This window comes from Macaca nemestrina, chromosome 6, assembly GCF_043159975.1.
Source record: "Macaca nemestrina isolate mMacNem1 chromosome 6, mMacNem.hap1, whole genome shotgun sequence".
Classification (NCBI taxonomy): Eukaryota; Metazoa; Chordata; class Mammalia; order Primates; family Cercopithecidae; genus Macaca; species Macaca nemestrina.
Window position 1 is genome coordinate 91,586,623 of NC_092130.1, and position 144,179 is coordinate 91,730,801.

Sequence of the window (144,179 nt, forward strand, 5' to 3'; positions counted from 1 at the left end):
ATGAATCTGCAAGAAGATTTTAAGTCTATGTATGACTCTGTGCCCTGTCAGTGTTTTATGTCAGTAAAATTATTTTGCCTGAAGCTTTCCTCTAGCTGAAAGTTTTAAAAGAAATTTCATCTGGCCAGTTGCTTTAAAAGAGAAATGTTACAGTTAAGCTAGATGATTAGTAAAAAACACCCTCAAAAATCTTTGAGAATCTTATGAAATAGAAATTTTTATTGCATTTTAAGTTTACTATAACTGATGTAAAATACATATGGCTTTAAAACTATTTCCAACATAGAAAATCATGTTGAAAAGTAATCTCATTTGAGAACATACATGCTTAATTAAATGTATTTTTAAAATGCTTAAGATGTTGTTAATAGGAATAAGATAGCAGTAGTTTAAGATAGCTAAATCCTCATCTAATTAATAAAAAATAAATTGCTTAATTCTAAAATCAAGTGATCTAGAAATGAGATGATACATGCTATTTAGCGTGGATACCTGAAGAAATGTACAAATCTGTAAAAGCAATGACTTCTATAAAACAGAATTGAGAACTCGGCCAGAAGACTTTTTAAAATTCTAAGCTTTAAAATACCTACTCAAGGATATTTTCAAAATATGTTCAGGTTTTATCCTAATAAAACTTGAAAAGGAAAATTTTAAAGGTTTTCAAATGTTTGTATTTCATCAACAGAAGGATTTTATCAAATAATTTGGAGATGTGTGTACAATTACCAATTTATCAGAACTACAATAACAATCACATGACTCCACATATGAATAATAAATATTGAATTATTTTATACAATCAATTTGAAGAAAACTAAAAAGAAAAACGAATCACATTTGAAAGGGAAAGTAATTGTTAGAAAAGGTGAGTCTTAGGTGATTTCTCTATGCCATTGTTTAGACTATGTCAGACCATATGATCAATAGTCAAGTCATTGAAATTTACAATGTCATACATCACTAAAAACATTTACTCGTCTCCCAAGATTCCCTAGGGAAGTATCTGCCAAAGCAATGAGAAGTACATGAGCACAGAGGAGATTCAGGACATTACAGCAAAGAGAAAGAACACATATAACAAGAGCAAACTGTCAAAGTATCCAGCTCTGGAAAAATCAAAATTTTCATTAAGAGACTAAAATAAAATGACTCTCTCTCTGCATAAAAGCATACACACCAAAAACACTTTGTTTTGTCTAATGCAGTGTAATTATATACCACTTTATATACACATGTACACTCTCTTTAAGTTTCATAATTCAACATTGTTTGCATTTTAAAAATGTACTTTGAGTGTTTTATGTTAACATATATTACTAACGGTGGGGAATCACAGTATGTATAAATGTGCCAAAATGAAGTTGCATCATTTTTGTTTGTAAAGCAAAACACTACACAGATTAATTTTGCTAGTGTTTCATGTCTCTAAACATAGGTTTATATTAGGATTTTACTTATTTATTTATTTATTTATTTATTTATTTATTTATTTATTTTGAGATGTGGTCTCACTCTGTTGCCCAGGTTGAAGTGCAGTGGCATGATCTCGGCTCACGGCAACCTCTGCCTACCCAGTAACTGGGATTACAGGTTGCGCCACCATGGCTGGCTAATTTTCATATTTTTAGTAGAGACAGGTTTTCACCATGTTGGCCAGTCTGGTCTCAAACTCCTGACTTCAGGTGATCTCCTTGCCTCAGTCTCCCAAAGTGCTAGGATTATAAGTGTGAACCACCGCACCTGGCTTAATCAGGCTTTTAATATCTTAAAGTAACAGCCATTTTTAATATCAGAATAAATATAAATAGAAATATGTTTTATACTTTTCAGTGACTGTCAAATGTGGAGGTAAATTCTGAAAATATAAGCCATCAATCATGTAATTAGATGTTGAGATTATTTGATGTTAGTTTAAGTATTATGTATTTTAACTAAAATTACAGCTTCAACATTTCTATATGCTAAATTATACAAATTATGCATACTATTTAAGTTTATTTTCAAATACTAATATCAACACTAGTTAATATTTATACTACTAAGTTTAAGATTTCTTTGCAGTTTATTTTTTTCCTGTAGAATATATATATAAATACTTATGTGTATGCTAAATATTGTGCTTTAAAACCACTTGAAATGATTTTTTAAAGTTGAGATATGTCTCTAATTTGACAAAAATTAGGTTTATTTGTTTTGCCTTTTTAAAACTGGTTTTACCCTTCAAATGTGTATTTTGAAAATATGTCTTCAAATAGTTTAGAAAATCACACTTTCATGTCTGTCATTTCCACTTGTTTTATAATACTGTCACCTTTTTATTCTTTCTTTTATGTGTTTTCCTGTTACAAAAATAAGCAAGGAGGCTTATGTATGTATTTGTATGTACATGTGTATATAAATACTCCAATGTTCACATAAAAAGTAAAGTTTTATACTAATGGTAGAATTCCAAAATATCTTCTGATATTAAAAGTAAATACTGAAAATCATTTTATTATATAACATGATTTTTTTATACATTTTATGGCATAATATCCCATTCAGTAAATATGTCATAGTTCAGTGGGATCTATAACAATGAACATTGTATTAGTTTTACTCTTGCAATTTCTATAAATAGTATAATGGTCATGCATTGTTTCAAAGGTTGCCGTTGAATAGATTCTCTGTACTGGGATTGTCAAAGGATAAATATTATAATGTGCCCTTTCTTTCATATGTATTGTTTAATTTAGAATTTGTGTCAGCAGTATATGAGAGAGCCCAGTGTCCCATAACTTTACAAGGAGTGATGATATTGAACTTTGAGTTTTGTTAATCCAATAAGTAGGAAATTTAATCTATTGTGATTCACTTTACACTAAGAAACATTTTCATTTCTTCATCCATGAACATATTGTTTAATGTCATAAATTGTTTTCCATTTTTCTACCTTTTTTTGATATTTATTTCTTCCCATGTTCTTTATATGTTAAGAAGTTCAGCCCCTAACTGTTTTGTTTTGTACCTATTAACCATCCCACCCTTCATCCAGCCCTGACCCCAATTCCCAACTTTCACCCCCTGAAACCTCTGTAACTATCCTTCTACTCTCTATGTCCATTAGTTCAATTCTTTTGGTTTTTAGATGCCACAGATAAGTGAGAACATGCAATATTAGTCTTTCTGTGCCTGGCTTGTTTCACTTAGATTATGATGCACGGCTTTTTAAAATAGATTAAAGTTTATTAATTTTCTTTCCCCATTTTTAAAATTTATTCTGCATTCTGAATTCAGAAGATTAAGAAATTTTCTTTGTTTTTCCAAGTTGCAAAAGAAATGATCCTTCATCTTATGATTCCTTCAAAATTATCCTGTTCACTCTTGAAACATAACTCTAATTGGTGATGTCCTGGTCCTATATTCTATTTTTCTGTCTCCTGCATGAGACTAACAGATGCTGAAAGACAGGGAATATTATATGCAACATTTTATCTCAACATAGTATCAAACTCAATGTACAGTAATGTAGAAGTAAGTAAATAGTTTAATGGGTGTTTGAATGGGTAAAAGAATTCAATTAAGGATCGGCTCAATAAAAGCATCCTTCTGTAAAATCAACAGAAAGAACAAATCTGCACATCTAAAGCCTACTGGAATTAATTAAACCCTAAAACAAATTAACAAATTTAACTAGCATATATATATATTTATATGTGTGTTATTCTGTACCACCTTTCAATTAGCTACCTATTATAAGAACTTCATAGATAAAACTACCATTTTTGTTTCCTTGATTCTAGTGACTAAACCATTTCTGATTTCAATTAGAGGTTTCTTGGCAGACCTCTGCATCTGTAACGTAAATGTTCTAAGCACACAACTGGGGAAGGGCAGGATGAAGAATCAAGGAAAAACAAGTATACGTCAAGGTAGAAAATAATTTATCTGAAAAGAGAGAAATAACAGGAACTGGTTACTTGGCTCAGAAAAACTGATTCTGAAGTTTCACATGTAATGATGGGTAACTCTAGGAAAAACAGAAAGGAAAGAGAAAATTAAAGTAGCCAGATGTCATAAAAATTCCATCCAGATTATCCACATTTAAAAGTCAAAAGATTAGTAAACCGTTCTATAAACATTGTCTTTCGAAAACAGTTATCTGGGACTCAACCATAAAATTGGAGTAGAGCTTGCATCACTAGTCTCTTAAGACTGAACTGGCAAGCTCTCAAAGAAAAATAACTATACACATAGATATATACATGTGTTTGTGTGTGTATGCTGTGTTTCTCCAGTGCACAATTGTCTAAAGTGCGAATAAACATATAAGCGGTGGTTTGGGTTTCCAGCTGCAAACATTAGAAGAGTAGTTCTGGGCCGATTTGTCATCACAATGACCTGTGTTCTTTATTACACAGCACTAATCTAGTTTTGCCGATTATGTTATTATTATTGTGGCAGACATGTATACATAGCTAGAGTGTTTTTCTGAGTTACTTTTATTAAATGATGTTTAAAATAATAAAATTATTAGTTCTTACGTTTCTTACATGTTTTTGAAAAACTATATAATGTACTGGTTTTTCCGTTGTTTGTGTTTTGGAGACGGAGGCTCGCTCTGTCGCCCAGACTGGAGTGCAGTGGCGTGATCTTGCCTCACTGCAACCTCCGCCTCCCGAGTTCAAGCAATTCTCCTGCCTCAGTCTCTGGAGTAGCTGAGACTACAGGCACACACCACCACACTGGCTAATTTTTTATATTTAATAGAGCCGAATTTTCACCGTGTTGCCCAGGCTGCTCTTGAACTCCTGAGCTCAGGCAATCTGCACACTTCCACCTCCCAAAGTGCTGGGATTACAGGCGTGAGCCACTGCACCCAGCCATGAACTGTTAATATGATAGACTTTGAAGTAAACATATTTTGATTGTAAACCCTGCTTTAATATCTGCTAGCAGCAAGAACAGCAAGTTGCTTTTATTCCCTATCTCGATTCTAAGGGAGGATAATATATTTTTCTGTTCTACTTGTTTCTGCCTGGTAGAAAGTAAGGGCTCAGTAAATGTTACTGATTTTTAATTATGTTGGCGGGACACACACACACACACACACACACACACACACATATATATAATTTTTTTTTTTTTTTGAGATGTAGTTTCGCTCTTGTTGCCCAGGATGGAGTGCAATGGCAGGACCTTGGCTTACCTCAACCCCTGCCTCCTGGGTTCAAGCAGTTCTCCTGTCTCAACCTCCCGAGTAGTTGGGATTACAGACATGTACCACCACACCCAACTAATTTTGTATTTTTAGTGGAGATGGGGTTTCTCCATGTTGGTCAGGCTGGTCTCGAACTTCTGACCTCAGGTGATCCGCCCACCTCGGCCTCCCAAAGTGCTGGAATTACAGGCGTGAGCCACCATGCCCAGCCTTGCTGGATATTTTTATAACACACATTTGAATTTATTCTATAGAATACACAAATAATTCACACATACATACTCTTTTACATTTGCTAAAACCAAATATATTAATAGAGATTAAGTTTATTCTACGTGTACAAAACTTTTATGCCCTATTAGTTTGAAATTTAAAAATGGATTCAAATGAATATAAAGATAATTTTGCTTCAATAATGTTTATAATCCAACTGATTATACAAGTGGCATTGTCTAAAGTGTGGCTCACATAGACTTATTATTTCAACGGATCTTTTTAGAGATCTTTTGATATAATTAGTTTATTTAAAATAAACATTTCTATAAAACAAATTATTAATAAAATGAAATAAAATTGCATGGTGGCATATTTCTATTAATGCCAATGACTCTACCCAAAGTAATAATTAATATTTTTGGTCTCTAAATAAGCAGCTTTAAATATACTCACAAAGCAAGGAAGAGAGAGAAAGAGATTATATTGAAGAAGGGCAAACTAGTGGAAAAAGGAAGGAGAGAAGCACAACCACTTAGACTTAGGGCAATTTCCATCACCTTAGACTATAGATCTCTGGTTCTATTTTTCCCAGATAACAAGAGAATATCTTCCTTTTAGAGCTACAACGTAATGAGTGAAGAGCCATTTGAAGCCTTCCAGTAAAGCTTGTTGCTTCCCAATTCCAGTTATGCCCACGTAGATACTGTATCTATTATGTTCTTAAACTTCGACATTTTTTTTTGACAATAGCAGGAAAGGGATAAATAATTTTTTTGTGTCTAGCAATAATTGAAAAGTGGCCTTGGATATCTGAATTTAACTAATTTAGAAGACAATTTTGATTAAAAAATCTCGGCCTGTGTGAAGTCATTTCCAAATAAAATAATAGTCTAATGATTTTTAAAGCACTAAAATGTCAGTGATTCTCCAACCACTAATATCATGTAAAATCTAGCATTTTAAGAGTTAAGTGGAGACCCAAAACCTGATAGTACTTACTTTATTTGTGATAATATTGTGAATTGGCAGATTTCATAACACTATTTAATCATTCTTTGTTTCAAGTGAAGTGTCATATCTTTTAGAGGTGTTGGGAGATAAAATTTCAAAGTGTTTAACCATAGAAGTTTATCCTAAACACTATGAATAACTTCAGATCAGGGAACAGTAGAAAGTGAAGCCTACTTGAAGGGAAAGGCTGGGAGGAGGGTGAAAATGATAAAACTACCTATCAGGTACAATGCTTATTACCTGGGTGACAAAATAATCCATACACCAAACCCCCATGACAGGCAATTTACCCACATAAAAATTCTGCAGATGTACCCACTGCACCAAAAAAAAAAAAAAAAAAAAAAAAAAAAAAAGGGAAAGAATACTTTTAGATCTAGAGAATAAGAATTCCATGTAAAAAGACAGTAAGGGATTAACTTAATTCTGACTATCTTAATTTAAATCCACAAACTTTGAAAATAAACATTCATCTGCATGCATCAATTACACATACACAATGTGTGTACATGTGCATACCTTTCACTGATTTAAAGAAAATAATTTCTACGAATGTGACTACACTGAATTTTACTAATAAGAGTTTTGGTGGATGGGAAAAAGGATAGATTTTGTAATCAAACAGGTATGATTTTGATTTCAATTATTTATCTTACAACCCACTGGAGAGTTAACTTGGTTATTTAGATTACTATGGGCAATAATATGCTGTACACGATAGATTTTGATTCCTAACAACATAAAAAGAAACAGAAATCCTGAGATAAAAATTCAGTTTTTAGCTATTTCTGTTATACATCTTCTCTATTTTTTTATATGGCCTTGCTGATATACCTTGGAGAAGATAAATGACCGATTCTTGTCTTTTAACACTATGTAGGAATCACAAAAGTATCCAAGAAAGATTTTGTGTGTCTTTGTGTTTGCAAGTAATCATTATTAGCAATAAAATTTCAAATGTGTTATAAATCCCTCAAAACATTTGGATTGAAAGAGATTGTTTAGAGTTAAATAATATGATTGTGAATGCTAATTGTATTATCTGTTTTTTTTTCACCATAACTAACTACTCCATGATCATGTCTTCTCAGATTTATACTCAAATGTACTCAGTGCCATGAGATAGCAACTCATTTTCTTTAGACATATTTGTTTCCATGTAACAAATTTATGTGAAACTGAATTGTATATGAATTCAGAATATGTCAGAAGTTGGATAATTCAAATATTTTGCAACACTTACTCATGCAAATGGCAGGTTATTGGTTTTTTTGTGACAATAAAATGTGGGCCTGATTTGACTCAAAGGTATTACTTTGCTGCATATTTGTATATCGTGCCATCACAGAAGCACAGTGTTTAAAAGAGTTTTTCAAGTATTTTTTTTTTCTTTTTGCTGTCTTCTTTCAGTAACATGATCAAAACAGTGGAATGTTGAAATTTTGAAAGGAAGATAGGTCATCTAGATTTTTTTATTAGACATACTAAATATAGATGACAGAATCATGTATGAAAGTTTTTTTTTTTTTTTTTTTTCCATTTCAAGCATCACATTTGAATGCAAATAAATTTTCTGGAAGTCATTATTTCATTCAATTACTCATGATAAAAGGCCAACCTACAGAATTGGCTCTCTAAAGAAGACATTGATGAATAAAAGTTATGTAGGTATATTTTACCTTTCATCATTCTTTCATCAAGCAATTATGGGGTTTGTATTATACACAGAATACTGAGCTATGTTCTTTGGAACTACAATGGAGGACACACAGTAATCCCTGGAGTCACTCATGCTTCTAGGTTAAATTCTGTCAATGGACTCCTAAAGTGCTTATTTAATCCTGGACAAAAAAAAAAAAAAAAAAGACACTTGATGCTGAGAATAATATTTCCTATACTTAAATAATTAACTCTGATAAGAGGAGAGAAAAACTGATGATTCAAAAGGTGAATTTCCTCTTTCTTCTCTTTCTACAATGTGATTTTCTGTAACATAGCAAGCTACGTTAGTAAACTTAGAAGTATGTAGAAGAATATATTTGAAGACCATTTTAGCCCAGTGGTTATCAGTCTAGAATGAAATTTTAAAAAGAAATTATAGACACTCAGAATCAGAGATTTTATGCACATCATGATTTTGATTATGTGGAAGATAGTCAATTACTTGTTAAACTTAGCCACATTGAGATTCATTATCTGCATTAACAACACTATAGGTATGTTAAAAATGCCCATCAATCATTACATAGATAATTAATTGCTATGCAGTCATGCAATAAAATTCCCTGAGCTGGTTCAACTGGGACTTCTAAAGAGCATGAATACTGTAACTTTTTTAAAATGGGCAAAGATATGACAATTTTGCAGTAGTATACATAGCACTCTTCACCTATATTTTCGATTCTCTGCATATTTGAGTATAGTGTTGCCAGATAATACACAGGACACTCAATTACATTATAGGCAGTGATCAGTATTTTAGTAAAAATATTTTTCCAAATATTGCATGGTATACAATTATATTACAATTATTCATTTTGTATCTGAAATTTGAATTTGTGAAATGTGACACTTGTATTTGGCAGTGATTTCAATTTTCTTCTACTTTGAGGTTAGATGTCATTATTTGACTCAATTTGTCCACTTAAATGTGTTTCACTTCTCTGGAAGATCTATCTCAGGCAATCAATTGATGAACGATTCAGGTCCCAGATAACTCTTTTCCTGACCTAGCAATCATGGAATTATAAGATGTTGTAAGGGTGAATGCTAGTCACCACTTATATGATAGCTATCCAAGAAAGTTTCCCAGTATTGCTACAGATTTTGAGTAGTGAGGACTAAGATAAGCCATTGTTTTTATTGTTGTTCTTGTTTTGTATACTTACGCTAAAGTTTAGAAGTTGCTTGTTAACACAGCATTACCTAGATTATTCTGACTGATAAAGTTGGGAACCACTGCGATTCTAGGAAAATATAGAAGAATTCTTGTCATCATTAAAATTTTACTTGATTTTCATGATCCTAAATTTAATGCAGCAGTGGTAATGGTGTTTGCATGTGTGCATGTGTGCTCATGTGCACATGCCTGCCCATGTGTTTTATTATATTTACTGCATTAGTTTTTTTCTCATGCTGCTAATAAAGATACCAGAGAGTGAGTAATTTATAAAGGAAAGAGTTTTAACTGACTCACAGTTCCACATGCATGGGGAGGCCTCACAATCATGGTGCAAGGCAAATGAGAATCAATGTCACATCTTATGTGGTGTCAGGCAAGAGAGCACGTGCAGGGGAGCTCCCCTTTATAAAGCCATCAGATCTTGTGAGACTTATTCACTACCACAAGAACAGAGTGGGAAAGACCTGCCCCCATGATTCAGGTACCTCCCACTGGGTCCTTCTCTCAACACATGGGAATTATGGAAGCTACAATTCATGATGACATTTGGGTGGTGACAGAGCCAAACCATACCATTTGCCTTAGTCTGAGTTGAGATTTTTTCCAGTTAAGTATCATAGAAAGAGAGACAATGATGCTGAAGGTAATTGTGAAGACATGATTGCAATGAAAGAATGCAGAGTAAAATCTGGGTGTGAGGAGGGAAGAAATGTTAGGGACAGTGAAGCAAATGGAGAAGTCAATAAACTGATGACCTGGGTGGGGCCAAAAATGTCTAAGAAAGTCTATGAAATAATCCTCAATTTATCAGAGCTTCTGACATAGGGTAGAAAATATCAGTTTTTTAAAAAAATTCTGACTAATAGAGTTATTTGAATTAATTGAATAGAAGATGGAAAAAATATGACCTGGTTATTTTATGATACAGTAATGACTGAAAATGTGTCTTGAAAATGAAGATAATATCTGGATAGCTTTAGAGAAGAGTAAATAGTAATTCAAAAAGAGTGTTCTGATCCATGTCAGATGAGCCTCTATTATTTAGCAAACCTATTTTATTTACTCTATTTTAATCACTAGCTATTTCAAAGCTTTAAGCGCCTCAACTCCTCATATATTTAATCTCCCAGATAACATGTGTTAGTGGCTGGAGACTGGCAGATTAGTACTTCCAAAACAAATCTTTTCTTTTTAAAAATACATCTAAATCAACCTAATGCACATAAAATGGTAGGTTTTACTGCAAAACCTTTAATATCTGGAATTTTTAATGTATCATACATATTTTTGAGATGCAGTATTATGAAGTATTTGTGTTTTCACCAGATGTGTCTAAGCTATAACCACAAGTTTTCAGAAGGCAAATTGAAGCAATGTTCTTGAAGAGAAGCTATAACAAAGAACATCTCAGGGTGATTACATGTGGTGGTGGAGCCATTACCCAGCATCCAGAAATTCCTTAGGAATTCAGATTTTCGAAATGGAGAAAAAATAATACCTAATAAATAAAGCCAGAAATTAGGAGTTGTATTTAGAAACCAAATAGTAGTAAGAAAAAGGGGGATATTGGTAGAGAGGCATATTTTTGGTAGTTAAGAAATTGAAAACAGTTATAAGATACATGTAATGAGACAGTTCAAGTTCTAAAGTTTTGGCCACTTTCACTTGGATTTGTCCCTTTCATTCACCTCATTGTTGAGGAAATAATTTCCATCTTAGGGTTATTTAGATGGCAGAACACAGAAACCCTGACACTGGAGGGATGAGATTGGCAGCAGTTTATTAGTCACATATACATAGAGCCCAGGAGTAGAGGACACCATGGGCCACACAGGCCAAGATGGGGGTTTTATTTTGGAGCAGAGTGAACAAGCTGGACTGTGGAAGGCAAGTTTTATATCAATAAGAAACTGAGGTGAGCCAGGTGACCCCTGGGTTCCAGATGAGGGTATGATTATCTTTTGTAAATAACTCCATGGGCTGCTGATGGGGCACTGAAGCCCATTACTCAGGGATAAGCAGGCACTGTAGCTTGTACTTATGATAAGGACTAGGGGAAAATATTTGTGGGAACTTAATGTGCAGTAAAATGTGTGGCTAGGGCATTTGAGGCCCTTCTACCTTCAGATGTTGAGAACGCACATTAATATTTCATGTCAGTTTCACAACTTATACCATACTTGATGTGTATGTATTTAATAAACTTTTAATTTTAGAACAGTTTTGATTCACAGAAAAATTACAATAGCATCCACTGTATCCCACACCTAGTTTCTCCTATTATTAATGTCTTACATCAGTATATTACAATAGTCACAATTAATGAACTGATATTGATACATTATAATTAACTAAAGTCCACTCTATTTATAGATTTTTAATTTTTACCTAATCTTATTTTTCTGATTCAGGATACCATATAAGATACAACATTACATTTAATCATCATGTCTCCTCAGGCTACACTTGACTGTAAAATTTTCCCAGATTTTCCTTGTCTTTGATTACCTCAATTCTGTGAACCATCACTAAATTAGAATTTGTGGGACGTTATGAGTTTCTGTGAAGAAAGAACACAGAAGTACCATTGGCATTACATCATATAAAGGGAACACACGATAAATGACATCACTTGATGTTGACCTTGATTTCCTGGTTGTGATTATGTTTGACCATTTTCTACACTGCAAAGTTATACTTTTTATCCATCTTTTGCATATGGTAATCTGGAAAGAAGGCACTATACACAAACTATACTTAAATAGCTGGGAGTGAAACTCTAGCTCCTTAAAAATACCTACAAAAGGGGGGCGGAGCAAGATGGCCGAATAGGAACAGCTCCAGTCTCCAGCTCCCAGAGCGAGCGACACAGAAGACAGGTGATTTCTGCATTATCAACTGAGGTACTGGGTTCATCTCACTGGGGAGTGCCGGACAATGGGTGCTGGTCAGCTGTTGCAGCCCGACCAGCGAGAACTGAAGCAGGGCGAGGCATTGCCTCACCTGGGAAGCCCAAGTGGGAAGGGAATCCCTTTTCCTAGCCAGGGGAACTGAGACACACAACACCTGGAAAATTGGGTAACTCCCACCCCAATACTGCGCTTTAAGCAAACGGGCACAACAGGAGATTATATCCCACACCTGCCCGGGAGGGTCCCATGCCCACGGAGCCTTCCTCATTGCTAACACAGCAGTCTGCAATCTAACTGCAAGGCAGCAGCAAGGCTGGGGGAGGGACGGCCGCCATTGCTGAGGCTTAAGTTGGTAAACAAAGCCCTGGGAAGATCGAACTGGATGGAGATCACAGCAGCTCAAGGAGGCCTGCCAGTTTCTGTAGACTCCACCTCTGGGGACAGGGCACAGCTCAACAACAACAACAACAACAACAAAAGCAGCAGAAACCTCTGCAGACGCAAGCGACTCTGTCTGACAGCTTTGAAGAGAGCGGTGGATCTCCCAACATGGAGGTTGAGATCTGAGAAGGGACAGACTGCTCGCTCAAGTGGGTCCCTGACCCCTGAGTAGCCTAACTGGGAGACATCCTCCACTAGGGGCAGACTGACACCCCACACCTCACAGGGTGGAGTACACCCCTGAGAAGAAGCTTCCAAAGCAAGAAGCAGACAGGTACACTCGCTATTCAGCAATATTCTATCTCCTGCAGCCTCTGCTGCTGATACCCAGGCAAACAGGGTCTGGAGTGGACCTCAAGCAAACTCCAACAGACCTACAGCTGAGGATCCTGACTGTTAGAAGGAAAACTAACAAACAGGAAGGACACCCACACCAAAACCCCATCAGTATGTCACCATCATCAAGGACCAGAGGCAGATAAAACCATAAAGATGGGGGAAAAGCAGGGCAGAAAAGCTGGAAATTCAAAAAATAAGAGCGCATCTCCACCTCCAAAGGAACGCAGCTCATCGCCAGCAACGGATCAAAGCTGGATGGAGAATGATTTTGATGAGATGAGAGAAGAAGGCTTCAGTCCATCAAACTTCTCAGAGCTAAAGGAGGAATTACGTACCCAGCACAAAGAAACTAAAAAGCTTGAAAAAAGAGTGGAAGAATTGATAACCGGAATAATTAATGCAGAGAAGGCCATAAACGAACGGACAGAGATGAAAACCATGACAAGAGAAATACGTGACAAATGCACAAGCTTCAGTAACTGACTCGATCAACTGGAAGAAAGAGTATCAGCGATTGACGATCAAATGAATGAAATGAAGCAAGAAGAGAAATCTAAAGAAAAAAGAAGAAAAATAAATGAAAAAAGCCTGCAAGAAGTATGGGATTATGTAAAAAGACCAAATCTATGTCTGATTGGGGTGCCTGAAAGTGAGGGGGGAAATGGAACCAAGTTGGAAAACACTCTTCAGGATATCATCCAGGAGAACTTCCCCAACCTAGTAGGGCAGGCCAACATTCAAATTCAGGAAATACAGAGAACGCCACAAAGATACTCCTCGAGAAGAGCAACTCCAAGACACATAATTGCCAGATTCACCAAAGTTGAAATGAAGGAAACAATCTTAAGGGCAGCCAGAGAGAAAGGTCGGGTTACCCACAAAGGGAAGCCCATCAGACTAACAGCAGATCTCTCGGCAGAAACTCTACAAGCCAGAAGAGAGTGGGGGCCAATATTCAACATTCTTAAAGAAAAGAATTTTCAACCCAGAATTTCATATCCAGCCAAACTAAGTTTCAGAAGTGAAGGAGAAATAAAATCCTTTACAGTTAAGCAAATGCTTAGAGATTTTGTCACCACTAGGCCTGCCTTACAAGAGACCCTGAACATGGAAAGGAACAACCGCTACCAGCCATTGCAAAAACATGCCAAAATGTGAAGACCATCGAGGCTAGGAAGAAACTGCATCAACTAACGAGCAAAATAACCAGTTAATATCATAATGACGGGATCAAGTTCACACATAACAATATTAACCTTAAATGTAAATTGACTAAATGCTCCAATTAAAAGACACAGACTGGCAAACTGGATAAAGAGTCAAGACCCATCAGTCTGCTGTATTCAGGAGACCCATCTCACACGCAGAGACATACATAGGCTCAAAATAAAGGGATGGAGGAAGGTCTACCAAGCAAATGGAGAACAAAAAAAAGCGGGGGTTGCAATACTAGTCTCTGATAAAACAGACTTTAATCCATCAAAGATCAAAAGAGACAAAGAAGGCCATTACATAATGGTAAAGGGATCAATTCAACAGGAAGAGCTAACTATCCTGAATATATATGCACCCAATACAGGAGCACCCAGATTCATAAAGCAAGTCCTTAGAGACTTACAAAGAGACTTAGACTCCCATACAATAATAATGGGATACTTCAACACCCCACTGTCAACATTAGACAGATCAACGAGACAGAAAATCAACAAGGATATCCAGGAATTGAACTCATCTCTGCAGCAAGCAGACCTAATAGACATCTACAGAACTCTCCACCCCAAATCAACAGAATATACATTCTTCTCAGCACCACATCACACTTATTCCAAGAGTGACACATAGTTGGAAGTAAAGCACTCCTCAGCAAATGTACAAGAACAGAAATTATAACAAACTGTCTCTCAGACCACAGTGCAATCAAACTAGAACTCAGGACTAAGAAACTCAATCAAAACCACTCAACTACATGGAAACTGAATAACCTGCTCTTGAATGACTACTGGGTACATAATGAAATGAAGGCAGAAATAAAGATGTTCTTTGAAACTAATGAGAACAAAGATACAACATACCAGAATCTCTGGGACACATTTAAAGCAGGGTGTAGAGGGCAATTTATAGCACTAAATGCCCACAAAAGAAAGCTGGAAAGATCTAAAATTGACACTCTAACATCACAATTAAAAGAACTAGAGAAGCAAGAGTTAACACATTCAAAAGCTAGCAGAAGGCAAGAAGTAACTAAGATCAGAGCAGAACTGAAGGAGATAGAGACACAAAAAACACTCCAAAAAATCAATGAATCCAGGAGTTGGTTTTTTGAAAAGATCATCAGAATTGATAGACTGATAGCAAGACTAATAAAGAAGAAAAGAGAGAAGAATCAAATAGATGCAATAAAAAATGATAAAGGGGATATCACCACCGACCCCACAGAAATACAAACTACCATCAGAGAATACTATAAACACCTCTACGCAAATAAACTAGAAAATCTAGAAGAAATGGATAATTTCCTGGACACTTACACTCTCCCAAGACTAAACCAGGAAGAAGTTGAATCCCTGAATAGACCAATAGCCGGCTCTGAAATTGAGGCAAGAATTAACAGCCTACCAATGAAAAATGTCCAGGACCAGATGGACTCACAGCTGAATTCTACCAGAGGTACAAGGAGGAGCTGGTACCATTCCTTCTGAAAGTATTCCAATCAATAGAAAAAGAGGGAATCCTCCCTAACTCATTTTATGAGGCCAACATCATCCTGATACCAAAGCCTGGCAGAGACACAACAAAAAAAGAGAATTTTAGACCAATATCCCTGATGAACATCGATGCAAAAATCCTCAATAAAATACTGGCAAACCAGATCCAGCAGCACATCAAAAAGCTTATCCACCATGATCAAGTGGGCTTGATCATGCGATACAAGGCTGGTTCAACATATGCAAATCAATAACCGTAATCCAGCATATAAACAGAACCAAAGACAAAAACCACATGATTATCTCAATAGATGCAGGAAAGGCCTTTGACAAAATTCAACAGCCCTTCATGCTAAAAATGCTCAATAAATTCGGTATTGATGGAATGTATCTCAAAATAATAAGAGCTATTTATGACAAACCCACAGCCAATATCATACTGAATGGGAAAAAACTGGAAGCATTCCCTTTGAAAAGTGGCACAAGTTAGGGATGCCCTCTCTCACCACTCCTATTCAACATAGTGTTGGAAGTTCTGGCTAGGGCAATCAGGCAAGAGAAAGAAATCAAGGGTATTCAGTTAGGAAAAGAAGAAATCAAATTGTCCCTGTTTGCAGATGACATGATTGTATATTTAGAAAACCCCATCATCTCAGCCCAAAATCTCCTTAAGCTGATAAGCAACTTCAGCAAAGTCTCAGGATACAAAATTAATGTGCAAAAATCACAAGCATTCTTATACACCAGTAACAGACAACCAGAGAGCCAAATCATGAATGAACTTCCATTCACAATTGCTTCAAAGAGAATAAAATACCTAGGAATCCAACTTACAAGGGATGTAAAGGACCTCTTCAAGAAGAACTACAAACCACTGCTCAGTGAAATAAAAGAGGACATAAACAAATGGAAGAACATACCATGCTCATGCATAGGAAGAATCAATATCGTGAAAATGGCCATACTGCCCAAGGGAATTTATAGATTCAATGCCATCCCCATCAAGCTACCAATGACTTTCTTCACAGAATTGGAAAAATAACTGCTTTAAAGTTCATATGGAATGAAAAAAGAGCCCGCATCTCCAAGACAATCCTAAGTCAAAAGAACAAAGCTGGAGGCATCACGCTACCTGACTTCAAGCTATACTACAAGGCTACAGTAACCAAAACAGCATGGTACTGGTACCAAAACAGAGATATAGACCAATGGAACAGAACAGAGTCCTCAGAAATAATACTACATATCTACAGCCATCTGACCTTTGATAAACCTGAGAAAAACAAGAAATGGGGAAAGGATTCCCTATTTAATAAATGGTGCTGGGATAATTGGCTAGCCATAAGTAGAAAGCTGAAACTGGATCCTTTCCTTATTCCTTATACGAAAATTAATTCAAGATGGATTAGAGACTTAAATGTTAGACCTAATACCATAAAAATCCTAGAAGAAAACCTAGGTAATACCATTCAGGACATAGGCATGGGCAAGGACTTCATGTCTTAAACACCAAAAGCAACGGCAACAAAAGCCAAAATTGACAAATGAGATCTAATTAAACTAAAGAGCTTCTGCACAACAAAAGAAACTACCATCAGAGTGAACAGGCAACCTACAGAATGGGAGAACATTTTTGCAATCTACTCATCTGACAAAGGGCTAATATCCAGAACCTACGAAGAACTCAAACAAATTTACAAGAAAAAAACAAACAACCCCATCAAAAAGTGGGCAAAGGATATGAACAGACATTTCTCAAAAAAGGACATTCATACAGCCAACAGACACATGAAAAAATGCTCATCATCACTGGCCATCAGAGAAATGCAAATCAAAACCACAATGAGATACCATCTCACACCAGTTAGAATGGCAATTGTTAAAAAGTCAGGAAACAACAGGTGCTGGAGAGGATGTGGAGAAATAGGAACACTTTTACACCATTGGTGGGATTGTAAACTAGTTCAACCATTATGGAAAACAGTATGGCGATTCCTCAAGGATCTAGAACTAGAAGTACCATATGACCCAGCCATCCCATTACTGGGTATATACCCAAAGGATTATAAATCATGCTGCTATAAAGACACATGCACATGTATGTTTATTGCGGCACTATTCACAATAGCAAAGACTTGGAATCGACCCAAATGTCCATCAGTGACAGACTGCATTAAGAAAAGGTGGCATATATACACCATGGAATACTATGCAGCCATAAAAAAGGATGAGTTTTTGTCCTTTATAGGGACATGGATGCAGCTGGAAACCATCATTCTCAGCAAACTATCGCAAGAACAGAAAACCAAACACGACATGTTCTCACTCATAGGTGGGAACTGAACAACGAGATCACTTGGACTTGGGAAGGGGAACATCACATACCGGGGCCTATCATTGGAGGGGGGATAGGGGAGGAATTGCACTGGGAGTTATGCTGATGTAAATGATGAGTTGATGGGTGCTGATGAGTTGATGGGTGCAGTACACCAACATGGCACAAGTATACATATGTAACAAACCTGCATGTTATGCACATGTACCCTAGAACTTAAAGTATAATTAAAAAAAAAAAAACCTACAAAAACACATTGAAATTACTTTATGTGAAATTAGTGTCTTCTCCCTCATTTATTTACTTATTCAATCATTCATTTATAGTAATATTAGCACATTAATGTATATTCTGTGGGTGAAAATACCATACTACTTAATTTTGTTATTCAAATTGTTTTAGCTCTGGTCATTGAAATCTCTTTTTGTTGGTTCCTATGTCCCTTTGACATAGCCTATCATTTTGTGTGTGTGTGTGTGTGTGTGTGTGTGTGTGTGTGTGTGTATGTTCCAGCACTTTCTTACTTTCTGGAATAACTTTAAGCTCCAATATCATCCTATATATTTCTTGCCCTAAATTTAGAATTAACTATTTATCATTTTATTGGAGAATATTAGAAACTATATACACATATATAAAATATTTCTATATGAAGCCATTTGTATTTAATAACTCCAACTAGAATGATACATGTAGTAATGGATTAGAGTTGGAGACATGAGTAAATACTCATTCTTGAGATTCCTGCACTTATGTGATATCAACTTTTTAAGATACATTTGTGTATGAGAAAGAAATAACCTCTTTGATTACCTGATAATAAATTTTTATGTGAATAAAAAATGTATACAACTTTGGCTTAAATCATTGTTTTGTTTTTGTTTTTGTTTTTTCTTTTAATTTTGAGATAGCCCTGCTCCATTGTCCAGGCTGAAGTGCAGTGGCATCATCTTGGCTCGCTGAAACCTCTGCTTTCCCACCTCAAGTGATCCTCCCACCTGAGCATCCTGAGTAGCTGGGACTACAGGTGCACACAACCATGCCCGGCTAATTTTTTGTACTTTTTTGTAGAGATAGGGTTTTGCTATGCTGTCCTCTTCTCACATCTCCATTAGGCAGTGCCTCACTGAGAACTCTGGGGTCCCCAGCCTCAGATTTCCCTTCCTCACTGCCCTACCAAAGATTCTCCATGAAGGCTCCTCCCCTGCAGCACACATTTGCCTGGATATCCAGGCATTTCCATGCATCCTGTGAAATCTAGATGGAGGTTACCAAACCTTAATTCTTGACTTCTCTGCACCCACAGACTCAACACTACACATACACCACCAAGGCTTGGGGCTTGCACACTCTGAAGCAACAGCCTGAGCTCCACATTGCCCCTTTTTAGCCACTGCTCAGACACAGGGCACCAAGTCCTGAGACTGCATAAAGCAGCAAGGCCCTGGGCCTGGCCTACAAAACCATTTTTCCTCCTAGGCCTCCCAACTTGTGATGAGAAGAGCTGCTGTGAAGACCTCTGACATGCCGTGGAGACATTTTTTCATTGTCTTGGTGGTTAACATTTGGCTCCTTCTTACTTATGCAAACTTCTGCAGTTGGCTTAAATTCCTCCCCAGAAAATGGGATTTTCTTTTCTACTGCATTGTCAGGCTTCAAATTTTCCAAGCTTCTATGCTGTTCCTCTTGAACACTTTTTCACTTACAAACGTCTTCCGCCAGATACCCTAAATCATCTCTTTTAAGTTCACAGTTCCACGGATCTGTAGGGCAGAGGCAAAATGCTGCCAGTCTCTTTGCATAGCAAGAGTGACGTTTACTCCACTACCAAACGAGTTCCTCATCTCCATGTGAGACCGCCTCAGCCTGGACTTTATTGTCTGTCACTATCAACATTTTGGTCAAAGCCATTCAACAAGTCTCCAGGAAGTTCTAAACTTTCCCACATCTTCCTATCTTCTTCTGAGCCCTCCAAACCTTTCCAAACTCTGCCTGTTATCCATTTTCAAAGTTGCTCCCACCTTTTTGAGTATCTTTACAGCAGCACCCCACTCTTTGTGGCACCAATTTACTGTATTAATCTGTTCTCATGCTGCTAATAAAGACATACCTGAGAGTGGGTAATTTATATAGGAAAGAGGTTTAATTGACTCAGTTCCACATGGCTGGGAGGGCCTCACAATCATGGCTGAAGGCAAATGAGAAGCAAGGTCACGTTTTACACAGCACTAAGCAAGAAAGCTTGTGCAGGTTAACTCCCCTTTATAAAAGCATCAGATCTCCTGAGACTTATTCACTACCACAAGAACAGTACAGGGGAAACTGGCCCTGTGATTCAATTATCTCCACCTGGCCCCATGCTTGACACATGGAGATTATTACAGTTCAAGATAAGATTTGCATGGGGACACAGCCAAGCCACATCGCTTGCTTTTGTCCGCATAACTAACTACTGTAACCTTAATAACATTCAAAGTTTTGTATATCTAATTGCTTTAGTGGTTCCTAAGTAGTAGACAGCTTTGCAGTGTCTTAACTGAATTTTTATTAAGAACACTATTTGCCAATATTATATTCATGCGTTTTTTGGTGTTGTCTACCTAGACTTCTCTGGGTTCTCCCAGCTGACAGTTAATGAGAATCAGCTCATTAATAATCTGAATTTTTATGTCACCATGACAGCGCTCATCTCCCTATTATTTCAATTTGTTAATGATTCTCTTGTTTCTAAGCACATCCGTTGCTTTTGTCATGTGAGAAACAATCTAGTTCACATGCATGCCTTTTAATTAGTTAAAATTACATTCCAAACTAAGCACATTATGTCACTGTTATGAAGGAGTTTCTAATATGTAGCTCATGTGTTTATCAATATAGAAAATAAAATTACAGTATTTTGGTGAGTGGAAATGAGGCACATTCTGAAAATTCTATACTCATTATGTTTCTTAAAACTTATTTGGAAAACTTGTAAATTGCAATGGAATGTGTTTTTTTACTGGTCAACCTATAAAGAAGCAAACAATGATTTTTGCTTTAGAGTGCCAAGAACTTGGTGTCTGGTGAACATTCTATCAATATTTTCACTAAATGCCATAAATATCCAAAGGACTTAGTAATAGCTTTCTGCTTTTTGGAATCTTATCATTGCACTTTTTATTAAATGAGCAGTATGTAAAAACAATGCTGAAATTTTGTTCAATATCTATTCCATTATCAAGAAAGAAACTTCTCCTATATATATATATATATAAAACTTTAATCAGAAACTTATTGGATGCTTTTTAATTTAGAGGTGTTCTTTAATTTCTTTGATTAGTTTTTCACATATTTATTGGTTTACAAAAATACCATGCATTAGAATTACAATCAAAGTATGAAATTGCATTATAACAAAGGCTTACTTTTAAGATGACTCCTTTGCTATTTTAATAAAACCTTTTTATTATGGTTCAAGCTAGTCTACTTTCTACTAAATTTTGTTTCATAGTTCCAATGTAAAAAATAAAATGAAAAGGTACTACCTTATGACATAGATCCAAACTTTTGACATTGAGTGACAGAAACATTACCCATCTTGATAAATGTTTATGAAATAATTTCTAATTGAAATTAGATTGCAACTTCTAACCTACTATAAAAATAATGTGTGTTCTTGAGAAATCAACGTATGTTTACTATCCTTCTGTGATTTTATAATACTAAAGGTCAATAATCCCTTTATTCTCTATGCTTATTTTTGGTAATTTTAATAATGTAGTTGGATTTATAAGGATTGTATATCTAAAAATTCCTCTTTTAAAAAACATTTCTTTTGTATTTTGCATATTTTGTCTTTTCCTTAATATAAAAATATTTTATTTTTTCTTTAAAAAAAGAATATTCCCTTTTGGTTGTTCTCATTTAACAAACACTTATGAATATTCAAATATGCTGATTTCATTTTTTATCTTTACTTTTTTGTCTAGAACTTGTTTAAAATGAGCAATTCCTTGGTAACTGCTTGAAAACACTAATCATTTTCATTGGCTTTACTTTAGTAGATACTCTTAAAATATCTCTTCTGTACAGGGAAAAGTAAAAAAAGATCATATCTAAACAATTATGGAAGAAATAATTCCAGATTTATCACATAATTGATATATAGACATTAAATATGGAAAACTGAAAAGAAGAAAAACATCACCCTCATTCTCAATATCCAGTGACAAATTTTTTTATTATGTTTATGCATTTCTGTCTAGAATTTTATTTGGACAATAAATAGGTTTTTTTCATAAGTTCATTGCAACAGTTATTATTATTTGGTCTTTATATTAATTAAGATCTCAATACTTAATGTGGATATATCTGTTTATTTGGCCTTAATAACATTTTCCTGGACTTCTTCCAAATCCTGTAGATGTTTCTATCTGTCTCTTATGAATGCCTTATCTTCTTTATAGGATGCTTTAACATAAGATTTTCTCAGATCTGGAATCTTGGCATTATTCTCCCTTAAAAATTTCTGCCATTTCCATGGCTTCAGTCAGAATCCCAATGTCCACAATTCTCCATTTCTACATCTAACTCCATTTTTTTTTTTTTTTTTTTTTTCTGATCCGGTAATTTTAAAATGCCTTCTGGCTACCACTTTTACTGGAGATCAGGGGGCTTTGTTTTGCTTGTTTGATTTCCGTTTTTTTTTTTTTTTTCTTTACTATTTGTTTTATTGGAAGTGTTCGTCACCCTATGTTTTCATTTAGTCAGTTTATTCACTGACTTCAAGCCTGAGCATTGAGGTCCCTTTACAGCGAGCACTTTCTTTGTTATCTAATTGTGCCCATCTCATTGCCTTTTATCCCCCAAACTCTTATCTAGTCTTAGAATATGATATACAATTTCATAACACCACTTTTATACAAGACTATAGACTCAGTGAGGCTGACAGCATATTTATCAACTTTATGCCTGCAGAACCTGGGACAGTGCATAATATTTCCAGTGTTTAATAATTTTTTACAGTTTTAAGTTATTTTTAGGTAACTATGCATGAGAAAAACTAGGAAAATACCTAAGGGAGGTAGGTCATCTACCCCATATGGTTTGGTAGAAATGTAATTGAGTTCCCAAATTCTAAATGTGAATTCAATTTATTTTTCTGACTGTGATGAAATATCTTGACTTGAAATCTGTTTAACAATCATATTTTATAATATAACCATAACCATGCTATATATTTAAATATTTTTATTTGAGATTAATATTTACCAATATAATAGTTGATATCTCTGTATGGACTCCTCATGTATATTCTTTAATGGCCCAAAATGTTATTGCATTTACAATAAAAGTAGTATAGGCTGATGCAAATGCATTGTTACTGATTAGATGCCAGCATTCTCTTTGCATACTACAATTTAAAATAGAGAGCATTAAAGTTTAAATTACTAAGTGTTTGGGCTACCAAAATGTCAATCTCGACTTACTTCTTTAAACTTCTTTCTTTTTTCTGAAATTATTAATTCTGAGAGTAATCTTACACAATGTTTCCAATAGAGGTCTCAAATAGTCCAACCAGCATGTAGTGCTTTCATTAACTCCACCAAATATTAACAAGAATTCTTTTTCTAAATAAAACACAGAAGCTACACCTCATCACCAATTCTACCAAAAATCTAACGAATATCTAATGTCTTAAATTTTTTTTATCATACTACAAATTTGTCTTTGTATCTGATTTCAAATGATTAAAATTTATGAACCTAAACTAAAATCATTTCATGGTGTTTTTACCTGACAGGCGTCAACTGTGATGAAAATAATCCTACAATTTAAGCTAATGCAGAAAGAGCAAAAAGTTTCAATTACATCAGACACTTAGCAAAATAACTTTCTACCAAGTGATATTTTTAGCTATTTATGATTAAGAGGAAACTATTTTCTGGTAATCTATAGACATTAAAACAAAAATAACAACCTCATTTTTCCTGTTCTTCTTCCATTTGAAAAGCTGCTATTGCTATTCAATTTGTTCACTTTCTTTTTCTCCTCTCTCCTGTGGAGAGTTCTGAAATATTTCATTTTGCCACTTAGTTTATGTGAGAGATACATGGAACTACTCAGAATGATTTATTTGTAAATTACTTGATATAAGTCACATATTTTACTCTTTGTAATTGTATTATAGTTTCAATCAGTGAACCGCTGTTAAATAATTAAATTAAAATATGCACAAATTTGGCACATCATTAAAATAATGACAAAAATTAAGTAAGAAAATGAATTGGCGTATGTTTTCTTCTCCAGACAATATGTTAAACAAACGAATCACTCTTTGTAAATGGAACTTGGAATCTGTGAAGCATAAGAACAATAGTGAATATTTATATTGATAGTAGAGGAAAAATCAGAGAATCTAAATTATAAATACAGGAAATAAAAATTGTGGTACCCATTATTGTGAGGTATATCTTCTCTTCCCATGTTTTCTTTCTAAAACCTTGATCATTTCAGTTTTCTAATTTATCTTTCAATAAAAGTGTGATATGGTAAAAAATATCTTTTCTAAAGATATTTAAAACTTAATTTTGCAGGTTTTTTGTTATTTTTACTCCTTATGTTTAATGCAACATGAAACCAAGACTTATATATCATTTCATATCATCCAGTAACATAGTTATTACAAGGTTGGCAATCAATTTTATTTTGTATAAATTTAGTAATTTTGGTTTTCATATTACTGATTTTCTGAACTTTTGATTTACTTTTGAACTACTATTGTGCAGCATAATTTCAGTTTGAGATGAATTTCAAATTTTATCAGTGTAAAATTGTGCAAATAGAACTTCGATAAAAATACATTAATCAAACTTAATTTTACCATTTTTTTTTCTAGATGCAGCAGAAAAATTCAGCTAAAAAGTAATAAAATGAACTAGGCAATCTGAACCAATTGAAGGAAATATAATGCTAGTGTAAGAAGGATATTGTGTTACACAAGGATTATATTAATATCACATATTTAGTACTGAAACTAATACCTCTACATTGAAAGAAGAAAGGTTTAATCATGTCTAAAATTGCCCTTCAATAGTTTGTGGGATGTTAGAGGAATTTTTACACAGAAAAGCATGGAAACTCCAGGAAGGGATAAGGAAGTGGACTAAGGCTGAAGGTAGAAGATATGGCCAGTGAGGACCTGGCATTTTAAAACCAGACTGACTGTTATCAATTACTCTTCAGGAAATTAATGAAAAAAAGTTTGGGCACTTTTTGCTCAACAGTTATTAAAAACTGTTGAGAATGTTTGTGAAACATGTAATGTCAATATGAAAGAATAATAGATGATATGTCTAGGAGATGATTGGAAGACAAAGACGAAAAAATTGTGTGACTATTTTAGTCATACTTTGTGCATCTTTGGTTTGAGATGAAATGGGAATGATGTCAATGGGAATAAGAACTAATTTTTGGAAAACATATAACCATTAAAGTTTAGGCATGCCATGACAATAGATTTGTGTGAGACTAAAAGGAGGACCCAAACATAAATTTAGGTCCTATGTATGTTACTGATGGAATCATGACTACCTGAAATAAATGACACATACAATAGGGGATCTTTAAGGCAGAAAATATAAGATGAGGTCAGTGACAAATATGTTGTTTATGATAACATATACTGAAAGTCCTTTAAAATTCAAATCAAATACATTAATTGAATACAAACGAGATACCTATTAACATATGGTTAATATTTCCAGTAAATATAACAGAAACATAAATTACTATTTAAAAAGAGATGGTTTCATTTCTGAAATTTGGGGTGGTGGGCAGTGGTAGACAGTTTCTTTTGAATAAAAAAGCATATAATTAACATATTTTATTATGCAAAATTGTGATGTATGATAGATTAAAAGGCATTTGTTCTTCGAGTGACGCAAATTTTGAAGAGAAATGGAGAAACTGCTAGAAAGCAGGGAGATGCTTCAACAGTCAGTCCACAGAGAAATTTTCTGCCACAAAGTGGCAAAATACTTCATATTAAATGTCTAGTATTCCATTTTAATTGGTTTCTTTTTATGTATTTTTCTAGAGCTGCTTTGTTCTCCCACACTAGATTGTAATCTTTTCAGAGTTTGTCAGTGAGAAAAATAGGAAAAGACATCTTCAAAATTGCTAATAAAAGATACACAGAGAAATACTGATAAGTACCAGAAATGATGTTCTTGTTTGTTTCTCTTTTTTTGAGTTTACTGTTGAATCACAAACTGTATAAAAATGTAGCCCTGGCACAAAGGCTTCTGTGACCAAACAATTTTATATTCATATATTCCTGTTATCCTATTGCTCAAGACGATGATTTTTCCATTGTATTCAAATGATATAACTTGACTCCATCCAATTCATGTACTTTATAAATTCATATGTAAGGCTTACTCTGAGCCAGACCCTGCTCTAACCACTTTACAGCAAAGTCATTGAAACCTCCTGGCAGCACTATGAGATAGGTACCACATTATCACCACTTTCAGCTAGAGGTATTAAACCAAGGGAGATGCGGTAACATATCTGAGTCACACAGCTGGCCAGAGGGAGAGACTTCTAGCTCCTGAGACTGTCCTCTTAGCCACTACACCATGCTATCTCCATGCCTACAGAAATGAGTGTGTCCGCCATCCTGAAGGAGATATTCTCAACACTTACCTGCCTACCTTCAAAACAACGCAAAAAAAATTTTCAATAAAGTAGAAATTGATGTCTATTATATTGGGGAGTTCCGTATTTTTCTTTTTTCTTCCTTTTTATTTTCTTTTTGAGACGAAGTCTCGCTCTGTCGCCCAGGCTGGAGTGCAGTGGCGCAATCTCGGCTCACTGCAAGCTGTGCCTCCTGGGTTCACGCCATTCTCCTGCCGCAGCCTCCCGAGTAGCTGGAACTACAGGCGCCCGCCACCAAGCCTGGGTAATTTTTTGTATTTTTTTAGTAGAGACGGGGTTTCACCGTGTTAGCCAGGTGGATCTCCTGACCTCGTGATCCGCCCACCTCGGCCTCCCAAAGTGCTGGGATTACAGGCGTGAGCCACTGCGCCTGGCCAGAGTTTCATATTTTTCATGAAGAGGCACAATCTACCTAATTTTGAGGATTGACTTTGGATTACTTTCATTGAAATAAGCCTAAACAGGCACAGGTAACAAACTCATTAGGCCCTGTTCGTTGCTGTGAAATAGTTTTTCCTAAAATCTGTTATATGCAACAACTTTAGGTTTGTGGTACTTTAAATTAGAAAGAAAGGTGACAGTTGTACTGTTGAAAGTAAAGCACGGTTATAAAGAATAGGAGTCAAGTTGATAAAACAACATGATCAAAACTTTGTGGAAGCTGAAATTTAAAGTGAGAGATAAGAAAGTCACTCATCTCAATGAATCTTAGGATTCTTCAAGCAAGTGAGAAAGGTTTTAGATTATCTGAGCCTTGATGTGAAAGAAGAGAGGATAGTGAGTATGTCAGGCAATGGCTGAAAAAGAGAAGAAATTAAACATGCTCTAATCTTCTTCCTCCCTAAAGATTTTCATCAGATTAGGACTGAGCTGAAGAGCAAAGACACATAATTAGACAGTAAATCAATGTTTTAACATTAACAGGATCAGGTTCTGTTATTGTCTGAAAAATGACATTGTGAAGAATTGAAAGTGACAAGAGACACTGAAGGATATTTCTAGGATTACAATCAAGAGTGGCAAGATAAGATCTGACAGAAATATTGTAAACATAATGGTTGCAAAATAACAACAACAATACGAATTAGCTCCTTTCTTTTCAGTTTATTAAACAAATTTACTGGATTCATTTTATTGAATTATCTATAATACAAGCTGAGTGGTTCTAGAGAAGACACCAGGTAATGCCACAGCAACTGATAAAAGACCACATGAATGGCTTCTGTTTTGGGATCCTTGGTGTGATCTTCCTAACACTATATTTACTTTCAAAATATAACTCCACTATTAATGGAAACAGTATATTTTCTCTCTAGAGTTTCAACCATTTGTAATTGCCTATTAAAGTTTATCTTAGAGAATAATAATGGCATTTGTCTAGGGTTTTCATGTGCTTTTTCTTTCTTTATTTTATTTTATTTTATTTATTTATTTATTTTTGAGGCGGAGTCTAGCTCTGTCACTCTAGTCTGGAGTGCAGTGACGCAATCTCGGCTCACTGCAACCTCTGCCTCCTGGGCTTAAGCGATTCTCCTGCCTCAGACTTCTGAGTAGCTAAGATTACAGGCACCTTCCACCATGACAGGCTAATTTTTGTATTTTTAATAGAGATAGATAGGGTTTCACTGTGTTGGCCAGATTGGTGTTGAGCTCCTGACCTCGTGATATGCCCGCCTCGGCCTCCCCAAGTGCTGAGATTACATCATGTGCTCTTTCATATGAGCAAAATTCTCTACCGTTCTCATGCTGCTATTATTCTCATGCCAATACTCTTCCCTTAGTGTTCATTGTGTTTTAACCACTGGGAGGCTGGGTAACATTATCAACAATAGGGAAAAGCTTTAGAGTACTTATAAGTTAGCAAAAATCTATTGACTGTCTTTTCTATTTCTGTTTCTTTTCTAGTTACCCTCTAAAGAAATAAGAATAAATTACTTTTTAAAAATTCAATATACAAAGGTGGCATTTAGATCTGCATTGATATGAATGGCTACTTTCTGATAATAAAAAAGCAACATAATAAATATGTGCTTTGTAACTGGAGACATAAAATTTAAAAAAGAAACAACATTAATTTCCTTGCCAGTCTATTATTTTACTCAGTCTTAAATACTGACAGAGCAAATTCTGTTCCATTAATCCATTTTCTTGACACATCAAATTCATGCTAAATTAATAAGGCGTAATGTTGGATTTTGAAAAGAAGAAAATTATTTGGCAACCCTGAAAATAGAACTTGGACAATTAATTCAGATGTTTTCAATTTGGCAAAGAGTTACGTGCCTTAGAAAACTTCTGAGTGTGATCATTAATACTTAAATTAAAGGAAATCACTGCTATTAAAAGCAAATAATCATTACAATCTTACCAGTTATATATTATCTATGGATTTGCTTCCTCTGGTTTCCATCCAAGTTTCCTAATTAAACATCTTTCTTCTGTGTTATGTTTTCTTATAACCTATGTACAATTTTACCTTTGCTTTCACAATGCAGACTTCTTATTTTTTCCAAGCCAAGTGTTCAAATAAAATGGCTATTTTCAATAAGACAAAATTAAATATCTTAAAGAGCACAAACAAATCCCTACCAATATTTTTGTAAGAAAATTAATTTGATGTCAAACAATGCTATGTACATATAAACAAAGAAGGAAGTACATAATCAACTATATTGGAAATGGAAAAATTATTGAAACTATAGGTTTTTGTCAAAGCAAATTTAGAAAAGTAAATGGACTCTATTTAAATTATTTAACTTCAAGTTCTTACATTTCAAAACTTCATGAATTTCAGAAACATACCAAGTAAAGGTGCTAAGTATCCATTAAATGTAATGAAATTGGTAGCATTAACCACAAATCTTAAGTTCAGTTTTTGGTTGAAATTTATCCAAGTTTTAACATTTATTTGTAAAAATTTTTGATTGAGATATTAATGTAGGAGTCTACCTTAGTATGATTGTCACTGTTTGTCACTATCTTAATCATCAGTCATGTTGATATTCTTATCTGTGGATGATATAGATTATTAAAACTTAAACAAGGATCATAAAACAATTATCACTATGATTTAGGTGCCATCATATTTTATCTTTCTGTTAAGCATTTCAAATGTTAAGACCTTCAAGATACTTTAGCATACTCTGCTCATCTAAAGATGTTAGACTAGTTATTTCTTCAAATCTTTGTAAAGTTAGCTAAAAATTAGACAATTCCATTTTCAATGAAAGTAGGAATATAGGAAACATCTATAATTTCAATTTCAGTTTATGAACGATGTCTTCAAAGCACACAGAAAATTGAACTGGGACTAGAAAGGATGCTGGAAAAAAAAATGCATGGCTCTCAGAGCTTATGCATTTTAAACAGCAAAATAGTTTATTAAAAGTACAGATTGTCAAAACAATAGCTCCTTACTTGGAACAGCAACACTGGGTCTACAAGCTGGCAAAGAAGGGAGATCCCAACAAGGAAATATGCAGACATGTTGTGTGTCCAAAAACCTGTGTTAATGTGCTTATTTGGTAGAAAAACTACACCTTGCAAATAGCACTGCAACTGCAGTAATATGTCACCAGATGAGTAATGATGGATAAGTAGTGACTGCATGTAAGTGTAAAAGATAAATGGCTTTGTAAAGTATTTATACAGATACTTGGAAAAATGGCAAAATATATATAGAAATATGGTGCAAATATGCAATCAACATAAATTGAGAGGGAAATCAACTGCAGACATGTACAAAAGTTCCAGCTTATTGATTTATTCATCAACTTTGGCAGAATTCATGCAATAGTTACTATTCCTAACATTTAAAAGAAAGTTATAAAATGAATAAAATAGTCTTCTGTATTTATAGAAGGTAAAATACATAAAGAGAATAAGTGTGGCATCAAGATTCTCCAGAGAAACAGAACCAATAAGATATGTGAGTGTACATAAGTATGTATATCCATTTGAAGGGGAAGAGAGAGAGATTTTAAGGAATAGGCTCTTGTGATTATTGAGGCTGAGAATTCCTGCATCTGAAGGGTAAGCTGGCAAGCTGGAGACTCAGGGAAGGGTCAATGTCGCAGTTCAAGTCCAAAGGTTGTTTGCTGGTACAATCCCTCTTCTTTTGGGAAGTCCGCCTTTTTCTATTTAAGCCTTTGACAAATTGGAAGAAGCCACTGACATTATTAAGTAAATTTTATTGATGTCAACTGATTTATTGTAAATGTTCATCACTTCTAAATAATACCTTTATAGCAACAACTAGATTCCTGTTTGGCCAAACTACTGAGCACCATAGTTTCGTTAACACAGGAATTTAACCAACACACCATCTTAGGCCAGCTGGCTTTTGGACATCTTGTTAGCTGACTGTAAACATCTGGTGACCCTAAGGGAGATCTATACCAACAACCAGGAGAACCCAGCTCTAATGGTGCACTAAGCTACCAACTTTTGGATATATACATGTTTTGTTTGTTTCTTTGTTTGTTTTAATAAGCAAAAGCTAACTGGTTCTGGCCAGGTGCTGTGGCTCATTCCAGTAATCTCAGCACTTAGGGAGGCCCAGGTGGGTGGATTACTTGAGGTCAGGAGTTGGAGAGCAGCTTGGCCAACATGGCAAAACATTGTCTCTACTAAAAATACAAAAATTAGCCAGACTTGGTGGTGCACATGTTATCAATGACAATGCGTGCCAGAAACTTCATTAGCAATTTTAATTTCACCCTATCTTGTGGTCCTTTGATCTCACCTCCATTTGCTTTGTGATATTTCATTACCTTGTGAAGTATGTGATTTCTGTGACCCACACCCTATTCGTGCACTCCCTCCCCTTTTGAAAATCACTAATAAAAACTTGCTGGTTTTAGAGCTCATGGAACCTGCCTGAGGGGTGATGTCTCCTCCGGACACCCAGCTTTAAAATTTCTCTCTCTTGTACTCTTTCCCTTTATTTCTCAAACCAGCCGAGACACTTAGGGAAATAGAAAAGAACCCACGATAAATATCGGGAGTGGGGTTTTTCCTCGATATGCAGTGTCAATTTCTAAATTGTAGATCTAAGTGAGTCTCTATGGGATAGTAACAGTTATATGATAATAAACTTTAGATAGATAGATAAATTTTAGATGGAATAGAAACATATACCGATATGACACCTATTTGTATATATCTCTCTCTCCTCTTCATTTACCTATGCTTACTATATTTAATATAGGCATCTATATGTATATGCAAAATAAAGCATGTATAAAAGACATTCAATGTGCAAACAAGAAGTTGTTCATTGTGTTTGTCTCTGGGGAAATTGACAACCTGCGGATAGTATAAAATTAACATTGCATTTGGGCTAGTCACGGTGGCTCATGCCTGTAATCCTAGCGCTTTGGGAGGCTGAGGTGGGAGGATCACCTGAGGTCAGGAGTTTGAGACCAGCCTGGCCCATGTGCCACAACCCCATCTCTATTAAAAATACAAAAATTAGCTGGGCGTGATGGCACGTGCCTGTAATCCCAGCTACTCGCAAGGCTGAGGCAAGAGAATCGCTTGAACCCTGGTGGGAGTGGGTGGAGGGTGCAGTGAGCCAAGATTGTGCCACTGCACTCTAGCCTGGGTGACGGAGTGAGACTCCATCTCAAAAAATAATAATAATACATAAATAATAACATTGCATTTACTTTTTTTTCGAAGCATTTATTTTACCATGTATGTATTAATTTACTGCTTTAAAAGCACTAAAAATATTTGAGGAAAACTTTTGAATGCCTTTTAAATTCAAGTTTAACTTTGGGGTCTTATTCACTGAAGTGTAGTGCAAGGGTTGGAATGCTATTATTACTTTACCTCAGATTTTCGGTTTCCTCTTAGTAGAGTTGCCAGTTAAAATACAGAAATACAGTTTCTAGTTACTTTGAATTTTAGATATGCATTTTCGTGGTATAAATATGTGCCAAATATTGCACAGAGTATGCAATTTTTTAAAATCTGGCAATCCTAACTTAGATTTAATATATAAGAAATATTATTCTATAAGTAGAGTGAACATATAATTTTTTATACAAATTAGAACACTTCTGAGAGTAAAATTGTTACAATCTTAGTTACATAAAATCAAAAAACATAAACAAGGATTCTGCATAGAAAACTGGATTATCAGGTAATCTTAAATATGATCCTTCCCTCGAGAAGTTGGGAAGAAGAAAAGAATAGTGAAAGAAATTGTTCAGGAGAAATTTCAATCACTGACTATCATTCTCTTTTTAATCAAGTCTCCTAATAAATGTAACCCCCATTTCCCTCCTGCCCATAACTCTGGAAGGACCAGGGTTTATTTCTGCCATATGCAGCTAACATTTAATGGCTATGAAGAATGACAAGAAAACAAGTGAATAATATCAATTATGTATAAAATCAACTTCTTAATATCACTGTCAACAAAGCAAAGACAGACACGAAGAAACAGCAAAAAATAAACATTATCTCACTAATATCTCCAATCTTAAAAGTATTGCTATTATGTAATCTATGTATTCATTGTTCAAGTATATTCTATGCAGGGAGCAACTCTTAATGTACATTTTTACTTACTGTATCACAGGATATAGAGGCACATTTTAAGATACCAGACCTAGGATTGCTAAACTATCACAGCAGCATTACAGATTGCAGGTCACAACCACTTGAAGAGTGTTTAAGAGTATATTTTTAAAATATAGTTTCCTAAAGGAAGTTATAATTTATATGCCGTGACTTGTAAAGAAGTTTCTTCTCTGTTAACTTCGTCAGTTTCAAAACGTTTATTTATTGTGATGAGACAAGTGAAAAATTTTGTGTTTATTTAATTTTATTTTTTGATACATCCTTTAATGCCTAAGGGGACAAAAGAAATGCCATGAGCTCTCTACTATCCTTTTGTTCTATGTATACATCACAGAGCTTAACAGGAAAAATGAGGAATTCAACTGGAGAAGTAATGTTAACAATAAAACAGCATTTAACTAGCATTTGTGTGCTGTTTATTTGTAGAATATTAATATTCATAAACTATTCTGCTGTATAAATGGCCATTAGATTTTTTCTCACTGCCCCAATATAAATGAAATGCACATTCAAATATGAATAATATTACAATGGTTTACCAAGGACCCATGTAAAAATGTGTGGAATAGTGTAGCAATAATAAAAGAGAGATTATAAAGCAAGAGGATAGTAATTGAATCCTGAAAGAGAAGAATCTGTTTTTTTTTTTTTTTTTTTTAAATAAAAAGGCTTTCTCGAAATGACTATGACCTTCAGATGACAGACAGTGCCAGCCTGGTGATCTTGCAAAGATAAGAGTAAGTATCATGACCTCATCCTTTAATCTTCTGCCTGTAGATCCAACTCTATGAGAATCCAGAAGCTCAAATGTATAAATTTCTTAAGTGATGTAAACCAGATAGATCAGCCTCCTAGGATAAAGAGTGTGGTGGGAAGAGCAGAGAGCAGACCTGGATGAATAACAGGGAATGTATGATATATTAATTCAAACCATAAATGCTAATATGTATTATACAGAGGACATTACGTTAGGTGCAGGAAAAGCAAACAGGGCAGAGTTCAATCTTTCAAAGAAGAAAAAATACAGAGATCCTAAAACTGATTAAATATTGAAGAAAAGTGGGAAGATCTAAAAATAACATACATTATTCCCTACATATTCACATATAATACTAGTGAATTTTTAGAGTTTATCTAGAAACTTAAGTTTGGAGATCATTAAAGCTTATATTTTCTTTCTTCTAATAATCATCCATGAAAACGTTTCATATTTATGACCATGTCAATATTCTGTGTTTTTTCAAGATGGTATTCAGTTTCTGCCTAATTTTAACATATTTTAGCAACAGGAACATTCAAGTTTACATATTTGAACACATTCTAGTATTTTGGTAATAAACCATCCTCATTTCATTTCAATTTATTTATCACACAAATTTCCTGTCCCTATAATTATTTTAAAGCTTCGTATTCTTCTCCTTTATTTTCATAGTCTGAATATAAATCTCAGGTTTAATCTCTTTTTTGACGTCTTTCTCTCTCTGTCTCTCTCTCTCTCTCTCTCTCTCACACACACACACACACACACATACACACACACACTCAGAGCACATTTAGTCTTCAAATTATACAGAATTTCAATAATAAAAAGATGCAGATCTTACTTGCTTATAAAATCAGCTATAGCTGATCCAATATAACTTTTTTAAGCCTTTCAAGACATAAGGAGTTTTAAATTAGAGACAGTAAAGATAGTAGAGAAAAGGAAAGGCAAAATATGTAATAAATTGTCATTTGGGAAAATCATTTCAGAATTTGGAGACTATGAATTCAATATCCATTTAATGTAGAAAGGCAGTCTGAAGTACAGTTGTCAAACAAATATGCAGATTCTTCAGAATTTTCTCAGCAATAGGAAACACAGAGTTTTCTAAAGTGGACTTTTCTTTCATTTGTCTTGGATATTTTCAACAATTAAAATGTTTATTATTCAAAAATCAATTGTGTTTCTATACACTGGCAATGAAAAATCAAGAAGAAAAAAATTAAGATGGTAATTTAATTTATAACTTCCTATAAAAGAATAAAATACTTAGGAATAAATTTAACCAAGGAGATTAGAGACTCTGAAAACTACAAAACATTGCTGAAATAAATTAAATATCTAAAACAAGGCAAAGGCATACTATATTCATGGATAAAAGACAATATATTTAACATGTTAACATTATTAAAATCTGATTCAATTCAATCTCTATCAAAATTCCAACAGCTGTTTTGGCAAAATGGTAGAACAAGAAACAAATTCATATGGAATTGTGAGGTGTTCCAAATATTCAAAGCAATCTTGAAAAAGAAGAGCAAAGTTGTAGAACTCATTCTTCCTAATTTTGAAATTTATTGCACATCAACAATAATACAAAAAAAAATGTGGTTCTGGCTTTATGTAGAAATAAAGCAAAAGCTACACTAATCAAAACAGTGTGGAGCTGGCCTTATGTAGACATAAAGACCAAAGTAATAGGATTAAAGGTACAGAAATAAACTCATATATCTATGCTCAAATGATTTTTAACAAAGATTCTACATACATTCAATAAGAAAAGAGTAATCTCTTTAATAAATAAGGCTGAGTAAACTGTAAACTGAATTTCCACAGGCAAGATAAATAAAGTGAACCCCTATCTCATACCACTTATAAAAATTAACTCGAAATGGAACAACAACCTAAATATAAAAGATACAACTATAAAATCCTGAAAAGACAATAAATGAGATAAATATTTATGACTTTGCATTTCACAATTGATTTTTAGATATGACACCAAAAGTGTGAATGACAAAAGAAGCAATAGATATGTTGGTCCTAATCAACATTAAGAAACAAAAACTAAAACACACAAAAAATTTGTGCATCTCTGATAATTAATTTTTTGTGTCAACTTGACTAGGCCACAGTGCCAAGATATTTGGACAAACATTTTTCTAGATGTTTTTATGAAAATTGCTTAGATTACAATAACATTTAAATCAGTAGACTTTGAGTAAAGCAGATTACTCTCCATAATTTGGGTGGGCCTAATGTAATCAGTAAAAAGCCTTAATAGAAAAAACGCCTACCTCTCCAGAGAAAAAGGTAATTTTACCACCTGACTGCACCTGGACTGAAACTGCAACTCTTTTCTGCATTTCAAGCCTGCCGGCCTCCCTGGCATCATTTGGACCTGCCAGCCGCCATAATTGCGTGAGTCAATTCTTTAAAGTAAATATCCCTGTTTCTCTTGAGAATTGTGACTAATACACCATCAAAGGACATTATTAAGAAAGTGAAAGATAACCCATAGAATGGGAAAAATATTTGCAAATTATTTATCTGATGAGAGTTTGATATCCAGATCATAAAAGAAACTCCTACAACGTAACAAATAACAACAATAAAAACAAAAACCCTAATTTTAAAAATGGTCAAAGTACTTGAATAAGTGTTTCTCCAGAGAAGGTATACAAATAGTCAACAATAATTATAAAGATCCTAAAGTCATTAATTATCAGGGAAATGCATATTTCATATCCATTTGACATAAAGGACAAATATTCTATGATTCCATTTATACAAAATATCTAAAATAGGCAAATCCATAGATGCGATTGGATGTTGATCTAATCCAAACTAATCTAAGATAGGAAGTATATCAGAGATTAGGGGGGTTAATAAAGGAAGGGAATGCAGATTTATTGCTTTGTGGTTATAGAATTTCTGTTTGGGCTGATGAAAAAGTTTTGGAAAGAGTGATAATGGTTGCAAGATATTTTGAAAGTAATTAATGTGCTTGAATTACACACCTTAAGATGTTTAAAATGAGAAAATTTATCCTTTATATATATTTTCACCACAATAAAAAGAATTACAAATAATTATTCTTGTGGTGGAGGAGGGGTTTGAATACATTTTTCACCACATCTCATTAAGAACATGATAATTGACAGAGACATAAAATAGTTGGAGGTATTATGCTTGCAGATAGTAATTTGGTAGAATCCTATTCTTAAAATGGGAGCATATGCAGTGGGATCCTGGAAGCCTATGTATTTGAAGTGAAATGAAGAAAGACAAAAATTGAGGTCAGAGGGTTAAGCGAGGCGGATAAAATTGCAACCCATAAAGAGAAAACCATATAGAAAAGTATGACATACCACAAGATTATTCAGTATAGATCATGTGAAAGCAGAAGAGCTTGGGTTTGCTAAATGAGAAACAAAGCTTTTTATCTTTTTAGTCATCGCATATTAACGGTGCAATGAAAACATTTTGGCCATTTTTGGGGGAAAGGGTTCAAAACAACTTTCCAGAGAAAGATTCTATTTTTCCATCATTACTATCATTTCTCATTTACTCATATAAAGAAATGAGTAGGATCATGCATTTAAATTCTTTTTTGAGTTTTTGTTTGTTTGTTTGTTTGTTTGTTTTTGAGACAGAGTCTTGCTCTGTCACTCAGGCTAGAGTTCAGTGGCACGATCTCTGCTCACTGCAAACTCCGCCTCCCTGGTTCACGCCATTCTCCTGCCTCAGGCTTCAGAGTAGCTGGGACTACAGGTGCCCGCCACCTTGTCCAGCTAATATTTTGTATTTTGTTTAGTAGAGACCGGGTTTCACCATTTAGCCAGGATGGTTTAGCCAGGATGGTCTCGATCCCCTGACCTCGTGATCTTCCTGCCTCGGCCTCCCAAAGTGCTGTGATTACAGGCATGAGCCACCGTGCCCGGCCTTTTTTTGTTTTTAAAGTACTTCTAAATCGATGGAGTAGCCTCTTCTACCCTAAGATTGACTTACGGGTATCTATAGCATTGACACACACACACATACACACACACACATACACATAAACACAATGCACAAATAATGCATTGCTTATAGGATACTCTTTGCGGTGTGTAGATTAACTATTTATAGAGTTTCATATCTATTACTTCTTTAGAATACTCTACACGTTTGGGAATTAGGTTTAGAAGAAAAGAATTCCAAGCACCTAGGGGTCCAGGCAATCAAAACATTTTTCCCCCCTCAGGGATATTTATTTTGTAAACAATAGTGTTCTTTTTAATTTTTCTGTAAACATGTATTTAGCAGAAATGTTAAATGTTTTTACTTGTATTTGTTACCGGGATTTACAAAGTAAAATGTATAAGAAAACTTTTCTCAGATAAAGAGGAAAGAAACAAACTGATTTTATTATTTTGGGCACCCTATTTCCTTTTCCTATAGGAAAAAAATAGAAGAAATATTACCGTGGCACTTACTACATGCCTGTAGACCAAGAAAATAATATTTGTAAATCTATATGATTCTGATTGTGGCAGTAAATACAAGGCCACTATTCTAGCCCATATACATATGAAGCTTCTTTCATTGTTCATTATCTGTTGTTACAATATTCTGTATTATAAAAGTGAGATCCTTCTTTTAAATACACAGTCACTCAGGTTGACAAGCTTTTTAAAGATATGTGTTAAGTGCCTACTGGAAACCCTGTGATTCTCATTTTTATGGTTGAGAGGTCTGCAGCTGTTCGACGAAGGTCATGATTGTGTGTTAGAGAGATTAGAGCAATCAAAGTTCAAACAAGTGTGGACACGGAAAATAACAACACTGTCATCCTCACCGGACTCTCGGTTTTTTCATTATTTTGAAATAGAGCAATAAGTTCAAAAGTGACCTTACAAAATATCCAGTGCAACTCACTGTTTTGCAGATGAAAATGAAGCCCAACAGAGACTGAATGTTTCTTCCAAGGAAAACTTGTAAGTAACAAGAGTGGTCCTGGAACATTTCGATGTTCTGGATATAACACACTCCTGACACGTTTTTTATTCACTCTACTTACAGGGACAAATGTAAATGAAAACTAAGATGCTTAATTCTACCTTTTGAAGAGAGATTTTCCTTCCCTCCTTTGTCTCTGGGCATTTACTCTAGAATAACTGTGAGTACATTCTCTCTTTGAAATGTATGTAAATTCTTCTGAAGACTGGACTGGCGTTTTGCCAGCTTTATGACCCAGGAACATCTTTCTTTAGAACCTGGGCACCATGTTTGGAAATGTAAACATCTAAGAAGATAGCATCTCTCTCTGCCAATTTCTTTGGGATGGTAGAAGCCTAACTTCCTTGGATCTCTTGCTCCAAGCTGCAAAACTGCCTCCTGTCATGAAGATATGGGAAGTTTGCTTTTACTCTGGATAAAGCCAATGAGCTATCATAGGCAGTGACGCCTATAAACAGGTGAAGTTGGAATATACCACGTGTGATAAATGGTGCTGTCAAGTCCTCTCGATGTCTAGTTATTGCTTATTTTGAAAATGTGTACATAATGAAACTGCTTTGCTATTTAAAAGGGTGAGAATTCTTTCCGTCTTTATTGTCTCCTAATGGATTGCCTGTAATGCACATTACGTCTGCTTTTATGCATATTCAATAATAAAAGATGTTTTCTTTTTCTACCACCTTAAGGGAGAGAATTACTGGGTTGGAAGATTTTGCTTTTAATTATATTTTCCCCACACACTAAGAATAAGTCCTTTTTTTTCTTTTATTCTTTCCTCTTCCTTGTTTTTGTATTTTATCTCTTCCTTCATACCTTCAAAAATTGAGCATATAGATATATGTGCCAGGCACTGCACAAAAGACAACAGATAATTAACATTTGTTTGAAATTTAGCTTAACAAACATTTATATTGCACTGATTGTGAAGTAACTACTATTTTGGGGACTTATTGGCACAAAGCTAAGATCAGCCATTGCCCTCAAGGCACTGACAGAGGCAAAAAATAATGATTAAATAATTATAATGCAATAGAGTTCATGGCACAACAGCAATGTACACAGGTCCTCTGCAGTGCAGTGTTTAGGTGCAGAGATCCTGACTCCAAGCTTTCTGAAAATTTAATCCAATGTTACCACTTACAAGACTAATGGCTTTTGCCAAGTTTATCTGCCTCAGACTTTATATACAAATGAAATAATATTTCCTACCACGCACAGATGTTGTGAGAATTAAATGACTTTATGTACATAAAGCCCTTAGAGAATGTCTCTTATAAAGTAATGCTTTTATAAGTTGGAGCCATTTATAGGAGTTTGTAGGAAGAATATTAATAATCTATCCTGGATAGTGACTTCCATGAATTCTGAACATAGACAAAGCAGAAGTGTGTGACTGTACTATGTACATGGAGAAGCACGTGTGGTTCAGGATTTGGCAAGTGAAACAGCAAGGCACAGAGTGGGGTCATCATAAGGACTTTTTTTGCCATATTTAAGAGGTTAATCTTCAGTATAGAGTTATGGAAGAAGTTTAGCAGGGAAGTACCCAGCAGGTTTGCAATTAGATACAGCAAAACAAGAATTTATTAGAAGACAGATCTTTGAATCATTGGAAATAGAAGGGGATGTAGGAATAAGATAAGATACAATGGTTTGACTGCTTGATGACCTTATCTCCCCAAGCTCCTAAATATAATTTTAAATGACACTAATTAATAATACAGCTTATAAATCAAATTTTTGTGATTTAAGACTTCTGCATTTTTGCATTAAAAATTTTATTTTTCCTGTTTTACGTGTTTAATTTTTATGTATTAATGCTAAATGAAATCATCAAAAGATAGGTTGAATTTTCCTTATCTCTTAAAACAGATAGTAATTTTTAAAAATCAATTTTATTCTGTATAACTAAGGCATAAAACATGGGTTATGAGATAAATATAATTAGTAAATTTGTTATTATTGTGAAACAAATGAAAATAACCATCATCTTGCATAGTTACCCATTAATATACCTTGGGGGAAGAGTGGCTATAATGTACTAATTTAGTAAAAATTCTGAATACAATGCAGTATTAACTATAGTTCTAATGTTGTGCATTCCATTTTTAGACTTGTACATATCTGCTACTTTGTATCCTTTGACTTATATTTCTCTATGCCTACCCTCCTCTCCCCTGACCATGGTAACTACTGTTTTACTCCGTATTTCTGTATATTAGACCTTCTTTTTTTCAAACTCCACATATAAGTGAGTTCATGCAATATTTTTCTTTTTGCATCTTGCTTATTTCACTTAGCATAATGTCCTCCAGCTCCATCCATGTTGTGATAAATGGCAGGATCTACTTCCATTTTAAGGCTGAATAATATTCCATTGCATATATGTATGACGGTTTCTTTATCCACTTGTCTGTTGATGGACACTCAGGTTGTTTGCATATCTTGGCTATTGTGAACTATGCTGCAATTAACATGAGAGAGCAAATCTACTTACAAGTTGATGATTTTATTTCCTTTGGTTATATGCCCAGAAGAGAGATTGCTGTGTCATGCAGTCATTCTATTTTTAATTTCTTTAGAAAAATCCACACAATTTGCATAATGGCTATACCAATCTACATGCCTACAAACACTGTAAAAGATTACCTTTTCTCCACACCCTTGCCAACACTTACTATCTCTTTTCTTTTTGCTAATATATATTCTAAAGGGTGTGAAGTTGTATCTCATAATTTCCCTGATGATTAATCATGTTGAACACTTTTTCATATAGTTGGACATTTCTTTGTCATCTTTGGAGAAATGCCTATTTAGCCCCTTTGTCTATTTTTCAATTGGGTTATATTTTTCTTGCTATTGAGTTGTACCATTTCCCTATAAATTTTGGATATTAACTCTTTATCGGATATACAATTTGCATTTTTTTTCTCAGTTCCAAGATTACTTTTTATTTTGTTGATTGTTTTGTGGCTATGCAGAAGCTTTTTAGTATGATGTAGTCCCATGTCAGTATCTCCACTTTTGTAGCTTGAGCTTTTGCTGTGACATCCGAGATATCATTGCTAAGGTCTATGTCAAGAAGCTTTTGCCCAATGTATTTTTCTAGTAGTTTTATGGTTCAAGTTCTTATGTTTAGTTATTTTTATTTATTAGGAGTTGATTTTGTATAAAATGTAAGATACGAGTCTATTTTTAGTCTCTCACATTTAAAACTCCAGTTTTACCAGCACAATTTATGAGACTATTCTTTGCCCGTTGTGTCTTCTTGGTGCCCTTGTGAAAAATTAATTGCCCATATGTGTTTGAATCTATTTCTAGGCTTTCTATTTTGTTCCACTAATCATTATGTTTATATGCACAGCTGATATGCATGCTCAAATGTCCGTGTTCATTTCCTATTGCCCTCAGAGTGATAGATGCAGCAGGCAGATAAGGAAGGGTCCCAGAAGAATCTCCGACCTGCCCCACAAATATTTATGTCACATGGTTTTGTGCAGGTAAGGGAACTTGCCCAGGGCCTTGCCTGAGGATGCTGACAGGAGACCCAGATGCACTGGGAGAATGGGGTGGAGCCACCAGAAATTCACCCCTTGTGCAAGGGCATGAGCCTGGTCTCTTCAGCTCCTGTGTGGTGGCCTGGTATTCAGTCTGTGATGCGGGAGCCTGTTGGCAGGACCCCTCTTCCTTTGCTGAGAGCTTTCTTTTCATCCAATAAAGCCATCCTCCTCACCCTTTAGTGTGTCCATGTGACTAACATTTCCTGGTCGTGAGACAAGAACCCAGATTTTAGCTGAACCAAGGAACAAACACTCCTGCATCAAGAGCACTTGAATTTCTGAGTGCTATTTTGTGTATCTCAATGAATTTTAGCCTGGACAAATAAATAACAAATATAATTATAATTCTATTAATATGAAAAGTTACAATGAATTCTCCTAATAATTTATAATTATATTTTAAATTATGTAAATCTGCATGCTATAATCATCACCTCTTGGCAGTTTTTGAAAATTCAGAAATGTCTTCATACGTTTGTCTTGATGTATTTTTCTTAAAGGGGAAGTAGGACAAATGCACATGGTGAAATATTAACCAACAAGGAGTACAGTAAAAATACAATAGCTTAAAGGACCAAAAGTATAGTGAGATATGGATAGGAAATAAAAATAAGAAAAGAGGACACAAGCAATTGGAGAATATTACACAAATACTGAGATATCAGAGAAGCAAATTAGTTTCTTTCAAAATGACCATGTTATCAGTAAACAAAGAAACAAGAAAAATACATTGAAAATAACACAAGCTACATTCTAAAATTCAGATACGAAACTATGACAACTTCAGAAATGTAAACTGCTCTCTTAGTAGCCAAGGTTAGTTTCACGTTTCCTATTGTTGTATTCATAAAATTTCATACAGAAGATATGGGGTTTCATAAACAATGCTAGTTTCAAACTAGTCAAAGAAAACTAGCCAAAAATAAACTGTTTTATGTCTAAGTTATTGTCATATTTTATAATAGTAATTTTTGTGTTAGATTTTTATATTTGCATTTTCCATTTTTGCAGGCTCCGTACTGTAAACAATATATATTCATTCACCTTAAAACTACATTTTCTTTGTTCTTTCAATTCATAGAAACTGTAAATTTAGTATATTTAAATGACTACTAAGCATATTTTCATTAAAAATAATTTTCAAATTTAATAGAAACAATAATAAATTACTTCATATTATATGTTGTGGCAATGATTATTTTAGATCAATTGAATTCCTGATAAGCTCCCCAAACCTGTTCATTTTACAACCTTCCTCATCTGTGATAGTGACAATTATATTATTTTAAGTTGTTTAGGGCAAAAATATTGATGTCATCCTTGATGTTTCTATTTCTTTTCTACCCAATAACTAATCCATGAATTCTAACACCTATTCTTTCAAAATATATCTGGAACCCAACCACTTCCCCTCAGTGTTCCAGATTAATACAAGCCACTCTCATTTTTTGTATACTATGGCATTAGCCGCCCATGAAGAGAAGGATTCATTAATTATTTACTAAATTAAGCAATAAATTAGTGAATATATGCTTCCTGGACAACTAACAGTATTCAATATATAAATATTATCATCTTATTTGTGCCAAATATTGAAAATAGTTTGTTACTTAAGTGTAAGTCATCTCTAGTACAATAAAAAAGCATCATGATTTTAAATAGCAGCTACTCTGATTTAGTGGTGCTGCTATAGATAATTCTGTATTGCTCTGTCACACTTCAAGTTAGTTAAAGGTGACAGCAAATTAAATAACTATTTATCACTGGTTTAATTCAAGCTGTAGGATAATTAAATGCCTGAAAGTTCACTTTCAGTCAAACGTGAGTAAGGAAGCAAGAAGAGGAAACTGCAAACCTACCATTTCCTGAGCTTCCTGAGAATTGTTCATGGACCACTTTGTAAAAGAATTATTCATATACCACTTTAAGAGCATATAAAGAGATATGGTGTCAATTGTATTCAAATAATATTAACTCAATTTTATTTAAAGATATGAGAAAGTTTAACCATGAATAAATTGTTTCCAAATGTATTGCATTTTATATTGGAAACATTTTATGAGGAACTTTTATTAAATAAATTTCTTTATTAAATAATCATTGACTCTGACTATCAAATGAGACAATGCTTAAAAATATCATTTTAATGTTCAGAAGAAATTTAAAAATGTTTAAATTAAATGGGAAGTGCAGAGTTTCCAATTTTACTAATTTTTTATGATAAAATTTAGACATCAAGCAAAAATAATCAAATATGAAAGCAAAAAAAGGACTTCTCTGGAGATAGCCTTGGCCAAAGAATTGTGTCTTGCATATTTGAACAAATTGAACTTATTCATAGTCTTAAATTTATATTTCTACTATAAGCAAAATAAATTGGCTGAAATTGATTTTTTTTTTGTTTCTCCCTTAATTATCCCATGCACAGTAGGTGCTCAGTAGATATTTCTTAAATACAAATACCATTAAATATTAAAAAATCACAATTTGAACCTGGTACTTTTATTTCACATAAGTGCATACTGATTCAGAGCCATATTACTACCTTTGAAGGTGTACCTGTCAACAGCACGTGTACCTTAAAATTTGCAGGTGCACTTATAATGACCTTAATCGCTGAGCCTGCTGTCCTTCCTGACCTATCAAAGCTTTGAAAGTCAGAAGAGGAGCTGGACTTCTATAGCTAATCAATGGTTGGATTGCTCAGAGAGTTTTCACATTCTTCTTACTTTCCTCTGGTTGATATTTATGAATGTTTCCCTTATCTATTCTCCATCAAGTGTAAATGATGCACCCAATCCATTTCCATGTGTTACACACAAGCTTAAAGAGACAATAGTGAAGGGACATCACTAAACCATAGTTTAGAAACTAATATTGCAAAAGTTTTTAAAAGCCTAATTATTTAATAAAAAACACATAAACTACAAGAAAATGTAAATAGGTTTGGAACTGCATTGTCAATACAATAAAGCTTAATATCATTAACTTCATAGACCAAGTTGTACAAAATTGACATTTCAACAAAAGCCTTTTAGGATGCAATCTCAAGCTGAAATGGCAAACAGAATCCACAGTAAAATATTTATTGAATTCTACTTCAAGTACTTTAAAAATTTATCTTGCAGATTATTTTTCCCAGAAATAATATTTTATAATTAAGAAAATGGTGAGGGGGCAATGTATAATACAAATAAGTAGAAGTTGTTATTATTATTAATCTATCTCTTGCTAATAATGCTTTAGTACAGTGATTGAAATTTAAATACCAGACAATTCTTTCTCATATCCTGGAGGTTTCTGTTAATATACAATTATTTAACAAAATGAAAATTAATGATATACATTTAACTATTGGTGTTTAATCTCAATTTAGACTAATTTCTACCTTCAGCAAAATGTGTCCCAAAGTCAAGTAGTAGGATCTGATCTGAAGCCGCAATGAATCTTCAGATATCAAATATGTACTGAAAGCTGTGAATGCAGAAGAGGAAATAATTAATATCAACCGGGAGAGCCAAGGAGCAATGGGGAGGTATGTGTATAAATTACCTTTAGCACACCCAGGCCACCCAAATAAACTCTAGTAAATTTTGGTTTGCCACCTGTAGAAAGCTTCACAAGTTACTATGACTCCCATGCCATATCTTGTAGTCCCTATGCCATATATCTTGTTCGATCAAATTGTTTGTCTGAGATGTCCATTAGAGACAGATTATTGAGTCCTTACTGTCTTTCCAACAAAAAATGACTTGAATAATAACTAATGCCAGTTCCAAAAGAGGGTATTAGAACATGATATGATACATGAGTATTTCTTCAAAAGCATTGTATACTATGCTGGCAACAATTTACAATCAGAAAATCTGTGAAAATACACTTGGTTAAAACTTGATAATTATAGAATTATGAAATAATGAGTGCTGACAGAAAATTGTTTTGACTAATTATAATAATAATATTTAAGAAGACAGAAGTCTCCTTGTGGAAAGAACAATATAAAATACAATCTATAGCACTCTTTTCAGTGGATTCTAAATTATCTAACACAACCAGTGAACAAGAAGCATAAAATTGTAGGTCTACATGAAATTTTTTAATCCAACATTTAAATAACTCCCCTGTCACATACATAAAGAGAGGAGTATTTATAATGTATGCTTTTGAAAAGTAGCTTCAGATTCCCACAATAAAAGATGTCTTACAAAGGTGACTTCTTGGAGTTTTTCTATTTCTGATGTGTTCTACCGGCCAAAACAGCAGCAGGGACCTGAAGTTACCACTAGTTCCAGCCATTATATATTAATAAAAGAAACAAACTGCCATTTTCGTTAATCATATCTCAATCACTAATTTAAAAATATGGGTTATCAAGAGGTAGTCATCAGTTTAAGAGTTTGAGAATTTCTATTTCTTTTACGATATAGCACCAGAGAATTGTTGGAAGCAAATTTGTTGGAAGCAAATATGTTGAGTAATATAAAGTACCACTATTTACTAACTTTTATACAGAAGATCAGCATCCACATCCAAATCAAAACCAAATTCAGGATGGCATTCTTCTGGCTATGAGCACTGAAGATGATGGGAAATTAATTTCTGATATGTAAAGAGAAATATATTCTGATAAATCTTGTCAGTGACTTTCTTTTTAGTTATTTATTTATTTTATTATTATTATTATTATTATACTTTAAGTTCTAGGGTACATGTGCATAATGTGCAGGTTTGTTACATATGTATACTTGTGCCATGTTACTGTGCTGCACCCATAAATTCGTCAGCACCCATCAACTCGTCATTTACATCAGGTATAAATCCCAATGCAATCCCTCCCCCCTCCTCTCTCCCCATGATAGGCCCCGGTGTGTGATGTTCCCCTTCCCGAGTCCAGGTGATCTCATTGTTCAGTTCCCACCTATGAGTGAGAATATGCGGTGTTTGGTTTTCTGTTCTTGTGATAGTTTGCTAAGAATGATGGTTTCCAGCTGCATCCATGTCCCTACAAAGGACACAAACTCATCCTTTTTTATGGCTGCATAGTATTCCATGGTGTATATGTGCCACTTGTCAGTGACTTTCTTTTCCTAAGTGCTGAAATTCCTTTTAAACTGCCATGAAATTCAGCACAAATGATAATCCCAGTGTACTCACAACTGCTTAAAGATATTTACCTTGCATTTGAGCAAAGCCTGGCCAAAAGATTCTCAGCATGGCAAACTGGTTCTGATCTCTAATCCTTAGGGAAGTGAGACAGAATTTTGATATTTTTTCATAATAAGCCTTTAACAATTTCACTTCCTGAAGCTAACCCTATTGTAATAAAATCACTTAGACTTTCAGAATTCAGTAGGAAAAAAATTAACTTTCAGTTTCCCTATTTACAATTTTTGTAGCTAAAGAACAGGGGCAATCCGAGAAAATTCAAAACTTTAAAAATGTATTTTCAAGTGAAATATCTTTGTATGTAGGGCATAAGTGGATGAAAGCACCGACTCTGGGGTTAGAGAGCCATATCTCAGAACTCAACTCCATCTATTTGTGTTACCTTGATCAGCTTTCTAAACACCTCTGTACCTTAATTTTCTCATCTTTAAAATGGGAATACTTATGTCTAACCCAATTTTGGCAGGAATTTATTTTTCTTATCAGGAATGAGCCATTTATAACTAATGCATTCCCTTCAATATGATTCTCTCCTACATATATCTATTATTGAAGTCATGGTCTCCATGAATGTGACTATAACCTTAATATCAGTTCATGTAACATTCCTAAGGCTCATTTCCTCCCTTACGTACATTTTCTCTCTGTCTATATAAATGCCAAATTGAGTACATATTCTTTAAGAACACTAAGCTATTGAGGTCAAGATTAGTTATCCTCATCAATGATCAAATGGCAACCTTTTAACTCACATCTTTTAATTACATACTGTTTTTTTAAAAAATGTATTTACTTATTTATCTGTGAGATGGAGTCTCTCTCTGTCACCCAGGCTGGAGTGCAGTGGTGTTATCTCAGCTCACTGCAACCTCTGCATCCTGGGTTCAAGCGATTCTCCTGCCTCAGACTCCCAGGTAGCTGGGATTACAGCCTCCTGCCGGTATGCCTGGCTAGTTTTCGTATTTTTTGAAGAGATGGGGTTCCATCATGTTGGCCAGGCTGGTCTTGAACTACTAACCTCAGGTGATCTGCCCACCTCAGCCTCCCAAAGTGTTGGGATTACAGGTGAGAGCCACTGTGCTCAGCCTCTACTATATACTCTCTTGAAGCCTCATTTGAAAGCCAGCATTGACAAATGGGATCTAATTAAACTAAAGAGATTCTGCACAGCAAAAGAAACTACCATCAGAGTGAACAGGCAACCTACAGAATGGGAGAAAATTTTTGCAATCTACTCATCTGACAAAGGGCTAATATCCAGAACCTACAAAGAACTCAAACAAATTTACAAGAAAAAAACAAACAACCCCATCAAAAAGTGGGCAAAGGATATGAACAGACATTTCTCAAAAGAAGACATTCATACAGCCAACAGACACATGAAACAATGCTCATCATCACTGGCCATCAGAGAAATGCAAATCAAAACCACAATGAGATACCATCTCACACCAGTTAGAATGACAATCATTAAAAAGTCACGAAACAACAGGTGCTGGAGAGGATGTGAAGAAATAGGAACACTTTTACACTGTTGGTGGGATTGTAAACTAGTTCAACCATTATGGAAAACAGTATGGTGATTCCTTAAGGATCTAGAACTAGATGTACCATATGACCCAGCCATCCCATTACTGGGTATATACCCAAAGGATTATAAATCATGCTGCTATAAAGACACATGCACACATATGTTTATTGCGGCACTATTCACAATAGCAAAGACTTGGAATCAACCCAAATGTCCATCAGTGACAGACTGGATTAAGAAAATGTGGCACATATACACCATAGAATACTATGCAGCCATAAAAAAGGATGAGTTTGTGTCCTTTGTAGGGACTGGATGCAGCTGGAAACCATCATTCTCAGCAAACTATCGCAAGAACAGAAAACCAAACACCGCATGTTCTCACTCATAGGTGGGAACTGAACAATGAGATCACTTGGACTCGGGAAGGGGAACATCACACATTGGGGCCTATCATGGAGAGGGGGGAGGGGGGAGGGGGGAGGGGGGAGGGGGGAGGGATTGCATTGGGAGTTATACCTGATGTAAATGACGAGTTGATGGGTGCTGACGAGTTGATGGGTTCAGCACACCAACATGGCACAAGTATACATATGTAACAAACCTGCACGTTATGCACATGTACCCTAGAACTTAAAGTATAATAAAAATTTTAAAAAAGAAATTGAAGAAGAGAGATTTCCCTTAATCTTAGAGATATATTATTGTGTATCATTGGGAAAGTTACTTCATTTTTTTGTTATTATTCATTTTTTGAGATAGAGCTTTATTGTCTCCCAGGCTAGAATGGAGTAGTGTGATCACCGCTCGCTGCAGCCTTGAACTCCTGGGCTCAAGTGATCCTCCCTCCTCAGCCTCTCAAGTATCTAGGACTATAAGCATGTATCACCACGCTTGGCTAATTTTTAACTTTTTTTTTTTTTTTGTAGCAACAGGGTCTCACTATGTTCCTTAGGCTGGTTTCAAAATTATGATCACAAACAATCCTCCTGCCTTGGACTCCCAAAGTAATGAGATCACTGAAATGAGCTACTGCACCAGCCTACTCATCTTTCTTTAGTGTCAATCGTTTCATTTGGAAAAGTGTCTTGAAAACAGTCTTAAGGTCAGGCACTGTGGCATGAGCATCTGTCAATACTCAGCCAACATACATTTAATATTTGAGCATTTCATTGTATGTAAATTTTACATAAAGAGATAAATACTATGAATTAGCTTTGAAGGTCAGTAAATGATACACATGCTGAAGTTTTTATGGAAACTCACTCACCCCCACATTTTACTTTGAATTGCAAGGGAAATATTTATGGTGCATTTCTGAATGAATAGAATGATAGATTTTTTTTTTTTTTTTTTTTTTTTTTTTTTTTTTTTTTTTTTTTTGAGATGAAATCTCGTTCCGTCACCCAGGCTGGAGTGCAATAGCACGATCTCGGCTCACTGCAACATCTGCCTCCCAGGATCAAGTGATTCTTCTGCCTCAGCCTCCGAAGTAGCTGAGATTACAAGCATGCGCCATCACACCTGACTAAATTTTTTTGCCGGGGGGGGCGGATTTTTTTTTGTAGAGATGTATGTTGCCCAGGTTGGTCTTGAACTCCTGAGCTCAGGTGATCCACACTCCTCGGCTTCCCAGAGTGCTGGGATTACAAGCATGAGCCACTGTGCCTGGCCAAAAGTTTAAATATAATCATTTCTGTAAGATTTGTCCACTGGATCTAATACTATTTCATTAATGACCATCATCTAAATATTATTTTAATCAGTCATTCAGGTACAGTATAACTAGTATGATAATATACGCCTGTTCTACCAGGACTGTCTTAAATTTCTATGCCATTGTTCTGAAATAAATATGTAATTAATTATTCATACTTAACACTTTAAAAAATTTCCCAGCTGGATTATAAACTACATTGTCACCCTAAGCATAATTTATAGTTGCTACTTTGCCTCCCCATCAAAATTGACATAACTTTCCCTGGATGAGTAAAACAGCTTAGTGATCTAGCAATTTCAGAAGGCATAAGGTTGAAATTTATTGCCTATTTGGACTTGTTTGTCTGAGACAGACTATACACAGTACTCCTCAGCAGCAGTGTCTCTTACTGGCATACTAAGTTTTCACCAGTAGCTGCAGTCTATGAGTGCATCCTTCTCCACATTCTTTGATATAGAGGTATGTGGCATATTCACTCCATCCATGCCTGTAATATCATCAGAAAGGGAATGCTCACTAGCAAAAAAAAAAGTATGATCACATACATATCTACTCTGCCAAAATTACATTTGCACTACAAATTATGTCTGGACCCTGTGCTTAATTCAATTCTACTGTTACAGTAGAATTTGCCATATAGTTTTCTTTTTGGCTAGAATATTTTTCTTCTCAAGATAGCTCCGGTTTTTTTTTGTCATTTAAAGAACAGTTGAAACTTTGAAAATACAACCATTATGTTTATATTAACAAGTGAGGGTGTCTGATGGGAGAACTGGGACAAATCAAGTTATTCCAACGAGAAAGGGCAGTGCTATGGAGGTGCTGAAACTGGAAAGGTTCAGATCTTATTCCTAAAGATAGCATGGAGTATATGAAAGATAACAGTATAAGAATATAACAGGCAAGAGTTTGGTCAAAAGGATCCAACTGGAGGTAGTGATTAATTTCAATAATCAAAGCTCACAGATTTCAGAGTCCAACCTGTGGCATCACAAAAATCTAAAATCAGGTGGATGATTTCCTACCATGGAAGCGGTAGAAGAAAGACCTAGAATCTAGGAAAAAGAGAATCGATGGAGTGAATGTATGGTCGAGTTTCTTAAAACAAACAAATAGGGATCATTTATGGGGCAACTAATTGGTTAGCTAATTGGGGGCATAATCTTGATGATAAGATTAACACTTCATTTCAGCACTAAAGCTTTCTTCACCTTTACAATCCTGACTCTTCGTAATAAGATAGAAGCCTACTTCTCAGCAGTGCACCTTCTTAAAATATGACTTTCATCATGCAACCGTTTTTCTTGTAAAGGCATACACACAGAAATGAACAAGTAAAGCTTTAAAAGCCTTTTAGCTCCTAATTCACCAGCTTAAACTTGTTGCTTGGTTTTTAGGCAAAAATGCTCCCTAACCTCATTGTCTTCATTTTACCCTAATTTCTAATGTGTTCATTCATGAGAGTCTCCACACTGCCCCATAAACTGCCAGTCCATGACCATGACATCATTATCAAGAACGCTTTTTCTCTCCATTGTTATCTCTATTGATATACCATTTAAATCTCACCTGTGTCTCATTTTTTTCCCATGAAAATACAAATGCTGTAATCTTTGTTGATCCCTATCCTTCTAAATTCCCACAGAATATATCAATAAATATTAAACAAAATATATCAAATATTTCGTATTTTTCATTAAAAATGTTTTGATACTTCACGCTTTTAGTTTTGCTTTTCCTCTGGAAGCATCAAGTTCTTGGAACACAGGATTCATATCTTTTTTTGTTACTTATATATATTTGTATTATCTGTCAATGTTCTGAGAACATACTGTGTATACTGTGTGTTGCTACAAAAGATCATGCTGACTTTCTCAAGCAGTTTGTGATCTTATTTTATGGATATATGCAGGCCCTGGAAAGCTAAGCTTTTAGGGTCAGAGGTAGCACTGTTGACTAGAAAATATTTTTATTAAGATATACCTGATTCAATATGCTTCTCCAAACCATATGTTTTCCTTCCATATTTCTGGGTATAAAACCTAAACAGAGCCAGCTGAACCAGTTTATACCTCATTTAGGCAAATCCAATCACATCACCTCACTCTAGTCTCTCATATCGCCTTAGTTGAATAGTCTTGTTATAAGCCATCTCCGTGGTTTTATGAGTTGGATATCTCTAGACCAGTAGTTTTCGATAGAATGTGTAGGTTCTGTGCAATGTAAAGTTATAGAATCAGGTTAACTACTTGATTATGTAGTTAATGAAAAGCTTTTGGTCTAGTTTTATTCTCAAAGGCAATAGGATTTTTCCTTTAATGCACTAAAAATCATAACAAAATCCACATTTTCTTCTCTTACTCTCTTATCATCCTACCTATAATTGACAAGAACTACATTATTCTAATTTAATCCCTGCAAATGTTCGTCAACTAACTTCTGGGTCACTCACACTCACATTATATTCAAAGCATGTAGCAAGATTGTATTTATTGTATTTGGAAATTTCCTCTCCCTCCTCCCATGTACTTATTTACAAAGATAGATAGACGTACATACACACTTCTCAAATATTGCATTTGAACTCAGTTAATCACACCAAAAGGTGTGAGATTTAGGATAAACTAAATATAGTCCCTTTTGTGATAAAACGCACTATTAGAAGAACCCAAACCAAGGTTTTGTTAGTTTATGGTCGTTGCATAGTATTACTTCCTAAAATAATTTACTTGGAGTCCAAAAGAGATAATATCTGCTGATTTTTTTTCATTTGAGATTTAATGAATTTTAGTTCAATATTCATAAGTCTAAATATACTCTAAATGCTTAGTGTTATAAAGTTTTCTGGTCTAGAAAATGTTTGAAGATATGCCTGTTTTCTCCATCCCTATACCACAAACAAACATTTACCTGTTTATTTGTGCAGAATAATATAACTTTAACCTAATTATAGGACTTGCACAGACAAGCAGGAATTTTAGGAACTAAAACATATTTCTAAAATTCTAAAATAATCATTTTACCATGATTTTGAAAAATCAAATAAAATACTTTATCAATTTTGCAATCCAAATGTTTTCACACTTCATCAGAAACATGAATGTGTCCTATATTTTACAGCTTGTTTGGTTTTAATTGATGACATTGGTGTTTGCTCACTTTATTTTTAACACTATATACAGTAACGATATTAATCAGAACCAATGGCAACTTAAATTTGAGAATGATACAACATAAAAACCAGAAAGAAAGGTTACTGATATAGTTAATACATCATCTTCATGTAGTAAATATTTCATAAGTAATGTCAATGTATTTTGGCAAAAGGAGGAATAATTATCATAAGCAGTAATGGCTTGGGAATGTTATTGATATCTGCTGTTGAAAATCATCACCAGAAATAGTAAAACAAAATAGTTTTTTTTTTTTTTAAGTCAGTAAACCAAGAAAATAGGATATAATGTAGTGTATAAAGAGCTCTGGGATACTTGTATACAAGATGAATTATATAGAATAGATGAAAGCTATTACCGTCATTACCTCCTCTATGAATACACAGATGATGTGATGTTTCAGAACCATTAATCTATCACCTCTAATGCGCATTAAATCCCAGTTTGGCTAACAAACACCTATGTTACAACCATCAAAAATTAATACACCATGTACTGTTTATCCTCTCAATGACATGTCATAAGTGAGAAAAGATTTTGGCATGTTTTTCATCTTCAGAGACTGTTCTCTTGAAATTTCTAGCATCAATCAGAATTGTAGCCCATTTAGCCTAGAAGCTTGAAATAAGTGGCAGTACATAATATCCTTCTTTGTCATTTTTGTAGTTATAGTTTCCATCTCTGTGTTTATAATAAATGAATTACATTTGTTAAGTAAGTTGATGATCAGATTGGGAATTTGTGCCTCCTACTACTTCCATTCTAGTCCATATAAAATTTTCAATAAAAAGCATTGAAGAAAAAAAAATCCATACATCATGATTGTTAATGAACTTGTGAACATGCCATTAAAAACAGGAATTTTAGTGTTGTCAAGTCATGGCCATGTGCCACTGACATGCCAGATTTGGACGTGTCAGATGATAGCAAATGCTTTCTCACTTTTTTATTATATTTTTTTAAAATAAATAATGACGCCGGGCGCGGTGGCTCACGCCTGTAATCCCAGCACTTTGGGAGGCCGAGACGGGCGGATCACGAGGTCAGGAGATCGAGACCATCCTGGCTAACACGGTGAAACCCCGTCTCTACTAAAAAATACAAAAAACTAGCCGGGCGAGGTGGCGGGCGCCTGTAGTCCCAGCTACTCGGGAGGCTGAGGCAGGAGAATGGCGTGAACCCGGGGGGCGGAGCTTGCAGTGAGCTGAGATCCGGCCACTGCACTCCAGCCTGGGTGACAGAGCGAGACTCCGTCTCAAAAAATAAAAATAAATAAAAAATAAATAAATAAATAAATAAATAAATAATGACATAAAACTTACTCTTCTGTGATGGCAAACATGAACAGAGTGCTTAGTATATGCCAGGTGCTATTTCAAACACTTAACAAACATTTAATCTTCAAATAATTCTGTGAAGTGCATAAAACTAAGAGCACTTACCCCCACCCAGCTTGTTTTACATAAAAGAAAATAAATTGCAGAAAAATTCAGTAACTTTCCCAACGTATCACAGCATAGGAGTGAAGGATTCAGACTTTCAGATCCTAAATCTGTATTTTCACTGAATATTCTCTATGTTCTTACTAGGCATACTAATGTACTCTTTCTAGAGGGTTTCTTAGGTAAAACTCAAAATTATGAAGATATCTATTAATTATTGGCAGGGTATAAATATACCAAACCTATTTAACATATAAAATGACATATGTTACTATCCAGAGCCAGTTAGTTATAGAACTGCTTTCTTTAAAATACTGTTTTCAAAATATGTGCTGTTAGAGTGTCTTTTTTGTACATAGATTTTGCAATTCTGTGACAGCTGATTTAAAGTCTCAGCAAGTGAAAATGCAATGCATTACTAGATATTCTCAGGCAGCAGGCCTCTGAGCATATGCTACAGCTCACTCACTAAGAGCTGAATTCCACCATTCTATGTGGAATACATATATTTGGTATTATGTGGTGTACTCTGGTCACTCCTCTTGCTATTAATGTTATGTTCTGAGAATATTTATAATCTATTATAACTGACAGATAATGCCCAAGTGATATTAAAGACTTGGTGATAAAATGCAAAATTTAGTAGCTTAAAGCAGCTTTGGGGATGGCGGGGAAAAAAGAGATTAAAGACCAGAAAGGGGAAGCCCTCTGATATACAAGTGCACTACGAGCATCATATACAACCTCAAGAAATAATCAATAATTGCACAAATGGAAAGTAAAAGGAATTATGGCTGGGAAAATATCCTTATTTCAAATGCAAATATTTTTATTATTTGAAAATAATGGAAAATGTATTTTTCTTTAAAATATTTTATTTCTTATAAGCTTACACTCAATAATAACATAAGTCTGAAGCAACCTAATGGGTCCAATTAGGATCCAATCTGTATTTAATCTGGTTCCAAAAGTTTGAAGAAAAGTTGGAATGTCTGCATTTTTGGAAGAGAGGCACAATAGAAATAATATGTCAGTGAAATGGAATAGAATGTGAAAATGAAAATGTGCCCCATTATGGGAAGATGTGATGATAGAAATAAATTGTAAGACCCCTGACTTCAGTCATGAAGTCCATGAAGTGATATTATATATTTGTGTTCATAAACAAAGTGTGTGTTATACGATGGGCATTTTCATATTGTGAATTATTTGTGTTAAAATTAATTTCAAGTCACGCATTTATTCTGCCATAATTCACTTTGGTTATAGTAATTTCTTATCCCTCATTCTTTTGCACTGTTACCCATTTGCCCATTTTCTAAACTACTAAATTATCTGTTCTTGTATTTATGATGTCAAAACCTGTTTTTACTATTTATCCATATTAATACAATTTGTGAAGCTTCATTAAGTGTTAATATTTTGAGGTTAAATGAAAACACTTTGACTAGCATACTCTTAAATGCTATAAAAGAAGTAGGTAAGAGCACCAAGACTGGGATAGAAGGAATAAATGGAAAGGAATAAGACTATTTTTGTCTATATGTTAAAAATAAATGTTATGAATTATTTGACTTCTCCATTCTTGGTACCAACTTGTTTTCCTTCTTTACTTTTTAGCTTTTATATGATTTACAGCTTATGATAAGACAGGTATTTCTCAATGGAGTTACAGCTTTATTACATATCACTGTAAACACATAATTCTATTATTATCAATAATAGTCATACTTTAAAGCAGAAATATGGTACCATATTCAAGATATGCATATTTGATGTTTGGTGTTTAATACTGTCTTAATGTTGCTCTATCACCATAATCTGATATTGTGTAATGCAACTGGAACAATACAGTCAGGGAGATAAGAAAATATGATATATTTTTAGGTGATGACATGGTTCATCACTTTTGGTGTACGTGGAAGGAAAGAATCACATATCTCACTAGAATACAAAGGATATCAATTATAAAGTCATCTTGGAGGTCATTTCTGTGAATCTTTAATGTAGCTACTACAAAAACTCAAAATATTTGATTACATAAAAATGAATATATTTAAGTGCCTAAACTCAAATTCAGATTTCTAAGTAAAATGTAGGATATCATTTAAAAATATGTATTTATTTTTTAAAAAATCTGAAAGGAAAAGAAATAGTCCACCTATGTCTCTATAGAATTAAAATACATGTAGAGTCAGACTAACTTGATTTGTATCCTGACTCTGTCATCAAGTTTCTATATGACAAAGCAAATCACTTAGCTTGGCATATATGAAGAATTCATATGATTTTGTGTTAATATTATGAACATAAATAAAATTATGACTACTGATATAATTTGTTTTATTTATTTTTCAGTTGTGAAAATATTTTGTCATATAAATAACACGAAAATTCTCAACAAGACAGTGATGCTAACGATTAATTGTCAGAGTCTTTTTAAGATAAGAGTATCAGTTTGGGAATATAAAGGTGAGTACGGGAAAGATTAATTGCAGGTTTATAATATTTATAAGTAACATTTTATGCCCTTCAAGGATATATACATATACAGGAGAATATATTAAGCATATTAAAGTGGCAGAGATGTATAACTTTATGCATTTCATGGGTATATACATATGCAGTTCAATAGATTATAGTGTCTGGAGATTAGAAAAGGAGAAAAACGAGTGTGGAGTATTGGATGCATTAATTATTATTTTATACCATTAGTAGAGATCACACACTTTTTTCTTTGACGTTGAAAATATATGTAAAGAGAGACATCATCTAGGTTTTTTTCCCAGAGTGTAAGAATTAAGCCTATTATTATGTTTTTGATAATATAGAAGATTTTAGAAAGTAATTTGATGATTTTAAATTGCAATGATTGATACATTTTCTCAAAAATAATGGCTTCTTATATATTTTTAAGGTGATATAAAATAAATTTATAATAATTTTTGATATTAATCATTGTGGGATTAGACTTAGTAGTTGGGATTAGACTTATTCTTCTGCTGTAAAGAAATGAAAACTTGTGCAAAATATTGGAAAGAAATATGTTCAGCACAGAAACGTGATTCTTGAGAACAAGGAAACTCATGAGCCAAGCTCCAGTTTCCCAGCATTTAGCTTGACAAGATTTCCACAATTCTGTGTGTAAATGGAGCCCAAATAGAGATTGGCAGCCTCATTGGGTAGAGAAAAATAAATTTAACTTTAGAATGATGTAGAAGGTCAAAACTTACAGAGCCAGGTCTTAGAATCTCAAGATTACTGAGTGTAAAAAAAAAAGTTGAAGTACTGACTAATCCAGAGTATAGAAATTTTGTTGAATATCCTGGATATTCAGTTAACACCCAAATTCAGACTACAAAAACTCCATGTCTTAGGAGTAATGATGCCAACTCAGACTAATCGAAGTATTTACTGAAGCAAGATGGAGCCTGGGCCGCATAAGAAGACCCTGTCTCTACAAAAAAATAAAAATAAAAAAAATTATTTTTTGTGTTGGCTCACGCTTGTAGTCCTAGCTACTCAGGAGACTGAGATGGGAGAATTAAGTCCAGGAGTTGGAGGTTGCAGTGAACGGTGACTGTGCCACTGCACTCCAGCCTGGAGAAGCAAGGAAGAAAGGTGATCTGGTAATTTAACTGTCTCAACAGAATTCAAGACTCTTTAAAAGCACAGATTCCCTCACTACTTTGGAAAGGAAATCATAGGTGGGATGAAAGGAAGTCATAGGTGGGATGCTGGATATAGAACCAAGACTTTGGAAGAAAGGTATCTGAGAAAGCATTGAGGATCAGAGGAAAAAAGCACTGCAGTTTGCTCAGTGGTGGAAACCACATGACTTCACCAAAAGTAAAAACTGTTGAGGTGTACCTTCCATTTCAAATGTTCTCTTCAGATCCCGTTCAGTTTTATTTCCACTGCATCTAATGAAGCAACTGACCCTCAGGTCACAGGCAGAGAGTCACAGCAGCAGACTGCTCTGGGTCTGTAACAGATGCACATCAGGAGATTGTGTTGTTTTCTTCCTCACCTGCTCCTATGGACTTAATTTTAGTCACCATGGAGTAAAAACATATATTCTCTGATCTGCTCACATTTCTGCTCTCTACCTACTTCTTGATATCCTGAATTTTTCAGTTAATTTAGAGAAGGCCTTTTCTGAAGGGATATCTAGAAAGCATAGGAAATCCTTGATTCAGAGGTAAGTGGGTCTGCTTCATACTTGTTAAGTCTATTGTCTGGCTTCTTTTGCATTTTTAAAAATAAGACTTGATTTAATTTAATTTAATTTTTTTTAAATTTTTTTTTTATTTAGTTTTTTGAAACGGAGTCTCGATCTGTCGCCCAGGCTGTAGTGCAGTGGCCAGATCTCAGCTCACTGCAAGCTCCGCCTCCCGGGTCTACGCCATTCTCCTGCCTCAGCCTCCCGAGTAGCTGGGACTACAGGCGCCCACCACCTCGCCCGGCTAGTTTTTTGTATTTTTTTTAGTAGAGACGGGGTTTCACCGTGTTAGCCAGTCTGGTCTCAATCTCCTGACCTCGTGATCCGCCTGTCTCAGCCTCCCAAAGTGCTGGGATTACAGGCTTGAGCCACCGCGCCCGGCCATATTTAATTTTAATTTCATAGGATTTTATAGAAAAGCTCTTAATTTTCTACTAGCAGTACATAGTATCACTTCTATTATTTTTGTTAAAGGAAAAGGAAATGTCCCCAAAGTATTACAGAATTAAATGATACTGAAAACAACAACAAAAAAAAGAAGATAAAATTTTGGGAGGCCAAGGCAGGCAGATCGATCACCTGAGGTCAGTTCTAGACCAGCCTGTCCAACATGGTGAAGCCCCGTTTCTACTAAAAATATAAAAATTAGCTGGATGTGGTGGTGCATACCTGTAATCCCAGCTACTGGGAAGGCTGAGATAGAAGAATCGCTTGAATCCAGGAGGCAAAGGTTGCAGTGAGCCAAGAGCACTCCAGCTTAGGAGACAGAGAGAGATCCTATGAAAAAAAAAAAAAAAAAAAAAGATAAAAGAATCTAGAGTCTCTACACAATTTAGTATAATTTAAAAAATAAATCCAATTAACAGATAAAGAAACAGGAAAGTGAAAAATATAGCAATAGAAAAAAATCAATTGAATCAGATTTAGAAATGAGGTCTTTGTTGTAAGTATAAAAAATCATAAGATCAATAAAATACATGTATAGATAAATATAAGGAGAGAACAAGAAACTTGATAAGTGAACTAACACACATATGCATATATAAAACATAAAATGTGAATGAATGTACACATATATGTTGCATAATTTCTTGGAGGAATTCAACTCAAACTTTTCGAGATATATGGGACAAATTTAAGATTTTAGTATATCACATTTTTTTCACAAGAAAATAAGACAAAAATAACAAGCAGCATAATTATTTGAAGAGACAAAGACTAATATTTTCCCAATTTTTCCAAATCTGATGGATAACAGACACTCAAAGATCCAAGAACCTTAGCAAATCACTGACAGAATATTTACAAAGAAGATGACATATAACACCTCATAATAACGTTTTAGCAAGCTAAAGATGAAAATACTCCTTACATTAGGAAAACAACAAGATTTACAAATCATAGAAGTGATAAACTCTAGAAGACAAAGAAATGCCATCTTCTAAGTATTAAACAGAAAGCTCTGTCAATGTATATTTCTATATCCAGCCTAAACTTTCATCAAAAAATGAGGTGAAAAAATGACTATCATAGACAACTTAAAGTTGAGATAGTTTGTTTTCAATCCTAATGGAAACATTAAAGGAAGTTTTCAGGTTGAAAGTAAATAATATTCCAATGGGAATTTGACACTTAAAAATAAAGAACACCAAATATAATAAACATATTGTTAAATATTCAAGATTATTATTAGGCATTCATTTATATAATCATGTTCTCTTTAAGTCAAAAAAGACATAATTTGTGGTAAGGTTCATAACACACACATGAGTAAAGCAAATGACCACGCTAACACAGTCAGATGGTGGTGGATAAGTGTTATATGCTATGTTAAGTTTCCTCATACATCTGGTGATGAAATAACAATTTAATATATAATTTAATAACATATATTCTAAACCCTAGATCAAACTCTAAAATAAAAATCCAATAAAAAATAAAATTAAATTCTAAAATATGCTCAAATAACCCAAATGAAGGCAAAAAAAGTAAAACAAAATAAAAGGGAACAAGCGAGGAAAAAATAAAACAAGTATCAGGATGGCAAAGTTAAACCCAACCATATTAACTATATTAGTAAGGCAAATAGTCTAAACACTCAGTTTAAAAGAAATTTTTTTCAGACTACATAAAAACAAATCAACGGCTTTCCGGTTATAGGCTAACTCTAAGCAATGTTTTAGATATAAAGACCCAGTTTTAAAATTAAAAGATTTTGAAGCATGCAAATTGTAATCATAAAAAAAAAAAATAATGTTTTGTTAGCATTATCAAAGTAAACTTAAATACATGGATTATTACTGCCACTAAAGACACCATTTTTTATGATGATAAAAATATAATGAAATCAGAAAGACATAAGCTCATTAATGCATGAAACCTCATAATATAGCTTTAAAATACACAACTTAAAAATAATTGAAAGATCTAATAAAAATACATAGATATAAAAGTCTTCGAATCATATTTAAAGACTTTAGACACTTCTATTAGATCTTGAAAGATTACATACACAAAACAAAATAAAATGAAACTTAGGAAAGATATGGAAGATTGAAAGAGCTCTTTTAATGAACTGGACCAAAATGATTATTTAAAAACACTATACAAAAGTGCAGAATCCACACTCTTCTCAAATAGACATGAAATATTTACCAAATGGGATCACATTCTGTTTCATTCAACAGTTGTTAATAACTTGCAAATGGTAAAAATCACAGCGTGTACTTTTGACCATAAAATACTGAATTATAAATAAATGAAGGCATATATAGAAAATGCCCAAATATTTGGAAAGTAATCAGCATGCCTGTCAATAAATCGTGGAATACAGGAGAAATAACAATCATATTAGGAAATATTTTGACTAAACCATAATACAGACTAACGTGCAGAATTTGGTAATGTTAAAACACGTTAAAAAATTAAGTCACTAAGCTTTTAGCACTAAAGCGTAAGGAAGAAAGGAAACATTAAAGCTAGCGACGTGAAAGAAAGAGATATACAAAACAATAAAAATAGAGGAAGATGTTAGAAAAAGCCAACTAATTTAAATGATATTTCTTTAAAAACATTCCTTAAATTCATAAACTTACACATTATTGCTTTAAAAACCTCAGCTTTTTAGCTCTAGAAATAAAACACAATCTTGTAAGAGGATTATTTACAATATAAGAGTTTTAAAGATATATAGAGAGCAACTTTATGTTGATAACTTGAACAACTTCATGTGTATAGACGAATTCCGTGATATCAAAAATTATAAAAACTGCTATAAAATGTAAGATAAATGTGAATAATACTGTATTAAATAATGCAGTTAAATTTATAATCTAAAATCTTACTACAATGAGTGTTTCAATAGTAAAGCAGTCACTGGTGAGTTCCACAATATACTTAAGAAAGAAGCAGTACCAATTTTCAATACTTTTTCATAGAATAAAGGGAAAGAGAATATATTTAACTAATTTGATGAAGCCAATATATACCGGTAATCAAACACTGATAAGGACATTTTGACAAGACTACAGAGCAGCAATCCTCATAAACATAGATGCAACCATCCTTCAAGAAATACTAGTCAATTATATCTGGCATTAATAATAAAAGATAATCCATCATGATTATGTGGGATTTATCCCAGACATACAAGGATTGCTTAACATTCAAACATCAAGAAATAGATAATTCATCTTATTATAAGAGTTAAAATATTTATTTGACCACTTAAATAAATATAGAGAAAGCATTTGATGTTATTCAACAATTATTCATGGCAAAATTCTCAACAAATGATAAACACAAAGAAACTTTCTCAATATGAAAAAATGTACTCATGAAAAACTTACAGCTACTATCACACTTAAGAATGAAATATCAAGTTTAATCCCCTAAAATTAGGGGCAAGGGCAAACTTACCTACTCTTACCACTTCTAATCAATATTGTACCGAAGACCCTACTCAGTACAATAATATAAGAAAAATATATTTGAGATATAAGAATTAAGGAAAAAGGAGTAAAATTATACTTATTTTCAAATATCATGACACTATACTTAGAAAATCCAAAGGAAAAAAAAAAAAAAAACTACTAAAACTAGCACCTACATCTAGCAAGGTCATGGAAAACAAGATAAATTCACCAAAATCAATTATATATGTCCATGTCAGGAACAGACATATTGAAAAATGAAATTAAGAAAAAATACAATTTACAATAATGTAAACAAGCATCACAGACTTAAGAATGAATTTAATTACACACATGTGTGACCACCGCATTCAAAATTACAAAACATTCTGAAAAAATTAAGACCTTAAAATAGAAATGTACAATGTTAATGTTTTCAAGAATGTTATTATATAACATTTTCTCTGCTAACTGATCTAATGTTTTCATGCAATTTCCAGTCCAAATACCCGCAGGGCCTTTTCCTTTGTGCAAATTGATGAAGAGGTTGATTGTAATATTCTTTTTGGGGTAACATAATTATGTACAGAGCAACTCCAAAACATAATCAGGTACGTTATTAGAATTAGAAATTATGCTTATAAAAGCGCTGGTGACAAAGTAAATGTATAAAAATCAATTGTATGGCATAAAAATATCAAGTGATAAATCTAGAAATAGGAGAAAAAGTTTCCTACTTTTGGGTCAGAATTTTCTGACTCAAGAAAGAAAAACCAAAATTGAATAATGCTGCAAAGGGAAAACAATGCACAAGACAATTCTGAAAACTTGTCTATATTACTCTATTAGATACTAAAAGTTAGCAAGAAACTCTACTAAATAAGACTACATATTTCTTGTAGGAATAATTAATCAAATAAGAAAGAACAGCAAGGTACAGACCCTCATATATAAATACAAGTTGTGACACAAAAGTGCTACTGTATAGCATTATAGAAAAGAGTCTTCAATAAATGGCTCTGGCAATTTTGCACTCAAAATAAATACATTTGATTTATTTCTCTCACCACTTGCATATACAAAAAAATATTTATAGAGAGATGTATATCTAAATGGGAGAAACAAGACTATGCATCTTCTAGAAACTAGCAAACTATTTTCTGATATTTAAATAAATAATAATTTATTATTAAACAAAGCAAAAATGGATGTAGTATGATGAAACCTCCAACACACTGGCTTTTATTTCAATATTCATCAAAAGACACTTTCGAGAGAGTAAAAGTATATGACCTACATTGAAAGAAAATATTTTCATTATGTTCCCCTGAAAAAGCAAAGGGCTAATTTTAAAAACCTTCATACACACCACTAGTTAAAATACAGACAACAAAATTATTTGAACAAAACTTTTTTGAAAAGAATATGCAATACCAAATATATTTATGAACAATTTCAATATCACCAGTCTTCAAGAAAATGCAAATTAAATCTACAATAACGTAGTGTCATATACCCAATGACAATAACATATGTTGGTGAGAATATGGAGCAATAAGAACTTTCTAGTTGTTACTGGGAATACAAATTCATAAAACTACTTTAGAAAACTGGTTAGTATAATCTTCTAACATTCAACATAAACATATTATGAAATCCAACATTTTAATATCTAGGTTTAAATTACTAATAAAATGAGTGTGCCTTTGCACCAAAAACTATATATTTGCACAGGAGCATAATTCATAATGGCCTTAAATTTGAAAGACCTTAAACTTCTATTAGCATTACATTTACACGATGCCGTAGAGCAATAAAGAAAATGTATTAATTGCAGGTATACAAACATATTAATTCAATTTCAAAACTATAAAATTGAGCCAGAGACCCACACTTCAAAGAAAAGAAAAGCACAGACTGTATGATTCCATTTTAATACATTTCAAAGTATGGGCAAAACTTAGATAGTTAAACATCTAAATGACAATTAACTTTAGGAAGGAGTTTTTTAATTTCATCGCTGATTTCATTGATTTGATTCATTTCATCACCTGAGTAGTAATTTCCTGAGAGTATTTACTTTGTAAAAAATCATTAAACTTCATGGTGAAAGTCCATTTTCTTAATGTGGCTTAAAATTCCATTACAACAAAAAATAAAAGGAACTTTATTTTAATAAATTGGTATTATTTATTGTTTCTCATTATTTTTAGTTCTTAGAGAAAAATTTGATCATCTAATATTTACTGAGTAACTATTGCAGTGGTATAAGAGGACAGTTGGCAGTGAGAAAGATCTGTCCTGACTGCTAAGAATATTTTTGTTCTAAAATTTTCTACAAAAAAAGCAAGCTTCATATGTTCTCACTTATTGGTGGTAGCTAAGAATTAGAACAATTGAACTCATGGAGATAGAGAGTAGAAGGATGGTTACTAGAGCCTAGGAAGGATAACGGGAGGTGTGGGAGGAAAATGAGTTGGTTAATAGGTACAAAAAATAATTAGAAAGAATGAATATGACCTAGCATTTGATAGCATAACAGGGTGACTACAGTCAATCATAATTTAATTGTACATTTTAAAATAACTAAAAGAATATAATTGTATATAATATATTAATAATATATTAATATGATTGTAACACAAAGGATAAATGCTTGAAGGGATGGATACTCAGTTTACCATGATGTGACTATCACACATTGCATGCATGTATCAAAATATCTCATGTGCCCTATAAATACATACACCTACTATGTACCCACAAAAATTGAAAATTAAAAATTAATAAAAAGGCTACTGGGAGAATTAGAAAAATAATCAATCAATCAATCAAATTTTCTACAGATCATTTCATCTTGACTTCATATTCACCACTAGGAAAAATATACTCATTGCACACCTATGTAGTTCACATGTATCAACACATTTGGCTCACAAAAATCATTGCCTGTAATATTAAGACACGCACAATACACCAGAGTTACAAAGCATCCCCAGAATCTGAATAAGCACTATTTGATTTCAAATGATCATCTCTTGCTCTACCTTTTGTTATCGAAGACTATTTACATTATTTGCACTTTTATGTTCATTTAAATTTAAAATTTCAAACACATTATTTTCATTCTCCTCCCTTGGTTCACTTTACAAGCATTTTATAAGCATTTACTCTTCGCCAGATTTTGTCTATTTATAGGAAATGAAAACATAAAAAGGATATTATTACTTGAAAGAGAAGCTAATAGTCTAGTAAAAATAGCATAGTAGAAAAGGAGACAACAATTGATCATTTAAGATTAATATATACAAATGTTAATTTTTATTGTCAGTTGAATTTACTTTTTTAATGATTTCTTCTTCATTATTATTCTCTCTACTTTCCACTCCTTCTTCCTGCCCACTTTCCAAAAGGCTAAAATTCACTTAAGTGTGAATTACTCCTCTTAAACTACATTTCTGATCATGCTTTTCGCCTTTTTTTTTTTGTTTTTCTCCTCAAGGACCTTCAGGTTATCTCTTCTCTTGGTGAATATTGGCTAAACAGTGCAGTTTGGCATGCTTGGCATTGAAGTTCATCAAACTACTTTTTCAGCAAAATCTTTCAGCACTTATAAAATATATACTGAATTAAATATTAGCTCTTTGTTAGTCCAGCATACTCAGCTTTCTTGTTTTTTCTGTTAAACCATACTATTAGTACCAGGCACTAAATCATTATTGATTGTTGTAGTTTTCAAATATTTGTCAGGCCTCTTTTTCATGCTGGATGCTTAATAAATGATTTCACTAAAATAATGTACTGTGTAATTACAAACAGTTCATCAGGAAAATAGGGCAGAAGTGCAAAAATGAGATTATAACTTTCTTGCAAAACATGTAATAATTTTTCAATTCAACTTCTAAATTTCTTACGGTAACAGGTACAATACACTTTTAGATTAGACAGATACTACAGCAACTATGGAAATCTCAAAATTGAAATAGCATGGGACACTTCAGATTAAATATTTATCATGTGTACTAGAGATATTAGCTTTCTCTCTTTTGTGAAAACTGGATATACATCAGATGTAATTGATGTGAAACAGATGTAGATAGACAGGATGATTCTTCAGAAAAATATCAAAGTCAGTGCTATCCTTTGCAAAGTCATCCTGAGCATGCATTTTTCTCTGAATCTTTAATTGCAGAAACGGGCTATAAAACAGAATGAATTTGCAGCACCAATTAAGTCCTTTTTTTTTTTCTTTTAGAAGTGTGTTGTTGTCATAAAAGTGGTGACTCAGAAAGTAAATTCAGTTACTGAAGAATGCCCACCAAGAATAAAGAATTAAATGCAAAGCAGTAAGAGCTCATTTATTTTTGTAATTACATTATTGCTAATCTATTATTTTTTCATCTGAGCTCAAGCTTGATACTGTATCTGAGGCACTGGGATGGTTTAGTAATTTAAAATGTAAAACTTAATAGAATAATACTTTACTGTAACCTTTAATTATATTTTTACATTGAGACTTGGTCCATATTTTTGTTTATTTTCTTAACTTTAAACATAATTGACAGTCTTCACAAATGTCATCTTTCTAAAGAAAGGGTAAACATTTAGCAGTTCATTACTAGATTTTTCACACATATTCATTGTTTTGTGGTCTTTAAGTAGTTAATGTCAAATAAGAAATTCAAGCTTTTCTTCTACATGCCCACATACTGGAGAGTTAACATATATGTTTTTCATTTGACTTTATTAAATTTGTTTGAAGTTTCAGAAACTACTAATACTTGTCATAAAATAAATGATATAATTTAGTCAAAATTCTGAGTTATTTTTGAGTATTGAGAAGAATGTTAAATGTTAAATGGCATATTTTTCTTCTAATAACACCATCCTGGCTTGGCTGACCAAGTGAAAGGGAAGAAATACAAATTAATTTAGAAGTCACACTACATATATCATTAGAATCTGTATAATCTTTGTTAATCTTCAGTATTAAAAGAAGATTTTCAAACTTTCAGTAATATGCCACCAACTTTTTTATTTAAAAATTTTAAATGAACAAATAGACACTTTCACATATTTGAAAAAATTTTTACATTAAATTTAAAATTTTGGTTCCTATGCCTGCTGGATAATAAATTATAGAGAAACCTAAGGAAAAGTCAATTAATTATTCATAACTCAGCCATCCATATATTTGTGTATATATATGCATTATGCCTTTATCCACCAATCATTTTAAGAGTATTCTGATATTAACACAAACTTTTTGAAACAATCTTTATTCCTCATAATGTTTTATTGCATTTATACACATACATACATATATAAAACTTCTCTAGTTATATTTACATGTTTGTGTATACCACTACAATATACATACACTATATAAACAACACATACATATATAAACCTTTTTAAAAATCTACTCTCATCTGTTAAGGCATCCTAATTTAAAGCCAGTTTAAAAATCTAGCCTATGACAAGTTTTTATGTCTGATTTGCTTGCTTATTGAAATTAGTTGGTCATGTTGTTATACATAAATTCATTTTCAAATACTTATTTATTATGTACTGTATTCCAGATTCATATTAGTAAATTTTTCTTGTCTAATTGCTAGAAAGTAACAAAGTATAATGCATGTTACTGACCCGTTCCTCTTAATAGGAGCCATAAATGGAGTTACATATACTAAGGTCTAAATATTAAAGTTTTAACCCAAGATGTAACTATCGCCCATCCCTTTCCTAGCCATGGATCCCACTTTTAGTTCCCTTTACACCTTAACTGTACAACCCAGGGGCTCTCCAGGAGTCATATTTCACCTTACGGCAGGTCTGGTGGTTGGAACCTGAACATATTTATAATAGGTTAAGAGAGCAAAGCTGGAAATGAGTCAAGGACTCCTAAACCAGGATGGAAACTGACCTAGTCACACTCTTCAGAGAGCTGAGCAGGTTGTTTCTCTATCCCTTGAAATAATCTTACCTGTTCTGGATTTCCAGGCAGGTAAGGTCTTTCACATTAAGACCACCTAAATCAAGGGAAGACAGAAAACCCAGCTATGTGTTTGGTTACACATTTTAACTGATTTGGATGGCCAGCTTGAAAAAAAAGCAGCCACATTTTCTACAGCCATGCTTTTCTACTTCCCTGCCATCAACACACTCACACAAATACACTCACTCACATACTTGCGAACTCTCAGATTCACATCTGTTCGACAGGAGGACCTGGTTTAGCTCACACATTCCATTCTTGTATTTAGTTTGTACTCGAATTAATTATTAAGTTTAGCAGAGCCTTCTAAAGCATATAAGCTTAGTACAGGAGTTTCTCCTTGTACAGGTCTAAGAGAATATTTTAAAGTTAATATTGAAAGTAAAAATAGTCATAGAGGATTAATTTTAAAACAGAATTTCAGTGTACCTTTAGAGTGAGAAGAATTGAAGTTTGTTCTCACTTCTGCTATCTGGTATGGAATAACAGCCTGTACATACATGCTGTTATTCCATACATAAATATTTATATGTATGTTATACATATAACATATATGTATATGTATACATATACACACATGTAAGTATACATATGTATATATTCCATACATACAAATTTCTTTTTTTTTTTTTTTTTTTTTTTTGAGACTGAGTCTGGCTCTGTCGCCCAGGCTGGAGTGCAGTGGCCGGATCTCAGCTCACTGCAAGCTCCGCCTCCCGGGTTTACGCCATTCTCCTGCCTCAGCCTCCGGAGTAGCTGGGACCACAGGCGCCCGCCACCTCGCCCGGCTAGTTTTTTGTATTTTTTAGTAGAGACGGGGTTTCACCGTGTTAGCCAGGATGGTCTCGATCTCCTGACCTTGTGATCCGCCCGTCTCGGCCTCCCAAAGTGCTGGGATTACAGGCTTGAGCCACCGCGCCCGGCCCAAATTTCTTATCATTTTTATAATGTTCATAATGTTTAATGCCTAGTTCTATAATTATCCGAGTTATATAAACTATAGTTAACCATGTCTCTTCAAAGCACAATACTAATTGATGCATAATTATTGATGCTACTATATATTCTGAAACAGCAAAATATGTGCAAAAACTTTTGACTTAAATAGGATCAGAGTCCTCTGTTTCCTATCTTTTTGTTATATGAGTTGTCAAGGAGAGTAGAGGAGATAGTACTTTGGAGGATGTTGGAAAATACATGGCAATATTATAATTTAGGAGACAAAACCTTAGGAAGTGTTTCCCTCTCTTAGTCAAATACATGGCTAAAACCTATAAAAAAAAAATCGATCGATAGGCAAGGCACAGTGGCTCACGCCTATAATCCCAGCACTTTGGGAGGCTGAGGTGGGCAGATCATGAGGTCAAGAGATTGAGACCATCTTTGCCAACATGGTGAAACTGAAACCCCATCTTTACTAAAAATACAAAAATTAGCTGGGCGTGGTGGCACACGCCTGGAGTCCCAGCTACTCAGGAGGCTGAGGCAGGATAATCACTTAATTCCAGGAGGCGAAGGTTTCAGTGAGCCACGGTTGTGCCACTGCACTCCAGCACTCCAGTCTGGAGACAGAGTGAGACTCTATCTCAAAAAACAACAAACAAACAAACAATTGATATACTTTCAGTGCACAAAAATTCTCCCAAAACTTCTAATGACAAAAATAGATAGATATTGGGGGTGTCTAAAAAAAGAGATCTATTTTAAGATGAAATCAGAATTAATTCTGTGGATATTTCATGTAGCAATGAGAACTGACCTTATCTAAGAATGGCTTGGCAAAGTGACAGTGAATATAGTATCTGAAGGATAAGTTGGTCCAGCGGAGGTAAAAGGAGAAAGACTATCCTATGCAGAAACACCTTAAAAAGTCCAGAGTTAGGATAATGGGTGCAATATCCAAGGAAAATAAGTTTTCATATAGGATGGCTCAGTTAGATTTTAGAATCCCAACTTTTAATTTGCTCAGACATTTATATATCTCTTTTTAAATTATTTATCTTAAATTGAACCTAATTTTGACAACTGTGCTTGTACTCCCCTGTGGACTTAAGATTTATTATGCAGATACCTATCTGGATGAGTTTGACATATATTCTATTTTTTTAATGAGATCCTGAGTGGAAGTTTCCTGTATTGAGTGATATACTCCTATAGGACAAGAATGTCTAGGATCACTTAATCACTGTAAGTGATTGAGTTATGGCTTTGGTTAAATGGCAGTACACCCATATTGGCCACTGCTATTACCGTAAGAGTATTGTGGCTTTCCACTTGCCTATCTACATTCTAAAAGAGGTCTTGTTTCCTTTTTTTTTTCTTCTTTCTCCCTCAACACTTTTTGAAAGTTAATATGCAATTTATTTTATTATGGGAATTGGCACTCAGTCACCAGCCTACTACTCATTACATTCTCCAGCTCTCTCTTTGCTGATTTTTGATATACCTTGCTATTTTTGCAGCCTCCAGTAAAATGCAGAAATAAAAAGATAATTAAGTGTTCATGATCACTTTTTTTCTGAGTCATAGAACTATGCAACCTTATTTTTCAGCTACAGTGGATAAATTACAAACTGACATAAAAATCAATGATTTATATTAAGCCAGGTGGGTATTGTGTGATCCTAGTCATGTAGGAAAACATTGATAAACAGTGAAAATGTGACTTGAGTCATTTTTTTATATTATGTTTGTCCATAACATGAGAGTATGATCCTTTTCTTTTGTTATGTTTTATGTAAGTATAGAAGAACACCACAAAGCATAAGTCAGAATTGGCATATATGACAGAGAAGTTAAAACATTGGGAAACCTGCCAACTAAAGATTTAAATAGTTAAAGTGTAACATATATAGTATTATTAGAGACAAGGCAAAGCTATCATAGTCAAGATACTTCATATATATGTTATGTATATATAATATATAATGTATATATATGATTTTTTCTTTCATTATTATGTATTTGTTATAAACATTTCAGTTTTTGGAAAGGTTTTAAATGTAATACTAAAATACATTTTATTCATTTTTTCCAAATCAATCATATTTTGCCTTATTTCCCCTAGTGGTCCTGTATATAGTTCAGGCAAAAAAAAGAAAAAAAAAAAAAGCTATCTTGACTCTGCAGCTTTGGTATTATTGACCTTGTCAGACATAAGAAGGATGACAGAACAGACACACATTTTTCAGTGGTATAAGCTGATTATATTCAGTCAAGTCGACATTTAAAGATCATTTCTAATCACATTTAGAGTGGAATCTCATGCTACTCTTGGTAAATCCTTTCTGAACCTTATAGCCTTTTCAACTTAAGAAGGAACTGTCCGATACTTGAGAAAAATGCTTGCCGATTAGGAAAAATGGACAGTGATGAAGGAAGAGCCCATAAATGCAAATATAATCAGAATAAATCTGTAGGATGAACTTTAATCTACCCTAAGAGATGTGACAGGGAATTGGGCATATGCCCTTTTCTCCACTGGCTTTTTCTTTTTTTTTCAAACATACATTATTCTTGGAGGTCCCTTTTTAATAATTTATATAAACTTGATTTCCCTCTTATTCTTGGATTGCATTGTAAAGTCACACTGCCAGTAGGAAAATCACATATAGCCAAAATTAGCCTTGATAATCTCACAAATAATCCTTCAATTTCAAAATCTAGAACCTCAGATTCTTAAAATAATATGCATTTTATTCATTTTTTTTTCTCCTCTGGAAGTAATGGAGGTCGACTTTTTGTTAGAATGAGGAAATATTCTATCCCTCCCTTTTTTTTTAACTCTTTGCTTCTCTCTCTCTTCCTTTCAATCTCTACCTCTATCTTCATTTTAGTGTCATCTTTCTCAGTTATACTGTTACAATTAAGCAGGCTAAATGTGCATATGACCTGATTCCATTGTACCGAACATAAGGTAGAGCTGATATAATTCAAGGGTGGTAATTCAATACCAAATTGTTGAAAACAGTTACAGTTCATCACTGAAAAAACGTTTACATCTAGTTAGGTATTGCCGTATATTTTCCCAGCCTCTAATCTCTGGTAAGATAAGAATGCAACGTATCCATAAGAACAGTGGGATACTCTGGGTTATATTAATTACTTCTATACTCCTCATCTTAATTAAGCTCTCTGAATTTTTCATTTAACTCTCTAATGGCTATTATTTATTTGCTTGCTCCCTTTCTCTCTCTTTTTTTTTTTTTTTTTTATACAGTTACCCACATAAATTAAATCATATGTATACCATAGTTCCATTTGTTTTAGAATAGGAGACTGGATGGTTTGTGATATAGTTTGGATATAGGTCCCTGCCCAAATCTCTATTTAATTGTAATCCCCAGTATTGGAAGTGGAGCCTGGTGGGAGGTGATTGGATAACAGAGGTGGATTACTCATGACTGGTTTAGCACCAATCATTGGTGCTTTCCGCAAAAGAGTGAGTGAATTCTATTGAGAATCAGTTGTTTAAAAGTGTATGGCACCTTCTCTTTCTCTTTTGCTCTGTTCTTGCCATGCGATGTGCCTGCTTTCAGGTCTCCTTCCAAATGAGTAAAAGCTCCCTGAGGCCTCTCCAGAGGCCTCCCCTCCTACAGGAAGCTTTGCTTCCTGTAAAGCCTGCAGAACTGTGAGACAATTAAACCTCTTTTCTTTTCTTTCCTTTTCTTTTCTTTCTTTGTTTCTTTCTTTGTTTCTTTCGTTCTTCTTTCTTTCTTTCTCTTTCTTTCTTTCTTTTCTTTCCTTTCTTTCTTTCTCTCTCTCTCTTTCTTTCTTTCTTTCTTTCTTTCTTTCTTTCTTTCTTTCTTTCTTTCTTTCTTTCTTTTCTTTCCTTTCTTTCTCTTCTTTATTTCTTTTTCTCCCTCCTTTCCTTCCTTCCTTCCCTCCTTCCTTCCTTCTTTCCTTCTTTCTCTCTCTCTTTCCCTCCCTTCCTTCTTTTGTTGTGCTTGTTTTCTTTTCTTCTTCTTCTTCTTTTTTTTTTTTTTTGAGACAGAGTCTCATTCTGTTTCCCAGGCAGGAGTACAGTAACGTGATCTGGGCTCACTGCAAACTGCCTCCCAGGTTCAAGCAATTATAATGCCTCAGCTTCCTGAGTACTTGGGACTACAGGTGTGGGCCACGACTCTCAGCTATAAATCTTTTTTTGTTGTTTTCTTTTTATAAATTACCTGGTCTCAAGTATTTATAGCAATGCAAGAATGGACTTACAGAGTTTGTGATATAGCCCACACTATTTTCTCCCTCTGTGGCTAGAAGAGTCACATGAGATAAATGCAATCCCTAAATTTAAAAGATAATGAAGTCATAATCTTGCAATATTCACTTTATTACCTCAAAAGAAAAGAAAGAAAGTCTCACTAAAATGCTTGACTTGACAATTAGTCTGTGGAACTGAAACAAAGGTAGAGTCTTATTAAAATAAACATGACCATAAAAAGCATATTTCACCAAAACTAAGAAATAGTAGTGATATTTTGCCTACATAACTTCAAGGTAGTCTAAAGTACAATGAAAATATTTTCTACCCTAACTCCAAATTCAATTTTTTTTTTGTTCTGCTACTATTTAATTGCCTGCATGGTCTGGAATTCAATTGTGAATAAGAGCAAATAAAATGTCTGGTAGATATATTTGTATTTCTTCTCAGAAAGTTTGCTCAAGAAATATTGGCAAAACTATTCCTTCTATAGGGTTTAGGTTGGTGATTTTTAAACCTGACAAATATTTTCCAAGGTTGAAAAGGAGTAGTTATTAAAACAAGATAAAATATAATGGTAAAGTTACGGGACAGCATTTTTATTTTAAAAACTAATAATAAAACATTAATAGAATAAAAAAGAAGCAAAGAAATCACAGCATAAGAAGTTCATAGATTATTTAACGTGACTGGCTATTCCTCTCCTCCTTTTTAAAAATATTTTTAAGTTCAAGTACCTAATATAAAATGTTCCTCATCTTCATCTTTTATGACCAATTTTACTCAAGCTTCATAGTAGATTGAAATTAGTTGGCATGTTTTTCAGCCTATTTGATATGGAAAACCTACTTAATACAACTACTATTAGCCTTTTTGCTTCACAATATATTCAATACATAACCATTAATTAATATACATTTTTACAAAACATGGTACTCTTAGGGCTCACCTAGCCACACTTCCCAAAGCCTAGAGTCTTTTTGTTATATGCTGGAATAAGAATTGAGGAATTGTTGTCTATCTAAATAGTTAACTTTTCACTAAGATGAACCAACTAAAAACATTAAAATTGTCATCACTCATCCAATGGGGTATTTCGTTATGTCTACATTCTGTTCAATATGGAAAACTGACTAGCAGAGATGGTTTAACAAGTGTCCATTCCTTTAAGCCCAGTGGGTTGTTGTTAAGATCGTCTCTTTTGTCTTTCTAGAAGTTAGTTACAAAGTCTAATGATAGAAGTATAATTTTAATAGTGAGGATTATGGCTATATTTTTGTTATTATCATCCATGAACTGAGTTCCATATTTTCTATGTTTGACAATACACTTCAAAATTACTGATTTACATAAATTACATAAATAATTTAATAAATTGCATCTGATGTTTATTTCTACAAAAGAATTCTAATAAGAGCTTAAGAAAATTCAAAGTTCTGCTTTATTATGTAAATTATAAGGAAATAGAATCTATTAACCTGTTTATTGTCTCCAAATCAAAAGATACAGTTTTTCTTAGGTAAACATGTAAGTTCTATTATAATAATTTTTATAATGATCTATCATTATAATAAGCTATTGCTACAATAATCTAGAGTAGTCTCTTTTCTATAGCAATCTATTGTCAATTGAGATAAATTAATGAAGGCTATTTACACCTTCCCAGGAGCTCAAAACTCTATTTAAAACCTATTAGAAGAAATTAAATTTCACATTTTACTATTAAGACTATACAGATAAACATATATATACTGTTGTAGAACCATATGATTATATTTGTCTGTGATTTAATGTTAACATTAAAATACTTGATATATTTCTAATTTCTCATTTATAATGTAATTTTTTTGTGTATATTAACCTCCGATGAGAAAATGTGTCAAATCTTAAATGTACAGATGCATCTACCCATGGTTATTTGCTGGAAATTCTCATACAATTTTTTTTTTTTTAGTCTTGAAACTTTTCCTGGCAGATGTATTAGTGTTAGAGTAGCTGCCTATGACAAAACTGTGGCTAGGCAGAAATTCTCTACAAGTGTGGAAGCATGCAGAAAATAGTTTATTCCATGTAATTTTATTGCAAAAAAAAAAAAAATGTAGAAGTTTTCCATTCAGAGGAAAGGAGAAAAATAGGAAACTGACAATTATGGGGCCAGTGCCTTTTTTATCCGTTTATATTATCTGTATTATATGTGTGTGCATGAGTGCTTTTTTTTTTTTTTTTTTTTTTTTGAGACGTAGTTCCACTCTTTTTCCCCAGCCTGGAGTACAACGGCACCATCTCGGCTTACTGCAACCTCCGCCTTCCGGGTTCAAGCGGTTTTCCTCCCTCAGCCTTCTCAGTAGCTGGGACTACAGGCATGTGCCACCATGCCCAGCTAATTTTATATTTTTAGTAGAGACGAGGCTTCCTCCATGTTGGTCAGGTTGGTTTTGAACTCACGACCTCAGGTGATCCACCTGCCTCAGCCTCTCAAATTGTTGGGATTACAGATGTGAGCTACAGCACCCGGCCACAGGTGTGCATTTTATATAACCTTTAGTGATTGTAATTTGACAGGGTAGTCATAAAATATTCTAATCTATTTGACTTTGTAGACTACAATAGAATAGGTATTAAAATTATTTGCAACACTAACCTGCTTTGGTGACATGTCTAGTGTTATACTATCCTGTTGTACAGGATATCTCAACAGTATATACAGTTATCGCAACAGTATATAAAAGCCCCTTGAAGTCAGGACATATTTTATAGAATCGTGTCATCCAAAATAAATTATATCATCTTATAGAATTGTATCATCCAGCACAATACCTTGCTCACATTAGATTAGAATATCATATAATTTTCTTTTACTTTGGTACAATGAGAAATATGAAAATGGGAGAAGAAAAGATGTCCCAATTCACAGAACTTATAAAATACATTGTGAAATATGAAAGTCTCAACCATAGTATAAGAAAACATGATCCAACATTAATACAGTAAGGCATATGCAGATTTCTAGACAAAATTAATATAAAAAATTCACATCTAAGAAAGTAATTCTAAAATTCTGGTGCAATCAATTTTTTTATAGCATATAAGTATCCTAGTTATAAAATACAGAATCTCTTTGGACTAATTGCACAGAAAGAAATAATGAGTAAATTTTCTTAGCTTATGGAACTGATAAGAAGCTGAAGACAAAGTCATAAAATGAGCAGAAAGGAAGGGAATCTAAGCAAAGTGATTACAGACATGATTATGGCATCATTTAATCGTATTGCCATAATTATTGAGTACTAGGTATTTGTGTTCTTACTGACACTAAAATTGGACATCAGGCTGTTCATTGATAGCAGCTCTTGTCTCTGAAATTTGAAGGTTGCTGGCATCTCACTTGGCCCTCGAATGTTGCCTTCCCCATTCTTCACTGCATCAGTAGTGCATTCAAAGCTCGAGAATGATATGTCAGATAGGCAAGCCAAAGTCCACAAGTCCATGTCCTGGACTGCAGACAGGTTCAAAGCGAATATGGTATTTGAATGTTTGACTTTCACAATGGTAGGACTGAAACTTCCTAAGAATAGATAAAAGTTCAGTTCCTGAACAGTCAAATATCAAGACATGTCTCAAAAATTCTGTTTCTCAACCAGGTGCGGTGGCTCACACATGTAATCCCAGCACTTTGGAAGGCTGAGTGGGGTGGATCACTTGAGGTCAGGAATTCGAGACCAGCCTGACCAGCATGTTGAAACCCAATTTCTACTAAAAATACAAAATTAGCTGGACGTGGTGGTGCACTCCTGTAATCCCAGCTACTCAGGAGGCTGAAGCAGAAGAATGGCTTGAACCTGGGAAGCAGAGGTTGCAGTGAGCTGAGATTGCACCATTGCATTCCAGCCTGGGCAAGAGGAGCGAAACTCCATTTCAAAAGAGAAACAAACACACACAACTCTGTTTCTCAATTTTTGTCATATTTAAATTAAGAGATCATGAAACATTTTAATGCCAGTGTGCCAAGGTGTGATCCTTTTTTTTTTTTTTTCTTTTTTTCTAAACTGCCTCATACTTACAAAAGACAAGGTGGAGAAAGCTTAGTTTATCAAGAAACAACTAATTTTGAAATACAATTTCTTATCTAGCTCATTCTCCTATTAGGTCCATTAGCCCATATGTACTTCCAGAACAACATGTTCATTACATTCTTACTCTCATAGATTAGGGGAGTGTTAGGTTCATAAAAATATAGACAGTAAAGGGTTTCTGGGGGGTTTGTGTTTTCATAGAATGTGGTTGTATAATCTCTGATTCATATTTTTTATGTTATTAAGGGTGACTCGTGATACCAATTTAATTTTGTAAGTACTTTAAGGAAATTTCAACATGAGGTACAGTCTCAGAAAATTTCATATTCAAACATGTGATATCAAAATACAAATTATGCATGATTTAAGAATGACAAGCCTAAGATATTTTGTAATACTATTTATATATGTGTTGAGAAAGCAAAATATAAATATTTATCTCCAAATATAAAAGAGGTTTTTTTCCTTGTTTTTTAATGACAGACAACATATGGAACATGCAAGAAATTATTTTGGAAGTAGCATGTCAGGTCCATATATATGATTTCCAAACAAAATAGCAGGACACAGACTAAGTTAAAAAAAAAAAAAAAAACTGCATCAACAAAGGATATCGTGAATACTGTACTTTGCAGATCGGTCTGTCAATATAATGAGACTTATTATAAGCTAATAGTTGTTTGCAGACGTACAGATTCATTTATTAGAACCTGAAGAAAATAAATTAAATTGATAGGCCTTGAAATGTAAGTTTAAGTTTTTTAACATCACACCTGCTGTTAACATCTTTTTCATTCAGTTCCAGGAGAAGTGCTGAACTCCGTTAGAAGTAATAATAGTTAGAATGGAGATGGAAATTCAGAAACTGCTTTTGGAATACTGAAGAGCAGTTACATTGTTCCTCTGATACCTTTGTAGATCCAAATTTGAAGGACAAATTTGCTCAGGTAATGTTGCATAGCAGTAAGTGCATTTCTGCTACATGCTGTTACCCACGAACTCCTGTATCTTTGATCTAATGACTCTGCAGTCATCTACAGTGAAGTCCTCACAGATTTTAGTCTCAGGAGTCTTTACATTTCTGAGAATTATTAAGAATCTCAAGGTTTTTCATTTAAATAAGTTATATGAATTGATATATTTACTATAGTAAAAATGTAAACAGATTCAATTTTAGAGAGATTTATTTACTCTATTTAAAAACAGTAATAAATTCATTATGTATTAGTGTAATTAATATTTTAAAACTATAGTTTTCAGCAAAGAAAATTGGTGAGAAGTGAACATTGTTTCACATTGTGGCAAGTCTCTTTAGTGTCTAGCTTAGCAGACAACAGCCACATTCAGATCTCTGCCTCTGCATTCGGTAATTTTCAGTATCTCATGTCATGTAGCATTTGGAACACTGTGCTGTACATTTTCAGAGAACGAGTTTAAAAATACTTGAGTATTACTTAAAATTAAATATATTTAAAATAATTTTGAAAGGTGAAAGCAAGATTTTAACATCTCAGTATTGATTTTAAAATAGCTTACCCATTCAGGGTAGTGAAAGAGCACTGGGGATTCCCAGAGGTGCCTGGAGGACACTTTGAGAACCACTGTTCTAGGGCCATGTATTCCAATTAGGGAAGATGTTTCCAAACCATCTAGGTTTGTGGTTCTCTTACTGTCTTAACCATTTTTTACACTGTGACAAGAAAAGAATAATATGCTAACAGTTTCCTTTTAAGTATTTGGGTTCAAACAGTGTAATAAACATATATGTCCTAGCAACTTAATAGTTATTTTTAAAATAAAAATAAAATACTATAAATATTTTGTTTTATATTATTCTTAAATAACCATAATTTATTATTATGGGACGATTACACAATTTCTTAATTATGCAATTATATTGGAAATAGTCACCTACATTGCTACTTTTGTATTTTCCTGTGGCACTTTCTTTTTCTTAATGAACTTTTAATTTTAAAACAGTTTTAGATTTATAGAGAACTGTGAGAAGATAAGAAAGTTTTTATAAACATAAACCTAGTTTCCTATATTATTAACATATTCATATAAGTGTGGTTCATTTGTTATAATTATTATTAATTTAAGACTATCCTCGGATTTTCTTAGTTTTTACTTCATGTTCTGTCTCTATCCCATGATTACATTTACTTGTCATGTCTCCTTTGGCTCCTCTTGACTCTGAAAGTTCATCGGATTTTTCTTTTTGTAATGTCTTTGATAACCTTGAGGAGTATTGTACAAGTATTTTGTAGAATTCTCCTAAATTAGGATGTGTCTAATGGTCTTCTCATGATTGAAGTGGATTTACTGGAGAATGATCACATAGGTATATGCCAGTTTCACCACATCATATTAAGGGCACTTACCATTCAGATGACTAATCACTGTTGATGGCGTGGCTGCAGTAGTTTGTCAGGTTTCTCTATTGTAAAATTATTATTTTCCCCGTTTTACCATACTGTAGTCTTTAGAAGGAAGTATGTGCAGTTCATACTGCTTGAGAGCAGAAAATTATTTGGAAATTTTCTGCACTTTAGTTTTTGTTGTTGTTGTTTATTTGTTTGTTTTTGTTGTTAATGTTTTTCCAATATCTACTATGATGACCTGGAAGAGCTCCTGATGATAAACCAGGAGTGTTAGGCCACCTATGACTGAGTCCCCTGGGAGCTTTTACCTCTTAGCTTGTCCAAACTGCACCTTCAGCAAATCATCAACTACGGTTTCAGGCTTTTGTGCCCCAGCATTGGTTTCTGCAACTGTTTCTACTAATGAGTTTCTGCTCTGTTAATTTGTGATTCTCTTTATCCACATGTCTATCTCTCCAATTTTTGGAACAACTGTTTGCCCTGTGACCTCACTTTTCTGAAAACTATTCTGAAGATAAGTTGTTGGTTTTTCTTTTTGTTCAGCTTTTAATTTGTTGTTAGAATGGAGTGAAAACTTTTAACTTTCCTATACGCCATACTGAAAATCAGAAGTGGTGCTTTATATTTTTGGAAAGATTTAATTATTGGTTTAGTATGTTTAACAGATGCAGAGCTCTTCATTTTTGTAATTTTTGTAGGTTGTGTCTCTCAAGGAGTTGGTCCATTTCATCTGATTTTAAACTCTTTGATATAGAGTTGTTCATAGTATTTATTTTTTTATCCTTGAAATGATAACATTGGGAGTAACAGTAATGACCTCTCTTTTATTTCTGATATGCAGGATTTGTGTCTTTTCTCTTCTCTCTTCTCTCTTCTCTCTTCTCTCTTCTCTCTCTCTCTCTCTCTCTCTCTCTCATTCTTTTGTTAGCCTGGGTATATGTTTAACAACGTTACTTATCTTTTTTAAAACAGTCAGACTTGGACTTTGGGAGTGTTAAGGATCTTTTTTTTCTTGGAATGTTTATTTTAGGTTAGGGCGGGTACATGTGCAGGTTCATTACATGGGTAAATAGTGTGTTTCTGGGGTTATGTGTACAAATGATTTTGACACCCAGGTAGTGAGCATAGTACTTGATAGGTATTTTTGTTTGTTTGTTTTTTGTTTTGTGTTGTTTTGTTTTGTTTCAAGATGGAGTCTCACTCTATCACCCAGGCTGGAGAGCAATGGTGAGGTCTTGGCTCACTGCAACCTCCACCTCCTGGGTTCAAGTGATTCTACCGCCTCAGCCTCCCCAGTAACTAAGATTACAGCCAGGCACCACCACACCCAGATGATTTTTTGTATCTTTAGTAGAGACTGGGTTTCATCATGTTGGCCAGGCTGGTCTCGAACTCCTGACTTCATGATCCGCCCACCTCAGCCTCCCAAAGTGCTGGGATTACAAGCATGAGCCACTGTGCCCAGCCGATAGGTAGTTTTTTATCATCACCCCCCTCCCACCCTCCAACCTCAAGTAAGCCCTGATATCTATTGTTCCCCTAATTGGGTCCACGCATTCTCAATGTTTAGCTCCCACTTCACAGTGAATATGTTTTCATTTCCTGTGTTAATTTGCTGAAGATAATGGCCTCCAGCTGCATTCATGATTCTGCAAAGGACAAAATATCATTCTTTTACGGCTGCATAGTAGTCCATGGTGTATATGTACTTCATTAATGGATATCTAGATTGATTCCATGTCTTTACTATTATGAAAATGCTGCTGTGTCTGGAATTGCTTCCTTCCGGTGGGTTCTTGGTCTCGCTGACTTCAAGAATGAAGCTGCGGACCCTCATGGTGAGTGTTACAGTTCTTAAAGATGGTGTGTCTGGAGTTTGTTCCCTCACAGGTTCAGATGTGTCCAGAGTTTCTTCCTTCTGGTGGATTTGTGGTCTCGCTCACTTCAGGAATGAAGCCGCAGACACTTGCCGTGAGTGTTACAGCTCATAAAGGTACTGCGGACCCAAAAAGTGAGCAGCAGCAAGATTTATTGTGAAGAGCAAAAGAACAAAGCTTCCACAGCGTGGAAGGGGCCCCAAGTGGGTTACCACTGCTGGCTGGGGTGACCAGCTTTTCTTCCCTTATTTGGCCCTGCCCACATCCTGCGGCTTGGTCCATTTTACAGAGAGCTGATTGGTCTATTTTACAGAGTGCTGATTGTTGCATTTACAATTCTTTAGCTAGATACAGAGGGCTGATTGGTGCATTTTTACAGAGTGCTGATTGATTCATTTACAATCCTTTAGCTAGACGTAGAGCACTGATTGGTGTGTTTTAACAGAGTGCTGATTGGTGCTTTTCAAACCTTTAGCTAGACAGAAAAGTTCTCCAAGTTCCCAGTTGACCCAGGAAGTCCAGCTGGCTTCACCTCTCACTGCAATGAACATAGGCATGCACATGTCTTTATTGTAAAATAATTTATATTATTTTGGGTATATGCCCAGAAATGGCATTGCTGGGTCAAATGGTAGTTCTGTTTTAAGTTTTCTGAGAAATCTTCAAAATGCTATCCACAGTAGCTGAATTAATTTACATTCCTACCATCAATGTATAAGGATTCCCCTTCCTCTGCAACCTCACCAACATCTGTTTATTTTTTGACTGTTTAAAAAACACATCTGAACTGATGTGAGATGGTGTCTCACTGTGCTTTTGATTTGCATTTGCATTTTCCTAATGATTAGTGATGTTAGGCATTTTTCTTTTATTTATTTATTAAATTTTTAATTTTTATTTTTTAATTTTTATTTTTATCTATTTATTTTAAATGGAGTCGTGCTCTGTTGCTCAGGCTGGAGTGTAATGGCACAATCTCAGCTCACTGCAACTTTCACCTCCCAGGCTCAAGCAATTCTCCTGCTTCAGCCTCCCAAGCAGCTGGGATTACAAGCACACACCACTGTGCCCAGCTAATTTTTGTATCTTTAGTAGAAATGGGGTTTCATCATGCTGCCCAGGCTGGTCTCGAACTCCTGACCTCGGGTGATCCACCCACCTCGGCCTCCCAATGTGCTGGGATCACAGGTGTGATCCACCATGCCTCGCCGAGCATTTTTTCATATCCTTTTTGGCCATGTGTATGTCTTCTTTTGAAAATTGTCTGTTCATGTCTTTTGCAAATTTTTTTATAAAGTTGTTTTTTGTTTGTTCATTTGTTTATGTTCGTTATGGATTATGGATATTAGACCTTTGTTGAACGCATAGTTTGCAAATTTTTTTCTCCCTTTCTGTAAATTTTCTGTTTACTCTGTTGTTATTTTGCTGTGCAGAAGCTTTTCAGTTTAATTAGATCCTACTCGTCTACTTTTGTTTTTGCTGCAGAAGCTTTTGGAATCTCCATGGTGAAATCTATGCCAAGGCATATGTCTAGAATAGTATTTCCTAGATTTTCTTCTAGGGTTTTTACAGATTTAGATTTTACTTTTAGATTTTACTTTTAAGTCTTTAATAAATGTTGAATTGATTTTAGTATATGGTGTAAATAATGGGATTAATTTCAGTCTTCTTCATATGGCTAGCCAGTTATCCCAGCAACATTTGTTAAATAGGGAGTCCTTTCCCCTGTGTTTGTAATTGTTGACGGTCAGATGGTTGAAGTTATGGGACTTTATTTCTGGGTTCTCTAACCTGTTCAGTTAGTCCACATGTATATTTTTCATACCAGTATCATGCTGTTTTGGTTACGGTAGCTCTGCAGTATAGATTGGTGTTGGGTAGTATGATTTCTCTGTCTTCATTCTTCTCACTTAGGATTGCTTTGGATATTCACGTTCTTTATTGGTTCCCTATGAATAGTTTATTTTAATTCTGTGAAAAAATGACATTCACAGTTAGATAGGAATAGAACTGAACTTGTAAATTGTTTTTGGCAGTATGGTCATTTTAACCATATTGATTTTTCCTATACAGGATCATGGATTTTTTTTTTTTTAATTGTGTCCTCTCTCACTTTTGTCAGTAATGATTTGTAATTCTCATTGTCAGGTTCTTCCACCTCTCTGGTTAGCTATATTTCTAGGTATTTTATTCTTTCTGTGGCTATTGTAAATGAGATTCTTGATTTGGTTCTCAGCTTCGACATTATTGGTGAACAGAAATGCTACTGATTTTTGAACATTAACTTTGTATCCTAAAACTTTACTGAAATTGTTTATTAGGTCTAGGAGCCTTTGGGCAGAGACTATGGGGTTTTCTAGGTGTAGAATCATATCATCTGTAAAGAGATGTAGTTTGACTTTCTCTCTTCCTGTTTGGGTGCCTTTTACTTTTCTCTCTTGTGCGATTGCTCTGGCTAGGACTTCCAGTACCTCATTGAATACGAGTGGTGAGAGTGGGCATCTTTGTCTTGTTTCAGGCCTCCTGCAGAGTGCTTTCACCTGTTCAGTATGATGATGACTGTGGCTTTGTCATAGATTACTCTTATTTTGAGGTGTTCCCTTGATGACTAATTTGCTGGTTTTTTTAACATGAAATGATACTGAATTTTATTGAAAACCTTTTCTGAGTCTGTTGAGATGATCATGTGGTTTCTGTTTTTAATTGTGTATGACATCAATCACATTTATTTACTTGTGCATGTTGAACTAACTTTGCATCCCAGGAATTAAAGCCTACATAATCATGGTGGATTAGCTTTTTGATGTGCTTCTGAATTCTATTCACTAGTATTTTGGTGATGATTTTTGCATATGTGTTCATCAAGGATATGAAATTTTTCTTTTTCTTAGTGTCTCTGCCAGGTTTTAGTATAAGAATGATGCTGGACTCATAGAATGAGTTAGGAAAGAGTCCCTTCTCTTTGATTTTCTGGAATAATATCAGTAAGATTGGTATCAGCTCTTCTTTATACAGCTAGTAGAATTCAGTTGTGGATCCATCTGGCTGAGGGCTTTTTCCAGTTGGTAGGCTTTTTGATACTGATACAATTCCAGAACTCATTATTGGTCCGTCCAGGTATTCCATTTCTTCCTGATTCAATCTTAATAGGTTATGTGTTTCTAGTAATTTATACATTTTTTTAGCTTTTATTGTTTGTGTAAATAGAGGTGTTCATAATTGCCTCTGATTTTTTTTTTTTTTTTTTGTATTTCTGTGGGATTGGCTGTAATGTCATTTCAGACTGTGTTTATTTGGAGCTTCTCCCTTTTTAAAATTAGCCTACTTAGTAGCCTATCAATCTTACTTATTCTTTCAAATAACCAGCTTTTGATTTCATTGATCTTTTATAGGCATTTTCACTTCTCAGTTTTGTTCAGTTCAGCTCTGATTTGTTTATTTATTATCTTTTGCTATGTTTGGTGTTAGCTTACTCTGGGTTTTGTATTTCCTATAGGTATGATATTAGGTTGTTAATTTGAGATCTTTCTAACTTTTTGCTGTAGGCATTTAGTGCTATAAACTTTCCTCTTACCATTGGTTTAGCTGTGTCCCAAGATTCTGGCATATTGTATCTTTGTTTTCATTAGTTTCCAAGAATTTGTTAATTTCTGCCTTAATTTTATTCTATACCCAATAGTCATTCAGGAGCAGGCTGTTTAATATCTATGTAATTGTGTGATTTTATGCTTTGTTGTCAACTGCATACACATTTAGGATTTTTATATTTTTGTAAAATTGGCCTGTTTATTATTGACTTCTACATGTAATGGTAGACAAGAAAATGCAATGCATAGGAAAGACATATCTTGGCCACATGTTAATAGGAGGTGTTAGGTAAATGGCCCCATCTACATGTAAAGGCTCTGAGAAATGTCTAGGAGGATGCAAAGGGGATAATAACATGGCTACTGGGAAATGAATCACTATTAATTTAGTCTCTTCTGTGTTTTTGGAAACACTCTCAAGCTGAATACTGAATTACTAATTCAATTTTATGTTCATGTAATCTGTGTTTTACTGTATCCATTATATTTTGTTATTAATAATTCTTTTTTCTGAATATAGTCTTGGTTGGTATTTGGAAGTTTTCTACTATGCAATGTTGTCTTGGTTATCATTGAAAATCTAAGTAAATATTTTACATACTGTTTTATGTCATACTATAAGTTTGTTCTCTTGATGAATATTATTTCTGGTTTCTTAGAATGAGCTAATCCTTTTGATGTTGTGTGCCTTTTATATGGCTCTTAATTTATTTCTTTTTTTAAAAAAAATTAATATAGAGAAACTGGCATTTTCCAAAGAAATTAGTTAAATAAATTGTATAGGACACTGCTCAAATATTTTTGTTTCTCAAAAATGTGAAACAGAGTAGGTTTGTTTCCGTAATTTTATTTTGCACTTTCAAGATGTGTGTGTGACATCTGAAGATTTTAGGCTTTTTCTCTTCTTTCACATTTATTTTTCCTTGATAATTTCAATCGGATTTTTATCAAACAGGAAACAAATACGTAGCTTCAAATCATAATCTGATGACTGACTCACGTGTAAAATATCTTTCACATTTATAAATCTATATAATTTAAATAGCAAATGTCTCCTGGCCTTTTATTCTTTTGATTTTTTTTTCTTAATCTGTTTTACAGAATAGCATAGACTGAGTAATTTATAATGAACAGAAATTTATTTCCCACAGTTCTTGAGGCTGGGAAGTCCAAGATTAAGCTGATAGCATCTGGCGTTGGCCATCTTGCTGCAACACAGCATGGCAGAAGTTCATCACATGGTGAAAGGAAAAAGAGAGGGACAGATTGAGAGAAGGGGACTCAAACTTCCCCTTTCATTATGAACCCACTCCTGAGATAACAAATCTACTCCCACTCAAATGGCCTTAATCCATTCTCTCCACATTCAAAGCCTAATCAACTAATCATCAGGCCCCACGTTCCAGTACTGTTACATTGGGGATTGTTTCCAACACGTGCTTGTCTGGGGGACACATTCAACCCATAGCAGTGTTTTTAAAACTGGGAGACAGTTCACTTATTATTCTTTTTTTGTATAAGAATAACTATGTACAATTCTGTATTGATTGACATTCGGCCTGGTTACACACATTGACCACCTAAGAGATGCGTAAGAAAACTCATACATGCATGCTTTTCTCATGTAACAAGAATATTGATTAGCTTATTTAGCAATAAGAATATAAATAAACTTAACAATATTCTTGTTACATGAGAAAGAGTTAAATTGTAGTTAAATAGTTAAATTGTCAAGTTTAGGTTGAGGCTCCATCTTCATGAACTCACGTTCATTAACATTTCTTTTCTGCTCATATGGAAGATGTGTTTCTTGCCCTAATGGGCTGAGCATGAGAACTGCGTTTATGAAGTCAAAGCAAAAAATGATAAAATCGCTAAAACTACATCTCAAATCAATTTGTTCAGCTAATAAAAATATATTATATAGTATATATTCTACAAAATAGTACAGTAGGATTATTATAGAAATAAACAACACTAAATTCCTCTCTAAAAATACTATTAAAAAAAGCTAGTTATTTGATCATCATCTCTAGTATATAGTGTAGTTTCTGGTGAAGGAAAAATAAATTGCCCATTTTTAGAAAATGTAGTACATGACTTGCTATTTTACATTTGTCATTTTTTTCATTTTATGCTATCTCAAGATATTCTGATATAGCATTGTAGTTATCTGGCTAAACTCATAATGTAGATTATCAACTTACTAAGCTAGTGAATATACTTTTAATTTTACAATGGATATGTTACAATATAAATTTAAAGAAGATAAAAGTAATTTTTAGAAGGCTACATTACTCTCAAAAAAACTTCCTTCATGTTCTTGTTTTTTTTCTTTCCGGTAGACTCTACAACATAATCTAAAGTTTAAATGACAAAGTAATGTAATTTGTGTTATGTCTTGTTAAGGAATACAACAATTTTTGGAGGCATACCGTTTTATTTTTAAGGAGCTTGAAGTGAGCCTATATTCACATTACACAGAAGATATCAACTAGTTTTGAAAGTTTCTGAAACCAGCCAGACATGGTGACATGCGCCTGTCATCCCAGCTACTCAGGAGACTAAGATAGGAGGATCACTTGAGCCCAGGAGGTAGAGCTGTGATTATACCACTACACTCCAACCTGAGGGACAGAACAAGATCCTGTCTCAATTAAAAAAATATTAATAATAACAACAAACAAACATTCTGAAACCAACCATTATTCATATTTCCTTTGGTACTAAATTTGAAACAATGTCATTAAAAAGAAAGTTCCCGTAGATTGTAAAGAATATTTTCCACTAATTGCAGAAAAAATTATATATATATGGATATATTATGTTTTTATTATCTGTTTGACAGAAAGGAACTATCCCAGTCTTACATTTGAACATGTTGTGTGCATATATTCTATTATATGTATGTCGTATATGTGTTAAGAAGATTTGATAGACTATTAGAAAATCATTAATATTTATTAGTAAATGACAAGCTGAGCATCCATATTGACAATATTATCTTAGTCACTGAGTGATAATTATGTGCCAAATAAAATTTTAACTTCACTAAGAAAGTACCCAAAATACATGCCTTTATAATTTTTTTTTGTTTATCCCCATGTGAGTTTCCAAATTCAATCATGTTACTAGACACATTTCAGTGAATGAATCATTTAAACTCTTTAAAATTTAGATTCCATTTTTTTTCAAATTGGAATGTCAATTATATTTATCTGTATGCTATTTTGAGAATTCATTAAAATCAACAAAGTATCAAGTACGGTTCCTGGCACATAGTAAATCTTTTATAAATGTTAGTAATTATCTATTTTTCATACTTTCTGTTCTACCTCTCCTTTTCCTTTTATAATTAGCATGTTTTTATTATTGCCATTGTAATTAATATAATTATTCTTATTGTGATTCAAACTCCCCACCCAGCAATTGTTTATCCTACACATGAGCATGTAGGATACTCTTATTTTATCCTACAGAAAACAATCTTATTTTTTCTTATTATAAAATAATAAGGAAAAATATAAGATAATTATTATCTTCTGTAAGATAAATAATAATTTATCCTATATCATCAGCTATTAAAACGTAGAAACCAAAAGAAGATTTATAATTAAATTCTTACAAACCATAAATTCATAAATGATAACATTGGGATTTGAACAACCAAAAACAGTTTCTTTTCTGGCACAAATCACCATGTGTAATACAATGGAAATCAAATCAGATAAATGTAAAAAACACAATGCAGATTTAACTTTCCATGAGTTTATTAAGATACAGTGGCAGAACTATTCATCAGCATCCATAAAAATCTGAACAGTACTTTTATGACTTACAATTCTTATCTCAGAGAACAAAAACACGAAAGTACATAGAAACTATCTGTTATTGTTTATTTTCTCTTGTAATTTCAACAAATAGTAGGTGGACTAGTGAATACATATTGCAGAAAGACACATTTGTCCTGAAGAAGAAGATGAATATGTCAAGCCAACAGAACTATTTGGAGCATTCAGCTCCATCTAAGAAGGTAGTGTCTTTTCGTAAAATGTTCAAGCAAAGAGTTCAACAGAAACAGTAAATTCTGTATCTAGTATTTGAATTCTTTCCAACACAACTTAGATTTCTTTCCTTTTAAAGACTAGCTCTTATAGTCTATATGAAGAAGTAAAAATATTCCCCAAAGCAATAAGTAGTAACATTTTCTTGGCATAGATAACTATAATTTGGACTTTAGAAGAAAATATAATAATTCGCTTGTGTTGAGCAGTTATGGCATATCAGGTACTTTTGCTATGCTATGACCTTTGCATATATTATTTCAATCCCCTTCAAAATTAGTAGGGTAGGTATTGTTATTTTGATACTTTACACATAAGTAAAGACAGAGCCATGAAGATAAAGAGACATACAATTTATTATGGTACCAGGATCAAATTCCAAAATTAAGCTTTTGAGAAGTAAAGTGCATTATGAGTAGGGGAGTAACATAAACCTTTACAAAGATGAGATTTAGCATAGAAGGTTAAAGATAATCAAGAAGTTGATTAAATATAGAAGATCTAGCTATGGAGTACTGAGTTTAGTGTGACAGAGAAGTCAAATTATAGAGCACTGGAAAAGTAAAGAGAAGAGTTTAAGTTGATTGAGTAACCAGTGAATAAACTTCTAGATCATTACAAAGCAGGTGAAAACGTAGTTTTAGGAATACTGGAACCAAATGAAGAATGTATTTAAGTGGAAAGATCAACTGCAGATAAAACCTTGTTAAGCATTTACAGCAACTGGTCATCAAGTGAGAATGAGAGAATTATTATGATTTTGTTCTGAGAAAGAGGTTCAAATAAAATTATTGTTATCTGAATAATGGACAATTGTTATTGACAATTTTCTATAGATAATTAACAAAAAATTAAAAATATTATCTTAAAATAGAATTTGTTTGTAAAATATTCATACTATGAATCAGTGGCTCTGATACATTCAGAAGTAATTCTGTGATTTTATGGAATAAGAAGAGGTTCCACTAGTTTTATAGCAGCTCAAAAGTTCACCAATATTATGGACAGTTTGATAACTGTAATATCAAGAACACTGTGCTTGTCACTTAGTTGGAGTTACTTCTAAAATATAGTTTATATAGAGAAACACCTAAAGAAAATGAAAGAATGGTAGGTCATAAAAGCCAAACAGGATAAGGAATAAAATTTTATAACTCACTTTCAGTCAGTTCTACTAAAAAATGAAAAAGGAAACATAAAGATTGTTTATCGTGGCTAAGGATTGTCAATGGTCAGCAGTTTATTCTCAGAATAATTGAAGATTTATGATAAAATTTAACAATGTATGTAAACATTTTAAAAGCCATAAGTCAAGTACGGGTATCACATGCTTGTATGGAACTGATTCTGTCTATAAAGTATGACTATACTTAGTTACATATAAATAAGAAAGGGTGAGTATAGGAGATTATGGATAAGCTAGATAGGTTTAATAAAAAGACTCCTTTATACAACAGGAAGGACAATACTGAGGTCACACAAAATATCCACAGAGAAAGTAAATGAAATAGAAAATCTCATCTAAGCTATTTAAGAGAAAACACTTGATTGTGTGGTTTCTCTATCACCTAGGAAATGGAGATTATGGATGACCTGTATAATTGGATTGAAATGATGATAAGATCCAATGAAGTAAGTTGTACATTGACATTAAAAGTTGCATGATTTAAACTTAGTAGAGTTGAGAGTTTCAGAAATGAAGCCTTGATAAAGAATTCGAGGCAGGAAAAAGAAAAGAGTAAACATAAGAAAAACTCTTCCCTGTGCCAAAATCTCACTGTGTTTGTGTTTGCTTATGGGAGCTGAGTCAACTTGAGAATTAATTTCTCAAGACAAATACAGCAAAATGATAGTTGCTTTTCTGTCTCTGACCTGTTATGAGGGAAAAAGATTTTTCTCCTGATAGCAATACCAGGAAATTCTCCTGTTGGTAAAATTAAATTTGGTGCTGTAAGTTTAGGCCTTATTGAATGCATTGCTTGGCTCAAGAGAACTAGCCAGTTGCCGGACTGAATGTCAACTGAACCATTGCAGCATGGTTGATATTAATGTTTGGAAGGTCCAACCTTCTGGATAGGCCTAAAAATTATAATTTTGCATGATGAAAATGATCTTCTAAGCCTGTCATTTTTTTCTTGAACAAAAATTTAAAAATTTAATTGTACATTTTTCATATAAGATTATGAAGCATATTGATCTACTGGGAGGTAGCTATTTCCATATGGGTCAAAACATCCCTGAACTAAAGATCACAGAAATTGATGTTTCTACGGCCTTGTTTTTACTTGATTAATTAGTAATATTCTTGTATTAATAGAGTTATGAATATGAGTTTTAAAAAAACTGATTTTTAATTGGTAATCATAGATTGATAATTCCAGGAGGAAGGGGTGTGCAGAGTACGTGTTCATCACTGAGTGAAACCTCTTCCAGGGTAATTTTTAAATATTCATCCTCAACTTTCTAATGTATCATAGCTAGATTTGCTGAGGGAAATATATCCACTTAAGTATTTCTGTCATGAGTTTCCCCTGAAAAGAGTAAATTAAAAAGGTATGAAGGAGCTCTCTTTATTCCACTGTAAGAGTCTACCTTGAGCAAACAGCATAATTGGATAATGAATGGGCATTCTAATATGCCAAGAACAAAAATATGGCTTATCCCAAATATGCAGTGACCGATTTATTATAGAAATGGACACCGAGGAGTGACAGAAGAGACAGAATAAAGAAGAGATAAGTAGAATGAATAAAGCAGAATATTTTTAAAAGAAAGTTTCAAGAACATAGAAGCAGGGAGTTAGGGAACTAATGTATGTTCTATTCATTAATAAATTAAAAGTGGAATGTAGAATAAAGAAGTCTCACACAAAAGAAGAGTATACAGTCTAAAAATCACATTCTGGAGTAACCCAGAAAAATGTATCTTCCTGGAGTCAAAATGATGTGTGAGAAGAGTGTGTGTGTGTGTGTGTTTTGGGGGTAGATATAGATAAATTTTAGCTCTTGTATTTATACTCAATAAGGATGATCCTCCATGAAATATTTCTCTACTAGTGTGTATCAGGAGAAAAGGAGGAGAGGCAGGGGCTGGAGGCACCATGTGTTTCTCCTCACCCAAGTTTAAAGTTAACTAATGTAAAGCAAAAATAAAACGGATAACAGTCCTGAAAACTGTGAGCAAACAAAACCAAAGGCCTGGGTCCAGGGGCGATGGCTCACGCCTGTAATCCCAGCACTTTGGGAGGCCAAGGTGGGCGGATCATGAGGTCAGGAGATGGAGAGCATCCTGGCTAACACGGTGAAACCCCATCTCTACTAAAAATACAAAACAAATTAGCCGGGCGTGGTGGCGGGCGCCTGTGGTCCCAGCTACTCGGGAGGCTGAGGCAGGAGAATGGTGTGAAACCCGGGAGGCAGAGCTTGCAGTGAGCCGAGATTGCGCCACTGCACTCCAGCCTGGGCGAATGAGCAAGACTCCACCTCAAAAACAAAACAAAACAAAACAAAAAAAAGGCCTTAAAGATAGCCTTAATCTTGCTTAAATAGCAAACATAAGTAAAACTTAACTTGTGTCATTGCCGATAAATGCTTATGTTAGACAGAACTAAAATTTAACCTCAACCAACCATAAGCAGACAATTAACATATGATTATGTGAATAGAGGCTTTCCACCAAGGTGTACTAAAAAGAAGTAATTCTGTAATTGCAAACCATTCCAATAATTTATTTAATGTGCTTTTTCATTCTTCCAATAAATATTGCCTCTGACATTTTGTCATTGGAACACTATATTGGTTGCTTCTTACTCAAACTCTTTAATATTTTATTGTGCCTCTGATTTTTCTTTGACACCAGCCAATGTCCCAAAGCTATAATAATGATCAAATATATGATACTGTATTTTCAGATGTGCAACAGTAAAAACTATTTCTATTACAATAAAAGAAAAAATATATAGATAGAGAGACCTATCATTATCTACCAGAAGAGATGGTGCTCCTCGAATCTCTATATCTGTATTGTGACAAGTAGAGTTGGATTTTATGATGCACTTCACACACTTACGCTACAGCTATACATTGCTGGAGGAAAGTGTTACTATTTTCACTACAGTTTTTCATTCACCTATAATTCTTAAAAACAAAGAAAAAAGAGAACTTGCCTGGGGTTGTGTGGCCTAATGAGAATTACATCTCCTCTATCTCTTTGTCTTTGTCTTTCTCTTTCTTTCTTTCATCTTCTATTAACCCCAAATATTAGTTTTATTAAGTTGAACCATATGCCTCCTATATTAAATATTTTTCCCTATTTTTTTTAGAGATAGAAAATCCTCAAACTCTGTATTAAAATATGAGTTAAGATAATATGACATCAGGAGCTCTAGTGATACACTGTCCTAGATATGAATGGGAAAATACTGTCGTTCTTCACCATCTTGTTGCAATTTAAACAATAGACATGGAAAGACTTATAAGAGAGAGAGCAGGTTGTCACAAAACCATGAGATAATCCCACGTAAGGTTTTCCCTCCTCCCAAATACGTGTGAAAACAATTTTTAGCAGCTTTTATTGTCAGCTCCCCAAATGTTTACACCCTCTATTTCTGCAAGGCTGTGATTCCCTTTTGACCTAACATTCATGCAGCACACACACATACACACACACACACACACGTGCACATGTGCACACATGCACTCACACACATAGATAAAAAGAAGTTTTGGAAAAACATTGATGTACTTTGTAGTCTGCCATTTAGAACACTTTGAACAAATCTAGTTCATCTGAAACAGTTTAGGAATGTTCCTGATATCTGATATATCCCTGATTCTCTTTACAATAGATGTGCCCACATTGCCTTTGATGTTAAGTGTTGCCATTTGACCTCCAATATCTTAAGATCCCATAATCTCCACTGAAATCAGGAAGTACATCTCAATGACAGCATTCCCTATGGTCATATCTGGGCTACATGGAATTCACCTGGGGTCTGGGTATACAAGGCACACATGATAAATCCAATAAAACTTCCCTATATCCCGAAGCTTTCTAATTTTTTGTTCCATATTATGCTGTGGAACTCTGGGATCTCAGCCTCATTAAATATAGGTCACCACTAAGTCAAGTTTCATTTAATCTGCCAATTACAGAGCTATTTCTAGCTGTTCCAGTCATCTCCAGCTGTAAGAGCTAAATTAGGTACACCCATAAAAATGAATAAACCCAATTTAGTGTTATATCCTGTCCTGTTTGATCCTTAGAATCCACTCTCACACAGGTTTTCCAGCTTTCTGCTGATATATGTAAGCAAAGCCTTGAGATTATTTTGCTGCAGAAGTTTTTTTTCCCCCTGGGTCATAGTGTATACTACTATCTCTGGTGAATGTTGAGATGTGACTCCAGTTATGAGCAAATGGCAAAAGGATGGAAAGAGATTCATGTCGTTATAAAAATGGGCATCCCCATCCAGTAGAGAATCTCTCCTTCAGGACTGAGATCTCTCATTAGAGAGGACAAAGCTGTGGTTTACTGGATGTAGAAAAGCAGCAAATGTGCATTAGACAGAACTTGCTAGAAATGTGCTCCTGCTCTAAGAGCCAGGTGCTGGAAAAGCTGTACATGCAGCGGAAGTTGTAGGCATTGCAAGAGTTTGCTCCTGGAGAAGTCACCCATGCTGAAAGAGCCAACTTCTTCTACAGTAGCCATGGTGTATACTGCAGAAGCCTGGCAGGAGGGGCACACTCAAACCAAGGAAGAGAAGCACTTTACTTCTCTAGAGTCCATGCAGTGCCCTCTATTGTCAAAGCTTAACATTATGTCATCTGGGGAAGATCTCTTTACAGGGTCTAGCATCATTTGCACAAAGAAGACAATGAATGGTAGATTTGGAGATGAGAGGCAATATAGTGTGTGTGTGTGTGTGTATAATGTATGTATGTGTCTATATATATAGTATATGTGATGCCTATACTACACATGTATTACACATACGTTGTACTATGTAATATATTATAAAATACATACAGTATGATAATCTTTAAATAGATTCAGAAACTTAGCTTTTTGTTATTATCCCTACTTTCCTAATAACTAGTGATTGTGTGCTCAGGAAGAAAGAAAAAGTAGTTACGGGGGGAAAACGTGTTTTCTGTTCACATCTAAGGTGTAGTTTGAAAAAAAGATGGGAAAATGTGCCTTGTTACCTAAATGTATTACATATGGTAACCTCGAGTTTATAGCTAGATTGAACAAGGGAGTTATATTTTATCAACTCACATTACATATTTTAATATGGACTCAGGAAAGCATTTTATTTGCATTGTTTATTGTGTCCCAGATCATTTTCTCCAGTATGTTATTTATGCTGAGTCACTCTTGAATATGTTTGAAATGAGCAGGCCTATACTTTCAGAAACTTCAGAGTAATATGTCACTTATATGGGGGGCCACAATTCCCTTCTATCTTTATAGGCATACAATAGTCAGACTATATTTTTTCTTTTCTTTATATGCGTATGACAGAATGAGTCTCAATTTGTTTTAATATTCTCATTTTGTAGTTCTTGATTAGAGCAATTCACCATGAGCCATCTTTATGGAACTTTGAAAAATATGTCGTAACTGAGCATGGTATCAAAGTAACCCACACTCATGTGACAGTTTTTGACCTTCCTCTTAAAAATATACCAGCTTTTTTTCCTGTATAGATTCTCTATAGATGCAACTTTGTGAAATTAATAAACAAATGAATTTATTTCTATGCATAGGCATCTTGTTTTATTCGATGTTGTCTTATATTCATTTTACTTCTTCCTTTAATTTTTGTCCACTTTCTTCTTCAGGCTACCCTTAGGCCTTAATTTTAATATTTATTGCTGTCAATTTCAATGAAGTTTTTTTTTCTTCAGAATTCTAAGTTTTGTTTTAGCTATTTCATGGACTTTCTAGAGAACACTGCTTCAGCAATCCCTCTGTGACACAGCTTGACACTTTTAATGATGCCACTGTCACACTTGACTAAACTGATCCTCTCCTGTCCTTATGTTACAGAGGGTATCCGCAAACACTGACAAGCTGACTTCCAATTTGTCCCAGCTAATAACTAACATCGTTAGACCTCAGAACAAGTGCTTTGTATAGTGTATTTGAAGTATGCTCCAAAGAGAATACTACTGATATTTTATGCAGCTTTTTCTGCATATGAAGTTTAAAATTATTATAATAATCCCCATTAATAATGACATCCACAAAGTCAGCTCTGATTTTCTGAAACAAAGACATCTTTAAAAAAAAGTCCACTATTGTAATACCACTCCTCTCCTTTTCATTAATATTTTGTGTTTCCGAGTAAATCTTACTACACATTGATCTTTTAATTCCCCCCACAACAAACAAAAACAACAAAACTCAGAAACAAACAATAAACTGACAAACTCAAACTAGCTAATGGATTTGGAGAAGGAATAGAAAATAATAAAGATTTAGCATAATGGATACTTTTACTTTTCGTTGTTTTTTTTTCCTCTTTCCTGCAGCAGTTTATTCATCTTTTTTTTTTAATTAAAGATATTATATTCAAACGAATACAAATTTGAAGAAACAAAATAGTAGACAGTTACATTCTTGTCATCATTTAAAGAATTGGTAATTTTAAGCTTATGTGCTCAAGTGTGCTACTGGTTGGTTTCTTTTCTTTTTTAAAAAATTTTATTTATTATTATTATTATACTTTAAGTTCTAGGGTACATGTGCATAACGTGCAGGTTTGTTACATATGTATACTTGTGCCATGTTGGTGTGCTGTACGCATCAACTCGTCAGCACCCATCAACTCGTCATGTACATCAGGTATAACTCCCCATGCAATCCCTCCCCCTCCCCCTCCCCATGATAGGCCCCGGTGTGTGATGTTCCCCTTCCCGAGTTCAAGTGATCTCATTGTTCAGTTCCCACCTATGAGTGAGAACATGCGGTGTTTGGTTTTCTGTTCTTGCGATAGTTTGCTAAGAATGATGGTTTCCAGCTGCATCCATGTCCCTACAAAGGACACAAACTCATCCTTTTTTATGGCTGCATAGTATTCCATGGTGTATATGTGCCACATTTTCTTAATCCAGTCTGTCACTGATGGACATTTGGGTTGATTCCAAGTCTTTGCTATTGTGAATACTTTTCTAAATGAAAATCAGAGATACTGAAATGTCCTTGCTCTAGTTAGATGGTTCTTGTATTATAAAAATTTTAATGGTATCGTTGGAATCTTATGAATAATTACACATGTTGTTGTGGCGCACATATATGCTGCCTTGGAATCACATTGTAGATGCATAGTTGGGTGATACTGCATATGACTTTGCAGGTTTTCAATATAAAATTTTTATAAATAAGTGTCATAGTGTAAACTGAACAATAGGTTAACAAAAATTGGTATGTTTCCGGGTTTATGTGCTTATTAAATTATTACAAATAATTTTCTAGATTTTTTATTTTAAAAATATTATTGTAAAAAGTAAAGTATTATTTTCCAAAGCAAAATCTAAAAATATGCTGGGATTTAGGATAAACTCAAATGGATATTAGTAGAAATGTACTGGATACAAACTTTTTCCCAAAGAAATCTCAACAGACATAAAAATTTTAAAAATGTGGAAAATAAAGAGCATAAATTGATGGTGTACATTTTTTAAAGTATTGAACTGCATCTTTCTTTTTAGTTTTCAAGACTCAGTTACATTTTGTGGAAAATAATTCAACCCAAGACAGGTAAAGAGAAAGATAGTTATATTTAGTAAAATACCAAGAAGTATTATATAGATACTCATCATGTTAGATGTTGGTTTAGTTAATTCTTATAACTCTACTAAATTAAAATGAGAATCAGATAATTTAACGTGTGCTCAAATCTTATGTTGCTGAATATAAGAGGGTAGGTTGAGTTGACTGAAGCCAATTTAAATGAACCATGTGTGCTATCCACTACGCACTTGGTCACTTGGTACAGTTTGAGGCAAAATATTTTTTAAAAAGTAACAGTGGTAATATTTGATATCTCTTTTTGTTTGTTTGTTTGTTTTTGTTTTGGAGACAGAGTCTCACTCTGTCTCCCAGACTGGAGTGCAGTGGCGCCATTTCAGCTCACTGCAACCTCTGCCCCCCGGATTCAAGCAACTCTCCTGCCTCAGTTTCCTGAGTAACTGGGATTACAGGTATGTGCCACCATGCCTGGTTAATTTTTCTATTTTCAGTAGAGACGAGGTTTCAGCATGTTGGTCAGGCTGGTCTCAAAGTCCTGATCTCCAGTGATTCACCCGCCTCGGCCTCCCGTAGGATACCATATAAAATAAACTGAACACCCAACAAACACTATATTGGCTGGGTCGGTGGCTCACACCTGCAATCCCAGCACTTTGGGAGGCCGAGGCAGGCAGATCACCTGAGGTCAGGACATCGAGACCAGCCTGGCCAACATGGCAAAACCCCATCTCTACTAAAAATACAAAAATTAGCCAGGCGTGGTGGCGGGCGCCGGTAATCCCAAGATACTCGAGAGACTGAGGCAGAACTGTTTGAACTCGGGAGGTGGAGGTTGCATTGAGCCAAGTTCGTGCCACTGCACTCCAGCCTGGGTGACAGAGCAAGACTCTGTTCCAAAAAACAAACAAAAGAAACCACACTATATTCACAGACAAATACGTTAAATTCTGTAGACATTCATTAAATAGAGCATTGATCTGCCAAGGATATGATTTGTAATAGAAAAAAAACACAATATTTTCATAAGGAAAAATAAAATAACTTATCGTGTCTGTCCTCACTTCTGTTTGGATATTCAAAGACGCTGAATGGGGTTTGTTTAGCTTGTTGACTTTATGGATAAAGTAACTTGTATTCATCTGGTGATTATTTTACTACCAAATTAATTAGTTTCTAATAAAATCTGCCCTTACCAATTTCTGAAAATGGAAATACAAACCATGGAAATGTGGCTTGAATAGCAAGGCTCTGCATTATCAGATTCCACTATATCCACTATGGCATATAAATAAATAAAGAGCAGTAGCAACGTTGAAAATAGTGCTTTTCCATATTAAAAATATTCAAGGAATGTTTCAATATCGAAAGGAAGTTACTTTTTTGAAAAATAAAAGTAAGACAGAAAGGATACCTATATGTCTGCTCTCTATGACATTCCCACCCAAGAGGAAGAAGCAAGGCAAACTAAAATTACACTTTTGCAGATCCCATTGTCACAGTCCAAACTAGGTCTGGAGGCATTGAGAGGTATCAGGAAAGATCTCAACCTTATTTCTTTTTACAGTATGAACCAGCAAAGTTGGCATCCTTGCTTTAAAATGGAAGGTTCCCACCTTCATAATGTGGAAGCTAACATCAAGAAGAGTTGATTTTGGTTCTGATGTTCTGGCCACACTAAAGATTAAATGGCTTCTTGACTGGCAATTCATTCCCATCCACTGCAGTTCATATACATCTTGTTTTTGCTCTGATTGGTTTCTTCATTTTCCCTTTGTTTTCCAGGAACTCTGAATCAAGAACTGGGAGCTTGAATTGTGCTTCTTCCTTTGACATAAACATGACTGTTTTCTCTGCAAAATTTGAGCATGGAATTTATATATCAACTTTTAAATTTCTGTAAAATTGGAGGACCAGAAAAATAGGTGTGAAATGGTTAATATAAGGATTATATGATGCAGAAAATAATGAATTTCCGTATATAACAAAATTAGAGACTAATGTAAGGTTTTGAATTGTAATATGCAATTATAAATATACAAATTTTATATCTGTAAAAATTAGGTGGTAACAAAGACAGAATTATCAAATTTGTGATTATAGTGGAATCAGAAATAAGTAATGAAAAAATCATGAACAGTTAAAAATAGAATATGTAATAAAAATATGTAAGAAAAATATATGTGAAATACCCATAAAATCTTCAAATAAACTCACTATTAAGGAAAAGAAATGGCAAGAATCTAACTAAAGTAAAAACAATTTAAAATATGCTATTAGGCAATTTAATGAGGTAAAAGAACTACAAAATACAAAGATTATTGAGAGCCTAAACAAGAATAAGCAAGTCATCAAAAAAGCCATTTTCAAAAAATGCTTAAATAAATTTAACAATATAAACAAGTTAAGAAATAAACCTTTAATTTTAGAAATTAAAGAAGTACAGAAGAAAAAACATTGATAAAAGTGAAACAAATAATCTTTTCAAGCTAGTATAAGCAAAAAACAAATTCAAAAGAAGTGTGTCTCCAAAAGTAAAATGAAAATTAACAGACTTCTGACAAAAAAATCAATTTACAAAAATCAGAATTAATTTTTGATAAAAATGAAAAAAGTAAATAATTTATTTTATGAATTTAAAAGGGCACTGGGAAATTGTGGAGTTAATACATGAGTTAGAAGATTATGAAGAACACAAAAAATGATGAAAATTTAATTTACATTCTTTTCTGACTACACTTGTATCCAAAAATAAATAAATAAATAAGTAAGCTGCATACAGAAAGCCTATTTATGTTTGGTAAACTTTTGGTAAGCATTAGGTTAATCTCATTTGAAGGGACTTCAAGATTTTAGAAGTTATGGCTTTCAAATGATGAAAATTATATTAACTTGGAAATAGGCAAAATTATTTGCTGTAACATGGCAATTAAAAAAATAGTTTCACCAATTTACAAAGTAAATTTGATGACACGAAAGTTGTGTTAGTGTAGGTTGGGAGTCAGAAATTTTCTTTTTTGTAAAGATCTAGATAGTAAATATTGTAGGCTTTGTGGGTCAAATGGTCTCTGTGGCTTAAAAACAACATTAAAAAAATAATAGTCAAATGGATATTGCTGTGTTCCAGTAAAACTTTATTTACTAAAACAAACAGAGGGCTGAATGTAGCCCGAGGGCTATAGCTTGCCAAAACATGGTACAGTCAGTGATTCAGTGGTATTTATTTTCTAATACTTTTTTTGTTTCAGGGTATTTTGTGGATGAGAAGGATACAAAAATAGGTGTACAGAAGTTACCACTTGGGATTTCTTTGCCTAGAAACCTAGCAAAAATCTGTATTGAATGACCAACTGAAAACAATCCCAAGTCTCTTCAGTAAACCTAATATTCCTTAGTTTATTTTTACATTCTCAAGATCTTACTGCATGTGTGCTATTTTACCCCATGTGAATTCACAAATGTCAGCCGCCTCACTGCATTTTTTTAAAAATAAAACAACAGGCAATTTTAAACGTCTCCACTTACAATCATCAGCTCGTCCTTCTTCCTCTCCCTTCCTATTTTCCAAATTGCAGACCTCTCATTTATATCCTATATTAATACAAATATAAATATAGCTGTATTTTTGCCAATATACCCAAACTCTGGATACCTAATCATTTATGTTTCAAGCATTTATCAAAGACGTTTTCCTCAGGATGGAGAAGCATAGAAATGAAGGTAACAATTTTAAGAATATGTATCTATCATCTCTTAAGTTATTTATCTATCCATCCCTGTGAACATCCCTGATTCATAGGGATGGATAGATAAATAACCTAAGAGTAGATAGGTATATAGATAGATAGATAAATAGATAGACAGAAAATATAGAATGTGTTATCTGACATTTCCACATTTGCAAATATTTCCTTAAGAATTATTATGCCTATGAAAAAAGTAATAGCTTCTCCTTTACCTCTTTGTTCACTATAAACCAAAAAGTTCACAGCATGTGAGAGAGGTTACTATTTTTATGTTTGCAATTAAATTGCCTTTGAAGAATATCACATGAAAAATCAAACCTAATTCAAATGTGGTTGACATTTATCTGTTTCTACTTAGTCAGGCTTAACGTTTTTGGGCATAATGAAATCCTATGAAGAATTACATGTGTACATCCCAACTATGTTGATACTAACAAGGTAGTGTGGTTGGGAAAAGGAAACCTGCCTTGGGTATACGTTGAAAATTTGACTGTAAGTGTTCATTTACTTAATGCCAGAGAGCTAGCTGATCGAATCCTGAATGTTACTTTTTGAAATCAATATTTTATACATTTCTCCTCATGCATTGTGATAATTTGTAGCACCTTATATAATTACAATGAGAATGTAAAAATATTCTTCGTTAAATATTGCAAATAAATGCAAATGAAGCAAATAGTGCAAATAAATCTAACTTTTTGTTTTTGTTTTTTGAGGTGGAATATGGCTCTTGTCGCCCAGGCTGGAGTGCAGTGGCCTGATCTCAGCTCACTGCAACCCCCGCCTCCCAGGTTCAAGCAATTCTCCTGCCTCAGCCTCCTGAGTAGCTGGGACTACAGGAACACACCACCACGCCCGGCTAATTTGCGTACTTTTAGTGGACACCGGGTTTCCCCATGTTGGCCAGGCTGATCTCCAAACTCTGACTTCCGGTGATCTGCCGGCCTCGGCCTCTCAAAGTGCTGGGATTACAGGCGTGAGCCACTGCGCCCGGCACAAAATTTCTTAGTACGTCTTTCTTAAGTGTATTGAAGTATTTATTTGTATTTCTTTTTTTAACCAAAAACTTCCACAGGTTTTCGCTCCAATCGTGAAAGTTAGATAAACCGTTTTAAAAAATTTTCAAGTAAATTAAAAGAAAGCTGTTAACAGCACAGATAAATCCTTTGAGATGCAAAACAATTAAAAAGATAGCATTTTTCATATTCAGAACACATCTACGAAGAGATTATCCATGCAAATAAAAACTAATCTATATAAATGGAAAACCTTATGATTAAAAATGTTTATAAAATAATACAGAAGAGCTAGAAAGACAGTTTTGAAACAAGTAAAAAAAAAAATACCTCTATTGCTTCTAAATAATTAATGATAAAATAATTGATCATTAAACTCATACAAGGTAACATAAAAGAACCTGTTCTTTGTTCCATTTACATCTACCTGTTTTTATTTGTTTGTTTGTTTGTTTGTTTTATACTTTAAGTTCTAGGGTACATGTGCACAACGTGCAGTTTTGTTACATATGTATACAGGTGCCATGTTGGTGTGCTGCACCCATTAACTCGTCATTTACATTAGGTATATCTCCTAATTCTATCCCTCTCCCTCCCACCTCCCCACAATAGGATGCTGTGTGTGATGTTCCCCTTCCTGTGTCCAAGTGAGCTCATTATTCAGTTCCCACCTATGAGTGAGAACATGCGGTATTTGGTTTTCTGTTCTTGCAATGGTTTGCTGAGAATGATGGTTTCCAGCTGCATCCATGTCCCTACAAAGGACACAAACTCATCCTTTTTTATGGCTGCATAGTATTCCATTGTGTATATGTGCCACATTTTCTTAATCCAGTCTGTCACTGATGGACATTTGGGTTGATTCCAAGTCTTTGCTATTGTGAATAGTGCCACAATAAACATACGTGCACATGTGTCTTTACAGCAGCATGATTGATAATCCTTTGGGTATATCCCCAGTAATAGGATGGCTGGGTCAAATGGTATTTCTAGTTCGAGATCCTTGAGGAATTGCCACACTGTTTTCCACAATGGTTGAACTAGTTTACAGGCCCACCAACAGTGTAAAAGTGTTCCTATTTCTCCACATCCTCTCCAGCACCTGTTGTTTCCTGATTTTTTAATGATTGCCATTCTAACTGGTGTGAGATGGTATCTCATTGTGGTTTTGATTCGCATTTCTCTGATGGCGAGATATGATGAGCATTTTCTCATGTGTCTGTTGGCTGTATGAATGTCTTCTTTTGAGAAGTGTCTGTTCATATCCTTTGCCCACTTTTTGATGGAGTTGTTTGATTTTTTCTTATAAATTTGATTGTGTTCTTCATAGGTACTGGATATTAGCCCTTTGTCAGATGAGTAGATTGCAAAAATTTTCTCCCATTCTGTAGGTTGCCTGTTCACTCTGATGGTAGTGTCTTTTGCTGTGCAGAAGCTCTTTAGTTTAATTAGATCCCACTTGTCAATTTTGGCTTTTGTTGCCATTGCTTTTGGCGTTTTAGACAAGAAGTCCTTGCCCATGCCTATGTCCTGAATGGTATTACCGCCCAAGGTAATTTATAGATTCAATGCCATCCCCATTAAGCTACCAATGACTTTCTTCACAGAATTGGAAAAAAACTGCTTTACAGTTCATATGGAACCAAAAAAGACCCCACATTGCCAAGACAATCCTAAGCCAAAAGAACAAAGCTGGAGTCATCATGCTACCTGACTTCAAACTGTACTACAAGACTACAGTAACCAAAACAGCAGGGCACTGGTACCAAAACAGAGATATAGACCAATGGAACAGAACAAGCCCTCAGAAATAATACCACACATCTACAGCCATCTGATCTTTGACAAACCTGACAAAAACAAGAAATGAGGGAAGGATCCCCTATTTAATAAATGTGCTGGGAAAATTGGCTAGCCATAAGTAGAAAGCTGAAACTGGATCCTTTCCTTACTCCTTATACAAAAATTAATTCAAGATGGGTTAGAGACTTAAATGTTACATCTACCTTTTTAATTTCATGCCAAATTATTATAAAGAATTTACTTTGCTGAAATTATTAAGGAGGAAAATTCATTTTAAATATTTTTAAAATATCAAAGTTGACTCTACTTAAACATTAAAATACTTAGAGCAACACATTGAAATTGTAGTGCTTTCCATGTATAGGACATATTTCAAAGAAAAGCAAGAAAACAGTCTGTAATTTAATTCAACAGACACTTTAAAATGAATCGCATCTAATAAATCATCAAACACAATTGGTCATATTTGCACTTAAAATTTGCTGCTGAATTCATATTTTTATTTACTGTGATCTTTGTATGTTACTCTTCATCTTTGCAGGGATAAGCAAGATTGCTAACATATTCCAAATGCTCCTTCTGTTTTTGTCTGACAGTTAGCTTCTGGGAATGAAATTTTTGTGTGAAACCCCTGGAAAGGTCTTCACTCAAATTCATATTCCCAAGAGAACCAACAGTGTTCTCTGCAAAGCCAAAGGGATTCCAAATTCTCTTAGGACCTCGAGATCCCAGATGTTGCACAGCTGCCTTTACCCAGATCCTCTAAAATAGATTACATCTAACCTCAGACTTTTTGGCATCCCCACACACACTGCTTTGTACCCACTATTAAGTCCTCAGTCAATTTTACTGTATTCACTAGAAGAAGAACAAGGAGAAAGTGGATTCCCATGCAGTAAAACCATGAGACACCCAGCTTGCTATAGCCTAAGCATGAATGCCTCTCACAGAGGCTAAGTGACCTGAAACCTTCCTCCTTGTATTTCTTTATGTGATTGTGTCATTCTCCTTCACCTATCTTACCACAACCTATATGTTGTAATTAATACCCACAATCAAATTTGTTGTAATTTTTCAAATAACTGTTTTTGCCTTAAAGTCTATTTAATTACTAATGTAATCAAAACTATAAAAGTAAAAGTTGAATTATTATTAGATAAGTTAATTCAGTAAAAATAGCTACATTAACAAGTCATGTCACATATGTATTTATGAGTGGAGGTAAATTTCAATTATGTTGAACTTAATTCCTTTACTTTATGTGCAAAGCATTTGACATTTAATTTTGTATTAACTGGAAATTTCTTTGATCAAACATAATTGCAGGCTCTCTAAAGAATTTCATGTAGTTTAATGAACTACATTTGTATTATACGTGCAAATTAAAAGTTCCTTTATTCAAGGGATAAAATATTCTTACTGAAGTGGCATCAAGCTTTTGAAAAATTTTAAACAAAAATGTTTTCAATGTCATAAACATGAAAGTTATTATTAATGAGTGGGAAGTTGATTCTTTCACTGGAGAACAACTATCTGGGATATAGATAACATATCTTGAGTCTTAAATAATATAATATCCAGAAAATGTATTGATAGTAACTGTTACAGCAATAAGAAGAAAAAATGTTCAAGTCACAACCTTCATATGAGTTTATATATCAAACATTATTTGAAAACAAGAATAACACTATGGAAATAAATATAAACTGATAATAAAGCATCAAGATGTAAAATGACTTTTATATAAGGTTCAATTCTACAGCTATCACAAGAAACAGAAGAGAATTTATCATTTGATAGAAAAAGTTCATAAGGGAAAACAAAAGAAAATCAAAATCAAAAGAGAAAAAAACAATGGGCCAATATGTTTTATGTTTTTCACTAAATTGTTATCTTTATATTATAGCAGTCTAGGGAAAGAATAATATCAGAAGACCACTAACCAAACAACGTTTCCAACTGTACATATTTTGACAAATTATAAAAACTATAGCTTTTTCCTCCTCTTAGTATCTATAAAGTGACTTGGAGAACTCCCAGTAATTTTGCACAGGTACGTGAAAATACAAGTACCCACAATTTTCTCTTTTTCTCCTCCAGCTGGCTTACAGAGTGAAATGATTGATCCTTAGTTATTACTTTGTGCCCTCTACTTATTGGTTCTAAGCTATAAAAATTATTTTATTTAAAAATTGAAAAAAAAAATGATGGTTCATTATTTTCTCTTTAGTTTAATACTAAGATTTAAGAAGCTCCTTAAGAGTAGGGACCAGGTCTTAGTCATCTTTGGGTTTCTCTCTGACATTATTTTAAAGTTAATCAAGGCATCCTCTAGTCCTTTGATTTTCAGGACTGTTTATAGAGATACCTGAAATTTGTAACATGGAATTAGATGTATATGCTGTTGTTTTTGTTTTGTTTTGTTTGAGATGGAGTCTCGCTCTGTCGCCCAGGCTGGAGTGCAATGGCGCGATCTCCGCTCACTGCAAGCTCCGCCTCTCCGGTTCACGCCATTTTCCTGCCTCAGCCTCTGGAGTAGCTGGGACTATAGACTCCCGCCACCATGCCCGGCTAATCTTTTGTATTTTTAGTAGAGACGGGATTTCACTATATTAGTCAGAATGGTCTGAATCTCCTGACCTCGTGATCCACCTGCCTCGGCCTCCCAAAGTGCTGGTATTACAGGCGTGAGCCACCACACCCAGCCCATATACTGTGTTTTTATGAACCTTTTTAAACACAGAAAAGGAGGAAAATTGTTGGGCAGAATATTAGCCTGTGTGTAATATAAAGATAGTAATATTTTGAGGAAAGTGGGGAATCTTCATGCCTTAGAAATAATAGCAAACGAGGGCCGGGCGCGGTGGCTCAAGCCTGTAATCCCAGCACTTTGGGAGGCCGAGGCGGGTGGATCACGAGGTCAGGAGATCGAGACCATCCTGGCTAACACGGTGAAACCCCGTCTCTACTAAAAAAATACAAAAAAACTAGCCGGGCGAGGTGGCCGGCGCCTGTAGTCCCAGCTACTCGGGAGGCTGAGGCAGGAGAATGGCGTGAACCCGGGAGGCGGAGCTTGCAGTGAGCTGAGATCCGGCCACTGCACTCCTCCAGCCTGGGCGACAGAGCGAGACTCCGTCTAAAAAAAAAAAAAAAAAAAAAAAAAAAAAAAAAAAAAAAAAAAAAAAAAAAAAAAAAAGAAATAATAGCAAACGAAAAGGAAGTGAAAAGAAAAGCAAGAATACTGAAGAAACATAAAAGCATTAAAATGTGATTTTGCAACTACACAGGTTCACTACTATGTGACATCAGTTATTTCTAAACAACAAGAATATTCAGAAGATATTACTATTAAAATTAATGTATTAGTCATCAAAAAGCAAGTTAGTAGAATGATATAATTTGCAGAAATCTATGAGGTGTGCCGTGAAGTATAATATTGACTATCCTTCCTAATCTTGGACTTATTGAGGCCTGAGAGCGATAAAAGTAAATAGCTGGAAACAAGGAACGTAACTTATTTAACCTGACAGAGAACCAACTGGCTGTAACTTTTCTGTTCCGTTTAGTGCATTCATTGTTAAGAGATGCATTGCAATATGTAATTAAAACATCTGGAAATCATACCAATGCGAGGCACTAGAACTTTTATGAATCAATATCTTTTCTTTCTACAGTAAACTTGAGTTGACTGAATAGTTTAATCAGATATTGGAAGACTTCTGCCACAGCCAAGACCTTTGTGGCCTTGTTTGTGCAGTCTTGCCCTGAGGGTATGGAAAGAACCATAACATTTACAGAGAAACTGAAGAGTACACAGAAAGTGCAACTAAATAGTGATAACTACTATGTAATATATAACTAAACATGAGCAGATTTATACCAGGCCAGCCACAAAGTGAAAATGAAAAATAGACATACTGACATAGCATTAAAAAGGGAATGGTTACAAGTTGAGATGTACTTGGGAACAAACTCATGCTTATTATAAATTGAAGATATTAGGCATTTTTTAAGATATGAGTTATTATTTATTTAACTATTGATTCAGTATGAAACGTGTACTTTATCAGACTATACACATTTATGCAAGGATAAAATGTTATTTATTGAGTTTAAATTACATACGCTGTAGTTAGTCCCATTTGCCCTCAATCCAGTAACAACTTCTTTGAAAGATATTTATTTTCTTCACAGTTTTATTCTTTTAATTCTTTAAAAATATAGTATTTTCTTTTTGATCAAGATAAAAATCCAAAAAGTTTTACCACAGAACTTCCTCTATCTATTGGAAAGTAACTGTGACTATGATGCATGCTTATGTATTATATAACTATATAATATATGTAATATAGTTATAACTATATATATATTATATATATAACTATATAAACCAATGATTTCGCTGAAATTTCCTGGGGTAAATTGAAATTCAGAATTTTCTGAGATTATAGATGTATGTGAGAAGTTCTTCTAAGATGCCAGATAAAATCCTTTTTGATTGCTGACTCTGAAGTAGCTTGTACCTCTGTGCTATATATACAGAAGCAGATTCCATGAGTTTGATGGTATCAGCACATTTATACTTACTACATATTGCCAAAGTGATCTTCAAAGTGCTTAAGACAATTAATAACCCAATCCCACCTGTGGTCAAATACATCTTACCAATCTTTTCAAGGTATGATAGCATAGTAATGTCAACGTTTGTATTTTATTTTTTCTTAACTAATGAATCTGATATGCTATTCTCTACTGAGTTTTTCTTTCCACTAACTGATGTGACAGAACATTAAAATATATTTATTTGCTCTTCAGCTTTCTTTGACTTTCAGTTTTCCATGAATATTTTTGATCCAATTTCTATTGTCTTTTGTCTTTTCACTTAGAATTTTAAAATTCTTATGATTTATACAAATATTTTCTTAGGCTTTTGCTTCACAATTATCTTTTTCCCAACTGTGGTTTAATTAAACTGGCCTGGGAAGAATTTTTATTTTGTTGCTGTTTAAGATTCATTTGTAGTTACCGATAGACATTATGGCTACTGTAAGTTAAGTCTTTTCTATTTCAATTTTTTTTTTTTAGAATTGTTATCGTTTTAAAGGAAACTTGCTATTTTCGTTGGTTGGCAGTATATCCACTCACTGTCTAAACATTTTTTCGTTACTCTTAGTAATTATTTGTTTGTTTGTTTTTAAATTTTAGGAAAACAATTAATATTACCTCCTCTTTTTCCAATATTGTATCTCTGACTTATTTTATACACCTATTATCTTGCTAAATCTCTCCATACAAAATTGATAAATGAATCAAAGAGAACGTTGTGGACGTGCCGATCTTGGTCTTACAGTTTAATAAGATTGCTTTGATTAAGTTAGCACTATTGCTTTTTGTTGTTTTTACTAGCATTTGTTATATTTCATATGCTTTTATGTATTTATTTATGATAATCACTACTTTAATTTTGATATCCAGTGTGATATTTTTTTCGTAAATATAATTTTAGGAAAGAACCATCTTTGCATTCATGAAACAAACTTGTTTGAAACTGTTTGAACATAATCTATTTTTTAAATATAATCACTCAATTAAATTAGCTAAACTTTTACTGAGGTTTTCACATTTTGCTTAATAAAGATTTCAGTCCCTGATTTTATTATATGCTTCTGTGTTACCTTCATTATCATAATTATTCTATTTTTGTAAAATAAATTAGACAACATTAATTTTCTCTTCAAAAAAGTTTACAGTATCTGTTCTTTGAGTACTTGGCTAAATTTATACATAAATTTAGATTTGACATATAATTAGAAAAGCAGAAAAATTATTTAATTATATTTCTAATTTCCTAATAGATATTAGATACTGAGATTCTAAAATTTTAAAGGTAAATCTTGAACACACGTGCTTTTGATATAACAATAAAATTTATCTAAGTTTACATAGGAATGTTTAAAAATTACATAGACTGTTCTTTTGGGAGTTAAAAAATCTACAATCACTTATTTTTCCCTTATATTTAATGAAGATATTTTAAATCTGTACTATTTTGCTTGTTTTGTTCATCAGTTTTTCTGGGGGAATTTTATATGAATAAAATTATGTTTTGAACACTTACTATATAGACTGGCCAAATTATAAAACCTATTCGTGATTGTTTCCTTACCCGAAAAAAGGAGATTGTATTTAAAGTACCAACTTCCCAGGACTGCATAAGGTAATAAATAGGAAGCACTTAGAAAAGCACCTGTCACATAGTAAAAGGTCAATCAACACCAAATATTACTATTTTAATTGTGATTGATATTATCATTAATATTCCAAAGAAGTATTTTTAATTCTGGCCATGTCTTATTTTGCTTCATTCATATTTTATAATTTTTATTTATTTGCTATTTCTTAATTTCTATTTTAACATATTTTTCTAGTTTCTGGCTTAGCATTTCTTTCCAATTCTTTTTCAAATATATGCGCTTTAGATTACCAATTAATCTCCAAGTAATGATTCAGTTGAAACCCATACTATTCAATATATTATTTTTTATTCTTGTTCAAATACAAAACATAATATTTTAATCATGATTTCTCCTAGACTCATGTATTACTAGTTCAGTTTTAAAAATTTTCCCAGTATAGTGGTCTTGTATTACTCTTCTATTTTGTTTCTGACTTCTAATTTATTTTTGTAACTTAATTTTAATTTCTAGTATTTTCTGTGTCCAGAAACTGTTCTAAATTGCATCAAAACATACTTCGTTGAGTCATCATTTGTGATATTATAAATAGTAGACTTTTGAAAATATTCCACATACTCTTTTTTTTTTTTTTTTTTTTTTTGAGATGGAGTCTTGCTCTGTCGCCCAGACTGGAGTGCAGTGGTGCAATCTCCACTCACTGCAAGCTCTGCCTCCCAGGTTCACACCATTCTCCTGCCTCAGCCTCCTGAGTAGCTGGGACTACAGGTGCCTGCCACCAAGCCCGGCTAATTTTTTATATTTTTAGTAGAGACGAGGTTTCACTGTGTTAGCCAGGGTGGTCTCTATCTCCTGACCTCCTGATCCACCCGCCTCGGCCTCCCAAAGTGCTGGGATTACAGGTGTGAGCCATCCACATATTTTTAAGCATAACTTTACAAATTTTGTTTCTTGATTGTTATGGCTACCTCAGTATCTACTGTCTATATTTTACTTACAACCATCTACATCCATATTAATTTATTTAACCTTGTTATTCAGGATTTTTATATTTTTCTAATGTTTGTCAGCTTTAAAATGCTGTTGTTAGTCTCCTAAGTTTCCAACAATGATAACAGTTTTCCCAATTTTCTCTTGTAGCTATTTTACTTATTGCTGTGTATATTTGAAACATTTTAATAAGCTGCTTACTGGTTTACACTGAAGTCTAATATCAAGATATTGAGCTATTTGGTTTCTTCTGAGGCCCCTCCCCTTGGCATGCAGATGGCCACCTTCTCTTTGTGTCCTTACGTGATCTTTCCTGATTCTTAGTTTGTCTGTGTGTGTCTAAATTTTCTCTTTTCATAAAGACAACAATCAAATTGGACTAGGGCCAGTCTTAATGACTTCTAATTTAATAATATCTTTAAAGCCTCTATATTCAAATATAGTCACTTTCTGTGGTCCTGCGGGTTAGAGCTTCCACCTGTGGGTTATGGAGTATACAATTCAGCCTTTATAATGCATCTAGCATGGGGTGGGGGGAGGTGGGAGGGATAGCATCAGGAGAAATACCGAATGTAAATGACGAGTTAATGGGTGCTGCACACCAACTTGGCACATTTATACATGTGTAACAAACCTGCACGTTGTGCACATGTACCCTAGAACTTAAAGTATAATAAAAAAATGCATCTAACTATGATTTTTTCACATATTACTTATTATTAAAAATTATATTTGATTTTGAGGACTATGCCCTTCTTTAATTCTAGGAAGTTGTTTAACTATTTTACATTTATTTATCTCTTCTTTGTCATTGCTTCAATTTTGCATATCTGAAGCCTCCATAAGGCACAATTTTAAACTTTTCTATTATATTTCCCTTTTTTCTTAACAACTTGTTTATGTTACTAAACTCTTGTTAATTTCTTAGTCTTTTTTAATTTATTATTATTATTATTATTATTATTATACTTTAAGTTCTAGGGTACATGTGCATAACTGCAGGTTTGTTACATATGTATACTTGTGCCATGTTGGTGTGCTGCACCCATCAACTCGTCAGCACCCATCAACTCGTCATTTACATCAGGTATAACTCCCAATGCAATCCTTCCCCCCTCCCCCCTCCCCATGATAGGCCCCGGTGTGTGATGTTCCCCTTCCCGAGTCCAAGTGATCTCATTGTTCAGTTCCCACCTATGAGTGAGAACATGTGGTGTTTGGTTTTCTGTTCTTGTGATAGTTTGCTAAAGTCTTAAATTCCAATTCATTAAGTTCTCACTTTAAGTATGATCAGTTCCTACTTACTTCATATGCTGTCTATTTTCATTTTAGTTACTGTACGATCTTGCTATCTATGGCAGCATAGCAAATCACCTCAAAATCTTATTATTTTACTCATGGTTCTGTGCTTTGATTGGACTTAGACAATACTTACTTGCTGTTGCTCACACATTTGCAGTCAGTTTGCAGATGGGCTTTGAGGTTATTTAATAACTAGCCTGGCTGGATGTTCATGATGGCTTATTCACTTACATATCTAGTGTCTGAGTATTTCTTCTCATTACCCCACTTCCCCTCAGATTCGACTGGACTTCTTAGAGCTTCAGAATTCCAGAAAGCAAGATTTAGAAGCTGCCCAGAACTAATACAACGTCTGGCGTAAGCCTCTTCTGCCATATTCTATTGATCAATGTAGTCATAGGCTCATCCCCAAATGCAGGTGTTGGAAAAATATACCCCCGACTCTTGATGGGAATAGAATATGTGAGATAAGCATTATTGTTGCAACTGTATTTGAAGAGACAAAATGCCACACCACATTTTAACATTTACAGAATTTCTAGTATTGTTTTTACCTGCTTTATTTTCTTGGATTATGTTTTCTCGGTTTTTATTTTATAATTTTAAATGTATTTTTACTTATTTGAATATATCTTTTTATTTTCATGTGTAACCTTTTCTGCTTTGTGCTTTCTTCTACGTATGTATCCAGATTACAATCACATTTTGTAACAGTAGGGTGGGGTGCCTATTAAGATGCTGATGATTTTGCTCAGTCAGTTACTTGCCCAGAAATCGGAAGAGAAGTAAATAAATGGTTGGTCTTTGTCTGCACACATCCTTGACTCAAAGTCATAGTCAAAGAAAGGATAATAATACATCTTTAGCCTACTTTTTAAAATGAAGGAGATGCCGCCTAACCCCTGGTGACAGGCAGAAATGCTAGTTCCACTTACCCATTACACTTCAGACAACAAATTCATGTCTATCACTGCTTACTTTGGGACCTGAAGCTAGCATAAACTGTTTCACCCACGTTCAAAATGTTCCTTTGCAGTTTTCCTTTTGTGACCTGTGGAGCTTGGGATTTTCCTTACCTATGCTTTCTATGTTGATTTTCCCTTTAATATTTTAATTATCATTGCAATGTCTTTCGACATGAAGGTGTGTGTCCAAAAAATTCAAATTACTATGTCACCTTAAATGGAAATCTTTTAAAGATAAAATTGCAATTATTTTTGTCAACACTTGTCTGTTCTCAGGAAGTAATAGAAATTTTCTTAAAGCAGAAGGGATTAATAGGTCTTCCTACCTCAGTGAAACCATTTGAATAATGCACTATTTTCTGTTATATTTATTGGGAAATCAAGAATAGAAGTTTTAAATAATTTTTGAAATGTTACCAGGCAACTGGGATGAGAGAGGTTCAACTTTTATGTCACTTCCAGTTGGGTTTTAGATCGTGCATAAACCACTGGGTTGGGAAGATTTCTGAGGTTATGTTCACAGGGAGTAAAAATAGTAGACTGAATTATCATTGTTTCGTGTATTTCTGATGAAATACAACGGTGGCACATAGAGTTTTGCATTCCTTGTTCTGTACCATTTGCCACTTGATCAAACAAAAGAGGGAGGGAGAGGAGGTTAATTTCCCTTACAAAAAAAAAAAATTGTGAAGTGAGACAGAAAAAAAAAAAACCCACAAAATATTGAATTTTATTTTCTAGTACATCTGTAAAGAAAATAATTCAGGTATTAAAAATTAATTGTAGCAGTTAGCGCCAAATGTGCTAAAGACTAGAGGTTTTGGAAGAAATAATTGTATACAAATGATCACATCAGTTACTAGGCTAAATCATTATTTTGGTAGTCTGTACAAGCATAATAGAGCTGCAAATGCATAGTAAATCTACAAATGCTTCCAGTATTTTTAAAGCATTTCTATGCATTTCTATTAACAGCCCACCATTTTTTCACAGATACTTATGTACAGTTAAGCCATGTTTACTTCTACAAAATCAACCAGATTAAAAACTTCTTGCTGAAAAATGTCTACCATAATAACTTGCCTTAGTATCTGAAATGTTAATGTTCTATATTGTTTTGTTTTATTAAGACATTATCTCCCATTAATATGCAAATCCTCCTGAGGTTTATGCTTAATTTGCGTAATGTCTCGTTGTCATAAAGGGCTCTGCAACATTGTAAATTTCTGTAGGAACAAGTTTGGTATTGATGTGGAAAGGAATGTAGTGAGAGAAGACAAGAGGGCACAAGATTGCAAATATTATAGTATAAACATAGACATCTGGATCACATTTCAAATTTTAGGAGCCCCAAGAACATTAAAATGGTCATGAAATTATATATTGTTCTTTAGACATGTAAAATTTGTGATTTGTAATCTTTTGGAAAATTCAAAAGATTAGTTAATATGTAAGTATATCTGCCTTTCTACAAGCCTGTCCTCTACCGACCACAAAAGGAGAGTCTTTGTCCAACCACAGTGAAAAAAAAAAAAGAAAGGAAGAAATGAGAGCACCTGAGTCAAACCTAACATGCATAAATAGTATGTCAAAATACCAGACAGAGCATGGAGACTTGCTATGTGAGTGGATTAGTCTTTTATCAGTTTCAGAATTATGAAGTAGCAAAGGAGATTCTGAAGATGTTGCTTGGAGCATTGAGTTGAGGCCCATTAATATTCCTTGAGGAAAATAAGTAAAGGTTGGACTCCTTTTAAATTACTATTTGAGGTTAAATGATGCCTCCTTCAGTGCAAATCATAGCATAAATTGAACCACTTGGGGTCATAACTATAACCTGGGCAACACTGTCAATTGTTTTAGTTAATGTACAGTGAAGTGTAAAGTAAACCTGGAGGGGGGAGAGGGGAGGGATAGCATTAGGAGATATACCTAATGTAAATGATGAGTAAATGGGTGCAGCACACCAACATGGCACATGTATACATATCTAACAAACCCGCACGTTGTGCACATATACCATAGAACTTAAAGTATTAAAAAAAAAAGAAGCAAAAATAATATTTTCTTTAAACTCATTTATTTTTACTCCCGTGCCATAAAAAGAAGAGTCACGTAGAGAAATATGAGGCCTTTGTTTTGGGAGTTGAGGTGTATATTTCAAATTTATTTGTTATTTATTTGTTAAATAACTACCTTTTAAATGTACAATATTTGTGTTTCCTCTAGGAAATGTAGCATCTAATAACTTTCCATAACAATATCTTAACTTAAAATAATGCAATTCAGAACTATAAGTTGATTTTTAAAGTATCATCAGTTTTATTAGGAAAATCAATAAATATGTATAATTGGGTTGGAATTTTATGAGAAATATCTGAAAAGTTAACACCTTTAAGGTGGTTTGCTATACTGTCTCCTCCTACACTTGGTGATTAAAAAAATACCTGAGCCCTCATTTTATTGCTAAAAGTAGAAATGATAGATTAAATTAGAAGGCGCTTATATTTCAATATGGATATATAAGTTGGCCATTGTAGGTGTATATCTTGAAGCTACTCACTTTTCTGAGCTGAAATACTCTCAAATTGTTCAGTTAGTAAATGATATTCTATATTCTCAATCAAAATAATTATTAACCATAATGCTAACATAGTAAATAATTTCAATCTAATTTCTTATTTCTTGTTTGGATCCTACCATGTATGGCCACTTAAAATACAACATGCAGACAGCTATTTTCAGTGAGCAGGTATGAAAAAAATATTCTCCTATTTATATTCAAAAACTACAAAATTAATGTGATGTAAATATTTGGCTTTTGTACATTAAATTTCAAATAAAAAAGAACATAATTTGCACTTGCTTAAATTGGTCCAAATTTAAGTTCCTTAAGCTCTGAATTTGCTATAATTTTAATTTTTCTTATATGATGTAACTATTAAGGCTTTGTATAATGAAATGTATTATTTAAATAAAGTTCACATAGGTCAATAAATTTTAGAAATCCATTTTTATGTTATTGGTTTAAAGATTCTAAAACATGCTCTAGAAATGTATTTTCTAGGGAAATTTTGGCGTAATAACTCATTATTTTAAGATGCAAATTTTCACATTACTAAGCATGTTTTCTTTCCACATATCAGGGAAAATTTAGAATTTATATTGCTGAATCAAGCAAACAATATCCTGTTGTGACGACTTTTATTACAGTTCAAAGACATAGGCATGTATTATGTCAATCCTTTGTTCTTATCAATGATTGATGTAAAAGTTTTTTACTTAAAGCCTTTAGTAATGTATAAAAAGCTCATATTTTAGGTTCCATAATTGTAAATATGTTTCTCCAAAAAGACTGAAAGTCTGCAAAAGAGAAACAAAACCATCTAATCCAAACTTTTGTCTAAAAATATTTTTTTTCTTCAAAAAGGGTTAATTAATAATAAATATAAAGATATATTTAATGCAGATGTTTATTTAATATCCTCAGAATGTACTTACTAATTTATAAGATGGGAGTTATTTAGAATACTACTTATAGTTAACACATGAAAAAAATCATGTGCTAAGGGGTCTTTATCTAGGTGAAAACAAATCTGTCCTTTAGAATAAAATGTCAATCATTGATGTTTTGCTGAAATGAGGTGTTAAAAATTTGTGCTTTTCCTTTAGGCAAAGTCTTAGAAAAAAAAAATTAGTTTCTTCCCACATGTAGACATAAGGCAAGTACACAGTTCATGAACTGTGGCACCATGAAAATTTCATTCACATTATATACCATATTTCAGTTAGAAGCGATTCAATTTCTGGTAATATAGCTTTGACCTATGCTGTACTTGCTCCTTACAGCTCTGCAATTTGAAGCATATTATATACAAAATGGTAGAAAAATACACAGTAATATCCTGCCATCTATAAATCAGAAGTTTATATGTCCTTCAATTCTGTAACATTTATATTGTCCAACGGAATATTTATTCATCCCTAATTATCTCTACATAGGTCATTATTTACCTTTTAAATAACAGTTTGTAATCCATCTTATAAGACTTCTTTAAGGAATTGAGGACAAAATACAAATAGAGACAAGCATAAAAGTCATAAATATCACTAATTGTTTCAGCCAATATTTTAATACAAATGTTGCTTATGATAAGTCCAAATGCCTCAACATTAATTTTTAACTTTTGAACTCAAGAGAATGTATTTTTTTAATGCATATTTTATGTGGTCATTGAAAGATTTCAAAAACTATAATACTTTAAAATATATTAATCAGATATGCACATCTTGCTTTATTTTAATACCATGGCAGAGAAATATAACAAAATTGTTTTTGATTATTGAGGTTGTTACAATTCCCTGACAGTGTATTTTAGTCATGTATTTGCTTTTGAGGGAGATAAAGCATACCTTTAAAATTACAATGAGTTAGTGAGAATTTTGGTGTAAAGTAGATGTGGTGATTCTTTATCTCATTTCACCTTCTTAGAATTCATTAAATTATGTTGAAAGGCTGTTTTTTATTTTTTTTTTCAAATGCATGCACAGACACATTATTTAAAGAGAGAAACTCTGTTTCTGATTTATAACCTTCACAACACATATCACAGTTCATTTCCTACAATACTTCCTCCATAGATGCATGGTAAACAAGTTAATGTATGAGCAAACAAAGACATATATCACTGGTCTTACTTCTGATACAGATAATCTTGATTACTGTAGCTGCAGAAAAAACTAATTCTTCAGGAGCCGTTATCTTTCATAGTACGTCCAAATGAAGAATGTTTTTAGTTGGCAAATATTATTTCTCTTATAAAATGTAAAGTAGGTTGTTAATCTAGCTATTTTTTATGTGTTTCAAAATCCTTTCATATTTACGGTTGCCAATTTAAATCCATAAATTCAGATATGCAAGAAATGTTTATTTGATTTAATTCTGTATAACTAAACTCAAAATTTTTTCCTAGACTCCTCCACTAAGTGGTAATTAATGTTAGCCAACACAAAAGATATTTTCTCCTCCCTAGAGTAACCTAGAGTAAACTGTAAAGAAAGGTACTAGCCTCTCTGCTGTCAGGTTTAAAAAAGTTTTGGAAATTTTTAGTTCCCTACAGCAAACAAGTACGTGAGAGAGAAGCTACATGACACAGCATTCTATCTGCCTATCTTTTTCTCAAGGACCCTGTGATGGTTAATACTGAGTGTCAACTTGATTGGATTGAAAGATGCAAAGTATTGATCCTGGGTGTGTCTGTGAGGGTGTTGCCAAAGGAAATTAACATATGAGTCAAAGGAGATTAACATTTGAGCTGGGAAGGCAGACACGCCCTTAATCTGGGTGGGCACCATTTAATCGGCTGCCAGCATGGCTGGAATACAAAGCGAGCAGAAAAACGTGAATAGATTGGCCTAGCATCCCAGCCTACATATTTCTCCCATGCTGGATACTTCCTGTCCTCAGTGTTGGGACTCAGATTGTCTCCCCTTCCTCATCAGCTTGCAGATGCCCTATTGTAGGACCTTGTGACCGTGAGAGTTAATACTTAATGAACTCCCTATCTGTCTCTCTAGCGAACCCTGACTAATACAGATTTTGGTACCAAGAGTGGTTCTAGAGGAACAGAATATTAAGAATGAAATTATTTCATTGAGTTTTGTGGTTTCTGGAGTTGGCTGCTTAATATGATTAGACTCCAGAATGCTAAGGACTCTACTGCTAATAGTATGGAGAACACCGATAGACTTTGGTGTGAACTGTTTAGAGAGTCATGCAAAATAAATGCATTTGACACTCCCGATTTACTGCTTGTGAGAGGCAAGGAGTTTAGTAACTCTATACATAATACCTTTGACCATATGTGGAGAACAAAGGAACATAATGAAACTTGTTGGTTGCTCTAAGTTCAGTGGATAAAATGATAAAATAAAATTATGAACTCTGGGATTCTAACTCCTGGCTTCAGAAGCAGATACTGATCTTCAAATCTGCTAAGTTTGCCCTCAGTGAGAGATTTATCTCCTGTATAGAAAGAGCTGAAATTGTGGAAAAACTGACACAAGCTCTTATCATGCAAATAGCTGACCTGCAATGAAAGATGCATGCACAGCCTTGCCAGGTGTCTACTGTTAAAGTGAGAGCATTGATTGGAAAAGAATGTGACCCTGAAACGTGGAATGGGATGTGTGGGAGAACCCTGATGAAGCTGGGGACACTGAGTTTGTAAACACCGATGAACCATTTTTTACCAGAAGAAACAGTTTCCCTATCCCCAGTAGTGGCAACATTCCTTCCCCAACTCACGTTATCATCAGCCTTTCCACCTTTGTCTGGGAGATAAACCCGCCAGAGGCAACAGTGATGGGCTCCCCTGAAATAGTTGCCAGGCAAGATAATGTTGATTCTCCTCAGGAGCCAACCCCAACACCCCTGTTTGCTTCTAGACCTATAACCAGACTAAAGTCCCGTCTGGCCTCTTGAGGTGAGGTTGAGAATGTGACCCATGAGGAAGTACGTTACACTCAAAAAGAACTGCTTGAGTTTTCTAATTTATATAAGCAGAAATCTAGAGAACAGGCATGAGAATGGATATTACAGGTGTGGGATAATGGTGGAAGAAATATAGAGTTGCATCAGGCTGAATTTATTGATTTGGGCCCACTAAGTAGGGACTCTGTATTTAATGTTGCAGCTTGGGAGTTAAAAAAGATTCTAATGGTTTATTTGCTTGGTTACCTGAGATAAGGATTAAAAGATGGCTCACTGTGAGTGAACTGGAAATGCCTGATCTCCCTTGGTTTAATGTAGAGGAAGGGATCCAAAGGTTTAGGGAGATGGCGATGGTGGAGTAGATTAATTATTTTAGACCCACTCATCCTAGCTAGGAGTGTCCAGAAAATATGCCCTTGATCAATGCCTTGTGAAATACATTTGTGAGAGCAGCACCTCATCTTTGAAGAGCCTTGTAATTGCTCTTCTTGTTTGTCAGATCTAACAGTGGGAACCACAGTCACTCAACCACAACATTTAAATACAATGAGAATAATTGGATCCCGAGGTGGCAGGGGTCAAGTGGTGTCACTCAACTGTCAAAGGCAAGGTTGGCATAGCTACCATAAGGGACAGCAGAAGCAAAGCAGTGATCAGAATAGTCTGACTCATGTAGAGCTCTGGTATTGGCCAATTAATCATGGTGTTCCTAGAAGTGAAATTAATAGGAAGCCTACTACAATCCTACTTAATTTACATAAGTAGAAAATTTCTAAGTCAAATGGACAAAAAAATGAATTTGAATTATAAATAGAGAATCATGACCCCTCAGTCAATTTCCAGACTTGACCCTGTTTACAGATCCAGAACCCCTTGAATGAAGGAGAGAATGGGTCCCCTTGATGAAAGACCCCACGATACTGCTGACAATTTATGCTATTAATGTTTCTCCCATCTTTCCCCAAGGAGATCTCTGGCCTTTTACCAGGGTAACTGTACACTAGGGAAAGAGAAATAATCAGACATTTTAGGGACTACTGGACACTGGCTCTGAGCTGATGTTGATTCCAGGGAACCCAAAATGTTATTATGGTCCTCCAGTCAAAGTAGCGACTTATGGAGGTCAGGTAATTAATGGAGTTTTAGCTACAGTTTGACTAACAGTGGGTCCACTGGGTCCCCGGACTCATTCTGTGGTCATTTCCCCAGCACCAGAATGCGTAATTGGCATAGACATACTTGGCAGCTGGCAGGACCCCCACATTGGCTCCCTAACTGGTAATGTGAGGGCTATTGTGGTGGCAAAGGCCAAATGGAAGCCATTAAAGCTGCCTCTACTGAGGAAAACAGTAAATCAAAAACAATATTGCATCCCTGGAGGGATCGCGAAGATTAGTGCCACCATCAAGGAACTGAAAGACACAAGGGTGGTGATTCCTACCACATCCCAAGTCAAATTTCCCATTTCACCTGTGCAGAAGACAGTTGGATCTTGGAGACTGATAGTGGATTATCATAAGCTTAACCAAGTGGTGACTCCAATTGCAGCTGCTATACCAGATGTGCTTTCATTGATTGAGCACATTAACACATCTCCTGGTACCTGGTATGCAGCCATTGACTTGGCAAATGCCTTTTTCTCCATTCTTCTCCATAAGGTGCACCAGAAGCAATTTGCCTTCAACTGGCAAGGCCAACAATATAGCTTTACTGTCTTATCTCAGGAGTATATCAACTCTTCAACTTTGTGTCAAGTAATCTTATTCAGAGAGACCTTGATCACTTTTTGTTTCACAAGATATCACACTGGTCCATTACATTGATGATATTATGCTAATTAGACCCAGTGACTGAAAAGTAGCAAACACACTGAACTTATTTGTGAGACATTTGCATGCCAGAAAAATGGTAAATAAATCCTAGTAAAATTCAGGGACCTTGTATCTAAGTAAAATTTCTAGGGGTCCAGTAGTGTGGGGCCTGTCAAGAAATTCCTTCTAAGGTGAAGGATAAGTTGCTGTATTTGCCCCCACCCCCCTACAACCAAGACAGAGGCACAACACCTAGTGGGCCTATTTGGATTTTAGAGGTAACACATTCCTCATTTGGGTGTGTTACTCCTGCCCATTTATCAAGTGACCTGAAAGACTGCCAGTTTTCATTGGGGTCCAGAACAGGAGAAGGCTCTGCAACAGGTCCAGGCTGCTGTGCAAGCTGCTTTGCCACTTGGGCCATATGATGCAGCAGATCCAAAAGTGATTGAGGTGTCAGTGGCAGATAGGGATGCTGTTTGTAGCCTTTGGCAGGCCTCATAGTTGAATCACAGTGGAGATTGTGATTCATCTGCCATCTTTTGCAGATAACTGCTCTCCTTTTAAGAGACAGCTCTTGGCCTGTTACTGAGTTTGTTGAAAACTGAACATTTGACTATGAGTCATCAAGTCACCATGCAACCTGAACTGCACATCATGAACTGGGTGCTTTTCTAACCCATTTAGCCATAAAGTGGGGCATGCATAACAGCATTCCATCATCAAATGGAAGTGGTATATACCTTATCAGGCTCGAGCAGGTCCTGAGAGCACAAGTAAGTTACATGAGGAACTGGCTCAAATGCACATGGTCTCCACTCCTGCCACCATGCCTTCTCTCCTCTGGCCTGCATTCATGGCCTCATGAGGAATTCCCTATAATCAGTTGACAGAGGAAGAGAAAATTAAGACCTGGCTCACAGATGGTTGTGTACGATATGCAGGCACTATCCAAAAGTGAACAGCTGCATCAGTACAGCCCCTTTCTAGGATATCCTTAAAGGACAGCAGTGAAGGGAGAAATTTGAGCAGTGCATCTGGTTGTGCACTTTGCATGGAAGGAGAAATGTCCAGATGTGTGATTATATACTGACTCATGGGCTGTAGCTAAAGGTTTTGCTGGATGGTCACAGACTTGGAAAAAGCATGATTGGAAAATTGGCGACAAAGAAATTTGGTGAAGAGATATGTGGATGGACTTCTCTGAGTGGTCAAAAACTGTGAAGATATTTGTATGCCCTGTGAATGCTCACCAATGGGTAACCTCAGCAGATGAGAGTTTTAATAATCAAGAGATAGGATGATTCGTTCTGTGGACACCACTCAGCCTCTTTCTGCAGCCACCTCTGCCATCGCCCAATGGGCCCATGAACAAAGTAACAGTGGTAGCAGGGATGGAAGATATGCATGGGCTAGGTACCATGGACTTCCACTCACCAAGGCTGAACTGGCTATGGCCACTGCTGAATGCCCAATTTGCCAGCAGCAGAGACCAACACTGAGTCCTCAGTATGGCACCTTTCCTCAGGGTGATCAGCCAGCTACCACTAGGTTGATTATATTGGACAGCTACCACCAGGTTGATTATATTGGACTTCTTCTGTCATGGAAAGAGCAGAGATTTGTCCTCACTGGAATAGACACTTACTGTGGAAATGGGTTTGCTTATCCTGCACACATTGCTTCTGTCAAGGCTGCCATCCATGGACTCATGGAATGCCTTATACACTGTCATGGTATTCTACATAGAATTGCCTCTGACCAAGACACTCATTTTGCAGCTAAGGAAATGCAGCAGTGGGCTCGAGCTCATGGAATTCACTGATCTTACCTTGTTCCCCATCATCCTGAAGCAGCTGCATTGATAGAATGATGGAATGACCTTTTCACAATTATCATGTCAACTAGGTGATAATTCTTTGCAGAGCTGGGGCAAAGCTCTCCAGAAGGCCGTGTGTGCTCTGAATCAGCATCTGATATACGGTACAGTTTCTCCCATAGCCAAGATTCATAGGTCCAGGAATCGAGGGGTGGAAGCGGAAGTGGCACCACTCACCATCATCCCTAGTATTCCTATAGCAAAATTTTTGTTTCCTGTTCCTGCAAAATTACATTCTGCTAGCCTAGCTAGAAATCTTTGTTCCAGAGGGAGGAAAGCTGCCACCAGGAGACACAACAACCATTCCATTAAACTGGAAGTTAAGATTGCCACCTGGACACTTTGGGCTTCTACCTTTAAGTCAATAGACTAAGTAGGGAGTTACAGGTTGGCTGGGGTGATTGACCCGGACTATCAAATTGAAATTGGTCTACCACTCCACAATGGAGGTAAGGAAGAGTATGTATTGAATATAGGAGATCCATTAGGGTGTCTCTTAGTATTACCATGCTCTGTGATTAAGGTCACTGGGAAACTACAACAGCTCCATCCAGGCAGGACTACAAATGGCCCAGACCCTTCAGGAATGAGTGCTTGGGGTCACTCCACCCGAAGGGAAAAAAAAAAAAAAAAAAAAAAAACCCACGACCTGCTGCTCATGCGCTTGTTGAAAGCAAAGGGAATAGAGAATGGGTAGTGGGAAGATAGTCCTCAATACTAGTTACAACCAAATGACCGGCTACAGAAACAAGGACTGTAATTGTCACTAGTGTTTCCTTTTTCTTTTGTTAAAAACATGTATGTACGCATTTTTTTGTGAAAAGCATGCATGTATACACTTGTACTAAAAAAAAATCTTCATTTTATTTCCTTTTTCCTTTATCATGTTACATAAGACTTATTGACTTCCTATCAGCATTTAAGTATCCTTAACTTTATGTAATAGTATTTGGATTGGGGATTGTTGTGTTACAATTGTATAAAGGATAGGTGTATTATGTTAGGTGTAATTATGACCTCATTATTGTCATTTTTGAAGATTATGTATGATCTCGGGAGATATGTATAGATTCAAGTTGACAAGGGGTAGACTTGTGATGGTTAATACTGTCAGCTTGATTGAATTTAAGGATGCAAAGTATTGATTCTGGGTGTGTCCGTGAGGGTGTTGCCAAAGGAGATTTATATTTGAGTCAGTGGCCCAGGAAAGGCAGACCCACCCTTAATCTGTGGCCATCTAATCAGTGGCCAGGGCAGGCACCATCTAATCAGTGGCCAGGGCAACTGAAATATAAAGCAGGCAGAAAGAACATGAAAAGAGAGACTGGCCTAGCCTCTCAGCCTACATCTTTCTCCCATGCTGGATGCTTCATACCCTTGAACATCAGATTCCAAGTTCTTCAGTTTTGGGAGTCGGACTGTTTCTCCTTGCTCCTCAGCTTGCATATGGCCTATTGTGAGACCTTGTAATCATGTGAGTTAATACTTAATAAACTCTCCTTCTAATCTATCTATCTATCTATCTATCTATCTATCTATCTATCTATCTATCTATCTATCTATCTACACACACACACACACACATATATATACACACATATATAAAATATGTAACTTATTAGTTCTGTTCCTCTAGATAACCCTGACTAATACAGACCCATTAATAGTATTCTTTGCTTCTTTTCTGACATGCTCACTTCCTTAGTTCAGGAAACCTTTTCAAACCTCAGGAGACATAAGCATTGCTCTTTACCATCTCCATTGATCCAAATATTTATATTTCTATCTGAATATAAGATATTTCAGTTTCTTAGTTCAAAGTTTATAAGTTTGTAACTCAAAAATCAAGTGGAATAGGAGCAACTACTTGGCTACTGTGTTTTGTTTTGTTATCTCTTACTCAAGGCAATGAGCAGAAAGTGCATTATACGTCTCTTAATAGGAATGTTGAGTCATATGTTTAAAAAATTAAAAAAAATTATTAGTAATTCAAATACACTATCTTGTCATATTAAAATAATAACCAGTTAGTTTGACATTCTTCATCCAATACACAAAAAGGTATTTATGCTGCTGCTTTTAAAAACTGTATATATTTGACTATTGCTGCTTAAATTTCTCAATGAGTTGAATTTAGTCAGTCTTACAGTAAATAATAATATACTGAGAATGCTTTGCTCCAGTTATTTGCCAGATGGATATATAAGCAGTGCCTCCACACTCATGCACACTCACATGTACGCACTTGTGAAATGGGTGTGAGAGTAAGGAGCACGGCAGGATGGACTGGAACTCCCATGAGAATGATTAAGAGTGGTAGTTGCTGCTCCTGAGATGAGGGTATCATCAACTCTACAACTCTTTGGTGACAAGTTCATCTATTCTCCTGAATTGTATAATTCTCTTCATAAGACTGTGTCATGTTTCATTGAAGAAAGTATATACTTTTACATGTGTCTGTTGGATATTTTTCACCAATCTTATAGTTGTTTTGTTTGAAATTTTAGAGATTGATTTTGGATATGATATTAATGCAAACACTATACAGGTGAGTTGTTGTAAAACTTAGGGGAGTCTTGATAATACTGTATTTCCAAGATGTCTTCAGACCACATTTATTTAGACCACAATTATTTGGTCTGAGTATCTGAAACAATTATTTCAATGGAGTAGAACCACTGGCCCTTATCTCTGAGTTTGGCTATCAAAGTGGTAACTGTTTGTATGTTATGTGAAGATTTATGGGGATCTTCATTTACTTGAAAACAATAATATATTCCTAAAAATTCACAAGTTCTTCCCAACTAGAATGAGTACATTCAAAACTCAAATTCCCAAACTAAAACAGAATAAACTATGTGCAAATAAGCAATAAACTGCAATCATATTAGTTTATAAACCACTTTAAACATTATTTGCCAATCACTAAACAGTTGATATTATTATTAATGAACAAATTATTTGCATGTATAACAATATCCTCTTTTCCTCTATTACCTTTCTCTGTCTTTTGCACTTGTCACAAATCTCTTTAAAAATGTTCCACTGAGATAGGATTTATTGTAAAATTAGGCAAATACAAAAACCAAATATAAAATACTTTATGTAAAGATGCTTGGAACAATCTAACAATGGAGGAGAATGATTCAAATTAACTCTAACTCTGTTAAGTTTCTCTTAGCATTAGCAGTAACCAAGACTGCTTGCCATCAGTGTTAACACCTATTACACATTTCAAACAACTACACATTTGATTCTGATTTTGATATTCAGTCAATTGAATTTGGAATGTAAATAAAGAACTTTCACTTCTATTTTTTAACATATTTAGTTTTGAAGATGTAAATATATTAAATTGGTGCTAAAGTAATTGCAGTTTTTGCCATTACTTTCAATGGCAAAAAACGCAATTACTTTTTTGCACCAAGCTAATAAACTATCCCTTTGTAAGTACTGGGCCCCCACAGTACACTGTTCAAAAGATATTTATAAAAGGCCTAAAATATAATATGAAATGAGCACTTGGCCAGACGCGGTGGCTCACCCAGCACTTTAGGAGGCCTAGGTGAGCAGATCACTTGAGGGTAGGAGTTTGAGACCAGCCTGCCCAACATGGTGAAACCCCGTTTCTACTAAAAATAGAAAAATTAGTCAAGTGTGGTGGTGGGCGCCTGTAATCCCAGCTACTTGGGAGGTTGAGGTGGAAGAATCAATTAAACCTGGGAGGCTGAAGTTGCAGTGAGCCAAGATCGCGCCACTGCACTCCAATCTGGGCGACAAAGCGAGACTCCATTTTGAATAAATAAGTAAATAGAAAATTGAGCACTAAAATAAAAAAACGATAGTCAGCTGGTTGGTATAAGAAGGACTGACTTAAAAATCACTATATATTTCTATCATCTAGAGCCATAGTAGTACGGAAAACTGATACATGATCTGAAGTAATTCAGCACTCAATTAACAGAACTGAAACAAGTTGATGATAGTAGTGGAGAAAGTGTGGAAAATTGCCACTCATCCATACAATTGAGGAGACGGTCTATGAATTGAGTCAGAGTATGGGATACAATTGGAAATATCTAAGTTAAAAATATGACATTCTTTATTACCTATTGTTAGAAATGAGTGTACATTTATGAACTGAGCATGTAAATGGTAACACCGATAATACTTTTAAAACACTGGTAATAATTTAAAGGCAAAATATCAACTGACCTTAGTAAAAAAATAGAGCATTATTAAACATAATGTCAGTTACCATTAAAATGTGCCAACTACATGTTTTGTTAGGAAATAATCTCCAAGATAAAATCAAGACTGTAAATGTAAAAGATGAGATTTAGAATAGTGTGTATAGTATATTAACATTTGTATACAAATACTGTTATCATTTGAATAAAAATGTGTTATCCCTACACATATCTTAGGATATAAATGGGTCATCTATGGAAATCGGTAAACAAATTACACCCAAATCTAATATCAGTGGAAAGGGCATTTCGAGTGGCTGAGATGTGGTGGAAAGGTGATTTACAATTCACTGCGTGTGCATATATTTCCTCTTTAACACTAACTTTGAAAATATTTTAAAACACCTTCTCAACAGTTTCAACATAATCATGTCAAAGATTATTATTGCACAGTGTAAATAATGAAGCCAATGTTTGCTTTAAATCAATATTTAAGACATTCAGAAGTTGGGATGGAAGAATACTATTGGTAAGCTTTTCAGCGTGTGGCTAAATAACAAAATTGACTTATTCAGTAACTATACATAAAAAGTTATATCACTCCTCTCAGCATGTGTTAATTCAGCTGAATAAATCATGCTCGCTCAGAGTGGGCAACTCTGTTTGCATAGCAAGACCTTTATCTGAACTACTGTGTACTCACAAGATTTTAAGAAAAATTGAACATAAAATTCCATGATCCTATGATTCACTGAATTTGCCCACTCTGGCTGAATAACAAAGTAAGAGAACTACCCCCCTCCTGAGTTCAATCATTCAATAAACGATTGAATTGACTGAATGAATGAATGTGCTTGTGTGTGTGTGTGTGTGTGTAAACTTCAGATATTTTAATACAATCATATGATTTTACAGGGCTTAATGCGACCATCTTGTCGATTGCAACTAAATGCATATTCAAACTTCTAAATAAAAGATAGTATGTAAGAAGTTCAAATGCCATTGTTTACTCAATAAGGAAAAAGTCCAAGTCTACTCCCAGAGTGGTGCGCATATAGTCAAAGGGTATTTGGACTGATTACTTGAGGAGCTCTATTAATATTCTTATTCTGGCTCATTTTTAAATTTGCAACAGGCAAACATCCCTCCATGATTAAGAACCTGGAACTGTGCCTGTCAGTTACGAATCCTATAGTGTCAAGAACTTTATACTGCTGATCTCGGATAGATAAGATTTATTCCTGTGGAAAAGGCAGTAACTATTTAGTTAGCGAAGATTTTGCCCTCATAAATTCTTCATAACATCATTCATTGCCATAAAATTCATAAAGGCAGTAGGGGGGCATTCTGATTTATCATCTGATTCAGCACAAAACACTGAGCACTGAAATTTAAACACACAGCACATGGTAGTATGTTTAATTTCAAAGAAACTGGTATAATAATTTTACTCCTCTTTAAGTTTTTAAAAAATCTGAAATACCTAAAGTCACATAATTTGATTCAGTGGGAAAACTGTCCTCAGAAATGAAATAACAGGCCCTGTGGTGTTTCACTGCAAATATTTATTCTTGTTTTATTTCTAAAACTTAAAATGTGAGATTTATTATTAATTTTGTGGCTGTTTTCTATAACACTATTTAGATGCCACATACACATAAATTTTATTGCTCTTTTATCACAGTGACTAGAGACTCAATGAAAACTTGTGTCTCTGTGATAACCTAGAAGGCTACATTAACTGCTTTTGGAGAAAAGTGCTCAAGATAGCTTTGAATCTTCTAACTGTATATATTATTATGTACAAAGTTGTCCTGGATTGAGAGTATTCAATTATAAAAGTAAAAAGATGCGAACTCTCAGAAATTCTGAGAACAATGAGTGTTGGGGAGAAAATACTTAGAAGTAAAGAGAAAGGGATATTGAGTATCAATCCTTATATCTTCATTACTTTATACAGTTAAACAATCATTTAACTATTTGGAGACCAAGATATATAATGTAAAACATGACTTTTTCTTAAGCTTTAATGATTTAAAGTTTAGTGCAGTGGGGTCTAAGAAGTATGTTGTGGTGCCTAGATGATGAACAGGTTAATCATTGGGATGATGTGAGAAATCACTGTAATTTCTGTTCCAGTTTTAACTTACCCTTTTAAATCAATGTTTGCATGTTTTACAGTGTACATAATGTTAGAATGGTAGAGTATGTAAAATCTCTTTAGTCTTAATCTGTTTTAATTGAAAGGAGCAGATATTTAAAAAGTACATGGGAACTGCTGAATTGAGTAATTAGATGACATAATTTTAAAGAAGAAAAGCAAACAAACATAAAACTTAGATTGGGATTTGCAGTTTTTGATTAGAAGTGAAAAAGTAGGTGAAATAATAGTAACAGAAATAGTCTCAAAACGTAAGTATTCCCACCTCATTTCTTTTTGCAGGTTTTTGCATTCTTATATGAGAATAGTGAATAGAATATCTTCTGTCTGTATCACCTTCTGGATTATGATTTTTTGCTTATGTGTGGTATTAACCAGCCTGGGCTGCCATAACAAAATATTGCAGACTTTCATACACTGGGTGGCTTAAACATCAAAACTTAATTTCACGCAGCTCTAGAGGGCAAAAGTTCCAGTACAACTTGCTAGCTCATGCAGTTCCTGACAAAGATCTACTGCCTGGCTTGCAAGCAGCCACCCTCTCACTGTGACTTTACATGACATCTTTCTAGGTGAAGGCACACAGTGATAGAGAGATGACAGAGAGAGAGAGAGAGAGAGAGAGAGAGAGAATAGGCTCTCTGGTGTCTCTTCTTAAAAGGATATTAAACTGATCAGGACTTCACCCTATGACTTCATTTAACATTATTTACCTCCTGAAGACCCTGTCCCCAAATACAGTGACATTAGGAGTTAGGATTTTAAGATATGAATTTGAGGGAATACAATTTAGTCTATAGCATGTTCCGAGAGAGGATTAAAAAGTGGTGGCTGAAATTTTTTACTTAATTAAATTTAAGCAACCTTCAAATGTAGCAGTGAAAATTTCATGTATATATTTTGTTACTTATGAAAAATAGGTTAAAATGCATATGTTTATAATTATACACCATATATATGTATATGTATAGTGCCTGGTAGCTATAAAACATAATTATTTTTTATCTTATTACTTTCATTCATATTAGCTCAGTTTTCACCTGACCTCTTAGGAGACCCAGACAATTATACTCCAGCATATCACCTTAATACACCACCCCATATTAAACTAGAGTGATATTTTCTGTTTACTTATGCAATCCTATGATCCATCCCTAACTAACTAGGAGCATTCATCCTGGTCTTCTCTTAACCAATGTGCCAATAATCTATTTACCCAAATAATGAAGCATAATATTCCAGCTATAAAGTCAATATCTATTTTGAATTCTAGTAGCATATCTTCTTACACTTAACACGGACTGAAGGATAGCTCACTGAACACCCCTTCACCATTATTGGTCAAGCATCATCCCTCTTGTAGTTATTTCTCATTCTCAGTATAACTCTATTCACAAGCCTAATTGATAACAAAATACACAAATGAAGAGGTCCTTGTAGTATATATTCTTACTTTGGTCTTTTAAATCAAGAATGGAGAATGTGTCTTCCTAGGGCAACTTGAGGAAGAGGTGTTATGCTCCACCATCAGTGCACAAAACCAAAATTCTACTTAAACTACTCCCTAATATTCCTTTAGCTTTTCCTTTAAAATTTAGTTAAGTTTTAAAATAATGTAAATCAGCACAATATTTTCATATAAAAATGTACTTCTGTCTCTATAGAAGCCAAAACTAAGTCTGTAACTTATGGTTTTGTACCTTCAATAGTGATCACTCAATTTCTCATGATTTGAGAACCTCTCGGAAGTGGAGGGAGCAGTGGCTTAAATTATGCCTTGAGCTCAAAGAAGACTTGGTTTTCCTCTCCCATTAACACAGCAACCCTCACACTCATTGTCTGCCAAAAGAAAAATGGCAAGGACAAACAGCAGCCTGAGGGGAAGAGCCACAACATTTTTTTTTTCCAGTGCTCTACACTTGTGATTTTCAACATTGCTGAAATGTACATTTTAATATTGACATTGATGATAATACCTCTAACTTCTACTGCCCCTGACACAAGAAAGGTAAGTCATATTTTGTGTGGTAAACACATGCACGTGCGCGCGCGCACACACACACACACACATAATTGTCAGCAATAGTCTGCTTTTTGAATCCAAGAAAAGGACTTAACACAAAATTCTTTTCTGAAGGTGAGAAAATAAGTAGAGCAATCAACAAGGGATTCTTTAAAGTGCTCATTTTGCAGCAGTTTCAGTGAAATTCCTTCTATGGAATATAACTGACCTGTGACAAAGTTCCAAAATATTTATAAAAATGTCAACTGCTACATCTTTCTATTAAACTCTATTGAAGTGACTCATAGATTTAGAAAATAATAGAATGGTTACTATTATTGTAAATGTAGGTGATCTTGTATAATTTTGAATTTTCTATAGTCCAGGCATTAAAAGTATCTCAGATACATTGGATCCTATTATAACTTTAACCCATCTATTTTATTCTTACATAATGACACCTTGGCATATTTAGAGATTTGTTTATGAAAGAAAGCACTAAAATATAACCATCCAAAGCAAAACAAAACCCTGTTGGTCCGAAGGAATACCTTTTGTGTTTTTTTTTAAATTTTATTTATTTATTTATTATTTAATTGTTATTATTTTTACTTCTATTGGCTTGAAAGTGATCCACATGATTTTTATTCTTCTGGTGGTTGCTCTTACATGTGTCATGTTGGTTTGCTACACCCATCAACTCATCATTTACATTAGGTATTTCTCCTAATGCTATCCCTGCCCCAGACCCCCACCACCTGACAGGGCCCGGTGTGTGATGTTCCCCTCCCAGTGCCCATGTGTTCTCATTGTTCGATGCCCACTTATGAGTGAGAACATGCGGTGTCTGGTTTTCTCTTCTTGTGTTACTTTGCTGAGAACGATGGTTTCCAGTTTCATACATGTTCCTGCAAAGGACATGAACTCATCCCTTTTTGTGGCTGCATAGTATTCTGTGGTGTATATGTGCCATATTTTCTTTATCCAGTCTATCATTGATGGGCATTTGGGTTGCTACCAAGATTTTGCTATTGTGAACAGTGCTGCAATAAACATATGTGTGCATGTGTCTTTATAGTAGAATCATTTATAATCCTTTGGGGAGCTCAGCTCAGGGAAGGAATATCTTTATAATTACATGATTATACTTATTATAAAGCAATTCTCTGTAGAATTTTTAAAGTTATAATTCCACATTGGGGCAAATTGTTATAATACATTTCATAGAACTAAAATGGTTAAATTATAATCAGAATATAATACGTCATGTCTTTTTTCCCTTATAGTATCAAACATGCAAAATGACAATGCTAACATATACCATATAATTCAAAATATATTCTTTTTGTAAAATATAGAAATTATTATGGGAATATGGTGTTTCCCAATTTAAATATCACCTTTCATTTGTAAATAAGAAATATTTGCACAATTAATTGTAAGTAAGGGACATTTACAGCATACTCTTATTTTATTTTGGGTAAACAAATGGTAACAAATAGTAATAGTGTCTTTTCAAATATTTTTCTCCTTTGGTAATTTGAAGTTAAATGTGAAAAGTCCCTAACGCAGAGCGGAAAACCCTGCCCTATTTATTAAATATGCTCTAAAGACCAAGACAAATGTGATTAGGGAGGATTTTTGTGTGTTTGTTTTGGTAATTGATAACATAGCATATCTCAGTCTTACCTTTGATCAGGTATTTTGCTTGGAAATATGCATAAATTTTTGGTTTAATCTCACAATAATGAAGAAAATAAGGGTTATGATGAACCTGAGATTTGCAAGTTAAGGGCTTTCCTAGTAGTCAGGAAGATAAGTAGCTCTTTCCACTATGTTTCTTTGGTTACAAGTTAGAGAAGTAACACTAAGCTCACCTAATCATACAGGAAAAAATATTTATTAAGGCTCAGAGTCTTCTTAATAAATGCAAAGCCCATCCAGACTCAACCAGGCATTAAAAAGTGTTTATAACTTGCTGTTAGATGGTTTTGTGTGTCCCAAATTGATTAATTCTCTCTAGCTGAAAAAATAAATCTGCCTTAGCTTTTATATTTTCATGATGTAATTTGGTAAAATTGTACATATTAGTTTGAACAACCTGAAATTAATTATTCTTTCTGTCTCAACCTAGATAAAATGTGCTTTCTTAAGCTAATCAACTTGTAAGAGAAGAAAATTATATGAATCCACTCACTGTTGTATCCAGGGAGAATGAGAAATTAATAAGGCTATCCAAAAAGGGGCTACTATATGAGCAGAACTAGCACAATACTTAGAGTCAAGGTTAATTGTCTCAAAATACATGGTTTGAAGATGATTCAAGTTTATTAAGAAAGCCTTTCACATTCTCTTGTACTTTGCTATCTAACTTTTTTCCCAGACAGCACTAACTAGTAACTGTATTCTATATTCGTCAATAGCAAGTTAGATTGCACAAATAACTGGGTTTCAGAAATACTAGTGTGGCAGGGGAAACCTTATAATACACGAGGTTTGAAATTTAGATTGTAATTTACTTTAATTAATAAAAGTTCAATTATTCTTTGTGTTCTCAGGAACAGAGAGGTCAATAATTTCTGGGATCATTTTTATCATTTGCAATTTTGCAAAATCAAGAAACGTGAAACTTTAAATTTTAAAATAAGACACACAAAGGTTAAGATGTAATTACAAACAAAATCCAGAGACTTCACCCAATGTGCCTACTGCTGTACCTTACCTGAGCACAATAAGAAATGGAGGAGTGCAAGATATTTGAATTTTAATTTCTAATGTGAAGCAAAGGGAGGGAAATTATTTTGTTGTTTTTTGTCATGGTAGAGGTAAATAATTTACACAGAAGATTGTTTTACACTGGTACTTCTTATGGTGGGATAGAAAGTCTGAAACCTTTTTATTTCAATAACTCATTTTTAACAGTCTCCTGAGGTGCTATATGAAATAATGTATTATGGTGCTTGATAGTATGGGTTCTCAAGAGAGATGCTAGAATAAAATACTATCTCTTACACTTGACATCTCTATGGTATCGGTCAAATTACCTATTGTTTCTAAGTCTCAGGTCCTAATCTGTCAGTTTGACTTAATAATGTAGGTATTTCTAAGGATTCCACAATATTATACAAAAGAATACATCAATGTACCCGGCACATAGTAAATCTCCATTAATATTATATACTATCATTACAGTTTGGCAATGTATTTTCCCAAGTAAAATATAATTACATTTTAATCTATCCAGTGTTTATTATTTAAATAAGAAATTTTAGTAAGTCACTCAAACATTCATATATTTACATATTAAAAAGTAGATGATCTTTACCTGGTTTATTTCATTTAACATAACCTCCTCCAGTTTTATTCATGTTGTTGCAGAAAGCAGGATTTTTATCATTTTTAAGGCTAAATAATAGAACATTGTATACATATATGCCACATTTTTGTTATTTATTTATCTGTCCACAGACATTTAGATTGCCTTCAGATCTTGGCTATTGTGCATAATGCTGAAGTGATTTTGGAGGGCATATATTTCTTCAAAATAGTGATTTTATTTTCTTATAATATATATCTAGAAATGAGATTGCTGGATCATATGGATATTATGTTGTTTTTTGTTTTGTTTTGTTTTTTGTTGTTTTGTTTTGTATTGTTTTGAGGAACCTCCATACTGCTTTCCGTAATGGCCATACCAAATTACATTCAAGCCAGCATGTATAAAATTTCTCTTTTCTTCATGCGTGTCCTCTCTAACACCTGTTATCTTTTATTTTTTTTTAAATAGTCTTCCCAACAAGTGTGATGTGATATACCATTATGATTGTGATTTTCATTTCCTTAATAATCAATGATATTGAAGACCTTTTTCTATAACTGTTGGCCATTTGTATGTCTTTTTGGATTAATGCCATGATCTCGATTATACAAACAGTAATCAAAGACTTCATGGAAAATGTGTATTATGACAAGACTATGCATCAATTTCAAAACCAAATTTTGCACCAAAATAAACTCATATAAGCTTGCTAATATTTCTGACTAGGTCTAATTTAAGGCATTAAGAAGAATTAAGTATCCATTTATGAAGAGATTATCAGAACAACATAAATTTTGCTAAAATTTCAGCATGAACAAACATCAAATATATGGTGAAGCTTGAGTTTTAAAATGGTGAAATAATTAATGTTTTAGCCGGGCGTGGTAGCGGGCGCCTGTAGTCCCAGCTACTTGGGAGGCTGAGGCGGGAGAATGGCGTGAACCCGGGAGGCGGAGCTTGCAGTGAGCCGAGATCCGGCCACTGCACTCTAGCCTGGGAGACACAGCGAGACTCCGTCTCAAAAAAAAAAAAAAAAAAAAAAAAAAGAAAAAGAAATAATTAATGTTTTATGAAAAATTTATGGAGACAATTCCCCAAGTAAATCAGCAGTTTACTAATGAACAATTCACTTTAAGAAGGGATCAGGTGATGTTGACGATGAAGCCTGCAGTGGCAGACCATTAACCTCACTTTGAGAGAAAAAAAAAAATCATCTATTTGTGCCCTACTTAAAGAGGACCAACAATGATCATCAGAAACAATAACGAACACGATAGACATCTCAATTGATTCAGATTACACACTGATTGAAAAATTTGAGTTGAGCAAAATTTTCCAATCAATGGGTGCTAAAAATAATTGCACCCAGGTCAGCTGAAGACAAAAGCATAGCTTACAATGAAAATTTTATGCAAGTGGGATCAAAATCCTGAAGCATTTTTTGAAGAATTGTAACAGGTGATAAAACACAGCCTTGCCACTATAATCCTGAAGACAAAGCAAGGCTATCAAGAGGTAAAAGTGGTCCAACCAAAGCAAAAGCAGACTAGTCAAGAGTAAAAGTCATCACAACATTTTTTGGCAATGCTCAAAACATTTTGCTGGTTGACTTTTTGGAAGGCCAAATAACAATATCATCTGCTTATTATATAAGTGTTGTGAGAAAATTGGCCAAAATTTTAGCAGAAAAAAGCTGTACCACATAGTTCTTCTCCACCACAACAAGGCTCCTATTCATTCCTCTCATCAAACAAGAGCAATTTTGTAAGAGTTTCAATGGGAAATTATTATACTTTTGGCTTACATTCCTCAGTGGTCTCTATTTGACTTTTTTGTTGCCTAATCTTAACAGGTCTTTAAAGAGCATTTATTTTTCTTCAGTTAGCAATGTAAAATGATTGCATTAACATAGTTAAATTCCCAGGACTCTCAGTCCTTTAAGGATGAACTAAATGGTAGCAATAATCACTTATAAAAGTGTCATAAATTTAATGGAGCTTAGATTGAAAAATAATGTTTATATTATAATTTTTATCTATTAATTCTACTTTATTCGAATTCTACTTTCCATGAAGTTTTTGAAGTCTCCTCATAGGTGAAATCTAAAAATGTCAAAATCATATAAACAGAGAGAAGAAGGGTAATAACTGGGGGTTAAGGGCCAGGGAGATTGGTAGTTAGGAGATGTTGGTGAAAGGGTAAATATTTGTAGTTATAATATAACTAAGTTCTAGAGATTTAAGTTAAAGCATAGTGACTAAAGTTAAAATGATATATTGTATGCTTGAAATTTTATAAGAGAGTGGCTCTTAAGTAATCTAAGCACACACACACAAAAGGTAACTGGAGTGATATCAGCAAGGTAGTAAACTAAAGTATTCTCCAGCATCATCACACCCACTCCTACGATGAAAGTACCACTAGCAACTAATCAAAGACAAGAATATTACTCTATATTTACCAGAACTTCAGGAGGAAGAAACCACCCCCTGGGCCTGAAGAAATAAGAAAATGTGTGACCACAAGAAGATAACTGTTTTAGACTGACTGTACTAGCCCCTTTCCCAAGGAGGTGCAATGCCAGTCACGGATACTTTTTCTAGACCCACTTTTTCCATGATAGGAGGAGGAATTTGAAGGTGTACTTTAATCTCTTCAGTAGTCTGGGATTTTTGTGGGAAGCCCACTTTGGTCCTATTCCACGAGAAGCAATGGGAGTCCCACAGGGGCTGAAACACATGGGATATATTGGAGACAAAGAGTCGGAGCACTGAACACAGTAACTGACACCCAAATTGTGGTAATTTATCTGGGTTCTGATCAGCAGAGACACCATAATGAAGAGATTGAACAGATTTCCAACACCACAGCAACACCAGGTGCTGGTATGGAGCCTTTCCCTGACCTAGAAATAACTAAAAGTTTGGTGATTAATTTCCGACATCACTTAAGTTTGCCTCAAGCCCAGAAATCACTGTATATCTGTGATTAAATTTCAGTGGAGTCTTCAATTCTGGTTTTCTCAACAAGTCTTCACCAAGCTGGGAAACAATGGTGGGGCAACAATTTAGTTTCATAGTACTATGTAAGTTCCAATGCTAATAATATTTCCTCCCCACAATTGGAAATAATTTCAGGTCAGTGATTGAGTTCTATTATTAAATAATAAATATATAACATCACCAAAGTACACTTGCAAAAGTTATAAGTGGTGGCCCTCTCCTCAAATGCATGGGCATTAGCATAAAGATACAAGAATTGTAAAAATAAATAAATAAATAAATAAATAAATAAATAGGAAAATGGCATCACCAAAAGAAACCTGTAAATCTCCAATAATGTACCCGTACTAAGATTTTTTTTTTTTTGGTAGCACCTCAAAAGAACAGGCAAGACATGAAAAAATAGACAAATATGACTACATCAAACTAAAACGCTTCTGCACAGCAAATAAGACAACTAATTGAGCAATGACACAACCTCCAGAATGGATAACAGTATTTGCATACTATGCATCAAACATGGGGTTAACATGCAAACTGTATAAGTAACCAGAACAACTCAGTAAGCAAACAAACAAAAAACTCAAATTATCCAATTAGAAATGAGCAAAGATCTGAACAGGTCTCAAAAGAAGTGTTCTCAAAAGAAGACATATAAAGGGGCAGCAGTTATTTGACAAAAACATATCACTAGTCATCAGAAAAATACAAATAAAAAGAATGAAGAGATATTACCTAACTTCAGTTAAAATGGCTTTTATCAAGAGACAGAAACAACAACAAAAAAAAAACAAAACAGATGCTGGTGAGAATTAAAAGAAGAGGATAGTTTTTATACACTGTTGGTGGAAATTTAAATTAGTACAGCTGTTATGGAAGGCAGTATGGGGTTTTCACAACAAATTAAAAATGAAATTATCATATAATCCAGCAATTACACTATTGGGTACATGTTCACAGGAAATGAAATCAGTATGTTGAAGAGAGAGCTGAGCTTCCATAGTTATTGCAGCACTATTCACAATGGCCAAGAGATGAAATCAACCTAAATGCTCATCAGTGAACAAACGGAGCTAACAGAAGACAAGAAATACCCAAGATCAGAGCTGAATGGAAGGAGATAAAGATATGAAAAAACCCTTCAAAAAAAAATCAATGACTCAAGGAGCTGCTTTTTGAAAAAATTAATAAAATAGACTGCTAGTTGGATTAGTAAAGAAAAAAAGAAATAATAATCAAACAATCACAATCAGAAATGATAAGGAAAATATAACAACAGATCCCACAGAAATACAAACAACCATCAGAAAATACTATAAAAAACCTATATGAACATAAACTAGAAAGTCTATAAGAAATGGATAAATTCCTGGACACACCCTCCCAAGACTAAACCAGGAAGAAATTGAATCTCTGAATAGACTAATAATGAGTTCTGAAACTGAGGCCACAATAAATAGCCTACCAACTAAAAAACGCCAAGAAACAGATGGATTCATAGCTGAGTTCTACAAAAGGTACAGCAAAGAACTGGTATCATTTTTACTGAAACAATTCCAAAAAATTGAAAAGGAGGTACTCCTCCCTAACTCATTCTATGAGGCCATCATTATCCTCATACCAAAACCTGGCAGGGATACAACAAAAAAAGAAAAAGAAATCTTCAGACCAATATCACTGATGAACACTGATGCAAAAATTCTCGATAAAATACTGGCAAACCAAATCCAGCATTACATCAAGAAGCTTATCCACCACAATTAAGTTGGTTTCATCCCTAGGATGTAAGTTTGGTTTAACATATGCAAATCAATAAATGTGATTCATCACATAAAAAAAAAAAACTAAACACGAAAACCACATGATTATCTAAATAGATGCTGAAAAGGCCTTCGATAAAATTTATCATCCCTTCATGATTAAAACTCCCATTAACTAGGTATTGAAGAAATACATCTAAAAATAATAATAACCATAAATGACAAACCCATAATCAATATCATACTGAATAGATAAAATCTGGAAGCATTCCCCTTAAAAACTGGCACAAGACAAAGATACCCCCTCTCACCACTCTTATTCAACATAAATTGAAAGTTCTGGCCATGGCAATCAGGCAAGAGGAAAAAAATAAAGGATATTCAAATAGGAAGAGAGGAAGTCAAACTCCCCCTCTTTGCAGATGACATGATCCTATATTTAGAAAACCCCATCGTCTCAGCCCCAAAACTTTTTTAAGCTGATAAACAACTTCAGGAGAGTCTAAGGATATAATATCAATCTGCAAAAATCACCAGTATTTCTATACACCAGCAACATATAAGAAAAGAGGCAAATCATGAATGAACTCCCATTCACAATTGCTACCAAAATTATAAAGTACCCAAGAATACAGCTAACAAAGAAAGTGAAAGCTTCTTCAAGAAGAACTACAAACCACTGCTGAAAGAAATCAGAGAAGACACAAACAAATGGAGAAACATTCTTTGCTCATGGATGGGAAGAATAAATATTGTGAAAATGGTCGTACTGCCCTCAGTAATTTATAAATTCAATACTATTCCCGTTAGACTACCATTCACATGCTTCACAGAATTAGAAAAAAACTATTTTAAAATTCATAGGGAACTAAAAAAAGACCCCAAATAGCCAAGACAATCCTAAGCAAAAACAAATAAACAAACAAACAAAACTGGAGGCATCACACTATCTGACTACAAACTACACTACAAGGATGCAGTAACCAAAACAACATGGTACTGGCATAAAAACAAACACATAGACCAATAGAACAAAATAGAGAACTCAGAAACAAAGCTATACACTTACAACCATCTGATCTTCAACGAACTTGGCAAAAACAAGCAATGGAGGAATGATTCCCTATTTAATAAATGGTGCTGGGAGTGCTGGCTAATCATATGCAGAAAATGGAAACTGAACCCCTTTTTTACATCATATACAAAAATTATCTGAAGATGGGTTAAATACTTAAATTTAAAACACAGGACTATAAAAACCCTCAAATAAAATCTAGGCAATAGCATTCAGGACATAGTCATGGGCCAAGATTTCATGACAAAAACACTAAAAGTAAGTGCAACAAAAGCCAAAATTGACAAATAGGTCTAATTAAACTAAATAGATTCTGCACAACAAAACAAACAATCATTTTAGTGAACAGACAGCCTACAGAATGAAAGAAATTAGACAAAGGACTCATATACAGAATCTATATGGAACTTAAACACATTTACAAGAAAAGAACAAACAACACCATTAAAAAGTGGGCAAAGGACATAAACAGACACTTCTCAAAAGAAACCATTCATATGGCCAACAAACATATGGGAAAAAAAAAAAAAAGATCAACATCACTGATCATTAAAGAAATGCAAATCAAAAGCACAATGAGAACACCATCTCATGCCAGTCAGAATTATGAGTATTAAAAAGTCAAGAAACAACAGATGCTGGCGAGGTTGAAAAAGAAAAAAAAAAAAAAGGAATGCTTTTTCATTGTTGGTG